The 144,179-nt window shown below is 36.5% G+C and overlaps 1 protein-coding gene across 1 annotated transcript; it reads right to left on the bottom strand.

The window, feature by feature from the left end:
- Positions 1-34,302: 34,302 nt before the first annotated feature.
- LOC114683749 (A-kinase anchor protein 3-like) lies at positions 34,303-36,973 on the bottom strand. The gene is given in 3 exon segments (XM_037198789.1): positions 34,303-34,499; positions 34,502-35,662; positions 35,665-36,973. Coding segments are annotated over 3 exon segments (2,667 nt in total).
- Positions 36,974-144,179: the final 107,206 nt, after the last annotated feature.

The raw sequence follows: 144,179 nt of genomic DNA, 5'->3' as shown, positions 1-144,179 counted from the left end.
AATTGCTTTGAGTTTCTCTCCATTTAATTTGATGTTGGCTGTTGGCTTGCTATATATTGCCTTTATTATGTTTAGGTATGTTCCCTGTTTTCCTGATCGCTCCAAGACTTTTATCATGAAGGGGTGTTGGATTTTGTCAAATGCCTTTTCTGCATCTAGTGGGATGATCATGTGGTTTTTTTCTTTGAGTTTGTTTATATGGTGTATTACATTGATGGACTTTTGTATGTTGAACCACCCTTGCATCCCTGGGATGAAGCCTACTTGATCATGGTGGACAATTGTTCTGATGTGTTCTTGGAGTCTGTTTGCCAGTATTTTATTGAGTATTTTTGCATCAATGTTCATGAGGGAGATTGGTCTGTAGTTCTCTTTCTTTGTTGCATCCTTGTTTGGTTTAGGAATCAGGGTAATTGTAGCCTCATAGAAAGAGTTTGATAATGTTCCTTCTGTTTCTATTATGTGGAACAATTTAGAGAGTATTGGTATTAACTCTTCTTTGAAGATCTGGTAGAATTCTGGGCTGAAACCATCTGGTCCTGGGCTTTTTTTGGTTGGGAGACCTTTAATGACTTTTTCTATTTCCTTAGGGGTTATTGGACTATTTAAATAGTTTATCTGGTCTTGATTTAACTTAGATATGTGGTATCTATCCAGAAAAATGTCCATTTCTTTTAGGTTTTCCAGTTTTGTGGAGTAGAGGTTTGTGAAATATGACCTTATAATTCTCTGGATTTCCTCAATGTCTGTTGTTATGTCCCCCTTTTCATTTCTGATTTTGTTGATTTGGATTCTCTCTCTCTGTCTTTTGGTTAGTTTGGATAAGGGCTTGTCTATCTTGTTGATTTTCTCAAAGAACCAACTCTTTGTTTCATTAATTTTTTGTATTATTCTCTTAGTTTCTAATTTATTAATTTCACCTCTCACTTTGATAATTTCCTGGCATCTATTCTTCCTGGGAGAGTTTGCTTCTTCTTGTTCTAGAGCTTTCAGATGTGCTGTTAATTCACTAGTGTGGGATTTCTCCAACTTCTTTATGTGGGCATTTAGTGCTATGAATTTCCCTCTTAGCACTGCTTTCATAGTGTCCCATAAGTTTGGGTATGTGGTGTCTTCATTTTCATTGATCTCTAGGAAGTCTTTAATTTCTTTCTTTATTTCTTCCTTAACCCATTGGTGATTCAGTTGAGCATTATTCAGTTTCCATGAGATTGTAGGTTTTCTGTAGTTTTTGTTGTTGTTGAAATCTAGCTTTAAACCATGGTGGTCTGATAGAACACAGGAGGTTATTCTGATTGTTTTGTATCTGTTGAGATTTGCTTTGTGGCCAAGTATGTGGTCGATTTTAGAGAAAGTTCCATGGGTGCTGAGAAGAAAGTATATTCTTTCTTGTTAGGATGGAATGTTCTGTAGATATCTATTAGGTCCAATTGGGTCAAGACATCAGTTAAGTCCTTTATTTCTGTGTTAAGTTTCGATTTGGGAGATCTGTCCAGCGGTGAAAGTGGGGTGTTGAGATCTCCCACTATTAATGTGTGGGGTTTTATATGTGGTTTAAGCTTTAGTAATTTTTCTTTTACATATGTGGGTGCCCTTGTGTTTGGGCCATATATGTTCAGAATTGAAACTTCATCTTGGTCGATCTTTCCTGTGACGAGGATGTAATGTCCTTCTTGATCTCTTTTGATTGATTTTAGTTTGAAGTCTATTTTGTTGGATATCAGGATGGCTACCCCTGCTTGTTTCTTAAGACCATTTGATTGAAAAATCTTTTCCCAGCCTTTTATTCTTAGGTTGTGTCTGTCTTTGAATTTGAGATGTGTTTCTTGTATGCAGCAGAAAGATGGGTCCTGCTTTCGTATCCATTCTGTAAGTCTATGTCTTTTTATAGGTGAATTAAATCCGTTGATATTAAGGGATATTAATGACCAGTGATTCTTCATCCCTGTTATTTTTGGTGGTAGTGTGTGTGTACTTCTCTTCTTTGGGGTTTACTGTTGTGGCTTTATCTATTGCCTGTGTTTTCGAGTGTGTATCTGACTTCCCTCGGTTGGAATTTTCCTTCTAGTGCTTTCTGTAGGGCTGGGTTTGTGGATAGGTATTGTTTAAATCTGGCTTTGTCTTAGAATGTCTTGTTCCTTCCGTCTATGATGATTGAAAGTTTTGCTGGGTATATTAGTCTGGGCTGACATCCATGGTCTCTTAGTGTCTGCATTACATCTGTCCAGGTCCTTCTGGCTTTCAAAGTCTCCATTGAGAAGTCGGGTGTTATTCTGATGGGTTTACCTTTATAGGTCACTTGGCCTTTTTCCTTGGCTGCTCTTAATATTCTTTCTTTATTCTGTACATTTAGTTGTTTAATTATTATGTGTCGAGGGGACTTTTTTTGGGGGTCTAGTCTGTTTGGTGTTCTATAGGCTTCTTGTATCTTCATAGGCATTTCCTTCTTTAAGTTGGGAAAGTTTTCTTCTATAATTTTGTTGAATATATTTTCTGTGCCTTTGAGTTGGTATTCTTTACCTTCTTCTATCCCTATAATTCGTAGGTTTGGTCTTTTCATGGTGTCCCAAATTTCTTGGACATTTTGGTTCATGACTTTGTTGGCTTTAGTGTTTCCTTCGACTGATGAAACTATTTCTTCTACTGTGTCTTCAATGCCAGAAATCCTCTCTTCCATCTCTTGCTTTCTGTTGGTTATACTTGCATCTGAAGTTCCCGATCTTTTACTCAGGTTTTCTATTTCCAGCATTCCCTCTGTTTGTGTCTTCTTTATTTTTTCAATTTCCCTTTTCAGTCCTTTGACTGTTTTCTTTGTTTGTTTCATTACTTTTTCATGATTTTCTTTCAGTGCTTTATTGTTTTCTTGCAGGACTTTATTGTTTTCTTCCAGGAGTTTATTGTTTTCTTGGAGGGCTTTATTGTTTTCTTCTGAGGGCTTTATTGTTTTCTTCTAATTTGTTTGCCCTTTCCTCTAGTTGTTTACAGCATTCTTCCAATTTTCTTGTCTTTTCCTCTACACAAGCCTCTACCTTCTTCATGAATTTACTCATAAGGCTACTTTCTTCTGCTTCTTCCAATTTTTGGTGTTCAGGTCTAGATGTTGGAAGGGGGCTAGGTTCTGGTGATGCTGTATTGCTCTTCATTTTGTTGTATGTACTTCTGCCTCGATGTCTGCCCATCTCCTCGTGGTTCCTTCTTGGTCTTATCAGTGTACTTGTTTCAGAGAGAGCTGACAGATTCAGGAAGTTTCTCTTTTTTGTCCAACTCTCTGGTCCAGGAGGGATGTCGGGCGCAGGATGGGAGCTGGGGGCCAGTCTCTAAGTCTCAGAAAGTGGCTGGGGTCTCCGGGCAGATGGGCGTGGGGGCAGGGCACGGGGATTGCAGGGGCTGTGGGGGGGGGCTTGGAGAAGGGGATCCCTCCGGTGGGGCTAGAAGGGGACCCGCCAGGTGGCCAGAGCCTGTGACCAAGTTGGGCAGGTCTTCCCGGAGTGGCTGGTGCCCAGGGATGGGGTCCGGGTTGGAGCCGGATACTCACCTCTGGTCCAGAAGGGAAGTCGGGGGCAGGATGGGAGCTGGGGGCTGTCTCTAAGTCTCAGGAAGTGGCTGGGGTCTCGGGCAGATGGGCGTGGGGGCAGGGCGGGAGATTGCAGGGGCTGCAGGGGGCTTGGAGAAGGGGATCCCTCCCGGTGGGGCTAGAAGGGGACCCGCCCGGTGGCTAGAGCCTGTGGCCAAGTTGGGCAGGTCTTCCCGGAGTAGCTGGTGCCCAGGGATGGGGTCCGGGTTGGAGCCGGGTACTCACCTCTGGTCCAGAAGGGAAGTCTGGGGCAGGATGGGAGCTGGGGGCCAGTCTCTAAGTCTCAGGAAGTGGCTGGGGTCTCGGGCAGATGGGCGTGGGGGCAGGGCGCGGAGATTGCAGGGGCTGCCAGTGGGCTTGGAAAAGGGGATCCCTCCCCGTGGGGCTAGAAGGGGACCTGCCCGGTGGCCAGAGCCTGTAGCCAAGTTGGGCAGGTCTTCCTGGAGTGGCTGGTGCCCAGGGATGGGGTCCGGGTTGGAGCCGGATACTCACCTCTGGTCCAGAAGGGAAGTCTGAAAATCATTTAAAGTTTTTAAACAGTCTATTATCAACTGAAAAGAAACAAAATCCATGTGAATAACCCGTCCCAAATATGAAAAAGGAGGTTGAATTTGTATTTTTTTCAGGGATCACTTGAAGCCCATATAATGTCAATTGTTGGGCCAGGAATTATAAATAGGCTGTCAGCATGAGAAATCAATGTACCATCCATCTAATGAATAAGATAAACATCAGAATATATTTTACGAACTTGCAAACGTGCTGTATCCACAAACTTTTGACACAAGGCTGGGCTAGTTTTGCTTCCTTGGTGTAATGCTTTCCATGGATATCTCTGATAGAGTCTATGAAAATTTAGAGAAGGCAAGCTAAAAGCAAAATGTTGACAATCTTTAGGGTGTAGAGGTATGGTAAAGAAGCAATCTTATAAGTCTATGACAATTATATTATGATTTCTTGGAATGGTTATAGGAGATGGCAAGCCAGACTGTAAAGTTCTCATAGGCTCCATGATTTTATTTAATTTTCTAGGATCTTGCAACAGCCTCCATAATCCTGTTTTTTCTCTTAATAACAAATATTGGAGTGATTCAAGGGCTGGAGGGTGGCTTTATATACCCTACTTTTAAGTTTTTCTTCCATCAGACAGGTAGCAGCTATAATTCTCTCAGCATTCAAAGTCCACTGTTTAACCCAGATAGGAGCATCATATTTCTATGAAATGGGGTCAGCAGTGATTTGAAACAGTGGTACCTAAATTTTAATACTCTAGGCTAGGTTTGTCATTTTTGATTTCTGTAATAAGGGGCTTAATTTTGCCTTGGACTTGTTTACCTAAGCTCTTTCTAGGTTTAAAACCCATCTATAGCACTTGAGTTGATATTAGTCCATAGCAGTGATTAATGATACATCCATTTGTTGCAGCATGTCTTTTCCCCCATGGAGTGTTAGGTATGGAGGGGATGTCATATGGACAGAATTTGTCATAATTTTTCTACCTGACCATTTAAATATTTCTGAGCTTCTGGCTATATTATTAACTTGATCTAGCTCCACTAGAGAGGAGGGAGTAATAACCATCTCCCAAGTACTTAGTCAATCTTTTCCTGAAATGCAAGAAATGTCCATGACATTGTCTATCAAACCAGTTATTTTCTTTCCCCATACTTTAAGAGTTTTAGTAAGTTTGGAATTCTTGATTTTCTGAATCCCAAATGCCATGTCACTAGATCATTCACTGGCAGCTCCCCTTATAGCTGTAGAGACTGCACTTTCCTTAGCCTGATATGAGAGCAAGAGCAAGAACAGCTATGCACTGTCCTGTACAAATCTGAATTTTTTTGTAGGAGGTAGTAAAATAATCTTAATATCTCCAATAAAGTCAGGATCAATCATTCCTGGGACAATATTAATACCTTCTATAGCAGATGAGTCTATGGACTTCTGGGGGAAGTCCATAGACTCTGGTGTTGAGGCATACTGTTGGGGAAGTCAGTTGTTAGTGTTGTAAAGGAGGTGGAACATAAGTGCATTCCTAAAGCTTGTGTATCTCAGACCTCAATAAAAACTTTATCTGTATTCAAATTTTATGTGTTATTTCATAACTTTAGACCTAACTTAGGCATACATCCTCAGCATATCCAGGTTATTTACTCAGATGCATCATTCATAACATATCTAGATCTTTATATGTTATATTTACCTGTCCCAATAATTTGCATTTCACATGTAAGTTACTTTTTAACTTTCCTAAACGTTCCTTATAATTAAGCCTTCATATACTTATAAAACATTATATCTTAAAACATCTTTGTATTTAATTCATCAGGAGATATAGGTACAGCCAATGTGGGTTGAGTTTCTTTAAACAATGGAATAGTAAAAGGTTATTTTGAAATCTTTTTGGTGAACTATCCTTTATTTGAAATTAGATAGCAAGGCAAATTATCTTTAGACCTAATAAATGGAAATATTATCTGAATAGTCCAAAAGTGTTCTTGGGACAAAACCCTGGCCAATAAGTAAGAATGTAGATGAATTTCTAAACAGTCTTATTAAATGAGAAGCAGAGCGAAACACAGGGGTAATAGCTGAAGAGATCAGAGAAATAGTGAATAGCCATGACTAGCCTTAGCTTACCACCACACCGTAGCTTCCCCAGAGAGAGCTTCTTCCTGTCTAACCTGTGCTTTTATTGCCTTCCTGTTCTGTATTCTCATTGGAACTAAGCCCAGCCACATCACTTCCTCATCTCTGCCTGTCTATACAGTCCTCTGGGTCTCTTTTGTTATTATTGGGATTAAAGGCATGTGGCACCATGCTTGGCTGTACCCTTGACCACACAGAGACCCTGCCTGCCATGTGATCGGATTAAGGGCTTGGGCTACCTCTGCCTGACTTCTGTTTATGGCTCACTATGTGACCTCTGATGACCAGGCAAACTTTATTTATTAACATACAAATAAAATATCACATTTCAGCACAAATAAAATATCACCACATTCCCCCTTTTATTCTAATAAAAAGAAAAGAGTTACAACTAATATAAGTAAAACTATACAATAAGTACAATAACTATATATAATATATACAAGCAATAAATACCTCAACAATTTCTAGTCCATTTGCACTTGACAAACTCAGAGAAAATATTCCATTATCTATTCTATTGTGGTAAGTCCAAAATGTACCTGAATCACTTTGTATCCTAACTTGTATTACCAACAGAAAACTATCTTATAATATCTTTAAAATTTATACACTTTACACCTCTGTAGTGAGTTTCTTTTCTGAAATTCTTAACAAGGAAAACTTAACTATAACTATCTAATCTTTAACTATAACTATAACTATCTAATCTTCAACTCCCTCAGAGACCCAAGAAGGAAATTATATTACCTAATAAAACAGGAAGTGCAAATAAGTGACTTCTAAAAAATTTGAGTTGACAGAAACACCCAGATGCCTGGACAGTCACGCTAGGTTTCTCTGCAATGTTAGGGCATCATCTTCAGCCTATAGGCTTAGTGTATCTGACAGACTCATTTGTGAAGTAGGATGTACACAAGACCTACAGTTCAACCTCACTTTTGGTGAGAGTGGTCCATGTACCAGATAAACCTGAATTCTACTAGTGTCCAGTCATGATTCAGGATTTTAAATTGTGGAAATTGTTGGTGTTTTGACTGGTGTTCAGCAGTCCATTCTTCTCAGCTTGTGGGTGGCTTCTTCTCTTTTATTAAATGCCAGTCTGCCATTGAGAGGTTAGACTCCATCAACCTAGTTACTCTTTCAAGAATAACTGTTTCAGCTACTGTTGCACTGCACACCAGAAGCCATTGTTCCATTGCCTGTTCAATTGCCTTCCAAGAAAGGGACACTGCACGTTTTTCAGATTACAAAGGCCACTTCTGGCCTCAGAGGATGCCTATTGCTAAAGCTACAACCACACTTGTCTTGGCAAAAATGGGTAGTCTTTTGTTTTGTGTCCTGTAGAATGTCTGGCAGTTTCTTTTGCGAAGCAGGAACCTGATGGTCCATTTTGTCTTGCAAAGTTCAATGGTAACCTTTCTATGGGTCCTGCATGTCCAGTCTATGCAACATTTTGTCAAGCAGTCCAGGCAAAAACAGTTTCTTGCCCAAATGGCTATTTTTGCCTAGAGAAGATAAACTCCAATAGAGTGTATTTGATACCCATCCTCCTCTGTGAAATAAATCAGTCCTGCCAAGAGCAGGTGTGTCTCACTGTTCAGAAAGTTAAATTTTTAAAAACACTTTAAATCATGGTATAGTATAAAGTGGGAAGCTTAAACATTTTCAAATACCAGGAGCTAAGTAAAGAATTTATTAATAAACAACAAGACCATGTTTCCAATCCTTCTCAAGTAGTGCCATTTCCTAATAACTAAGTATTCAAATCTATGGTTTTGGGGAGTCATTCTTATTTGAATCACCACATTATACTCCCTGGCCCCCATAATCTTGAAGCCATATCATAACACAAAACAATGCATTCAGTCCAACTTCAAAAGTCACCATAGTCTACCATACTCTCAAAACTGTTCACAAGAGCAAAGTTCGATGTCTCTTCTGAGACTCATGGCAACCTCTAAACTGTAACCCCCTGTAAAATCAAAATAAAAAATCAGATCACATACTTCCAACATGCAATGGTACAGAACATGCATTTACCGCTCTAAAATGGAGGAAAGGGACCATAGTGCAAAAATATTGGACCAAAGCAAGGCCAAAAACAGTAGGACAAACTCCAAATTCTAGATCTCTATGTCTGATCTCAAAAAGCTCTTCAGATTTCCAATTCCTTTCATCTTTGTTGACTGTAACACACTTCTCTCTCTTAGACTAGTTACATCTCCTCACCTTGACAGGTATTCCACAACTCTGTTATCTACAACATCTTGGGCTCTCCAACACAGTATAGGCTTCATCTTCACAGCTCCACATAAGGCTCTCTCAAGGCCTCCATGCAGGGATACCCCTTACACATGTCTGGCCTCCGCAGTCTCCCTTAGCCACAGAGGGAGATTCTTTTATTCTTGTATCCTTTCTTGTATTATTGACTCTAAGGCCAAAATCATGTGAACAAATCTTCTAAGTTCTGCTTTCTGGGGGTGAAACGACCCCTTCATTCAAATACATTTTCATGAGTTTTATGGTTTTGATGGTTTCCATCACTGTAAAACTGTTCTTTAATTCCTTTAAACAAATTGGAAGCTTAACTTTGTGGGGTCTTGTCTTGAGGCCATGACTCCCATTTTTCCATTTATCATCAGGCTTTTCTTTGAGCTTCTTATTTCCTTGAGCACTAGACTTAGAATCATTACACTTCTGGGCACTCCTTTTCTTCTCAAACTGTACATTTTGTAATTTTCTTTACTTAGCTTGTTCCTTTTCATTATAGATCTACATAAGAGTGACTGCTAATAATGACACAACAGTCAATACTAGGCTATCTTATTTACTCTGCTAAAGTCATTAATCCAAAACTCTTCAATTTAGCCTCAGGCCTATTTTTTGGGCAAAAGCACAAAGCAGCCACATTACTCCCCAAAAATATCACAAGAACAGTCTCTAGGCTATTTACTAATATTCTTTTTTTCTGCTTTTTTAAAACTTTTTTCTTTATTCACTCTCCTTCCTGTCATTCAAATTACAAACTGTCTAAGACACTATCTGAAAGCCCCAATGTGACAGCCGAAGTCATCTACACAATTCTCTAAGAAAAACGTATTTATGTATGAGTTAGATTCTCAAAAGAGTGAAGAGTAATCATTTTTTTATTTGACAACCTTATTCTCCATTTTTAACGTTAAACTTTGGAATGAATGACTATTATTTTACTTTTGACATTAAATCATCTCATTTAACACTGTGTAGGAAAGACTTGAAGAGATAACTGATATGTAAATAATATAAATTCCTCAGTTACTGACAGTTAAATCTTTAGTATAGTGTCTAAGTAGTCAATAGTATACACTTTAGTATATTGTCTAAGTAGTATCAATAATTTTATCACACAATAAAAATGAATAATATCATGACTCCACTTTTTTGGCAATGGATTTAGATGATTTTTCTAAGTAAAAGAAAAAGAAAAGAAAATTATTTACTTGAATATATCACATTTTGATATGCTTTCCTTGGGGAAAATGATAAGTGGAAATTTTAACTTGTGCTCCAGTCCACTACAGTCATAACTTGGATAAAATAACTAGCAATATGTTATCTAATTAATAACCTAGGTGATCAAAAAGTGTTATTGATGCAAATGTGATATTAAATGTGAACCATGGTGACTTTATTTCATTTTGTCTCTTTATGTAAGTATCCTATACCTCAACTTCATTTAAAGAGCAACTAATTATATCTCCAAATAGAACAACAGAATTTCAACACAGGTGTCTATACTATCACAGATTTAGGGCAAGACCCAACCACTACATTTCTCTCTCCTTGGACCAATTTTATTTAAATTAAAATGCCTGCAAGAAGAAGCACTTATATTACACACTGAAATTTTACTCTTATTGATTTGTCAACACAAAACACAACTCTTACCCCAGGGGGACTAAGATTGCTTATTTTGGTGCCAAATATGAGTGACCTGGCCAATTAAGAGAAATTTATGTTTTTTCCAATTTCCATGTTCCAATGTGGAAGCAGTTTCATGAAGTTTTTGTAGTAATGGAACAAAAAGGGTCATAAATCAAAATGCTTTTGATTTGTGAGAACACATTTGTGAGAACACTAAGTTATAACAGAATTATGAATCTCAGCTGTAGGCTTCTGATACTGTCTGATGATTCTTAGCCTTTTGCTTGGTTGAAACTATTGTTTTGTTAATACATTCCAAGAAGTTTGTAATCTTTTAGTCATAGGATGATAGATCTTACACATAAGTGGACAAGGAAATTGTTAACAAAATTGATTTATATGATTTTAAATTTCAAAACTTAATGAAATCATTTACATTGTAGCTCTATGATCAATTCTCATTTTAAAGTTTCTTGAGTCTGAAATATATGTTAAAAAGTTTTATAGTTTTTAGACTCCCCAAGTTTGTAAGGCAATTTTGCATCTATCAGACATTTTAATGCATCACCCACATCCTAACATATATAAATCTGCACATATGTAATTTAACTGGGCATGCCAAAAATATCAATAATTTTATCACACAATAAAAATGAATAAAAAAACTGAAGTGGCCATCCTCTGTTACACATTTTGGCACAAATAGGACATGAAACAATGATCATAGGCATACATGACCTGAAACTTATGTGCACCTAATTTTTCAAAAAATGGTAGATTTATATCCCTGTCTCTTTAAGATAATAGAAAACCTTAGTAACCTAATATATTAAAAAGTGAAGTTTGTCATGTAAACATAAGCTAATACATTTTTGATTTTGAATATGTTTCTGAAGCATTAATCTAATTAATCCTTATCAATACAAAATTGGAAGTCTGATATCAGGGCAAGAACCTGAAAGTTCAGAGAAGCAGGGAATAGCTACCAGTCACTTCCTACCTCTAGCATTCCTGGGTCCAAAAGGGCTAAGATCGTTTCTCTGTCCTGCCTACTACTTCCTGTCTCCTCTCTGTCTACAGTCTTCCAAACTTCTATGGTTAATTTAGGTCAGCTAGTGGCTAGCTACAACCTCTGACTGCAAGCAAGCTTTATTTGTTAGAACACAATCAAATATTACACAACAGTTTTTATTATTTTTTTTATTTTCTGAGATTATAATATAATTACATAATTTCTCCTCTCTTTACTCCCTCCATAGCACCCCACTTATCTCTTTCCTCTCTGTTAAATTCATAGCCTTTTTTCATTAATTTTTACATACATATATGTTTCTAAATACATAAATACAACCTGTTGAGTCTGTATAACATTACTTGTCTGTATATGTTCAGTGCTAACATTATGCTTTCTTTTTTTTTAAAACTAAGCTGAAGAGGAGATTCCTTTACTGATGAAAATGTTTTTCCTTGGTGTTAGTTTAGGCCACAGTTTTCAGTATTTTTTCACTCTTTTAATTTATAGTTAAGCTAAGTTAAATATCCTAGGCTTATTTTGTATCTAAAAGAAAAAGGGAAGGAAAAATATTAAATATAGTTTTTGGATTAGGTCTAGTGCCAATCTGTAATATATTTCCCTTCCCAGATCTGAGGATGATTCTGTCTCTTCTCTTGGTTTAGGAAACACAGGCTTGCCCCATATAGTCACTTATCCAGCAAGGGGGAACATAAGGGGTTCAAATTTATCTATTTTGATGCCAAAAGTTGTAAAGTCAGACTCTTCTTCAAAGTATTACAGGGGGAAGAAAGCTGGTAGCAATTCCCTTGCCTGAGTTATTGGCTTTATAGAAAGCAAAGGTGACAGGTAGAGAAGCAGAAAACACTTTTTGTCCATTTATATTAGCTTATTTATTTTCATAATGCCACAAAATAAGTCCTTAAACTTCATAACTCTTCATCTGATTCTCTCACATTTTAAAAGAAAAGTCTTAAATTATCAAACCATTATTAAAACATTTTAAAGTAAATGATTTTGTTACGATACTGATAGACTGTGCCAGCCAATCAAAATTACAAACTAATAAATGTTTAAAGTAAGAAAGAACCATCACTGCATTCCTATCTTAGAGATTAATTGCTGTGAAGAGACACCATCACCATGGCAACTACTATAAAAGAAAACATTTAACTGGGGCTGGCTTACAGTTCAGAGGTTTAGTCCTTTGTTGTTTTGACAGGAAGCATGCAGGCAGGCATGATACAGGAGAAGGACCTGAGAGTTCTATATCTTGATCCTCAGCCAGCAGAAGGAATCTGTCACACTAGGCCTAACTTGAGCACATAAGACCTCAAAGCCATCCTTCATAGTGATACTTCCTCTAATACAACTACCCCAAGGCCACACTTCCTAATAGTGCTAATCCCTATGAGGCTATAGGGACTAATTTCATTCAAACCACCAGAATCCCATTATATGCCATCACTGTGCAAGCTGAACAACTGTCATCACTAATGTTAGTGTCATAACCTAAACTGTCACTCATATTCTGTCCCCATACATCTTACATACTGAGGCATAAAGCCATATTTTAGAAACTTCTCTTTTTTTAATTAATAGAAAAAAATTCTTCCACAGTGGCAACTGTGGTAAAAACTCCAGTAGCATTAGGCAATCTATTGGCACGCCCATGATATTCTGATCAATAAAGAACATAGGCATTTTGCAACTTTACAGCCAAACCAATTTATAAGCATCTAATATATTTTGAAATGCTAGGAATTTAATAGTTAAAGTTTGCTTTCTTCCTGTCTTTATATATATTCTATATTCATGCTTCTCAGTTTTTTAGTGGACTAATAAATTTTGGATTTCAATATGGATAAGGATAAAATAGAAATTTTTAAAAATAAATTTTATAAAATAGCAGCATTTTTAGTGAGGTAAGATTCAGCTCTTTATAGTAAATGAGCCTCTTACTTGTGTGTCACTTTAAAGCTTGTCCTTTATAAGATTATCTGTATGTCAAAGACAAAAAATTAGGTAAATTATTGTTTAAAAAATAACTAACAGATGTACTGAGGAATACACAAACTTTTTCATTTAACTTCCATCTGTTTTGATATTTTTATTAGTTTAATATATGGGCCCATTAATAAATTTATTAGATCTGTCAAAGAGCTGCACAATAGGATTTTAGAAGCAGAGTACTTTAAGATTTTAGGTTGAGAACAAAGTAGTAGTTATTCTTAATATGCTGTTCTGGGTAGTAATTTTCTATTATATCTTGGTATACTCTCCTGGAGATAAGAGACTGCCTTCAAACATGTAGGAGATGAGATCTTATGAGAATATTGCCCTGAAAAGTCATTTACTGTAATATATGACACAGGAACAGAGTATGGATAAGTTTAGAAGATTTGTATTCTGGGTGATAGTGGCACTTTATAAACATTAAGTGAGTCTCTGGCCAAAAATACAGAAGTGAAGGAATTTATGGTAACATGCAATCTATGCTTAATAGGGTAGAACAACAAAACAGCAAACAGGAAAATTCACCAGTTATGCTTCAAGATTGACCTCAGTACAAATCAGCAGGAATGTTATCAGTGATTGGACAGAGATACCAGTTCCATGTGATCATCCCTATCAGTCTGAATAGTTCTTCTAAGTTTTAGGGACCTTGACTTAGCCTAAATGGGAATTCATGTCTTCACCATGAAAGAAATTTTAAAAATAGTTTGTATGAAAAAGACATTTTAAGATAGGCTTAAGCATGCATGTTTAAGGGAAATGAGATGTTCAAAAAAAATAAAAGAAGGCATAGTCAAATGTGAGTTTAAGAAGTTGCCTTAAACCTCTGAGGTGCAACGAAGAGCAATAATAATAGCCTGTATGTCTTGGGAGTCTGTAATTATAGTATAGCCTCCTCTTTCACCATGAATACATCTTCTCAAGAGAAAATGACCTTTACAAATGGAAATATTTAATATAATGTGCAATCAATTATTTCTTCTCTTAGTCTTTCTCCCTCTGTCTCTCTCTATGTCTCTCTGTGTCTCTGTCTCTCTCTCAGCTTTTTTATTAAAGTAAGCTACAGTCTTTTCCTTAGTTATACAATTTTGCTGTTAGGAAATAAAGAATGAAGACATAAATTCATTCTTTTTAGTCTCAGAATGTATCTTTGGTTCTGATATAACCTCTATTTTTTTCAATCAGTTTCTTATTTACTTTTAGTATCTTCTTTGACCTCACATATTAATTTCTAGAATTTACCAATTTTACCATTTCTTTTATAGATCATTTTACACTCTAAAGAAGGCTGCTCATTTGTTATCTGCAAAATAAGTTCTAAAGACTTTAATTAAACACACAAAACAAAACAATTTAAAAGTAGTTAAAATTCCCAAGGGGACTCATACCTTTGGCTAGAATTTTCTAATTTTCCATACTTGTAAGTTGAATTAGCACACTAATCAAACACAAAACTGGCAGGAGTGTAAAATTTGTGTTTTTTCTCCAACTATACTCCTGTTCCTTAGATTAGATATGGGAAAAGTATATAGAGAAAAAGAATTATGGGGTGGGGAACTGCTACAAGTTTTACAAGCAAATGGTCAGAATCATACAAACAAACAAAAAACAAGTGTTAAAACTAAAATTCTTTCAAAGCAAACACAATAGATACCTTAATCCAAATCCTTTTAAAGCAAACCCAAATTACAATGGTATCTATCAAACAGTATCCTTAAATAACCAGCTCAGAATAAATAAATGGACTATTGACCAGATCAAAGGAGATCTGTGAAAGAACTCATTGCAGTTCACCTGAGGAGAAAATACTGAATGGTTTTGACTTAATGGGTCCCTGCAGGTATCTTGCTTCCATCCAGACGACTGCTTCTGTAACAAGTGGATCATTCTTGTAACATCCACATTATTGCATCATAACTGTTACTTTCTATTGCTATCATAAAACACAATGACCAAAAGCAACTTGGGTAGAAAAGAGTTTATTTGGCTTACAGGTTATAGTCCATCATCAGAGGAAGCCAATGTGTGAACTTAAGTGAGGAACCAAGCAGCAGGAAATGGAGCAGAAAAGATGGAGAAATGCTGCCTACTGAATTGTCCTCAGGGCTTTATCAGCCCACAGTTTTTTACAAACCAGAACCACTTCTGCCCATGGAGTGCCCATAGTGTAGTGGACTCCAACACCATACATTGCTCATGAAGATGCACCAACATCTTCCCTGTTTGTACTAGGTTGATTTAAAAAAAAAAAAAAAAACTAACCAGCATAACTGCTATTCAAAAACACAGCTCTCATCTCAAAAGGGATAAAAGATAGGTTTCTCTAGAGACAAGTGTGAATGGCCATGACCTGGGAACACAGATTTAGGTAACCTCAGATTCCACATCCTAATTTGGAAGCAGTTTCACAAAGTTTTATTGTAATAGATCAAAGAAAATCATAAATCAAGGTAGCTTTCAATTACATTCATGAGTTGGTAGTTACAGAAAAGTTATGTCTCAATTATAGGCCTCAGATGATATTTGATGTCTTTTTTTGGTTGAAACTATAGTTTTGTTAATACATCCCAAGAGTTTTTAATCTGTTAGTCACAGGATATTAGTTCTGACGTAAAGAAGGACAAGAAACTCAGCACGCTAAAAATAGCCCAAGATAAACTGTAATTAGGCTCTGGACCTTCAACATTCTAAACTTTCCACAATCATTGAAGTTCTACTCAGTTAAACAGAATTGCAGAAAGTTTGGAAGTTTAGCTTTTTATTGGAAACATTTGTTCACATATCATGAGGGAAGGATCCATTGATGTTAGTTTTCATATAGATGGTGATGATCAAAACATTATATAAACATTATTTAAGCAGTTTATGGTAATGAAATCTAAGTGCAAACAGTTTTTTCCCTTGCCTTTTAAAAACCAGTAATGTCCTTCAGCCTATAGAAATCCTGGCAGATTTTTCATTACCAGAAGCCAGAGATGCCATAAGTGAATAAGCCAGAACATCTTTAGTTCTACCCTGTCTGGCATCTGCCAGAAGGAGGATCTGCTTTTGCCTTAACTCCTTTTCCCTGAAGGAGTGTTCCTTTCCTGGAAACCATATGTGAGAATGTAACTTAAACTGAGAGGCACTTGAATACTTGGAGTGAAAATCTGACTGATGTATGACAAATTGCTAAACAGTCTTATTGATAAAAAAAAACCTGGAGCCAGATATTGGGCTTAAAACTGAGAAATCAGAGGAATAAGACAAGCCACAGCGAACCCTACCTTACCAACACTCAGCCTCCAGAGAGACCTACTTCCTGTATACCCACACCTATATGCCTTTCTGTTCTGCCATCTCACTTCTTCTCTCTATCCATCTACATCACTTCCTGTCTGTCTGTACAGACTTACAGACCTCGATGGTTATTGCTGGGATAAATGTGTCACCATGCCTGCTTCTGTTCTCAGTGTAGCCTTGAACTATCTGCCTCCTGAATGCTAGGATTAAAGGCATGTGCTACCATTACCTAACTTCTGTGTTTAATATAGTGGCTGGCTTTTTCCTCTGATCCTTGGATAAGTTTTATTGGGGTACACAGATAAAATGCCACCACAGACTGACTGTTCTATTTTCCACTACATGTCTCACCTCCACCTATTCTAGCTTTATTAACTCTAAAACAGTGACCTTCAGTGTTGTTTCATTCTTCAAGACTCCATCCTGCTATATAGGGACTCTGCTATATACCTTAAGCTTCCTATAATAAATACTTCTTTTTAACTCATTCTCTATGGTCTGACCAGGAATTTCATCTATTGAATTTGAAAAACCAGAACCCAAAAGCCACTGGCTAAGTGGAAGTATTGTATGGCTATGAGCATCCAACACCCTAACTCTGGAATTAAAAGTTCACTAGTTGAGAAATCACTCATTGCTCTCAAAGACACACAAATATTCCTCTATCATTAAAAGTCCTAGATCACTGGTTGTAACTTATGGCTTGAGACACCTTTGAGGGTCAAATGACCTTTCACAGGGGTATCCTATGACTATCAGAAAACACAGATATTTATATTACAATTCATAACAATAGCAAAATTACAGTTTATGGTGTAGCAATGAAAAAATTTTATGGTTGGAGGTCACCACAACATGAGGAACTGTATTAAAGGGTCACAGCATTAGGAAGTTTGAGAACTACTGTCTTATATGCTTGTATTATTTGCTGATACAAAGTCTCAAATATGTTTTGACACTATGTGCTAAGAAAGAACTTGGAGTGACTTTATTTTCAAATATAATTTTGTATTTCTAGTTGGTATACTTAATGTGTGGCCATCTATTTGTGGAATGCTGCTCTAGTCCATAGCTTCCTGGCCAGGTGATTTGGGAGGGAGATTTTCACAACTGAAGCTAGTTTACTCACAGAAAATGACAAGACGAAACCTCCTCAGAGAAGGCCACTTTTGTAGAAAGGGATGACATAAATTTCATTATAAGGACAATGATGAAAAGGAAGTTGTTCACAGAAGGATAGTTTTTTATAGTTTAGCCCAAGGAGTATCTGTTCTTAAAATTCTTATCACAAGTAGAATAAATATCTTTGTTATCTCTAAGGCCTTCCTCTTTCAAAATGAAGCTTTTCCTTCAGAAACGAAGGAAAAATAACTTTACCATGTGTTTAGCGTAGTGGGGGATTGTGCTTGATAGCTCTTATTTGAAAAGATTTATAATTCAGCTTCCAACATTGTCAGTTTCAAGTTGTAGTATTGTTACCAGCATAATAAAGGAAACCCCATATGTTACAGGGTAACTGGAATTCCCTTTGGAGTTTTTACTCTTATTAATAAAATAATTTAAAAACAGATACTGAAGGAAGCTTGAGAACAATTTTATTAAAGTTTTAAAGAAAATCAACAGTGTAAGCAAGTTGTAAATCTTTGTAGCTGTCCAGAGAAGGAAGGTATCCAAGAAGAAAAAATAAAATTACACATTTTTAAGCTAGGATCTGAGAAAACAGGCAAGTTCAGTAATCAGAATCATACCAGAGTAGCTGAGAATGTCTGGGAATCAAGCCCAGGTTTTAGTCAGTACCCAAAAGAAAGGACAGAAGGAAAAGGAAAAGTTACACTTTTGCTTTAGGAAAAGAACTCAAGACACATGGCAGAGGTCGGATGGAAGCCACACAAATGTCTGCTAGCATCTGCAATGAAGGAAAGAGCTTTTGGAAAGGAAAGGTTCATTATCTCTTTAAAGGGATAGTTATTCTTTTATTCAATTCAGCATGTTTTGAGGTGAATTACATTTCCAAGAGGGGGACTGAGGGTATACTCCTCCACAGGTTGTTGACTGGCCCTCCTGGATTAATTCTTATAAGGAAGAGACAAGAGCATGCTTTGGGTAGTTTGAAATGTCATGTTTTCATCCAGGGTCTTAGATAAAACCTAGAAGAAATAGCATTGACTTAACACCAACAATGCACACCAACCTCCACCTTTTTGTATGTAAATCCTAAAGGAGCTTCTCTTTCCAGCTAGAGAAAGAGGAAGTAAGGTTAATGGTTTCCAAGACTGCTAATATCTGTCTAGCTACCTAGCATTATAAGTAATATTCAAAGGGCATGGATTAATTTGTTATTACTTAGGGATATTCCAACTGGGTGGATACAGTTTTCTCAGGCTGATATACAGTTAAGAGAATCCTCTTTTATGGATGTAATTTGACCACCTTTCCTTAAATATTTAAATAATATAGGTCCTTTCTTGCCTCACAGCTATTCTGAGTCCCCCTGTACCACAAATACGCCATAAGATTTTATACTGATTTATTGTCAATAATTTATTACTGTTTACCAAGAAATTCTTTACATTTTTTCATAGTTCACCATTTTAAAGTCTATTAATTTAATAATTATTAGCTTTTTCAGAGCTATTAATTGGTGAAATAACACCAATATCAGGAAGCAAGAAACAAAGAAGTAATGACATATGTCTTTCAAAACCTGAAAGCCTGTCCTCAGTGACATACTTCCTCCAGTGAGGCTATACCTTCTAAAATCTTTCTTAACAGTGCCTCCACCTAGGGTCAAAGTTGAGCCTGTGGGGGCCATTTATTCAAACCATCACACTGTCTCTATATTAGTAAATTTTCCATAACTTACTTGAATCTACTTAGAAAGGCAATGGAGAATTCTTTATCCTCTTGATAGATATGACACTACTGAGCACAGTTTTAGAATATAACCTTAGCCTTTAAAAAAAATCTCTATGATGCAATATAAGAAATAGCTCTGAATTTAGACCAACAGCTATGGAGCCTGAATAGGACTGGACTAGGCCCTCTACATAAGTGCGACTGTTGTATAGCTTGATCTGCTTAATGGGCTTCCTGGTGGTAGGAATAGGATCCATTCGTGGTACATGAGCTGGCTTTTTGGAGCCTATTACCTATGGTGGGAACCTCACATAGCCTTGTGTATATCTAGAAAATTAACTAACATGACTACAAGTTTGAGTGTCATAGAAGAATAATTATTAATCTGTCATAGAAGACTAATTATTAATCTGTATTTTTAATTATCCATTACATTTTAAATGAGTTGCAAAAACAAAATACCTTAAAGAAGAGTAGAAATATATGTGTATATATATATACATATATATATATTTCTACTATTTTCTTCTATATATATTAGAACAAAATCAACCCTAAATTCATATCAATAAACTAAAATCTATACCAATGTAAAATATTTTAAACAAGTTGCTCTTTAAAAGTAGGTTCATTAATCTACACTTTCATCCTATTATATCTATATCCTATCCCCCATTTTTTTATAAAGAGATTGTATGTGTAATCAATCTGGTTTAAATAAAAATATTGCTTTTTTTCTGTCCCATACCAGAGGGCTCTTCTGATATAAGACAGAAGAATCTCTCAAACTTTTCTTTTAGCAAATATGCTTGGGTAATGCTGCAGTTTAAAGCAATAAGTTCACAATAAGACAGATTCAGATGAAATAGTTTACAATATGTGTAAAAATTTACGTAGGCTTAAAAGAGAGAGAAAAGGAATATAGACAGTTATATTAAAGAAATAGAAAGTTTTAAAAAATAAAGTCTTTAAAGAGAAAGTAAAAGTAATATTGAAAAGCCACATAAAGATGGATATTACACCAAGAATCTGGATTGGGTTGTCTTTGAGATTCTTAACTGCAGAAAGACATTTGATTGTAAAGGCTGCTTAGTTAAACCAATATGTATATTTTAAAGGTACCTTGACTTCAAATTCGGATCTAAGGATATTATGCTTTGGAAAGGAGGCCCCTGCTTTTGTTTTCACAGAAAGCAAGAGACTATGGATTTGTTGCAGATTAAGATACATCAGGTTTGACAAGCCAAGACCACCTGAATGGTCTCCAATGACACCATGGAACAGATGTTCCAAAATCCAGAATGGCTTCAAGGCAATTGATTCAGACAATACAGTCTCACAGACTATTCCAGTCAGGACTTGACCATAATTCTTAATTTTCTCAAGATCCCCATAAGAATACAGCACTCTTTATAAGCAGGAAGTAGCCTAGAAAACCACACCCACATTCCACAAAAATGAATTATGGATGTTTTTCTTTGTTTAGGTTGTTGGCTGCAAATTGTTATTGGTCATAGTCAATCTCTTTCTAAAAGAAGAAAGTGGGATATGGTATAGAAATGTAGAATATGGATATGATATGATGAAAGGGTCAATTAATGAACCTACTTTTAAAGAGCAACAACTTGTTTAAAAATGTTTTACATTGCTAAGGATTTTAGTTTATTGATACAAATTTAGAGTTGATTTTGTTATGCTATATATATTTCATATATATATATATATATATATATATATATATATATATATATATATACTCTTGTTTAAGGTACTGTGTTTATGTAACTCATAAATTGTAAAGAATATTTAAGAAATACAGGATAATAATTAGTCTTCTATGATAGCCAAATTGATAGTTATATTAAGTTTTCTAGGTATTCGTAGATATAATTCAGTTAGGTAGTTAGGTAGGCAATCTTCAAGCACTTCAAAGACCTATAGAATATGGCACTTAAAATGTTTTAAAAATTTAGACTTTCTGGACAGTGAGACAAATCTGCTCCTGGCAGCACTGATTTACTTCAGTGAGAAAGATGGGCAGATACTCCATATGGAGTTTATCTTCTTCTTGGCAAAAATAGCCATTTGGGCAAGAAACAGTTTTTGCCTGGACTGCTTGACAAAATGTTGTAAAAAGTGGACATGCAGGACCCATAGAAAGGTGACCACTGAACTTTGCAAGGTGAGATGGTCCTTCAGGTTTCTGCTTCACAGAAGAAATTGGCAGACATTCTACAGGGCACAGAGAAATGTGACTGAGAGACTAGGCCTATGGGCTGATGATGGATGGATGCCCCCATGTTACAGAGGAACTTTGCATGACTGTTCAGGCAGGAAGCTGTCTCTGTCATTCTAGATTTTTGGAAGTTGCTTGCAATGCTTTTCCTGTTTACTTAGATAATATTGTATTCTTCTGAGGTCTTTGATGTAGTTGAAGACTAGATAGTTATAATCATAATTTTCCTTGGTTATGATAAAAGATAAATTAGAAATGAAACCTTAGACTCACAAATAAAAGATAGATAAAACATTTTTTCCTTTAATTTTGCAAAATACAAATAGACTAGATATTGTAACTGTAATTCTTGTTTGTTATACATAATTTTACTATGTTAAAGTTAAAACTTTCCTTTTTAATTAAACAGAAAAGGGGAAATGCTGTGGGATAATGCTTTTATTTACTGGCTTAATAACATACTGATTGGCCAGTAGCCAGACAAGAAGTATAGATGGGATAAGCAGACAAGGAGAATTCTGAGAAGAAGAAGGCTGAGTCAGGAGACAACAGTCTGCCATCCAAGGAGCAGCATGTAATGACACACAGGTAAAGCCATGGAACACGTGGCAACATATGGATTAACAGAAATGTGCTGAGTTTAAGTGTAAGAGCTAGTCAGGTAGGCCTGAGCTAATGGCCAAATAGTTTGAAGTCATATAAGCCTCTGTGTGTTTACTTGGGTCTGAGCTGCTGCAGACTGGGTGGGATACAGGTCAACTTCAGCTACAAAAGTCATCTGAGGGGAGGATCCTCAACTAAGAAAATTCTTCCATAAGACTGATCTGTAAGCAAATCTGTTATGGCATTTTCTTAATTAGTGAGTGATGTGGGAGAGCCTGGTCTACTGTGGTGGTGTAATGGTCCTGAGTTCTATAAGGAAGCAACCATGTGCAAGCCATGAGAAGCAAACCAATAATCAGCTCTCCTGTATGATCTATGTATCAGCTCCTGACACCAGGTTCCTGCCTTGCTTGAGGTGCTGTCCTGACTTCCTTTGATGATGGTCTCTAAAGTGGAATGGTAAGCCAGAGAAACTTTTCCCTCTCCAACTTGCTTTTGGTCATGGTGTTTCATCCTAATAATAGTAACCTTAATAAGAATATGAAGTCACCTACTCTTATTGGGTTTGTGTTAATATGTGTCTTTAATGCCATTAGTATGATTTTTATGAAAGTTCATGCTCCAGAGTTTGGTGCATGTGGTGATATATTGTGTACCCCAATATATTATGTAATCCAAAGAACTTATCTGGGGATCAGAAGACAGAGCCAGCCACTAGATTAGACATAGAGGCCAGACAGTGGTGGCACACACCCTTAATTCTATCATTTGGGAGGTAAAGATCCACCTGGATTTCTGTGAGTTCAAGGTCATACTAGGAACAGAGTCAGGCAGTGATAGCACATGCCTTTAATCCCAGCACTTGTGATCTCATACCTTTGCTTAGAAAGCACACATGCCTTTAATCCCAGGAAATGACATGGCTGGGTGGAGAACCATATATGAGGCATGAGGAGACAGGAACTAAGAAGCAGTTCATATGAGACTCTCAGAGGCTTTCAGTCTGAGGGTTCATGGAAACAGAATTGGCTCAGGAATTGGAAAGGTGTTGGCTGTGGGTTGTTCTCTTCCTCTGATCCTTCAGCTTTTAACCCAATATCTGGCTCTGGGTTTTTTATTAATAATACATTTTAAGATTTGAATTACAGGTGCATATATAGTATAATGATAATTTCCTAATTAAGCCCTTGATTAGAATGTAATGCTCTTCTTTTATCTTCAGATCAATTTTGTTTTGAAGCATAATGTATCAGATATTAGGGTGACAATGCCTGTTTGTTTCTTGATCCGATTTAATTGGGATTCTATCCTTTCAGTTTAAGATCCTGCCTATCTTTCAAGCTAAGTTTAGTTTAGAAAACAGGTAGATGGATTTTTTTTTCTTAACCTGTTTAGGTAGCATGTGTCCTTTGTTTGGAGAGTTGAGGCCAGTACATTTAATGATCAGTGAAGTTTTTGTGTGATTTGCAGAAATTTGTTGTTTTGAGGGGTTTATGTGTTCTTAGATGTACTTTGTGTTTTAATAATTATACATCTTTTTTTCTTCTTAAAGTCTCTTGCTTATGCTTACAAAGAGGATTCATGGACTGATCTCACAAGCTAGGCTTTTCAGTCCAATGTATTTTGTTCAGTATTCCCTGTAGGACTGCTTTGATGGACAAGAATTCTTTTAGTATCTTTGTATCATGGAAAGTTTATCTTTATTCTTCAGCAATGGCAGTTTTGTTTGGTTTAGTAGTCTAGGACAGTGGCCATGGTCTTTTAGCACTTGGGAGTGTATTACTCCAGGCTTTTCTGGCTTTCAGATTTTCCATTGAAAACTTATGCATCATTTTGATTGGTTTTCCTTTATAAGCAATATGTGGGGTTTTTTTCCTCTTACAACTTTCAATGAATTTTCTTTGTTCTGTATAATTAGGTTTTTTAGTTTCTTTTTTTTAAATAAAGAGGCACAAATTATTTACAAAACAAGATACATCAAAAATCCAATGTCTGAAGAGCTCTGCATTCTAAGGGTCAAGGACTGAATTATCTCCCTTACAGTTTCTCACCCAACACATGTTAAGGAGTCAAGCTAACTACAAAATCCCTCATATGCAGTGGGGTATTTCTTTGTTTTAATTATTTCATTTTTAGAGATTATAATTACATCACTTCCCTATTCCTCTTTTACCCTCCAAATTCTTCCATATAACCCTCCTCTATTTCTTCAAATTCATCATTATTTTTGTCATTAATTGTTATATAATATAACATAATGTTATATAATATAATGTTATGTGTAGATATGTTTGCATGGTTGACCATTTGTTACTGAATAAGCAATTGGTGTGTTCTTCCCTATGGAAGATTAATTTTACTGCTCTTTGTTGCTTTTTTTGGTCTTTTCTAGTTAGAATTCTGTATTCTTCTTCTATATATATATATGTACATGTTTCCTTATGTTGGGCAAGTTTTCTTTCTTTGATTGCCACATGTTAATTAGAAACACCAAGGTACTCTTTTTGAGTTTTTGGTGTTATTATCCAAAGAATATCTGAAAGGACTCAGACAGAGGTTCTAGGACAATATTTTTTAGCATTTGGGAGAAAATGAACAGTACAGGCAAGCAGAAACTTTTGGCTATTTCCAGGAGCAGGGAGATGGAAAAAATCTCATGTCTTTTAATATTGATGTCTTAGTTCAGAGGGCAAATGACCCCAAAGCAAAGAGACACATGGTTAGAAATATGAATATCTTGTTAAGAAAAATACTTTAGAAATGGAATTGCCAGGCGGTGGTGATGCATGCCTTTAATCCCAGCACTCAGGAGGGAGAGCCAGGCAGATCTCTGTGAGTTCGAGGCCAGCCTGGTTTCCAAAGCAAGTTCCAGGAAAGGCACAAAGCTACACAGAGAAACCCTGTCTCAAAAAACCAAAAACTAAAAAATTTAAAAAATAAAAAAAAAAACACTTTAGTAATGTAGTTGAGCTAGCTCAAGCTCCCAAAGCATCTGGTCAGAAGGTGTTTTTAGCCCTATACAGATCATCATTAGATAAAGCCTGGGGAAAGAAGGGCTTCCAGGCTTCCCATGTACACTGACTTCTTCCCTATGTTAATATTGATGCATTCATGCAATCCCCATTCTCCTGTCACAGTAGGTAGATTTAAAATCACAGTGTTGTGATTTAAAAGATTTAAAAGAAAGTAATTTAAATGGAACCTCAAGAAATTAAGCAAATGTATGGGAAACTACTGAAAATCTGGTCATTACTCTCTGGATAATTTTTCCCTTCCCGAGAGACCAGCCCCCAGCTCCCATCCTGCCCTCAACTTCCCTTCAGGAACAGAGGTGAGTGTCCTGGCTCTGGGGAAGACCTGCCCAACTTGGCCCCAGGTTCTGGTCACTGGGCAGGTTCGCTTCTAGCCCCACCTGGAAGGATCCCCTTCTCCCAGACCCCTGTCCGACCCTGTAATCTCTACACCCTGCCCCCACGCCCATCTGCCCGAGACCCCAGCCACTTCCTGAGACTTAGAGACTGGCACCCAGCTCCCATCCTGCCCCGACTTCCCTTCTGGACAAGAGCGCCCATCCTGCCCCGGACTTCCTGTCTGGACAAAAGCTCTCATCCTGCCCCAGACTTCCCATCTAGATAAGAGAGCTTCCATCCTGCCTCGGAGTTCTCATTTGGACAAGAGAGTTCCCATCTCGACAAGAGAGAGAGACTTCCTGTCTGAACCAAGTGCACTGATAAGACCAAGAACAAACCACAAGGAGATGGGCAGACGTCAAGGCAGAAGTACATACAACAAAATGAAGAGCAATACAGCATCACCAGAACCTAGCCCGCCTCCAACATCTAGACCTGAACTTCAAAATTGGAAGAAGCAGAAGTAAACAGCCTTATGAATAACATCATGAAGAAGGTAGAGGCTTATGTAGAGAAAAAAAAAATGGGAAGAACGCTATAAACAACTAGAGGAAAGGGCAAACAAATTAGAAGAAAACAATAAAGTCCTGGAAGAAAATCATGAAAAAGCAATTAAACTAATTCTTTCCAGTCCTGAGGTGTAATTCTATATGGGACACAGGAAAACTTTCAATTACACTGTCTCAAAACACACAAAACTTCCAAAGTAGCAAAATAACTGTGTGGTGATCTATTGTGTACCCCAATAAAGCTTTCCTGAAAATCAGAAGGAGTAGCTAGCCACTAGTTATCCACAGAGGCCTGGAGGTCTGTACAGATGGACAGGAAGTGATAGAGTTAGGCAGAGAGAGGAAGTGATAAGGCAGGTTGAAGAGAGGAGCTCACTCTTTCAGCAGATCTAGTGGCTTGCTGTTCTGCCTCTCTGATCTTTCAGCTTTTACCCCAATATCTGGTTCTAGGTTTTTTATTAATAAGACCATTTAGCAATTCGTGTTACATAACTGAAAACAGTGGTTTATCATTGTGAATCCAGCTCCTTGGAAGCTGAGTCATGAGCAACTTCACAACTTCAAGGCCAGTCAGGGATACATAGCATAAAAATTTATCTAAATAAAAACAAGAAGAGGTGATGCCCTTGACATGGGTCACCATGAGATCTTCTGAAGCAACTATGGATGGAGATCAGTGATAGAGGTATTTAGTAGCATATCTGATGCCTAACTAACACAAAGGGACATATGGTCTCTTGTGAAATAAGCCTTTCTTACAGAGCAGTCCACACCATGCTTGTTTTTGAGACAATATTGCATGTATCTTGGGCTGATCTCTAACTCACTTCATAGCTTAAGGTGTGTTACTTTTGTTTATGTTGCATTTGTTTAACTCTGTGAAGCTGTGTTACTATGCCTGTCTAAAACACCTGATGGTCTAATAAAAAGCTGAATGGCCAATGGCAAAGCAGGAGAAAGGATGAGTGTGGCTGGCAGACAGAATATATAGGAGAAGTCTGGGAGAGAGAAAGATCTAGAAATAACCAGAGAAGGAGAAGGACATCAAGGGCCAGCCACCCAGTCACCAAAGAAGCTACAGAATAAGAGTTAGATTTACAGAAGTATGAGAATGGGGAAAGTCCTGAGGCAAAAGATGGTGGAATAATTTTAGGTTAAGAAAAGCTAGCTAGCAACAAGTCAAGCTAAGAGTGGACATTCATAAGTAAGAATTAATTTCTGTGTGTATTTATTTGGGAGCTGGGTGGTGGGTCTCCCAAAAGAGCCAAAGCAATTAACAACAGTATGTAATTCTCAAAGAATTAATAAAGTATTTAAAAATAAAAATAAAACAAACAAATAAAACTTGAAAACAGCACTTAAGAAAGTAACAAAGTTCATAGTTTTAGGTTGTTTTGGTTGCTGTGTTTACATACTGACCAAGACTGTCTTGGAGAGGAAACTGTTTATTTGTAGTCAGTCCATTATCAAGAGAAACCAAGATAAGAGCTCAAGTCTTTTCATACATCAATCATTAGTCAGTGCCCAATAGACAGGACGACGTAACAGTCTGATAGAATCAATTTTTCAACTGAGGTTTCCTCTTCCCAAGTGTGTAAAGCTGACTACCAAAATTGGCTATCACATACCTTTGGGGAGATGTCTTTGTCCTTACTATTGATGGATCAGCCTGACTTAAGGATGGAAACCATTTTCTTACAAGGTCAGAATAACTTCATTTTTTGCTTCAAAATTCAAGTGGGCAGTGCTTTAATCTGTTTCTGAAATTCAACATGCTCCCCACCCTGTGGAATTTGACTCACACTTGAATGTATCCTGATAAGATAAGATGTTCTGCCAAACAATTTTGAAATGTTCAGCCTAGGCCTGTGTAACCAAAACTCTGGGAATCACCCAGACCTTTAAAAACCCCTAGTTTTGCAGTATTTTGGACTATATAAATCCGACCCTCTCCTGTGTTTGATGCTATTATTTTGCATTAGAGAGATACCCAACAGAAAATAAAGCTTGCTTAATTTTACCAAAGCACTTGGGTAATGGCCTTTAAGCTTGTTCACTGGGATTAACCTTATGAGTCAAAAATATATGCGCAAAATTGAGATAGAATGTCTTTTCTTGCTATTCTAAGAACTTGAGAGTTCTTTGCAATGATGGTTTGTGGGCAATTTTTAAAAGTCATACCTATTTTTAATTGTTATTAAGAGTAAATATTTTTATTTTTATTATTATTTTCAATTACTTTTCATACAAAGCATTTTGATCATGTTTTCCCCTCCCTGAGATCTTTCCAACTTCCATGCCAACCAATTTTATATTCCTTTCTCTCTCTTATTAAAAAAAGAAAAAACAAAAACAAAAAAGCCACAGAAAATTACAAAAGAAAACACAGACTAAAGTCCAATATTTAAAATAAAAAAAGAGACCAAACATAGCAAAACAAAACAAACAATCCACAAAAATAGCATTATAACATTGATATAATTTTGTGTTGGCCAACTGTACCTGAGCTTAAATCCTGCCCAGGAATATGGTTGACATAATCATTGACACTCCGTTGGAGAAAACTGTTTTATTCTTTGCTAGTGGGTCTCAAATGAAGATAGTTTCCATGTATATTTTCCCTTTTCAATGTTGGGACCCCATCTTGCTTGAACTAGTGAAAGTTTTGTATGTGCTCCCACAGTCTCTGTGAGTTCGTATGTGCTTTATTCCTATTGTGTGTGGAAGACACTGAAGATGAAACCATTTTCTTATGAAACTATAATGAATAAATTTGCCTCACTTAAGAACATATTTATCATTTTAGAGATAAAATATAGCATGTACATATATATATATATATATATATATATGCTTATATACATGTATATACACATATATAATATGTAGGTATATGAATCTTTATAAGAGACATTCTCTTTACCAATATATTTTCATTCCAACTACCAAATCATTAATATACTAATTTAAACATTGAATATTTTCTAATATTAGTAACCATTCACAATTCAATTGATTCTATTAATGCATTCAGAAATGACATTACCAGTTTGAAAAAAAAAAAAGACTTTTTATTGAAATTACTAAAATGTTAAGATAAGTATAATTGCTATTAGAAAATATTACTTTAATAAAAGTAAGCATAAGTGAAGTAATAATTTTATTTAAAATAGATACAGTCTCTAATATTTATCACTACTATTTTAAGGTTTTATATTCTTCATTTTATGAATCTAATTTTAAGATGGCATGCTGAATGTCAGTGCCTGAAATAAGAGTTAGATGGTAGAGCAATAGAAGAAAACTCTGTTTGATTTTATTACTGATGAGTTTTTAATGCCATTCTTAAATCCATTGGTTACTTCATTAAAGCTTCTTGAACAATTATTTTGCATATTTGCTAATTTTATATTAGTTCTCCCACTACATATCAAGGTGTTATTCATTTTATTATTATTTTGTTAAATTGTTCTTTGTAAATGATAATGATATGCAATGATACTAAAACTGTCAATTAACCTATAAAATACCTACAATATTTTTAATATGTTGAAGAAATTTTTTATATCTTGTTTCTGTTAGTGAAATTGTTTCAATGCTCATTAGACACAGCCCTGTCAGAAATTCGGGTCAAATTCTTTCTGAGCTTAGATATAGATGAGTCCTTTGATAGAATCTTATAGAGTTTCCTTTCTCCCTGAAAATTCTTGGCTCTTTACTATAAAGCCTGCATCTGGAAGTTGAAAAATAATTATATTCATGAAGTTCAAGCATGACAATATCTGTATTGGGTCACTAACAACTTTTCGATTAGGATGGCTAAAACATAAATATGAAAAGAGTAGAATAAAATTAAGTTAGATATTAACTAAGTAAACCTAAATAATATCCCTTATATGGCAAAAGCAGAGAGCTAATATATAGGAAAACATAAAGGTTTCAATTTCATAATGCCAGAAGCTATATAATGGGAATGAGACTATGGGAAGAATAGTTGTGGTGGGGTAGAAGCCCACATAAAATTTGAAGTCACGCAATACAATTAAATAGTTTAAGACAGCATTTGCTAAATAAAAATATAATTTCAAAACATAGTGAAATAGTCCTTTAAGGACTATTTGAAAGCACATCATAATGATGGCAGTTTTAAGCACCCAGTAAAAAATTAGCTTATCTTTGTGGTTATTATTAGTATGTCAAAATTACCATAACTTCTTTTGATACACAGATGTACTTAAAATTGGTCATAGCATTATCAATGCTCACAAGTATGAAGAAACATCCTACTGATATTAGAATAAGTTTTTAAAGTTGTAGCAAAGAAATACCTTTTAGTATAAATCTCTTTAGTAAATTAAACCAATGGTTTATACTGTCGTAAACATCACAGTGTGTTTACATGCCTTAGCATTTTAAGATTTTTAAATTCAAAAGTCTCAAATTTGTGGTGATATTTTATTTGTGCTGAAATGTGGTGATATTTTATTTGTATGTTAATAAATAAAGTTTGCCTGGAGATCAAAGGACATAGCCAGCCATTTTTAGTTAAACATAGAATTCAGGCAATGGTAGCACATGCCCTTAATCTAATCACATGGCAGTCAGGGTCTCTGTGTGTTTAAGGGCATACTAGGGAACAGCCAAGCATGGTGACACATGCCTTTAATCCTAGTATCAACCATAGAGACCTGGAGGTCTGTACAGACAGGCAATGACAAGGAAGTGAGGCAGGTGGGCTAAAAGCCAATCAGAGGGCAGAACAGGAAGGCAATAAAGGTGCAAGTTAGACAGGAAGTAGCTCTCTTGGGAAACTATGGTGGTGGGGTAAGTTAAGGCTAGATGGTGTCTCTATTTCTCTGATTTCTAAGGCTTTCACCCCTATATTTGGCTCTGTGTTTCTTATTTAATAAGATTATTTAGAAATTAGTCTATAATCCATTTAGTAATTAATCTACACAAATTGGTTTGATTTAAAATTATAGAATATATTAAAGAGGTTGCAGTTCTGATAAATTTCAAATGAAATGAGTTTTTAGGATATATGAAAATAATATAATTTTAAGAAGTCTACATGTATTTACTAGATACAAAATAGACTAAAAACTAGGCAATAAAAATATTTTAATTATCACTTTAACTAAAGTCAGGAAACAGTAATACAACGAAACAAAAATAACACCTAAATATGTGGATTATATACATTGTAGTCAGGATTAGTTAGTGACATAACTCCATGAAGCTTATTTCATTATCTGCAAAATGAGGTAATATGAAATACAGAGGATAGTCTCTATGAACGACTTTTTTTCTTTAGAACAACTATTATTAATCCCACTCTTGCCTTCTTTTAAAAAATATTTTTCATCTTCCCCAAAACAATGATCAATGCTACCATAAATATGGTTTGCAAATATTCCCTCCTAAATTCAAATATATTATTTCCTCTTCCTCTCCTAGGGCTTGAAAGTTGGGTCAGCAAGTAAACATGCCTGTGACCTGATTTCTGGTGAGAACCCACATGGTGGCAGGAGAGATCTGATGTCTAAATATTGTCCCATAAACTCTACACATGTACGATGGCATATTCAACCCTGGTACTATACCTACAACAAGGAAATATATGCAAAAATAAGTGAATAAAATGTTCACAAAGAAAAAGAAAAAATATTTTAGTAGTAACCATTACATTCTTTTCAGGAGGTGGAGAAGGTGATGAATAGTATTCCTTTTTAAATTTAATTTAATTTTATGTGTATGGGTATTTTGCCTGCATGTATGTCTGTGGATAGCTTACATGTCCAGTGCTTGCATATGATCCCATAAAACTGGAGTCACAGATAATTTCAAGCTGCCAAGAGGGTGTTGAGAATAAAATGTCTTCCCTGGAAGAGGAGCTCTGTCCATTGCTCCTAACCACTATGCAATCTCTCCAATGCCAGAATGATATTTCTTTAGGACAATTTATTTGGGTATCTTTTCTAGAACTCCTCAAGTTGGAAACTATAGATAAAACCCTTAATGTAACATAATGTCAACTTTCTAAGAATATGTTTTCCTTTATACCTTAAATTATTCGACTAATATAAAATGTTAACTGTCATTAAGCAGAAAAACATTAATAACTGTGTTCCATTCCATTTTTTATTCAGGGCATCATAAACTGAATAAACAGTCTGATTTTATTCTGTGATTTGATGCATTTAAAATTAATGTAAAATATAAATGATATTTATTCTTACAATGACAGAAATTGGTAAGGCATGATAAAGTGTTTTAGCAGTGAACTGTTTATTTTAACAAAGATAAAATTGAGACTCCTTGTTTTCTTTCTTTTTCAAAAAAGTTTTTGAAGGTAAATATGTTTTTTGTTTGTTTGTTTTTTGTATGTGTGTGTCTTTGTGTAAGTGTATGTGCACATTTGTGAAGGTGCCTAAAGAAGGTATTGTGTATCCTTCTCTATTATTCTTCCCACATTCCATTGAGATACAGGCAGGGGTGGGAGGTGTCTCTCCTGAAGCCATAGATCCTGGTTTTTGTTTGCTTGTTTGTTTGTTTGTTTGTTTGTTTGTTTTAGAAGATAGGAAGCTATACTCCAACAATAGCCCTGCCTCTATCTCCCTTTGAGCTGGAGTTACAGGCCTACAGAGAATGTCCAGCTTGGTATATGGGTGCTGTGATCCAAATTCCAGTCCTTGTGATTGAATAGAAAGTTCTGTTAAATGCTAAGCCATCTCTTCGGGTACTACTCTGAGAACACAGACTCATCACAAAAATCCTCTACATTTAGAACTTTATAATAGCTATGAATTTAAGCAATGTATTACTTAAACACCTATTAATGATAAGGGCTTTGGCTGAGGTAAGCTTTTTTGGGTCATGTGCCATTTTTCCCTTCAGTTAGTGCCTCACATGGCAAACTCTACCAGAGCAGAATACATATGAAATTTTATCTTAAATATTCCATAGTGTTACATAATATTTGTTTAATTATGTAAATATATATTGCTCCTTTAATTTGACTTTACCTTGACTACCTAAGGCACCTGATTGGTCTAATAAAAATCTGAGCAGCCAATAGTGGAGGAAGTATAGGTGAGACTTATGGGCTGGGGGAGTAAGTAGGAGGAAGAATTTAGGCTTGGGGGAGAAAGAAAAAGAGATTCCAGGAAGATGCCAGGAGCCAGTTCACCAGAGACAGAGAACACAAGAAAATTAGGATATACAGAATGAAAGAAATGTAGAAAGCCCCAAGGATGGATAGCAACAGTTTAAATCAAGTCAAAAGAGCTAGTGTGACAGTCCTAAATTAAGGCTGAGAATTCATAATCAATAATAAATCTCCATTACTTAATTTGGGAGCTGGTTGGTGGCCCAAAGAAAATTCCAACTACACACAGAATCAGAAAATAAACAGAATAGGAATGTCAAGGGAAAATAGTTTTGAGATTATTTATTCACAAAAGTATTTTTAAGAAGGCATTTAAAATGAGAGATGGTAATTGTTAATGAGTTTGTTAATAAATGACATTTTCATGGAGAAGATAATTTCTTACTCTACTTATGGCCATTCAGTTCCAAATGGGAAAAATAACACACTTGTAATCCCAGTATTCAGCAGGCTAAATCAGGAGAATTACAACTTCCAAGCCAATTTAAGCCTCCTAATAAGACTCTGTGCCTTAGTCAGTATTCTATTGCTATGAAAAGATAGCAGAACCATGACAACTTTTATAAAAGAAAGCATTTATTTGGGGCTTGCTTACAGTTTCAGAGATTTATATCATTCTCATTATGGCAGGGAACATGGTAGCACACAGGCAAACATGTTGCTGGAGCAGTAGCTGGGAGGATCCACGGGTAGATAGAGGAGAGAAATTCTGGTCAGAGAATGGACATTTTGAGAACTCAAAATCCATCACCAGTGATATTTCCTCCAACAAGAACACACTTACTCCAACAAGGCTATACCTTCTAATCTTTTCAAATAGTGCCACTCCCTAAGTACTCAAATATATGTGCCTATGAGGGTCATTCTTATTCATACCCTGTCACTAAATAATTTTTTGTTTGCCCTTTAATTGTAATATTTTTATTTATGTCCTTGCTCGCATGGAAAAGAAAATTTTCAAAATCCAGTGAGTAGTGTTAGATGGTGCATCTGGTGTGGGGAGTGTGAAGGGAACTTTAGGGTTCTGTGTGACAGGGAGTGGGGACATGGCCTACTGCTGGAACACCAGGTGGGACCCCAATCACAGGTTTTCCATCAGCCAGTCCAGCAGCTGTAGTCGCAGGATGTTTCCCACTGCCTCATCTAGCTGTTGCTCCTTCTCATACCTCAGCACCAACTGCAGAACCTCCCCAATTCTGTGGCCTTTCTCCATAGCAGTGGCTGAGAGCTGAAGCAGCTTCTCCTGGATTCCTTCATCATCGCCAGCAAAGTACAAATAGGGACATTGAGCTGTGAGGCAGCTACCCACTGCAGGACAGATTGCAGCTGCTTGTTCTGAACAGTGTCAGCCAGATTGTGGTTGCTGACAATGACCTTGGGTATCTTGCATCCCTGGGGCGGCTGTCCTGACAAACCTCTCAGTTGGTTATGGATGGTTTGGTAGGCATTCTGTAGGAGGGTTTCAGCTGTCCCCATGCCCTTGACTGGTAAGCAGCATTCATATAAGTTATCTGGGAAGGCAGAATTTGGCCTGCTGGCATCCCCACACTTTTCATCTCCCAGCTCTGCCAAGGGAGAGTCACAAGATTTGGCAATAATGAGGCATAACTTCATCACAGAGTCCTTGAGGTGTTCTACCATCTGCCCATTCATGCAGCCATCTAGCTGGTTGGCGACCATCTTGGTTAGTCCAGAAAAGGCACCACCAGTCTCCTCATCCTCACAGAATTTCGGGGCAGGAGGGGTCATAGGCCTTTCGCACATATTGATTTCTTCTTCCTTAACATTCTGCCCCTTGGATTCACTTCGGTTACCCTTGAAGGTGGTCTCACTGAGTAAGTTCCGGATAAAGTTGAAGATGACACTCATCATATCCTTCTTTTCTGTTTGTTCTTGGTCACATATCTTAGGAGGAGACTTAAGTCTGGACTCATCGTGAACTACAGGCTGCTTGTTGGCGGGGAAGTTGGTGCTGGCAGCAGCTTCCAGGAAGCTCTGAGCATCCATTCTTCCTCCCTGGGCCAGGTGGTACTGAACCAGAAGCAGGGCTGACAGAATCAGGTCCTTGGCCCAGGAGTCTGATTGACACATAAAATTTTCAAAAGTCTCTGGCTGCTGTGGAGGAGGGCTTAAGTCACAAGAGTCTGAAGACTCAAAGGAAACCTCTTGCTGATGAGGGGCACCCTGCTTTGTGGCACGATCAAGGTCAGGAGATTTACAATTGTCTTTTTGATGAGTTATGTGCCACATGCTCAGTACCTCCTTAATAATGTGCTTGCCCAGAGTTTCAGCACATGTCTTCTCTTTTTCTGGTTTGCATGCAGCAATCAAACTTTCTCTCAGTTTTGATTCTGATTTCATCGAAAAGTTCAGGTTTGGTTGTCTAGGGTCACCACCCCGTGATTTCATGGAGATAAGGGAATAGCTCTCAGACTTGTCCTGGCTTTCCTGCTCTCAGGGAATTTCTTGGCAAACATCACACAGTACAGCTTATCCATCATGGCATCCATGATATCTGTGGCCTTTTGGTTTCCATGAGAAAAAAGGCTTCGTTTCACGGCTGCGACAAAGTCTGTGTCAGTCATTAGGCTCCCTGTGACATTGTGGAGGTTTTTCATGAACGAGTCGATAAGATCAGAGACAACCTCTTTTGCATGCTTGATCAATACCTTCTTCATCAGAAGAGTGGCAATGGTTGTGTCTTTCACCTGGATCCTCAAGGTTTTCATGATGGATACCATCATGTCAGATACCACACTGTTGGCATAGGTCATAATCCCTTGACTGACAGAGCTTGTAAAGTCATCAGTTCTGTCCTGGCCCCTGAATATCTTTCTTTCTCCAGGAAAGGACCTTCTACCGTCCTTGGCATCCCCTGCATTCTGAGATTCAAATACTTCCTTATAGAAGAAAGACTTCTTAGAACCAGGCTTGTCATCTGGACACTTGCCATCCTTGGTGCTCTCCTTGATCTTCAAAGTGCTTTTGTATCTTAGACTAGGGCTCTGTCCTGACCCCAAGGCTCTGTCTCCAGAGCCTGGAGCTTTGTCACCAGTGATGTACTTGGAACATGCAGAGACGGTCTCATTCACCAGCTCAGAGGCTACTGTACTCAAGCTTTTGTGGGGCGTGGGCTCATCCCCCATAAACAACGACTGATGGATACATTTGTTTTCAGAGCCATGAATCTTCTCATCGATCTCCTTCTGGACCATGGCTAGCACTAGGTTTGTGAGGCAGTTGGCATAGAAGGAAACTTCATCTATGGAATTCCCATTACCAGCTAGGACACAGGGGCCTTTGGAAGGGATCTCCTTGTGAGTCATCTCGAAATGCAATCTCCCTGGACTGCCCTTGTGGGTGGTATTGTAATAGTCGGCACAGAAACCTTTGCGTTGGTCTCCCGGGACGGGCACTTCCTCCATAACTGATAACTCTCCAGGCTTGAACCTCGAGTCCTGGAACCCTGCCGTACTTTTTTCCAGGTCTCTGCAAAGCCAGCTGAGCACTCAGACAGGATCTGTTGATGCATCTTTGGCAACAGGGGCAGAGGAGGGCACCTCTGCATTCCTATATCTCTCCCCGACTTGTGCATTCTGTGCAGGCTCTCGCTTTGCTTTTTCAGTTTTTCCTCCCTTCAACATGGCAAGTGCGGGGCCACGTCTCCTCCTTATCCCAGGCCCTACCCCGCAGAGCTGTCTGACACTTTCTGGTAACAGCCCACCAAGTGTTGGACTTTGAAGGCTGGCCATTTTGCATGCAGACTCCCTAGCAATATAATGATCTTCACAGCTCATTCCAGAACGAGGATTCTGTTTTTCCCTTCCATTTCTTTTTCTCTCCTCCAGTCCGCTTTCACTCCCAGACTACCTTCTCTACACAACCTGCTACCCGCCAGGTCCGTTCTCAGTTGTGTCATTCTTATTCATACCCTGTCACTAAATAATTTTTTAAAAAGAGAAAATACAGTATTTTTCTTTGAGTGTGCATGGGCAGGGTTGTCATGCTGTGAGTGTAGATTTCAGATGACAACTTCAGGAGTCCATTTTATTCTTCCAAAATATAGGTCTGAGGGATCAAGCTCAAGCTGTCAGGCTTGGCAAGAAAATCTTCACCAGTTGAGCCATTGCTACTGCTCATAAAATGATGTTTTAAATCCAAATTTGTTTATAAGTAAAAGTGGCTGCCTGTGAACTATAATTTTGCTTTCTCGATATATCCTGGCATGCAGACATTTAAAATATTTCTTAAGTAAATGAAGGAAGGAAGGATTAAACAAAATTAAAATTCCTAAGTGATAATGGTTGGGTTTTTGTTGTTCTGTTTTGTTTTATTTTTTTTTTTTTTGAAAGAAGTGATGGTTTGGATGAGAAATGTCCCCCATAGGCTCAGATATGTTCACTTTTGGCCCTCTAGTTGGTGATGCTATTTGAGAAGATTATGGAACTTTTATGCCACAGAGCCTTGCTGGAGAAAGTATGTCACTGGGGGTGGGCTTTTAGAATTTATTGCTTTTCTCCACTTCCAGTTCCCTCTCTGTGTCTTGTATGTGGCTGGAGATGTGGTCTCTCAGCTTCCTTCTAATTGTACTGAAATGTGATTTTGATTGTATGTTAATAAATAAAGTTGCCCGGGGGTCAGAGCTATTAGAGCCATAGACAGAGTGTGGCGGTAGTGGCACACGCCTTTAATCCCATAGATCTCTGTGTGTTCAGGGATACAGCCAGCATTGGAGACATATGCCTTTAAGACCTAGGGGGCTGTACATTCAGACGAGGCAGTCACGTGTTTGGGTTTACAACCAATGAGAAGGCAGAACAATAATACTATAAAAAAGACATACAGACAGGAAGTAGCTCTCTTTTGGGAAGCTGGGACACCGCAGGCGGAAGGGTGAGATCTTAGCTCTGAGCTCTGACCTCTCGGCTTTCTCTTTTACATTGTTTCTTTGTTTCTTATTTAATAAGATGGTTAGTTACATCTACACTGTGTCTTGTATGTGGCTGGAGATGTGGTCTCTCAGCTTCCTACTCTAGCTGCCTCTTGCTTCCTGCCATTATAGACTCACCCTCTAGAACATTAAAGAAAAATAAACCCTTTCTTCCACAAATCACTTTATGTCAGTGTCTTATCCCAACAACAAAAAGTAACTAATACAAAGGACTTTCTTGGAATATAATTTGCTGCATATGAATTTAAAATTGTAAAGTCATTAGGCAAAAATATACATGAATTTAAAACTATAAAGTTATTAGGTGCAGTAGAACAGGCCGATAGGGTTGAGGAAATTGGCTCAAAACAGTTGACAAGGCCTGCACATAATCCACTTCCTTATGAGCCAACCTGGAATCTGCCTAAAGGCCTAGCAATAGGTGCTGTCAGAGTTCCTGGTCACTGTCAGAGTTTCTGATCATGCCCAGCCAATGAGGGATGATCATACAAGGCCAGCAGATAATGACAGAGACTGGGTGCCTGGAGGAGGGTATATAAGGCCTTATCCATTATTAAATGAAGGAGTTCATTATTTGCCTTCAACTGACTCCCAGTGTCTGTGCCATTGATGCTGTGCCTTCTCATCCCCTCCCTTGAGGAAGTCCTTAGAATGCAGCAACTTCTGGCACTTGAATATGGGGCTTCTGTTACTTTCTCTCTTCCAGGATAGTTTCTGATCATCTCCTTCTCTTCACTCATGGTGCTTGACAGTGCCCCCACACAAGATGGTGTGTTTCAGTAAGAAGGTCCCTCAATGTTGTGTTCTTTTGGTCCCTTTGGCAGGTGAGCATTTGAACCCCTATTTTTTTCTTTCTTATGTGTTGTCTGTCATGTTTGTCTGCCCATCCTATTAGGAAGTCACTTTTTTTTTGTTTCAGTTCGCCCAGAACCTCCACATAAGGACTGACCCTCCAGGAGGTAGAATCAAGGCACAGCTTCCGAATACCATCCCTTGTCCAGAGACACCTTGTGAGCATACAGCCGTGGCATAAAAAACCATGGAAGTCCCCCACTAAGCACAAGACATAAAGGTCTAATACAAATTTTCACCCCACTGACTGACATCTACTCTCTGACTATTATTTGCTTGCTGTTTCCCTCTAAAAGATAGGTAAACTTTTCATCACCCGCCCCACTTCCCTGTCAGATATCTCTATGATATCTGATAATGAGGAGACAGACAGTTTAGGCCCCATGAATTTTGTCAGTATAGGCCCCACAAAATCTGTCAAAGAGAATGTAGCTGTCAGTATGGGCCCCCCAAAATCTGTCAAGGAGAATGTAGCTGTTAGTTTGGGTCCAGCTAAGTCTATCAAAGAAAAGGAAGCTGTCATTTAGTCATGTGCTGCTACCCACTCTGCTCCAACACAACCCCTAGCAGCTACTCCTCCACTGAAGTATTCTTGGGGCAATCTACCCCAATACACACCTGCCTCAGAAGGTGGGTGGTTGCTCTCTCATAGTGCCAGGTGTCTTAAAACCCTCACAGCTTGTGCCATTGACAGTCCTAGGCCCATAGAAGCCTTTCCAGTCAATGTGGGTCCAAATGCTAATGCTCAGCCCTGGATTCCCACCCCCATAGCTGACCTCTCCCTTATCTGGAAGGCAGCCAATGAGTCAGGTCCAGATTTCCCCTACTTTCCACAGGTCCTTGCTCAATGGTCCATGCAGTTACAAACAAATTTCAGTTGGTACCATTTACTTAAAGCTGTGTTGGAGGCTGCATTTTTTTCTCAGTTGGAGATTGGCCTATGATGATCAGGCAGAATTCCAGGCCTGGACGAACATCTTACTTTATGTCCTGGTGATCTATGATATGCTCACAGAGCATGGGGAATATGTCCATGTTGTGCACCAGGCACAGATTGGCTTGAGTGCCTATTTTCAACAGGTCTCAGGGCTGGCCCTCAAGGCCCTCAAAGCCTGTACTCCCCAGAACCTCTCAGCTTATTTTCACGATCTTATCCAGCAGCTTGTGGAGCTCTTTACCAACTTCCTGGCCCATGTCAATGAGGCAGTAGAGGGCAGAATGGATGCAGGCACCACTAGAGATTTGCTGATTAAACAACTGACTTAGGGGCTCAATTCCCAAACCCATAATGCAGTTGCACCCCTGAAGAATGAAGACATATATAAATAGGTGCAGGTCAACAGAGATCTCAACCCCAGCACTGGTCCCATCACTACTCTAACTGCCTCCCTGGATTCTCTCCTCACTGACAGGCAGCATGCTAATGATATCCCCAAGGGTCCCTAGGTAGTTAGAATTTGCTGGGGATGTGGCAAACCAGGCCATTTGTGGCATGACTATCCCCAGGCAAAACCTAGGACTCAATGCCCCAATGCAATAAAGGATTTCACTGGGCAAAGGATTGCAGGTCACAGCCTGCTAAAACACCAGCCCCTTTAAACTTCAGATAGGGTAGTACTCAGCCCTGCCAGTAAGAGGAGGCTCTGGTAATCCAAAAATCTATTGGACAATGCCCATTTTTCCACACTCACCAATGCTGACTGTCTATCTTGATGCACAAGCTGTCAAAGGCTTGGTTGACATGGGTACAGATGCTACCATTTTAACTGAGACTGAGGTGCTTTGCTTCCCTCATTGGAAGTTTGAACTCAGTCTCCCCATCAGTGGTGTGGGAGGCCAACAAGTTTCTAAGATGATGAAGCATCCAGTCCATTGGAAGAATATTGATAGCAACTGGGGATCCATTTACCTATCATTTCCAGTGTACCTAGGCACCTGTGGGGCAGAGATATTTTGGAGGATATGGATTTTTTCCTAACTACAGGTGACAGGGCCTTTTTAGATGACATTAAGGTCCATGAAAAGGAAGGTCTTGTGTTTCATAACCCTGCATGAGATCTGCACCCCCAATTCTAAGGGCCATTCTCCCCATGAGATCCACTGCTATCAAGGCCCCTAGCCCCACTCCAATGTGATGGCTATTGGATAGAGAAATATGGGTGGAATAGTGGCCTATGATTGAATCCAAGCTGTCAATTTTAAAAGAATTAGTTGCAGAAGAGTTAAAGATGGGACACATCAAACTGTTCACAAGTAAACACAATACTCCCATATTTGTTATCCTCAAGAAATCAGGATGCTACTGCCTCCTGCAGGATCTTTCTGTAGTTAATGGTCTAATCGAAAAAATGGGGTCTACAGAGCTGGGCCTCCCCCACCCTAGTGCTACTCCTCCATCTAGTTTTAGATATTAAGAACTTCTTTTTTTCAAATTCCTCTGGCACCAGGGGATCAAGATTATTTTGACTTTATTGTGTGGGAATCTAATATGCATAAAACAGCTAAGAGATATCAATGGAGTCTTTGCCTCAAGGAATGAAGAATAGCCTCACTATTTGCCAGTTATATGTTTCTCAAGTTTTGGTCAATATCCCCAGGGATGTTCTCTTGATCCATTATATGGATGATCTTCTCTTGGCACACCCAGATACAGCCTTTCTGCAAAAGACTGCCAAGGGAGTATTAGAAGATCTTGCATTGTTACATCTGATGGTGGCTCAAGATAAAGTCCAAATGGTACCCTGCTTTGTCTTTTTAGGCTTTTCCATTGCTAAGCAGGTTTGCCCCCTTTCCTTTAAATTAGAAATTAAGGAATTGTGCTCACTCTCAGAATTACAACAATTATGTGGCATGGTTAATTGGCTTAAACCTTTATTACCTATCCCTGACCAAGAGATGAGATACCTGTTTTAATTTTTGGAGGTCCTCACCTGTCCTTCCACTAAGGTTAGGCTTACCCGAGAAGCTAAAGTGTTCCTATAAAAGGTTTTAGCCATTCTAGCCACCTCCAGGCTGCTACACCATGATCCTCATAGGCCCTTATTGGTAATGGCCCTCTGGACACCAGGGGATTCTTGGGAGTATTATGGCAATCTGGGCCCTATGGTGATATTTTATTTGTACTGAAATGTGATTTTATTTGTATGTTAATAAATAAAGTTGCCCAGGGGTCAGAGCTATTAGAGCCATAGTGAAAGCTGGGCAGTGGTGGTGCATGCCTTTAATTCCAGCACTTGGTAGGCAGAGTTAGGTAGATCTCTGTGTTCAAGGATACACCCAGCATTGGAGACACACACCTTTAATCTCAATACCAACCATAGAAGACCTGGAGGTCTGTACAGACAGGCAGTGACGAGGCAGTCATGTGCTTGGGTTTACAACCAATGAGAAGGCAGAACAGAAAGTCTATATAAAGACAAAAACACAGGAAGGTGGTCTCTTGGCTGAAGAGGCTAAGCTGCAGCAGATGGGTAAGGCTCTTAGCTCTGATCTCTTGGCTTTCTTCTTTGCATTTGTTCTGTGTTTCTTATTTAATAAGACAGTTGGTTACATCTACAGGGCCCCTTCTATTGATGCATCAAGCACATTCTGACCTACACAAGGTCACCTCTAAGTTTTACTAATCCTTCCAACTTGGTCTTAAGGCATGGATACTGGCATGGAAAACATGTGGACAAGAGCCAGATAAGGTTATCTTCCCCTTTTCTTTAAAGAGTACCCAGTCAATCTGGGCAGATTCTATCTCATTCCAGGAAATGGTTGCAGCATCCACAGGAACTATTGACAATCATTTGCCAGAAACCAAGATCTTAGCAGAACTCCCCACGCTTCCAATACAGATACAGCTCCATGCAGTACTCTCCTCCACTCCCATCCCTCATGCCATTCTGGCTTTTCAAATTCCAATAAAAACAAATATGGTGTTCTTATCCAATGTCCTGGTTCCAAAGATGTTACATATGTTATCCCTAACCCTGATTCAGTTCAATTAGGTGAGCTATTGTCCCTCCTCAAAGTTCTAGTGGAGTGCCAGACTGAGCCCATTAATATTTTTTCTAACAGCCAATACGCTGTACTAGCAGTTTGTGTGCTGGCCTTTTTTCAAGTCAAAGACTCACTGACCCCTATCTCTAGCACCATGTTGCTCTTACAAGATATCCTAAATCAGAGGCCTGAGCATTGGTACCTCTCACATATTAGATCTCATTCCAAATTACCCAGAATATTGGCTCAAGGAAATGAGGTCACAGACACCATTATATTAACAGCCAGTATGGATCTTCTAGAGCAATTCAGGGCTCTTCACCAACAATTACATCTGTCTTGACAGAATTTGCATACAGAGACTTCTGCCAGAATTACCATTTTCCCAATGTAAACGTTTATCCCAGGCATGTGCCACTTGTGCCCCTCTTGCCCCCTTAAGACTGCTTCAGTGTACAGGGTTTAATCCCTGAGGCTTGTTGCCTAACATCATCTACCAGATGGATGTCATTCATCATGGTCCCTTTGACAATCTTAAATATTTTCATGTGATAATAGATATATGTTCCTTCTTTGTTTATGCCCTTGCCCTTTCTGGGGAGAAGGTTGTCAAGGCACATAAGACAGCCATGGTAGTTATGGGGGTACTTTTGGTACTTAAGACTGACAATGACCCTAACTATACCTCTTAACAACTCAATGACTTTCTGGGGTTGTGGAAGATTTCCCATAGCACTGGCATCCCCTACAATCCATGGGGACAAGTCATTGTAGAGAAGACCAACAGAGCTCTTTAGGAGCTGTTGACAAGGACTATCTAACTAGAGGCTAGTAGAGATCCTCATCTGACCTTAACATATGTCCTTTTCCATATGAACTTTCTCAGTTTTGATGACAAGCGGCTCAGCCCAGCCTACAAATACCAGGCATCTCTGCCAAGGAATTTTCCCCTGTCCCTGGTGAGATGGAGAGACCCTATCTCCCTCCAGTGGCAACTGCCAGCCCCCACACCCTCCACACACTAACCTGTGGGTGTATGCTTGTGTTTTTCCTCAGAGTGCCACTACACCAATATGAGTCTCAGCCAGAGATGTGTTCATGGCTACAGATCAGCTTGCTTCCACCAAGGAGGAAATAATCCAAGATTGGTAATGTATATACTCCCCTTTCTTGCTCTCATTGCCCCTCTAAAGGCTGAAGACTTGTAGACGCTCACTTTTCCTGATTTTGTATGATGCCTTTTGAAATGAGGAACATTACTTTAGCAGGCCAGGAGCTAGCTAAATATATTAAGGGCCCATGGTCAGCTAAGTTCCTGTATTATTCATTATAGCTAACATGTGAAAATTTCCAATTAAATCAGATAAGGGCAGAGGATATGGCCTTTGACTCTTTATTTTTTGAGGTTTGGCATGATATAAAAATGCTGTTTGATTCTTCTTGGATTTTCACTTATGTTTTGATTGGCAGGGTTATGCTTTTAATATTTCTCCTTTTTAAGTGTCTCCTACAGCATATCCAGCAACAATGGGTGGCAAATAAGGCAACTCTACATGCGTTAATGGCTCTTAGACATGCAACTTGTATCCCTCCACAAGAGGTTATGTATGCCTGGCTTTCTAAAATTCAAAAGGCTACTACTGCCTTACCCTTCCCACCCAGAGTGACTCCCCAGAGATGGACCTTCTTTAAGGGCTGATAGTCAAAGATGGGTAAGACCTTGTGTGGCAAGCCATTCTAAGACAGGCACAGTCCCATTGCTGAGCTCCCCTGAGGTGGGGTCAACAAGGCCAGAGCAAAGAACTCTGATTCCTGCTGAGTACCCTGAGTACCCTGAGTACCCATGTAATAAAATAAACAATTGGATACATAGTAGGACAGGCCCACAAGGTTGAGGAAACCAGTTGCCAAGGCATATACATAATGTACTTTCTCATGAGCTAACCTGGAATTTGCCTGAGCGCCTACCAACAGCTGCTGTCAGAATTCCTGGTCACTGCTAGAGTTTCTGATCATGCCCAGCCAATGAGGGATTATCATACAATGTGACACAGACTGGGTGCTGAGAGGAGAGAATATGAGGTCTTCCCCATTATTAAATAAAGGAGTTTGTTATTTGTCTTCAACTGACTCCTGGTGTCTGTGCCATTGTTGCCCTGCTGTCTCACTCCATCCCCTAAGGAAGCCATTAGAATACAGCAACTATTAGGCAAAAAAATATTACTGAAAAAAGTTTACTAAAATTGTCACAAATTCTATACTTTAGCAAATAGTGTAGTAGTGATGCTAATAGTTTTAAGGAATGTATCATGGTTATAGAAAGTGTTAATGCTGTTTGTTTCTTCGCTATTTTTGTCATTTTTTCTTTTGATTATTTCAAAAGAATGGCTCTAAGGATTAACACAAGACTTGGTTGTTGAATCAAAACAAAAGCATGCTTTGCTGATTAATTTATATTAAATAAATAACACAGACACTGAAAAATCAATTAACAAGGAGGAACCAAAGAGGGACTCATGGATTTTCCTGGGAAAGAGAAATAGAAGAGATCAACTGGGTAAGATGGGGCAATAGGGGATGAGGAGGATGGGAACATGAAGGATCAGGTTGGGCAGATTGGCAGTGGGAGAGAGGGGGAAATTGTAGTGGGTACCTGTTCCACCTATGACCTTGAGTATGGCACCATCCCCTAGGACATGGCCTCTGGGCTAGCTTAAGACCTGAAGGGCATATATGCTGCTGTGGGATGATCTGTATGTCCTGTGGGAGCCCTTCTTGGGTTCTTTGTGGCGTTACCCAGCAGGTCCGTATAGAGGATGATTAGGACCATGGGCCTGAGTGCAGGTGTTTGAGATGGTCTGCACTTGGCTGTGCTGGGGAATGGTCTGTATGTCAAGTTGTTCTGATTGGCCAATAAATAAAACCTGATCGGCTGTGGCTAGGCAGGAAGGATAGGCGGGACTAACAGAGAGGAGAAATAAAAGGACAGGAAGGCAGAAGGACTGGCTGCAGCCGCCGCCATGACCAGCAGCATGTGAAGACGCCGATAAGCCACCAGCCACGTAGCGAGGTATAGATTTGTAGAAATGCGTTACTTTAAGATATAAGAACAGTTAACAAGAAGCCTGCCACAGCCATACAGTTTGTAAGCAATATAAGTCTCTGTGTTTACTTGGTTGGGTCTGAGCGGCTGTGGGACTGGCGGGTGACAGAGATTTGTCCTGACTGTGGGCAAGGTAGGAAGACTCTGGCAACAGTATGCAGGCCTCTTCTCTCCCTCTGGGTTTGGATGGTGGGGACTGACTCAGGTGGCAGAAGCAGCGTGGGACTGACCATCAGCCTTCCAGAACTCTGTGATGGATTTGCTTTATCCTGATTAGTGAGTTGTTCTCCTCAATATATTTTTTAATAAATCGTTTTTTAATAAATAGTTCCTTTGTCATTTATCTGTGGATTAGCTACAATAGGAGAGTAATGAAAGAAATATCTTGGTTGAGGGGGCCATTTTGGGGTTAGAGAGAAACATGATTCAAAGGAAACTCCCAGGAATCCACAAGCATGACTCCAGCTAAGATTCCTAGCAATAATGGCATGGGGACCTGAAGTGGACTTCTCCTGTAATCAGTTTGGTGACTACCCTAGTTGTCAACAGAGAGCCTTCATCCACTAAATGATGGATGCAGATACAGAGGTCCACAGCTAAACACTGGGCTGAACTCTGGGAGTCAAGTTGAAGACATGGAGGAGGGATTCTAGCAGAAGTGGGGTCAGGATCATGAAGGGAAACCCACAGAAACAGTTGACCTGAGCTAATAGGAGCTCACAGACTCTGGACATACAGCTAGAGAACCTGCAAGGGACCGACTAGGCCCTCTGTATAAGTGTGAAAATTGTAGCTAGGTCTGTTTGTGGGGCTCCTAAAAGTGGGATCAGTTCCTGTACCTGATATTTGAGCTTGCTTTATACAACCCATTCCCCATGCTGGATTGGCTTGCCCAGCATTGATGCAGGGAGAAGAGCTTGGTCCTGCCTCAAATTGATATGCAATGCTTTGTTGATGCCCCTTTCTGAACAAAGACATAAGAGTAATAGATAGGGAGTGGGGTAAATGGAATATAGGGGGAGAGAACAGAAGGATGGGAGAGAGGGCAAACTGTGGTTTGTATGTAAAATAAATGAACAAAAATAATTAATAAAAAAAAAAAATATTAATAGATTTTTAAAATAGTGTCTTGATTAGTCACTTTTTACATTGAATCTCTGCTTTTTATGTAGTGATTTACAGACAGAAAATCTACCTGTAAAATTTGTACCTTACAGAGTTATAATTAATATGACATAGTAACACACAAAACTATGCAATAATTTTCATTTAGTATATGCTTTTTTATAAGACAAAGTCATATGTAGCCATCTCAGGCCTTGAACTTGCTGTGTATTTGAGGGTGAACTTGAACTTGGGATTTTCCATCTTCCAACTTTTGAGGGATTAGAGGCATGTACCACTATGATGAGTTTATGCAGTGCTAGTGATGTGAGTCAGGGCTTAATGCATGCTAAGCAATCACTCTACCAGCTAAGCTACATTTCCAATCAGCACCCATATACAATTCTTAACAGAAATGTTCAAAATTGCAGAATCAAATAAGTCTATTAACTAATAAATGGATATGTGTATATACATACACAAAGATACCTTTATGTACTAGAATATAAATGGTTACAATTAGAATATCATTTTTCTTTGTAAATATATTTATTTATTTATTTATTTATTGGACATGAGTATACACTATGTGTTACATGTGTCAGGTCAGGAGACAAATTGCAGTAGTTATTTGGGTCCTATCAATTGAACTCAGGTAGCCAGGCTTGATGACAAAGAACTTTTACCCGTTGCACTGTCTTGACACACCTGTGATATCATTTTAAAAATATTTGTATTTTAAGAAAATTTTGGCCAGATGTTTTTATGGGGAACAAATCATAGCTTGGTATATATCACAGGAACTTTAATTTTTCTTTAACCTTCAAAGTACAGGAAGCAGTTGTTACTGAAATAAGTTTGCAAAAGGAAAATATTTAGATTGCATGCTATTAACTGAGGCATATGTATCTGTAGTTTTTGTAAGAGATCATATGATCTATATATGTTTCATTATATGTAAGAGAAAGGAAGGGAAAACATGAAAAATAAGGTAGAAGGATAACATATTTTAAAAGTTTTGGTTTGGGAGCTTAGTTCCTGAATTGTTAAAAATAAAACCAATCAAAACAAAACAAGACAAGAAACATGATTTCTATACCTTGTATTCATGCATATGTGTATAACAATCTATTTTTTCTAAAGAGCCTACTTCCTTATATCAAACCATATGGCCTGTTATAACTCTTCACACTGAAATGTCAGTTAACTCATGTTTACTTGATATTAGCTCAACTTTTAGGGAAGAAACTTAGATGACAGAAATGTTAATGTTCTTTTGGCTATTAGGAAGTGTTTATATATCCTTGAATATGTCTTACATTTTTTTCTTTTACAGAGCAATCAATTAAAGTGTGAAAGGTTGGTTTTCTTTCACATCAACTATCTGTGACTTTATGACAAATAGTCCACATTTCAGTGTGCATAAAATGTATTTGAATACTTGACAGAACATTTAATGGATTTCTTCATTTGAATGTTTAGCTGCAAAGAATAATTCATATCTCACTGCTAAAAAATTGTAAATGAACTCCTAGTTGAAATATTTTGACAGTTATATCAGAAACATGCATTTTTTGCACTTAGGAGAACATGAAGATTGCATTTCTCTTGTTAATATCATTATTTATTTATTTAATTTATTTATTTGAAACAAAGTCACACTACATAGCCCTGGCTGGCCTAGAACTTACTATGTAGACTAAACTGGCTTCAAACTCACAAGAATCTCCCTATATGCCTCTGCAATGGTGGGGTTAAAGGCATATGCCACCATGCCTGGATTAATATCCTTTTCATTGGAATTGACTCTTGAACAATAACAAGAAGCATTACTGACTAAAAAAAATATCACAATTCCTTTAATATTAGATGTTCAACAAAAGACCATTGAAGAATCTATGACAGGTACAAGTGATGAAAACAATGTATTTCACAACAAATTGCACCATTTCCTTATGTCTCAAAATGAAGATTGTCTACATATACTTCAGCAACTAAAGCATATAACAAAATCATATATTGGGCTGGGCCAGAAAAAGTATATCAATTATATGGCTTTTGTCTCTGAAAGGAGATTTTTCATTTTATTTTACATCCATTTATTAACAAATTTTGCTTTCCAAATTTAATTATTTTACTAACTGCTGAAGGCAGTTCGTTTGTGTGTGTGTGTGTGTGTGTGTGTGTGTGTGTGTGTGTGTGTGTGAATTTTTTTCTTTTTGATGTTTCCCTTAGATTCAGCCTCACTTATATATGCCAGCCTGATTTGGACCTTGCAATGTAGACCATTCTATTCTCAATCTGGAGATCCTCCTAAGAATCCATACATGTTCTAATTCTGTCATGGAATTTTCATGTTTGCTAGTGAATGATAGCATAAAAATACAGTCAATAATGACAGTGTAAAATTCACCGTGAAACTCCACAGCTTCAGGATGTCTTCTTACTGTATAGAAATTCATTGAGATGTATAGGCTCTGGGTCTGTCTGTTTCATTAATATTGGTGTTTGAGGTCTGTTTTAGCTTAAAGTTTTTTTTATAATAAAGTTTATAAAATATTTAAGTAGGGGTATTTTAGGCAAACCAAAACATGATGTTACTAGGCACAATCTTTGCAAGCATAAATCTTGAAGGATCAAGGAAAACTAGGCCCGAATCATGGTTTAGTAACTTAAAAGCTGTGTGATCCTCAGCAAGGTATGCAGTATTTTTTTTTTCCGAGAAAGGGTTTCTCTGTGTAGCTTTGCGCCTTTCCTGGAACTCACTTGGTAACCCAGGCTGGCCTCGAACTCACAGAGATCCGCCTGGTTCTGCCTTCTGAGTGCTGGGATTAAAGGCGTGCGCCACCACCGCCCGGCTAGTATGCAGTATTTTAGATTCTCATTTTGCTTATGACTAAGTTATGTTAGAAGTGACTATCTAAAAGATTTTTTGTGAAGATTGTTAGGGGTCAAAATAGAGTGTGCAGGAAGCCTTAAATGATGTAACTAATGGTTTTACTCCTACTTGTGTTGTCATGCTCTAAATAAATTACCTGCTTATTTCTCAAAAGCATTATCCAAGAATGTTGATGAAAAATGAAGACATTTGACAAGCAAATAAATGAACATATGTTCTGAGGTCTGGAGAAAGTAATTGATCACTCATACCTTTAGAATATTGTGACTTTTTTCAGTAAGTTCATTTACTAATATAGGCATTTCTCTTATCTCATACTAATTGTTAGCACAGAGATTTTGAAGTAAAAAGGTCCCTATTTTTTATAAACTTTTACTCATTAGCCTATAAATTGAAAAAAATCTATCATTAACTTTTTTGGGTAATCTGCTTTACAATTCTGTTTATCTATTGTGGGGGAGATATTGAACACAGCACTCTAGATAAACAATTTAAATAAAGTTACGTTTTCTGTTCTACAAATATTGAGGTCCTCAAAGACCAATGTCTTTGAATTAGCATCATATGATTCCAGGTTCTAATTTCAAATAGATACTATAGGTAAACACACACACACACACATATGTGTGTGTGTGTGTATGTATATATGATAGATATTTGTATATATGATAGATATTTGTATATATTCCTTTATATTATATATTTATATATATATATATAATATAGTTGTATGTATTTATAATATGTATACCAAATCTTCTTGAGCTCAATTTTCTATTCAATTTTTTTTTGTTCAAATGAATACTAATTATATTCTGTTAAATTAATATCTCAGTCCTTTTTTTTTTTTTAGGGTTTTTTGAGACAGGGTTTCTCTGTGTAGCTTTGCGCCTTTCCTGGATCTCACTCCATAGACCAGGCTGGCCTCGAACTCACAAAGATACAACTGCCTCTGCCTCCCAAGTGCTGGGACTAAAGGCGTGCACCACCACCGCCCGGCTATTATCTCATTCTTTATGCCTATAAACTCTATTCATTTCTAGGGAAGCCTTCCTGCAAAATAGCTCTTTATCTCTAAATGTTTTAGTATTTCCTATAAACAAGTATATTTGTCTTTCATAGCTAAATGAAATTATAAAAATCAGAAAATTTTAACATTATGTTGTACTGTTTTATAATTTTAAAAGTCTTTATTTTAGTTTGGTTCTGGCTTACAATTCAGTGAATCAATCCAATCTTATCCATTGCCTTGAATAGCTAGATACTTTGAGTATTTTGTAATTTGGAGTAGGTCATTGGCCTTTCCTTGTCTCATGTTGACCTCAAGAAATTTGGATTAAAGAAGCCAAATATTGTTTGAATGACCCTCAAAATGAGTTTATCTGTGATTTGTTTTACTTTTTAATTTATAGATATTTAGAAAAAATACAGGAAATTAATCATATACTTCTCAATGAATCTTAGTAGGAATTTTAAAATTTTACTTTTCCTAGTAACTCTGATCATAATCTTCTATTCACTCCTCCTTCTCCATAATACAGATATTGATGAGATTTGGTGGTTCTCTTTGACTATAAAAGCAAAAAAGGGAGAAAATGGTAAATATAAAGATATTTCCTGGACCCTGACTACAATAATAACTTGTGGGCATAAACACAAATACTTGGAAGGTACCTTGGCCAGTGCACTACATCCTTTCAACAAGACAATTACCATGGCTTCTCCACTGGTGCCTATAATTTCCCTTGTCACTGGTGTTTGTCCATTCCTACAATACCAAATATGTCCCCAACCCCCAACAGAGTGGACCTTTGACCTAAGCAAAATGATGTTGGTTGTACATATTCAAGTCAGAGCACTATTGAACAAGCAGGAATATATTGTTTAGCATCTCTGCAGTGCATTGTTTACCATCTCCATAGTGCAGCAATTGGGCCCACCATTAAACAGGGCTGTTGGCAATAGTTCATCAGCAATCTGCATGGCACTCTCAAGCACTATGAACACTGGCCAAATAGGAATGGGAAGAGGAGGTTCCAATTTAATCCCAGCTTGAGTTTTCATCACCTGTTCTAACAACATGCAATGTCTTCAGCAATAGGGTATTATCATCTTGTTCTGACATACACCAATATCAATGTCAATAGCAATTATCCTTGTGGGGGCCTCTGAGACTTCCCTGGACAAAAACTCATAAGGAGGCAATCCATCCCTGTCACTGGGGTTACCATTTTAACAATAGTATAGCCTCTGGGAGAACCTTCTTCCATCCATGTAGGGCTCCTTATGCACTTAATACTGTCAGTTGTTGCTCTAGCAACCAATTCTTTGTCTGAACAATCCTGCAACATACAATTGTAAAGGGAACTGAAGAACCTTTGTAACTAACTGTTCTCAGTACAAGTGGGCCATCAGTGTTTTTGAAATGATGGCATAGTTACTATCAATTCTATGTAGACACCTATTCATAGCACTGAATTTGTAACACTCTTAATGCTAGCCTACCCTGTTAGCAGCTTGTAGGGAAAGGCATGTATATGGCCTGTGGCAGTGCCTGGAAATTAAGAACAAAATTGAGCCCTTTTCTGACTGGCATGTGTCTTACATAATATATCTGACAGTACCTCACAGGGCATGGTGACTTATGCATACATCTCATCATAACATTAATTCACCAAGGCTAAAGCATTGATCAAGTCTCACTGGACTGGACAGAATGCTACATGTCAGAATACTTTATTGGAATGTCAGCATCTTTGGCTATTGTCCATTCCATGTTCTTCCCTGGTAGCGAGACTCTATTTGAATCCAATGAGCTGTCTCAAGAAGCATCTGGGGGCAGATGGCTCTCACTCTGGAGAGGGCATCAGCTTCCTGATTCCCCAGGGACTCATAAAATAATGGGTTGTTTCATGATAAACTTTAGCCAGGGGCTCATGTTCCTGTTAAATCTTATTGTATATTTCTTTCCACATCTGTTGCCTCCACAATGGCCATCCTATTACTTGTCATCATTTTCCTCTTTCCCATTAGGTCAGGCCTTGCAATAACACCCAACTATTGGGACAGACAGTCCTTGGGGCATCTGTGTCACTACTATCTATACAGCTCTCAACTCAGCCCACTGGCTGCATCCTGCTTCTCCTCTTTCCAGTCACCTAGAGTATTATCTGTGTTTATTGTTTATTTGTATTGCCATCACTGAGCTTTTCTGTTCAGAGCCCTTGTTGCTACCATCTATATATCAAGCATGATCAGGAATTGGGAGCACCACTTCAAGCAAAGGTTGGATAAGAGTGTCAATTACAGTAAATGAGGGTGAAGGCAAAGTGGCTTAATATGACACTGGTCCTAATACTACGTACATGGCATTTGCAGATTGGGCTTGTTGACACAGCATCTTGCAACTAGAAGTATGCATTTTTTTTTGTATCATACAGTTTTGCCTGACCCCCAGAAGAGGCTTTGCCAGAAGCCGTTTAATATACCCCTCTAGAGTGGGAAAGTTAATGGAGTTCAAACCAGTAATGGACTTCATCTATTGCAAGGCCTTAAATATCAACAACAATTGCTCTTTGTGAGGCAGTTTACCAAGCTTCTGCACCATTGTGTGACTGGAACCAAAACACTATTGGGACTTTCTATTATGATTGTCTTTGCCAGAGTACCTAGCCATAGTCCTAATGGCTCCTGGTGACTTCTACTAGGAAGGGACACAGGAGGATTGGGAACAAAATCATTTTGCTTGATCTAAAAGTATCTTGACTTGCTCAAAGTCCTATTGTGCCTTTCATTCATCCCAATTCCATGCAAACCCTCTTTTAAAAAAATCATATTATATCTATATTATTTGGTTTGGCTTGTAGTGTTTTGCATATTTTTTTAAAAAATTAAAATTATAATTACATCATTTCCCCCTTTACTTTCCTACCTCTAAACACTTCACTATATTCCTCCTTGCTCTCTTTCAAATTCATGGCCTCTTTTTTCTACTAATTGTTGTTAAATACACACACACACACACACACACACACACACACACATTCTTACATACATAAATGCAACCTGCAGAGTCTTTATAATTCCACTTGCATGTATATATTTCCAGGACTGACATTTTGTATTAGATAACCAATTGGAATGCTTTTACCTGTGCCATTCCTGTGGATAACTATTTCTCTCACTCTCAGAATTTCTTAGTTTCCTGTAAATTCTGGTGTAGGATTGAGGCCTTCTGAGATTCCCCCCATCATAGTTGACATGGCTATAAGTGTTGTCCTTCTTTAACTATGTTTAATTAGTCATGCTGGTGAGATTGTATGGCTGCAGCTTCTGACATTCCTAAGAGACACAATCACACAACCAACTCTGTGATACTCTGGCTCTTACAGACTTTCCTCCTCTTCCCCAATGATCCCTAAGCCTTAGGTAGATGTATCATTTGGGATTGTGCTCTATATCTATGCATTTCAACTGGCTGTGGTTTTCTATATTACAAAGAGAAGTTTCCTTGATGAGTGGTGAGGACTAAACTTATCTATGAGTATAAGTAAAAATATTTAGAATGTAGTTAGGATTATGCTTGTTTAATAAATTAGTGGTTGAATCTACTCCTTCAAGATTATTTGATTTCATTAATCCTTGGTAGTCTGGCAAGCTTCCAGGATGAGACATGATTTTCCTTTTGTTGTGCAGGGCCTTTTCTACACCTACATTATGAAAGTACAGCCTATGTTTTCTTCTCTGAGTTTCATTATTTCGGGTTTCGTATTTAGGTGTCTTATCCATTTTGAGTTAGTTTTTGTGCAAGGTGATAGATAATGGACTAATTTCATTCTTCTGCATTTAGGCATCCAGTATCCCCAGCACCTTTGTCAAAGGTGCTTTTCTTGCTCCAGCATACATTTTTGGTGTCTTACTCTAATATCAGATGGCTGAAATTATGTGGACTAATATTTGGGCCTCTAATTTTATTCAATTTCTTTACATATATGTTTTTGTGCCAGTACCATATTATTTTTATTACTATGTCTCTGTCACTTATCTTCAAATCTGGAAGGATAATTCCTCCAGCATTGTTCTCTTTGCTCAGAATTGTTTTGACTACTATAGGTCTTTTGTGGTTCTGTATGAATTTAGGATAGCTATATCTTTTCTATTTCTATGAAGGATGAGATGGAGATCTTGATTAAGGTTGTAATGAATATGTAAATGACCACTGATGAAATGATCATTTATACAATATGAATTCTACCAATCCATAAGCATATTATACCATTCCATTTTCTAGTCTCTTTATTTCTTTCATCAAAGGATTAAAGTTTTACTAGAAAGGCCCTTCAACTCTTCAGTTAGGATTATTCCTAGGTATTTTATTTTCATTGATGCTATTGTGAAAGGGTGTGCCCATAATCTTTCTCTGTATGTTTCTTGTTAGTGTACAGAAAAGCTATTGATTTGTAGAAATTAATTGTATATCTGACCACATTGCTGAATTTCTTTATCATTTCTATATTTCTTCTGGTAAATTTTTTGGGGATGTATTATGTATAATGTCATGGCATCTACCAATAGGGATAGTGTGACTTCATTTCTTATTTGTTTCTTTTTAATTTTCTTCTCATGCCTTATTGTTCCACCTAGTACTTAGAGCACAATGTTGAAAAGGAATGAGGATTGTAGATGGCCCTGTCTCATTCTTGACTTCAAGAGAATTTCTTCAATTTTATTCTCCATTTAGTATTATGTTGGATACAGGTTTCTCACATATAGCCTTATTATGTTGAAATATGTTCTCTCTAGTACTACATTCTCTAGGACTTTTATCATGAAAACATGGTGGGTCTTGTCTGTCTTTTTTTGCATCTATTGCTATAATCACATGTTTTCTGCCTTTAAATATGTTTATGTTGTTTATTACATTTATTGTTTTGCAAATGTTGAACAATCCTGGCATTTGAGGAGTAAAACCAACTTAGTAATTTTGGAAAATCCTTGTGATGTATGTCTGTAACCTGTTTTAAAGTATTTTATTGAACATTTTTGAATGTATGATCATCAGGGATGTTGACCTTTAGTTTTCTTTTATTGTTGTTGTATCATGACCTGTTTTGGGTATTAAAGTGATACTGGCTTCTTAGATGGAATTTTTGAGCACTATTTGTTTTGATTTTTCAAATTAAAAAGTTGTAAATCTTTCAAATTCTGGCACAATTATGTTGTGAGTCCATCTGGCCCTGGACAAACTTTAGTGGAAGGCTTTTTATTACTATTTCAATCTTCTAATTTGCTATGAGTATGTCTGAGTTCTTGACTTCCTCTTGGCTTAATTTTGGTGGTTTGGCTAAATCTAGAAAATCATTCATTTCTTCTAGGTTTTCCAACTTAGATGAATACAGATTTTTTTCATGTATTCCTTTATACTATTATAAATTTATTTGGTATCTGTTATCATTTTCCCTCTTCATTTCTGATTCTACTAATTTGAGTCTTTATGTTTAGTTGAGACTATGGTCTATCTCTCTTGTTTATCTTCTCAAAGATAGAGCTCTTTAATTCATTGATATTTTTCTTATTGTTTTCTCTTTGTTTCAATTTCATTAATATCTGCTCTAATTTTTATTATTTCTTCCCATTGAGTGGGTTTGGATTTAGTTTGTTTTTGTTTATACAAAATTTTGCCTGCATCATTAAGCCATTTATTCATGTTCTTTCTTAATTTTTAAAGTAGGCACTTAGGGTTATACATTTTCCTCCTAAGACTGCTTTCAAAGTGTCCCAGAGATTTTGTTATATAGTGATTTCATTGTATTTGATTTTGAGAAATTTTTATTTCTTTTTTGATTTTTTTTCTTTGATCCATTTATCATTTGGCAAAGAGTTGTTAATCCCCCATAAGTTTGTGTATCTACTAGAGATTTCTTTGTTGTCAATTTTAAGTTTTATTTGAATTATGGTCAAACAGGATACATGGAATTATTTCAACCTTTTTGAATTTGAAAATATTTGTTTTGTGTCCCAGGATATGGTCTGTTTTAGAGAAGAGTCCGCATGCTGCTGAGTAGAATAGGTATTCATTGGTGTTTGTGTAGAATAGTCTGTTGAGTTCTGCTTAGTCCTTTTGATGCATGGTGTCATTTAATGCTTATTTTTTATTATTTTTTTCCTTTATTGGAAATGCATTCTTTTCTCATACAGTATTTCATGATTATCATTTTCCCTCTCTCTACTCCTCCCCATTCCTCTACACCTCCCCTCCTATCCAATGCACTCTCTTTCTGTCTCTCATTAAAAAAGATTCTAAAATATAACAAACATGGCAAAATAAAGTATAATAAATAAAGCAAAAACTATCATATAAAAGTTGCACAAGGGAACTTAAGAAGGATTATAGTTGGGAGAAGGCACAAGAATGAGAGAACTACCTGTTCTTACACTCAGGGGTCCCATATAAATACTAAACTAAAAGCTATAATATATATTTAGAGGACCTGGTGTAGTCCCTTCTAGGTCCTGTGCTTGCTGCTTCCATCTCTGTGAATTCATACACACCCTGTTTAATTGATTCAGAGGGTCTTCTTCTTCTGGTATATTGAATCCCCTCTCACTTTTGGGCTTTCTGCTTCCACTTCCACAGGGTTCACTGAGCTCTGAGAGGAGGGATTTGATGGAGACAACCCATATAGAGCTGTGTGTTCCAAGGACTCCCTTTCTTAATATTGCCTGGATGTAGGTCTCTGTATGTGTTCCCATCTGCTGCTGGAAGAAGCTTCTCTGTTGATAACTGAATAAGGCACTGATCTATGAATATAGGAGAATATTATTAGGAATCATTTTTTGAAAATTTTTATTCTTTTTAGACCACAAGTGTTTGGTTTTATCCTAGGTCTCTGAGCTATCTAATCTCTTGTTCTTGGTTACTGAAGCTTTGTTGGGTATGGGTTCCTTCTTGTAGAATGGACCCTAAGTCAAATTAGACATTAGTTGGCTATTTCCACATGTTCTGTGCTACCTTTTTCCTAGCATATCTTGCAGGCAGGACATTACAGGTCAAATGTTTTGTGGGCTAGTGTCCAAGATTCTCTTTTGGTAGCCTGCACAGCACCTTCCTACATCAAAGACACTAGAACATAGGGGTGAATGCTCTATGCATGCACCAGCTAGACTTCTTTATTTTTAATGATGATGATGATGATAGTGTGTGTGTGTGTGTGTGTGTGTGTGTGTGTGTGTGTGTGTGTGTGATCTTTGGCAATGGAGCCCCCAATTTAAGTTTGCAAAGAACAATTCATTCTCTTAGCTACAGCCTGTGTTGTTTAAGAATTTCCATGAGACCACCCTTGGCCAACAACTCAACTGAATGTAACCCAGTCCTACTTTTGGAAGCCACATTTGTATCAAGAGAGGGCCAGTTGAGACTCCATATCCTCCATTATTAGGAGACCTCATTAGAATTACCTTCATTTTTTTTTCTAGGATGATTTTTTCTAGATCCATCCATTTGTCTGCAAACCGTATGATGTCATTGTTTTTCTCTGCTGAGTAGTATTCCATTGTGTATATGTGCCACAATTTATTTATCCATTCTTCAGTTGAAGGGCATCTAGGTTGTTTCCAGGTTTTGGCTATTACAAACAATGCTGATATGAACATAGCTGAGCAAGTGCTCTTGTGGTATGATTGAGCATTTCTTGGGTATATGCCCAAAAGTGGTATAGCTGGATCTTGGGGGAGATTGATTCCCAATTTTCTAAGAAAGCGCCATATTGATTTCCAAAGTGGTTGTACAAGCTTGCATTCCCACCAGCAGTGGAGGAGAGTTCCTCTAGCTCCACAACCTCTCCAGCATAAAGTGTCTTCAGTGTTTTTGATCTTAGCCATTCTGACAGGCGTAAGGTGGTATCTCAGAGTTGTTTTGATTTGCATTTCCCTGATGATTAGGGATGTTGAGCAGTTCCTTAAATGTCTTTCAGCCATTTGGGTTTCCTCTGTTGAGAATTCTCTGTTTAATTCTAAAGCCATTTCTCAATTGGACTGTTGGTCGTTTTGATGTCTAATTTCTTGAGTTCTTATATATTCTGGATATCAGTCTCTGTCACCTGTGGGGTTGGTGAAGATCTTTTCCCATTCAGGGGAAGGGGGAGGGGGGCGAGAGTGGGAGAACAGGGGAATCTGTGGCTATTATGCTGAACTAAATGATGTTGTAAAATAAATTTACTTAAAAAAAAAAAAGCAAAACAAATATACCAAAATGCTGATAATCCATCATCACGTGCTTGGAAGATCACAAAAGAGCAGCTTAACAAAAACTATGGAAGTGATTTATGTCTCTTATATTACTATAAAACAAACAAAGAAAGAAAAAAAAAAAGAATTACCTTCATATATTTTAGGAAGTTTCCACTGCATGAGGTTTCCATATTATCCTTCAAATACCCCTCAATTCCAGCTATTTCTACCGAAATTCTCTCCCTCTATTCTTTGTTCCCTCTACGTCACCACCTGACACTCCCCACTAAACCCCAGTCAACTCATATTTTTTTCATGAGATAGCCTGTCTATTGGAGATGGTACTGAAATTGCCTATGATTAATGAGTTGACATTAATCTGTGTCTTTAAATCCAGTGGTATATTATTTATAAAATTGTGTGCATCAGAGTTTGGTGCATTTATATTTAGGATTATATCTTCTTAGTTAACTATTTCCTTGATGAGAATGAATGTTCTTTATCTCTTCTGATCAGTTTCATTTTAAAGTCTATTTTGTTAGGTACTAAGGCAATGATGCCTGCTTGCTTCCTGGTCTAATATGACTAGAGTGCTTTTGTTTATCTTTTTACTATAAGGCGATGCCATTCTTTAAAGCCAAGATGTGTTTTTTTGTAGCCAATAGATATATTTTACATTTTGATCCATTCAGCTTGCCCCCTGCTGACTACAGAATTGAGGCTACTAATATTTAAAGCTGTTATTAAAATACATGTGTTAATTTCTGTCATTATGTTGTTTATTTTTCATGTGTTCTCAGTGGTTCTTTGTAATTAGTAATTATGTCTTCATGTTTCTTCTCATAGTCTCTTGGCTATGCTTCTTCCTTTCCTCAGTCTAGATTATTGCCTCCTACATTTTCTTCAGGTTTTATTTGTTAAATATAAAATATTTTGGGCTGTTTACTGTAGCACGAATCTTGAAAGGTCTTATTAATAAAATCAAACCTGGAGCCAGTTACTGGGGTCAACACTGGAAGATCAGAGAAGAACAAGCCACAGCCACCTCACCTTGCCAATTCCTCAGCTGATCCTGTTTCCTCAGACTGGAAGCCTCTGTGTCCTCATATCCTAATGGATCTCAGCTAAACTGCTGCTCTAAAGCCTAAAAGCTTAACCAGGTTCTAGTTCCTGGTTTCCATGCCTTATATATCTTTCTGCTTTCTGCCATCACTTCCTGGGATTAAAGGTGTGAGTCACCATGCCTGGCTGTTTCCAGTGTGGCTTTGAACTCACAGAGATCCGGATGGATCTCTGCCTTCAGACTGCTAGGATTAAAGGTGTGTGTGCCACCATTTTCTGGCCTCTGTATCTAGTGGTTGTTCTATTCTCTGACGCCAGATAAGTTTATTAGGGTGCACAATATTTTGTGGAACACAATATCACCACAGTTTATATCATGAAGATATTTGTTTCTCCTTCAACTATGGCAGATAGTTTTGCATCTATATCTGTCTAGGTTGGCTCTCATGATCTTTTATGTCTTGAAATGCATTGTTCCTGGTTATTCTGGCTTTCAACATTATCATTGAGAAATCAACTGTTTTTCTGATAGGTTTTCTTTACATGTAACTTGTGTCTTTTCTTTCGCACCTTCCAATACAATTTCTTTATTCTATATGCTTAATGTTTTAACTATGGTATGCCATTACTATCTTCTTTTCTGGTCTTTTCTATTTGGAGTTCTGTGTGCTTCTATCTGTATGGATATTTCTTAGTTTGGGAAAATTTTCTTCTATGACTGTGTTGAAAATCTGGTCAATGGTATTGACTGTGAATTCTTTTCTCTCATCTATGCCTACAATTAGAAGGCCTTGGTTTTGTTTGTTTGTTTGTTTCATGATGGCATACATTTCCTGTATGTTCATTTCATGTGTTTTAAAATTTTTATATTTCTTCCTTATTTGTCCTAGATCCTCTACTTCTTCTTTGAGTCCTGATAGTCTGTCTTCTGTTTGATTCATTCAACTTGTGAAGCTTTCCTTTGAGTTTTCTTCTTGGGTTATTTGATTTTTCAATTCCATCTTCATTTCAGCTTGAGTACCTTAATGTTAATATCTGTTTATTTAATTCTGTTTCAAATTCTGGATTGTAGTCATCACTTTCATCAGCCTTATGTTTGTATTTTCTTGGGCATTACTATGACATTCCTTTTTTTTCAATTTTTTTTTCTTTTTAATTTTGTTGAGCTTTTTTCCTTTGTGTCTTCTTTAAATTTCTTGAATCCTGTCATGCAGTTTATAATTGCTCTTTGAAATGTGTCCTGGTATTCATCTAGGTAATCTCATTGGCAAACATTTCTCCAAGTGTGGTGGGTTTTATAGGGGCGATAGGACCTTTATCTTTCATGTTGCTTGTATTTTCATGATGAGATCTGTGTATGTGGACTTCTTTTATAAGTTCTGTGTCTGATATGGTCAAAGAACGTTTGGGCACAAGAAGTGATATGTAGGCTAGGTTTGGACTAGAGTTTCAAATTGCTTAGGTGGAATGAATTTTAGTGAACTCAGGAGACTTGGCTGGTGTTCTGGATGCATGCTTTGGTTCAAATCTGGAGTGCAGTGTAGATTTTGTTATTGAGGAGTTTTATGAAGGAGAAGATAGAGCAGACTCACCAGTGTAGAGCATGGGGAAATATGTGAAGGATATTTATTGGTGGAAGTATTAAGGCAACTCTACATAGTTAAAAGGGAGGTTTATTTTGTGAGGGTAACTTACAAGTAAAGAGATAGGTTACAGGGTCCGGGAAAGTTGTAGTGCAGTCCAGCGGTGTTCTCTGGAGAAATCTGCTCGGTCTATCTCCAGCATCCAGGATCCAGGAACCAAAAGAGCCAGCACATCCGGATCTCAGGTCTTAAGGTCTCCTGTCTTGGCTCTGCCTCAGGCGTGACAGTTACCAGAAGCCTCAATGAGGGTAGTATTTCCAGGTCAAAGCTACCCACTACAAATATTGTTCTGGGGAAAGGTTGAATGTAGAATGGGAGGGCCCTATGGATCACAGGAAGGCAGGTCAAGTCCTGGTGGAAGTTTAGAGGTTGCTTTAAAGTGAAGTTGAAGGTGACCAGACTAAGCTGGGGCACTGGATATAGGACCCAGGCCAGATCTGCAGAGTGAAGAGGATACATGGAAATGAAGATCAGGATGAATCATCCAGCTATAACTGAGAGAAGGATGTGCAGGATCTTGGTGAGTTGCAACTCTTTATATCAGATTATACAAAAATTGGTGACCTGGCTTAGGTGAGTATAAAAATTCACCAATTGCCTAGGAGCTCCAAGAATACCCCAACTGCTCTTCATTCAAGGGCACAGCTTGATGCTAACATTTTTCAATAGCCTTTTCCCTTACCCTCTGTTTTCTAACTAACCACAATACTCCCCAAAACTTCACTGTCAAATTGGGCCCTGGTACATTTTGGGGTTCATTTTCCCATCCCTACTTCTTCAGATGTACTTGTGAGTCTCTGAAATGGATTTCTTAATCTACAAAGCATTCATACATTAGTATCGTTTTGTATATATGAGTACGTATGTGTGTGTGTGTGTGTGTGTGTGTGTGTGTGTGTGTGTGTGTGTAGAGAGGGAGAGAGAGTCTATTTTCCTTATATATAAATGTATAGAAATAAAAATAGAGCAAGGAGGGGTACATTGGAGGACTTGGAGAAATGAATGAGAAGTGGAAATGATGTAATTATAATCTCAAAAGATAAAAGAAAAAATGTATTATAATAAAAGAGGGACTCTGGGCCAGGTGGATGATTTCTACACTTTATAGCTCCTGGATGATTTTTGTACTTTCACCTTAACCCTCAGGCTACCACCTATATTGCTTGTTGTTCACCTTTTTCTCTATGTTGGTAACAATACTGCCCCCCAAAGACACACTCAATAATTGTCTCTACTATTCAAACCCTCAGTCAGAATTCCTGGAACAATAATCTGCAGAGTGTGTCCTACTAGAGCATCTACATCCAGAATGCACACATTATACTTCTGGGGAATGGATAATTACCCACCCTCAAAATGAGTATTAACTGTTGGAAAGGAGCAGTTTGATCCCCAGGTATTTGTGGGGGTGTAAGCTATCCTTAAACCCAGACCAAGTAATCTTTTTGAAAGAGGTCACACCACACACACACACACACACACACACACACACACACACACACACACACACTCACACTCACACTAAAATAAATTAAAGATGGAATGAAGAACTCCAGAATGATAAGTATGCATGTAGAGGTAAGAGGACAATTTTAGAGATTCAGTTCTTTTACTTGCATTCCAGGAACTGAACTTAGGTCCCCAGACTTGCATAGCAAATTCCCTCACCTACTGAGCCATCTCACTGGAACAACCACATTCCTTCTTATAAATGCAAGTTTCAACCTACCCAATGTCATTGCCTCCTCCGGAAAATACCTAACAAAAGTAAAAACTTTCTCCTGTAGAAAATACCTAACAAAAGTAAAAACTTTCTCCTGTAGTCTTACTTATGAAATATATACTTGTTTGGGTAAAATGGTGACATATCTTCTGTCACAATTTTTTAATTGGCTTGTCTGCACATAATTATATAGCAAGATTCATTATATATTACCTTCCTCATATACAACATATACACACACATTCTTTGCTTAACTTTAAATTTTAATTTTTGTGGATTTTAAGTTCATAAATAAAAGACTTGTTTTTATTAAAATTAGTATTAATCTTTTTTCTTTGTTGTAAATGTATAGTAGTACCTTAAGAAATCCTTGCTTCCGTTAATATTATAAATAATTTATCCTATGTTTTCTCTCAGTTTGCTTTGATAGTTTGAACTCATCTTTACATCTACCATGCACTTTACATACTGATCAAGATAGATGTGGCCATGTGTATGTGTGTATTTTTTTAGTCATTCTGATAATATTTGGTATAAAGCCATTCTAGCCCCTACTGAATCATTTTGCTACCATTGATGAAGATAAAACGCACACACACACACACACACACACACACACACACATATACATATATATATTACTATATTTAATTTTGATGTCTTAAATTTAAGAAGAAAACAATTTCTCAAATTTGTATTCTACTTCAAAAAATATTTTGTTATCTATAGCTTTGTCTTTCCATTAGAATTTTAAAGATAGGTTCAAGTTTCTAAAACCCAAACCATTGATATTTTGATAGTAACTGTGTTGAATACATAGATTTGATATTGATGAATATTCACATAGTAACCATGTTGAGACTTTTGTGTATAAAAGGAATTCCTTCCCATACTAGTTTTCTGTGCAGAAGATTTGGTTGTTTATGGTGAAATATGTTTCTTAATATTCCAAATATGCGATGCAATTATAAATATAAAATTTAATTAAATTTATATTTTCAGTCAATTATATTTTGTCTTTTTCCTTTTGATGTAAGGTTTTATGTAGGTAAGGCTGGCTTTAAACTCTCTATGTAGCAGAGGATAACTTTGAACTCCTGATTCTCCTGTTTTTCTATCCTCCAAACTGGGATTAAAGGTATTCACTACCACTCCCTATAGCAAATATTGGAAGCCAAAGCCATGACTTCTGAGTGCTGAGCAACCACTCTACTAACTGAATTACATCCCCATCACTGGAGTCATTTTGTGGGGAAACTTGTCCAAGATATTATTCCTTGATTTTTGCTCAAGCCCTACTTTAGAGAACCTGTATGGCAATGAGTAATAAAGAGTATGGTATAATAGTAAAAGGAATATAAAATTTCAAAAATCACGATTTATTTAAGAAGTCCCACTAAGCAAATATTTTGGATTTTAAAATTGTGGCAGAGAATTTAAAAAGAATTCTAACACCTTGGTTTCGGGAGAATGAAACAAATGTTGTCTACACTAAATTAACTCCAAGTGTTAGAATTGTCTTGCTGTGTGGTAAAGGAAATGATAAAAAAATACTTAAGGATATAGAAAAGTTAGACAGGATTTTCTTATCCCTCAACATAAATTTTCCAGAGGACACAGTTTCACCATAATGGTGAGAAATATAACTGTGGGGCAATGCTTAAATCCCTGTGAGCTTCTTTGTCACTTTTCTCAGTAGGCAAGAAATTGGAGTGTAAGCTATTATCATTGAATTAGAAAATTGTATTGTATACTGCTGAGTTTTGCACTAGATTTTCAGACCAAATGACAACACATAATCATCAAAAGTAATATGGATGCAGTTATGTTAATGGACAACAGAATCACAGATGCAAAAAATCAGAATTATCTAACTCAGAGCAATCCATAGAGCAGTGGCTAATTGGTCATAAGGTTTACATAAGTGGAAGAGATAGTCAACTTAATCAGTTTGTTATATAAGGAGAAAAAAAATAAGTCAATGCAACAAAAATCTACCTTGAATAATGAAAACAGAGAACAAGTGACTTTCCATGAATTCCTAGACTTTATCCACTAATACAATATAATATTAGGTTGCTTCTAATATAAAGTGACACTACAACCCAACTAGGGATACTGTACCTGGCCAGTCATTGTGATTCACAGACTTTACAACTGTGTAGACCTACTGATTGCTTTTCTATCTCTCAAAAATTTACATAGCCTCTTTAGATCCTATGAGGGCCATTCTTCAGAAAGAAGGCATCCAGGTCAGTTCTTTCTTGATTCCTCCAAGTTCTGTATCCAAACTGTGTGACCTCTGAGTCTTACTTTCAAGTTTTGGCAGGTAACCCAGGACAATGCCAATAGCTTATGCTATTTTGGAAGACTCTTGGGTTCCCCTGGCTAACAAGCTAAAGGGAAGGTTTTCATGCTTGTCATTGGAATTTTATTTTAAATAATCTATGCCTCTGCTGGGGAGCAATACCACTCCATGTCTTGTAACTCCATTTGTATGCATACACACACACACACACACACACACACACACACACACACACACACACACATTAACGTGAACTTATTTTTGAATATTTTAAACATCTTTCCCTTTATATCTTCTTCTTCTTGATCTGTATTATACTTCCTCCCACTCCTCCCCAGATAATAGTCTCTAGTTAAAGTTATTCCCCACATATTTCCATTTCCCTCTATAGTACTTAAATGACAATGGCAGAAAACAGTGTATTTTTAAACCTTTGGCAAGGTAATCTAGGTGAATTTTGCATATGTTTATTTTATTTACATAAGTTTTCCCTTCCTTGTTCTCCCTCAAACCCCTCCTGTGTCTCATCCCCTATTTCTCAAATTCAGGTTCCCTTTTACTTTTATTAGTATTGTGCACATACACACACACAAAAAAAAAAACACATGTGTGCACACACAGAGAAACATACAAATAAATGTATATACTACCTGCTTAGTTCATTCAGTGTTCTTTGTATGAATGCTGATTACTTAGTATAGGATAATCAATTAGGGGCCTCATCCCTAGGAAGGCTGATACAAATAACTGGATCTGTTTTGTTTGTTTCCTGAAAACTTTTTGTGTTGCTAGAGTTTCTCTCTTCAGGTCTGCCAAGCCCCGGCAGTCCTGCAGCCCACTTACAAAATAAACATACAGAGGCTTATATTATTTAAACTGTTTGGCCTAATGGCTCAGGCTTCTTGCTAACTAGTTCTTACATCTTAAATTAACCCATTTCTATAAATCTATACCTTGCCACATGGCTCGTGGCTTACCAGTATCTTACATGTTGCTACTCATGGCTGCTGCTGGCAGCGTCTCCTGAATCAGCCTTTCTGTTCCCAGAATTCTCCTCTCTCTTTGTCCTGCCTATATTTCCTGCCTGGCTACTGGCCAATCAGCACTTTATTTATTAACCAATCAGAGCAACACATTCACAACATAGAGACCATCCCACAGCACTTTTGTGTTTTACGAAAAGGAATTAATGAGATTAAGATCCAATTGCAGAATCTATTTTTGAATATTTTTAGTTCTAACTTCCTTTTCTGTGATATTGTCATAAACTTTGCTTCCATGTAGACCATAAACCCTAAATATAAATCTTTTCTAATTAATCTCCTTTTATACAATATAATCAAAAATATTATGTTTGTGGATATCTGTTGTTGTTTTATAGGCACAAATTACTCTCTAATATACATTTTCTTCTTCCTGAAGAGATGTAATTAGCATTTCTTTCAGAGGTATCAGGTAGAAATGCTTTTAGATATTTTTCTTCAATAACTGCCTTTATTTCACTAATCCTTCTCAAGTGCACAATTTAGTGCTTTTGGTGTACTCTCAAAATTGTTTAGCTATTAAATTTCTACTCTCTGAACACTTTTTATAAACTACCCTTTAAGAATTTCCTATCCAAATATCAGTCACTCAATTCTTCCTTGTCCAAAGTTTTTTAAATCTTTTTTTACTGAAGGTTTTTCTCACTTTGTGACATTTAATGTGAATGAATTTTTATAGTATGTGGTCTTGGTGTCTGGCTTTTTTCATTACGTCTAATGTTTCCAAGATTTCTTCAAGCTATTGCAAGAATATTTTTATGGTAAAAATATTGTATTTTATGGTTATACTTCTTTTGTATACTCATTTATTAACTATTATACATAGAGTAGTTTCTGCATTTTGGCTAGCATCAATACAATTACTATGGACTTTCCAGTGTAAATGTTTGTGGAAGGATGTATTTCAAATTTTTTGTCTACATAAGAATAAATTTTCAAGTCATATATTAAGTACATTTCAAGATTTTGAGAAATTGGCCAGGCGGTGGTAGCGCACGCCTTTAATCCCAGCACTCGGGAGGCAGAGCCAGGCAGATCTCTGTGAGTTCAAGGCCAGCCTGGGCTACCAAGTGAGTTCCAGGAGAGGCGCAAAGCTACACAGAGAAACCCTGTCTCGAAAAACCAAAGAAAAAAAAAAAAAGATTTTGAGAAATTTTCACTTAGTTTTCTAAAAGAACTATATGATTTTAGTCACCATTGTATTTTCCAATACATAAGATTCCTAATTTTTCCATTACATTATAGAACTATAATTTTCAGTTTTTTTTAAATGTCTCATAAGATTGAACATTTCTCATGTACTTAATGACTGCTTTAGGATCCCTGAGATGGCTCAGCAGGTAAAGGTACTTACTGACAAGCCTGATGACCTGAATTCAATCTGTGGGCTTCACATGAAGGAAAGAGAGAATTGACTCCTACAAGTTGTCCTCTACCCTCCATACATACATGTACACATAGTATAAATGTATAATTTTTAAAAATGAATGCTTCATATATTCCTTATATAAATGTCTCTTCAAATTCATTGTCAAAGTTTAATGGATTATATGTGTCTTTTCCTTGTGAAAGTTCTTAAAATATGTGCAAAATATTTTCTCCTATTTTGTGTTTTTATCTTTACTTTCTTGAAGGTATTGCAGCTTCAAAAATAAAATGTACAAAAATAAAATGTTTTGAGTACTCAGCTATCCCTGCACTTCCTTTTTAGAGTTTTATATTTTAGCTATTTAATTTAAAATATTTAAATTTTTAATTTTTGTGCAGATTTTGTGGCAGAAGTCCAAACACATTATTTTACATGTAGATATTCAGGTTTGCTCAAACTATTGGTTCAAATGCAAGCTTTGTACATTCGGCGACATGGGAACCTCTACATTTTAAGACCTTTACATTTGTAAATTTCCCTGGATTCTACAATAGTAGAAGACTGAGACTAGTAACCGTGTTTAAACTACACAAAGGCTGCTCTATTACTCTTACAAATGGTTCATTTCCCAAGAGGACCTACTTTACCAGAGTCCCACAAAGAAAAGCTTGACAATGTGGCCCTCTCTGGTGTTCTTCTATGATATAAAAGGGAAAAATAAAATTATAAAAATTTTGAAGGCAACCACTCACTAAATGAATCTGAGATTTGATCCAAAGGTTACAAGACTATTTTGCCTCAGCAACACATCTACTAGAAAATGTACCTCCAGCAATATAACACTATGTTCCACTGACAGTGCTAGTAAAGAAGTGACCAATTACAAGGGAGTTCATGTAAAAATCCCCAGAATCATGAATTCTAGATGATGTTGAAATGCTTATTTCTCATAGATTGACAAATTTAAACAGAAGTATGTCAATGCTTGCACAAGTGTTCCACTGTACACATGCAGATGTCAGAGGGCACCTTGAGAGTGAGTTCTCTCCTTCTGCAATATGGGTCAATGGATACACACTCAGGTTGTCAGTATTTTCTGCAAGTGTCTTTACCCACTGAGCAATCTCACTATTTTATCCATGAGCACAAAAGCCATTTTTTTACATTTAATCACATCTTTAATTTTTCAATACTTCATAATTTCTAATGTATCAATCTTACACTTGTTTCATTCAATTTACTCTTAAGTATTTAGGCATTTATGAAGTAACTAAGTTGAATTATTTTAATTTAATTTTCAATATGTATATTGCCAATAATAGTAACACTGTTGATTTTGTATATAGATTTTGTGTTCTATAAACTTAATCTTTTATTAGCTTTCATAAATTTTTCATTTTGTAGTATCATTTCATTTTGTAGCAATCACTGCTTCACTTAGTTATAACAATTAAGGAAACTGAGTTACTGTGTTCAAATTAACCATTTACAGAAAAATCTTGAAGTATAAGAAAATACAATATGGTATTGTCTGTTCTGACTCTCTCCAGGCTATGGGTATGGAGTGACTACAATGGTTTTATATACAAGTTACTTTATCTATTGATTAGTAACAATTCTCAAACAGTAATAACTTTTCTTCTTCTATTCATTTCAGCTAGGGATTATATGTTTTACAAAAGATAAAACTACCACCCTTATGTCTGTGCCTGGCACTCTGGTGATTAGCATTGTCATGTTCAATATCTCAAGGGAACAAGCTTTAGTACTGGTTTAGTAATTTCACATCAACAAAATAGAAATATTATGCTATTGTCCTTTGAGCAATGGAAAAAGTGACAGTAAATGTCAAAGATAAGTACCACATTTGGCATTGGCATTGCTTTTAGTTTTAATATTAGGAATAAATCTGCCAAATAGAGGAACACCCATAGTGTACAATAAGTGAATTTTGACAGAACAAATTGGTTTTCTTTCAGCCATTGATGTTGTATTATCTAAAAGAAAAGCAACATGGTTGTTCTAGGAAAGTATTGGAATGGCTTAGTGTTTCCTATTATCAAGTACAGTCTGTCTAAAATCTCAGGAGTTCAAGGCAAAAAAAAACAATAGAAAGTGATTACTTTTGATTTGCTACTGATCATAGGTGCTTCATCTATGGAGTTTTTTATTTTTGTCTACTAGCATATCTTTGATGCATGGTTAATATTATCAACAAATCACCATAAACCCTTTCAGGTTAATATCCTTTCAAAAACTTCTGCACATTTTATTTTATTTTAACAAAATGTCAATGATGTGTCAAGAAGTCTGACAGAGTTTCTTGCAAATAGTAGGCATTTGGAACTGGGATCTGTATCATTAAAATCATTTAAAAAGATTTTATATAACATCGGACAAGACATTGTCACTTCATCGAAAATTTGTTCTTTCTCTGTAATACTTTCTACTGAGATATTATCTTAGAAGGTACTCTGAGGAATGTAAGAAATACACAACAGTAAGTAGCATTTATTACTATCAAGTTAATTTGATTAATTTTCCAATTCAAAATATGAAATTTATGGAAGGACTGGAATCAACCTGATTTAAGATGTTCATGTGCATTAAAGCTAATTTAAATGTCATTATTCAAATGTTTTAAATTTTTAGTAAGAAATAAAATTCAACTTAAAAAAGTTGTAAAAATAGTAGGTACCTCTTTGATATTGATATAAATGTTGCATATATAAGATGTCCTAATGTTGACATCTTACATAATCAAACTACTAAAATAAAGCACTAAAATAAACAAGGAAAATTAATTTGGCCCAATATTGATACAATATTTTTAAGACCTAAGTGAATTTTTCTCATTTAATAATTTCATTTGTTTCATCCAATTTATAATCCTATATTTCATTCGTTTTTTTGTCCATTTTTTTCTCCTCCACCAGTCCCATCAGCATTGCTAAGACTCCTACCAATAGCAGATACTTAGCCTGAACTGGTCATCTCCTGGCTGCCTAGCCCCACTGTCATTAGAGAGGCTTCATCCAACAACTCACAGAAACAGATGCAGAGACCCGGAACCAAACATTGCAGGGAGTTTAGGAAATCCTGCAGAAGAGGGGGAGAAAGTATTATAGGAGCCAGAGGGGTCAAGGATACCACAAAAACTCACAGAATCAACTAACCTGGCCTCATAGGGGCTCAGTGACTGAACTGAAAACCAGGGAGTCTGGATGAGACTGATCTAACCACTCTGAATATATGTTACATTTGTGTAGCTTGGTCCTCTTGTGGGACTCCTAACAATGGGAACAGGGACTGTCTCTGACTCTTTTACTGGCTTTTGGGAACCTACTCCTTATATTCAGTCGCCTTGCCTAGCCTTAATACATGGGGAGGTGCTTAGTCTTACTGCAACTTGATATGCTATGTTTTGTTGATACTCATGGGAGACCTGTCCTTTCCTAAAAAGAAATGGAGGAGGAGTGAATTGGGGGAGGGGAACAGAGTAGAGGTGAGGGAAGGAACTGGAGACACTGCAACCAGAATGTAAAACAAGCAAACAAATAAATAAATACATTTATTTAAAAAAGAAAAAATAATTTTACACTTACAAAAGTTATAAAAATAGTAGATACTTGTTTGATATTGGTACAAATGTTTTCCTAATGCTGATATCTTACATAATCAAAACACACTAAAATAAAAAAGTTAAAAAATAATTTGGCCCAATAGTAACATAATATTTTTAAGACCTGAGTAACTTTTGTTAATTTTATTATTAATTTATTTCATTTCATTTGGGATCTAATTTGTAATCTTATAGTTCTTTCAATGTTTGTCTACTTCTTCTCCTCCACTAGTTCCATCATCATTTTTGTGTCTTTTAGTATTTGATTACTATGACAAATGTTGCTTAATTATTTCATACAATACTTTTCTATATGTGCATGTGAGGTTACCTTTTTTTCCAAAGATTACAGTATAACTTAAACATTTTTGTATGTCACAATAATTTCCCACTCCCATCACATTTAATATAACTTTTCTTATGGACTTCTGTTTGCATCTTTTTATGTAAATCATGCTTGGTTTATTTTGTTTTGTTTTTGTGCCTCCCTGTAAGTACCTTTATCATGTTTGATTTGAGGTAACTTTCTTATTCTGTGATGACAGAACTCAGATAGCTTCAAGTAAACTTCATTGTTGCTATCAATTTAAAAATCTTCCTTGTAATATTATCAGAATATTTTCTTTTTCATTTGTTTTAACTTTATCTCTGTCCCCCTGTTCAAATAAGAAACTTATATATATTTTCCTGTAGTTTGTGTTTCCTTCTATGTAAGTCCTGTGTCCCTATCTTTTAATATTTAGGATAAATTTAGTCAATAGTCTTTCTGACACTATTTTAGAACCAAAAGGGCCACTGTTACTGCCCTTCTTTCTGCTGAGATTTTCTTAGTCTGCCAGTCCTTACAAGAAAAATGTTCAATAGAACCTGTGTAACTAATTATATGCTGGGATTCAATGCTTTTTCTCATTCAATATACAGTTAGTTTTAATTTGGGATATTCTCTCTTCCTGTGATGCTGAATGTATTCTCTTTTCCTGGATTATATATTTTAAGTTCCTTTCTTGTTCTTGATCGACATAATGGCATTTGTTGTCTTTAGTACCCATAAAGTGCTTAAGGAGGTAAAGGGAGAGGGTAACTATATTTTTACACTAACAAAGGGTAAACTATTAATCATTTAAAGTTAAGTTCATGTTTCTTATATAACATGTCTGTGAGTGTTATAGGGAGAGGTAATAACACATAAATTAAAATTATGTTAAAATTTCTGTCTAAACCAGTGGTTCTGAACTTGTATGTTGTGACCTCTTTGGGAATCAAATGACCCTTTCATAGGAGTTGCATATCAAATATCTTGTATACAGATATTTATAGTACAATTCATAACAGTGGCAAAATTACAATTATGTAATAGCAATGAAATAGTTTTATAGTTGGGTGCCACCACAACATGAGGAACTGCATTAAAGGGTCACAGGATTAGGAAGGTTGAGAACAAATGGCCTAAACCATCACAGTGTCTCATTGTACACTGAGGGTGTTTGTAGGCATTGAGATACATTTTCTGAATAAATTTAGAACACTGAAAGTTGATACATTAAGGAAATAAAATGTACATTATATATTAAAAATGTTATTTATTCTGTTACACTCTCTGTTGCCAAATGAAAACAAGTATGCTAGTTCTCCCCTGTGTTATTATAGTTTGACCTTTCATTAAGTGTTTTTTATCTAAAATTATTGACAGTAATTTTGAGTATCATCAAATTGATTAACTAGAAATATTAAAGATTTCTGAACGTTGAGAAGGAAACACATTTGTCATTGAGCAAAGACACCATAAAAATGCAACTCAGCATACTAATTCAATGGGAACTAAATTATTAGGTGCTATTGGTACTTAGAAATAAGTAACTATTTATTAAATGGCTATTTTCCCTTATTGCTGGTGACATTGACCTTTGCTGAGTGAAAACTTCCTTTGAGTAGTATTAACTGTGCCTGGCCACATTTATTCACTTTTTTTCACCACCAGGCATATATATATATATATATATATATATATATATATATATATATATATATATATATTAATTTTTTTATGAGATTTAAATCTTAGAATAATTAGATTAAATGTATATGCATGTGATCTATGGCCATATTGTCACCAGATAGGGATTGTTATAATCCAACCAAATTTCAAATTTATAAAGAAAAAGGCAGAACCCCAAAGACATTCTTTGAATCCCTAATTTATTTTTTAATTGTAGATGGAGGATTTTCTGTGTCTCGGCCAGCCCTGTGGTTGGTACAAATCTCCCCCAATCACATCCCCCAAATAAACACACAGAGGCTGATAGTAATCAAAATTGCTCAGCCATTAGCTCAGGCCTACCACTGACTATCTCTTACACTTAACTTCAGCCCATTTCTATTAATCTATATGTTGCCATGTGTTCCATGGCTTTACCTGTGTGCCATTACATGCTGCTCCCTGAAAGGCAGGCTAGTATTTCCTCACTTAGCCTTCCTCTTATCAGAATTCTCCTTGTCTGCTTACCCTGCCTATACTTACTGCCTGGCTACTGGCCAATCAGCATTGTATTAAACCAGTGTATGAAAGCATTATCCCACAGCATTTCCCCTTTTCTGTTTAATAAAAAAGGAAAGTTTTAACCTTAACATAGTAAAATTATATATAGTAAAAGTTATCAAGCAAGAATTACAGTTATAATACCTAGTCTATTTTATATTTGTCAAATTCAAATAAAATATTCTATTTATCCTATATTTATGAGTCTAAGATTTTATATCTACTTTATCTCTTATAACCAAGGAAAACCATAATTATAACTATCTAGTCTTCAACTACATCAAAGACCTCGGAAGGATATAATATTATCTACGTAATCAGGGAATACATTGTAGGCAACTTCCAAAAATATAGAATGACAGAGACAGCTGGCTGGTTGGACAGTTACCCAAAGTTCTTCTGCAATGTTGGGGTATCCATCTTCAGCCTACAGGCCTAGATTCTCTCAGTCACTTTTCTCTATGTCCTGTAGAATGCCTGATAGTTTCTTCTGTGAAGCAAGAACCTGAAGGACCATTTTGCCTTTCAAAATTCAGTGGTCACCTTCCTATGGGTCCCGCAAGTCCAGTTTATGTAACATACTGTCATTCAGTCGACAGAAGGTCACTTTTTTGTCTAGTGGCTAACTTTTGCCTCAAAGAAAACAAATTTCATAATGAGTTTCTTCAATGCCCATCATCCTCCTTGAAGTAATTGGTGCTGCTAGGAACAGACATGTCTCATTGTCCAGAAAAATCTAAGTTTTTAAAACAGTTTAAATGTCATATTCTGTAAATCTTTGAAGTGTTTGAAGATTACCTACCTAATTGATATATATCTAGGTATACCTACAAAACTTAACTAACATGACTATAAGTTTGATTATTATAAATGACTAATTATTAATCTGTATTTCTCAACTATACATTATAATTTTAAATGTGTTCACAAATAAAACACTTTTAAAAAGAGTTGAAATATACATATAGGATAACAAAATTAACTTTAAATTTCTATCAATAAACTAAATTGTCAGAAAATGCTGTACATATATTTCTAATCTTGTTCAGGATATTGTCCCTATTCAGTTCATTTAACAATTTATTGAAATTTGCTAATCCTTGAATGTTATTATTGCCAACTATTCAGATATAAAGAAATGACAGTTAGTAGTTAGATATTACAATCAAACTTGTAGTCATATTAGCTATGTTTTTAAGGTCAAGCAGAGATATATTTTTAGATAGACAAGCATCTTCAAACCCTTCAGAGATCTACAAAATATGACATTTAAAATATTTTAATAACTTAGATTTTTTCATTTTTTTATGAGTATGAGACATGTCAGCTCCTGGCAACACCAATCTACTTCAGAGAAGATATGGGCATTGAAAAAAATGCATATAGAGTGAACTTTCTTTGTGGTGAAAGTTAGCCATTGGGCAACAAAGTGCTCTTGCATCAACTGCTGAGAATATGCTATCCAAAATGGACAAACAAGACACAAAACAAAGGACTACTGATCCTTGCCAAGACAAGTAGGGTTGCAGCTTTGGAAACAGGTGTCCTCTGTGGCCAGGACAATATGGCACCATTACTAAAGTGGTTTTGAAATCTGGAAAAGGTACAGTGCCCCCTTTGTTTGAAGGCAGCTGAACTGGAAGTGGACCAATGGCTTCTGGTGTGCAGTGGAACAGTAGCTGAAACAGTTATTCTTGAAAGAGTAACTAGGCTGATGGAGTCTAACCTCTCAATGGCAGACTGGAATTAATAAAGGAGATGAAGCCACCAACAAGCCAATAAGAATGGGAAGCCAAATTCCAAAAACATCAGCAATTTTCAGAATTTAAAATCCTGAATCATGACAGGACCCTGGTGGAATTCAAGTTTATCTGGTACCTGGAATACTCACACCAAATGTGAGGTCGAGCTGTAGGACTTGTGTACATCCTACTTCACAAATGAGTCTGTCAGATACACTAAGCTTTTAGGCCAAAGATGTGCAGAGAAACCTCAGGTGACTTTCCAGGCAGCTGTTTGTTTCTGTCAACTCACATTTTTTGGAAGTCACTCATTTGCATCTCCTGTTTTACCAAGTAATATTATTTCCTGCTTGGATTTCTGAAGGAGTTGAAGATTAGATAGATATAGTTACAGTTTCCCTTGTTAAGAAATTTCAGAAAAGAAACTCACTAAGAGGTGTAAAGTATATAAATTTGAAAGACGTTATAAGATAATTCTCTGTTAGTAATATAAGTTAGGATAGAACGTGAATCAGTTACATTTTAGACTTACCAAAATAGGATAGATAATAAAATATTGTCCCTAAATTTGTCAAATGCAAATGGACTAGAGATTGCTGATGTATTTATTGCTTGTACATATTGTATATAGTTATTGTACTTATTGTATATAGTTTTTCTTATATTACCTTTAACTTTTTTATTTTCTTATTTTTATTAGACAAAAAAGGGGAAATGTGGTAATATTTTATTTGTGCTGAAATGTGGTGATATTTTATTTGTATGTTAATAAAGTTTGCCTGGAGATCAGAGAAAATAGCAAGCCATTAAAAAAATTCAGGCAGTGGTAAAATATGCCCTTAATCTGATCACTTGGTAGGCAGGGTCTCTGTGTGTTCAAGACTACCCTAGGGAACAGAGCCACATGTAGTAACACATGCCTTTAATTTCAGTACCAACAACAGAGACCTGGAGATCTGTGGAGACAGGCAGTGACAAGGAAATGGGGTAGCTGGGCTAAGAGCCATGGAGAGGGCAGAACAGAAAGACAATAGAAGCCTGGGTAGACAGAAAGTTGTGGCATTTTGGAAGGTGCAGAGCTGGTGAGGTAAGGTTGGTTGGTAGATCTCACTATTTCCCTGATCTCTAAGGTTTTCACCCCTATATTTGGCTCCGTGTTTTTATTTTATAAGACCATTTAGAAATTAATCTACCCTGCCTCTAGGACCCAGACCCTGGGACACAGCCAGTTCTTGTGAACCCCCATCCAACTCTGCCCCAGTTTCTGGCCATCAGGGAAAATTTCCTGTGGCCAGAATCCCCCCACCAAACCCCCCATCAAACCCTGCAATCTACAAGACCCAAGACCTACCCCAATACCCATCTGCCTGTGGCCCCAGTAACTTCCTGAGACATGGAATCTGCCAGCTCCCATTGCATCAAGAAGTAAGTGACTAATCTCCCTCCCAAAGAGTTCTGCCTCTGGGACCCAGGCCCTGGGACACACCCAGAGAGGAACCCCCCCAACTCTGCCCCAGTTGCCTGCCAGCAGGGAAAACTCCTGCAGAAAGCCCCTCCCCACCAAAATCCCCCATGGAACCCTGCAATCTACAAGACCAAGCCCTGCCACAATACTCATCTGCCTGTAACCCCAGTAACTTCCCGAGACAAGGAATCTGCCAGTTCTTATTGGACCAAGAGTGGCTTCCTGAGACAAGGAATCTGCCAGCTCTCACTGGACCAAGAGAGGTTTCCTGAGACACAGAATCTACCAGCTTTGACTTGACCAAGAGCCCTGATAAGACCAAGAGGGACACCCTGAGTCACAGAATCAGCTAGCTTGGATTGGGCCAAGTGCAGCTCCCTGAGATTCAGAATCTGCCAGCTACAATTAGACCAAGAGATTGGACCCAAAGGAGCCCTCTGAGACACAGACACAACAAGCGCAAAGTGAACCAATAGCAGCTCGTTTAGACACAGGCACCTCTTGTACCTATTAGAGGAAGAGATGGGCAGATATCAATGCAAAAATATATACAACAACAAAAAGAGCAATATGGCATTACCAGAACCTAGACCTTTTCTAACGGTAAGACTGAACATCACAATGTAGAAGAAGCAGAAGAGAGGGACCTTAAAAATAGCTTCAAGAAGATGGTAGAGGTCTTTAAAGAAAAAAATGAAAAATCCCCTTAAAGAAATTGAGGAAAAGACAAACAAAAAAATTGAAAGATGTCAATAAAGAAATTGAGGAAAAGACAAACAGAATATTGTAAGAAATCAATAAACTCCTGAAAGAAAGCCAAGAAAACCATGAAAAAGCAATTAAACATGTGAAGTAAACAGTTCGAGATCTGAAAATTGAAATTGAAACAATGAAGAAGACACAAACAGAGGGAATGCTGGAAATAGAAAATCAGAGTAAACGAACAGGAAACACAGATGCAAGCATAACCCACAGAATACAAGAGATGGAAGACAGAATCTCTAGTGTAGAGGATACAATAGAGGAAATAGATTTGTCGGTCAAAGGAAACTCCAAAGCCAAAAAAGTCATAACACAAATTGTCCAGGATATCTGGGACACCATGAAAAGGCCAAACCTAAGAACAATAGGGATAGAAGAAGGAGAAGTATACCAACTCAAATCAATCAACAAAATCATGGAAGAAAACTTTCCCACCTTAAAGAAGGAAAAACCTATGAAGATACAAAAAGCTTATAGAGCACAAAATACACTAGATGACCCCCCACAAAAGTCTCTTCACCACATAATAAACCAATAAACATACAAAATAAAGAAAGAATATTAAGAGCAGCTAAGGAAAATGGCCAAGTGACCTATAATGGCAGACCCATCAGAATAACACCTGACTTCTCAATGGGGACTTTGAAAGCCAGAAGGTCCTGGACAGATGTAATGCAGACACTAAGAGACCATGGATGCCAGCCTAGACTAATATACCTAACAAAATGTTCAATCATCATAGATGGAGTGAACAAGACATTCCAAGACAAAACCAGATTTAAACAATACCTATCCACAAATCCAGTCCTAAAGAAAGTACTAGAAGGAAAATTCCAAACTAAGGAAGTCAGATACACCCACAAAAACACAGGCAATAGATAACACCACAGCAGTAAATCCCAAAGAAGAGAAGTACATCTCTTTCTGCTGTGTACAAGAAACCAACCTCAAATTCAAAGATAGACACTCCCTAAGAATAAAAGCCTGGGAAAAGTCTTTCCAATCAAATGGTCTTAAGAAGCAAGCTGGTGTGGCCATCCTAATATCCAGCAAAATAGACTTCAAACTAAAATCAATCAAATGAGATCAAGAAGGGCATTACATACTAATCACAGGAAAGATCAACCAAGATGAAGTTTCAATTCTGATCATTTATGCCCCAAACACAAGGGCACCCACATATGTAAAAGAAACATTACTAAAGCTTAAATAACATATAAAACCCCACACATTAATAGTGGGAGACTTCAACACCCCACTTTCACCACTGGACAGATCTGTCAAATCGAAACTTAATAGAGAAATAAAGGACTGAATGCTATGCAGTGGGCAGTATAAAATTTATATTTTTTATTGTTTAAATAAATACCTATGATAAACTTTTCAAGGGCAATCACTAATCAGTCACAAATAGAATGTATAAGTACATAAATTTGTTAGAGGATAAAATGAATTAAAAAATAAAAAGTGAAATGGAAACAACATAGATAATACAAACAAGGAAGAATAAAGTTAAAAGCAGAAACAAGTACAGCGGTAAAAACACAACAATCACAAAGTAAATGGTAAATTGTTAGACTGGGATTATGTTTTATGCTACTTTCCACACACAAAATTAAACATAAACTTTTGGAAAAGATACAATTTGTGAAGGCTGAAAACTAATACTGTACAACACAAAAGAGAGACTGTTATGCTCACATCAGAAAAAAAATGGTCTAATGTGAAAATAAATTTTAAATATAGATAGCATCTCTATATAATGGCAGCAGTTTAGTTTATCATTAATGTGAATTAATGTAAACTCCAATAAATATCTCAACAAAGTATAAGGCAAAATTAATAGAATTATAGAGAAAAGATAACAAATGATTTATCATGATTATATATATTTGTGGATTATCCAAATAAATATACTTGTGAGTCTATCAATCAGTTGAGGTCTAGCACTACAGCATTTGGGAAAACTTGTTAATAATTTCAAATACTTATAATTTTAAATGAAAACACATATACAGAGTTACAAATTCAGTAGTAAGTATTACTGATTCTTTTCAAAGGAATGCAAAAGTTCACCAAAATTGGTGAAATTATACAAAAAAGCCCTTACTAAACATTACATAAGCATTTCATAAGTTGTCTGAATTCAAGATAAATAGATAAATCAACAGATTTGCTTTATGAATCACAATTATTACATGATAATACCATAAACAGAATATTCCTATCTGTAATAAAACTTAAATGCCTATGATTTATTTATAAAAATTATAGGAATAATGTGAATAACACAATCAAGTATAAAACATATTTTCCAAGGTTTCTGGAAGGGATAACTTATTTTAAAAAATATATTGTTGTACATTAACACATAAACGTGATTTTTATAATATTACTAATATGACACAGAATCTATAAAGGGTATTTAGCTAAAGGGATTTAAAGATTAATACTAAAGGCATAACCATGGAAGATAAGCAAGGAGACATCCTTACCTTGTCAGTTATTAAAATTTCCTATAATAATGCTGTCATCAGGATAACTAAATGCATAATAGTAATGAATAAATAAATACTATACTGGAGGAGCTTAAGAAATGGAGTAGGAAGTGAGAGCACTCATGGCTCTTGCCCAGGATCTGCAGTCAAATTCCAGCACCCACATGGTGGCTCACAACTGGCTGTAACTATAGTTCTATTGGATCTGATGCCCTCTTTTGGTCTCGGTAGGTACTTCACATATTTGGTGCACATAAATGGTGTGCATACATACAGGTAAAACATCCATAGACATAAAATAAAAATAAATTAACCCCTAGATAGAGAGTGGAAATATTTGAGAAGCCAGAAATTGATGGAATTCATTAGAAATAGCTCATCTCACTTCTCACAGGAATGAGATTGACCATTTTTATTTTTTAGTCCTTCTGTGATATAATTTAAGTATTCTATTAACTAGTTTATCTGATTACAAACCATTTCTTCTTTCATATATTTTTTCATAAAATATATTTTTTAATTTTAATTTTCCTGCTATGTTTTTCATTCAGAATTCCCATGATTATCTTTAGTAGAAATTAAAATGTCTGGTGAAGTTTTTCTTTCATTTTTCTACTTTTAATTACACATTAAGTAATTAATTATGAAGGTTTTAATATTTGTAAATAATTGCCCTTGTTTATTTGCCAAAGTCCATTTTTTATTTGTCTTTTTTCCTTGAATTTTACACATCAGACATACTTTTTAGTGTACCTGGAAATATTTTACTGAAAACTCAAATAAAATAGCATGAAAGTTTTAAATAATTTTAACTCTAGCTAGAAATTTAATTTTCTATTAACAGTCAATGTACTAGAAGATTATTTTCACACAGGAGGGGGTAAGAAGTAAGTTATTTTGTTTTATTTTAATTTATAGTGTTCTGTACTTGTTGGATTTATCCCTTTTGTGATTTCAATGCTACCTAAATGCTACTGATTCTAGTTGAGTTGGCTTAAACCCAAATCTCCCTCTCCTTAGCATTTTGGAACTACTGAAAATTTTGTTCAGCATTCTATATCCATTAATTTTAAACATTCTTTAGAAATCATTTCCTTTGTATAGGCATCTTATGTGTTGCTAATAATCTTAGAAATTAGAAGCAGAATTTCAAAATAATTTCTCTCTCACATTGAGGTCTCCTCATCACCTCTTGAATATGCTTTGTTCATTCAAGTCAAGAGAATCTGCTATGAGTCTCCTGTGACTGCTTGTTGCTCTGTATTAATTCCTCATGATGAGAACTGGCAAATTACCTGAAAGAAAATCTCAGATGAAATGAAGATTACTCTTATATCTGTGAGTCGTCTCTAAAAACAAAGGGCAGATCATAGCACTTCAGCTGCTTAAATTCCTCAAATAAGTTGTTGTTGTTAAAACTAGAACATTCTATGCCTTCAACTGTCAGCATCATCTAGTTCCAACATATCATATCACCTTTTGAATATTCTTCCATCTCCTCATTCCCACCTTTTAACTATTGTGTGTGTGTGTGTGTGTGTGTGTGTGTGTGTGTGTGTGTTTCCTACATAGATATCTGTGGAGGCCAGAAGGGAATCAGATCCTCTGCAACTGTAGCTACAGACAATTGTTAGCTTCTATACAGGTACTCATAACCAGAAAGCAGCAATCACACTTAAATAGCTGAGCAATCTCTCCATTCCTCTATTGCATTTTTATTTGATCTTTTTCATAGACTTGTATCTACCAGAAATTAGCACATTTTTTTATTTGGGTGTTTAATATCTGTCTCTATGTGAAATAGAATGTAGACTCTTAAAAGGTGATGATTTTGTCAATACAATTTCCCTGTTTATAGAAAAATAATTGAATTTAAAATACAACTTCAAAAAGTATCTTTTGGCTGATCAAGATAGCACATAAATTCAGTGGTAAATAGAGGGTACATTTTAAAAAGTTTCTGAATGAACTGGTGAATTTTGGATACTGACATTATTAGAAATATGAGACAGACATGCAAGATTAATTTTAAGTAGGTAAAATAGTTTATAAAATCATTATCTCAACATAAAATAAATTTTTATGACTTCAGAATGTGAATAAAAGAAAATCTTATGTAGACTGAAAGTTCATTACTGACAGAGGAGGAAATGACAGGTGTAACTTCATACATACCATTAAATAACAGTGAAAGATTGTTCACGTGGTCAAAGGAGTTTGGGAGAAACTACTTATACTTCTCTGGAGTAACCAAAATTTTAACGTTCTTAGAATATAAAGTGATGTTAAAATGGATGAAAAGCAGAAAACCATTAGAAACATAGATAAACTACAAGAACAAACAACTCAGAAAACAGCAAATTCAAATATACAACTAATATATTGAACGATAATAAGCCTCAGTCTACATATAGCAAACAAGAAAGCAATTAAAAAAGAGATACTATTTCTTTTTTAATTTACAATATTTACTTACTACCATATGTTGAGTGTGTGTGTATGTAAATGATTTCACTATGATATTTTGTATACAATGTATTTTTATCTTATCCACACATCTTGTTACCCTCTTCTATTCTTTTCCTATTCCTACTAATCCCCTTCCCATTTCCAACTACCTCCCCTTCTGCCTTCTACGTATGTGTGGAGGAGGATGTTTGTATATGTGTGTATATGACCCAATGGTTGATTACAGGAGTGTAGCCAGAGATTTGTTTACAAGAGCATATGCACATTAACAGGTACTACATCAGTAAAAAAATGCCTGTTCTTTCTCCTTCACCCTTTAGCTGCATACAACTATTCAGATAGGGATGGTGACTAATTATCCCTTACACATTCCATGATTATATATTGACAAGCTCAATCTTGTAGTGGTCTTGGGCAGATAATCAGAGCTTCTGAGAATTTAAAAGTGCCATAGCCATGTTGCAGAGGGAAGTAGTATAGAATACCTCTATCTTCCCTTTCTTTAAGCACTTAAATTCGTTGTGTTTCCTCATCTTCAGGGTTCTCTTAACCTTGGAGAAATTTATAAAGATGTCCCATTTGTTGCTGGGCATTCAACAGTAATTTATTCCCTTCACGTTGACCAGTTATGACTCTGCAGTCACTGGTGACCACTACAAAAAGAAGCTTCTCTGACAAAAGCTGACAGCAGCACTATGCTGTGACATGAATACACACACACACACACACACACACACACACACACACACACACACACATATATATATATATATATATATATATAAATTTAAAAGGCAATTTGACAGGTACATCATGTTCATTTTGCATTTTCCTAGTTTCCACTAGGAACTTTGACCACCCCAGTCACAGGCTTTTGTCTGAATTTACAAGATCAAGGCATAAATTCTCACCTGTGGAGAAGATGTCAAATCCAATCAGAAAGTAATTGGAATTTTGACTGGCTTTATCTTCTGCAGGTCAGATGCAGCATTGTGAGTGCATGTGTGCAACAGCTCTGGCATGTTAAGAAAATATTGCATCACAGCAGTCCTTCCTCTCTAACCTCTGGTTCTTATGATCTTTCTAGGCACTCTTCCATAATGGTCCCTATGCCTTAGGGCAGTGGTGTGGTGTAGATGTGCCATTTAAGGCTGAATCCTCCACAATCACTTAAGCTTCTGCATTTTGGCGAGTTGGAAGGACTTCCTCGTGAGCTCTTTGCATTCCAATTAGAAAAACAAAGTCAAATTAACTTTTTTTTTTTTTTATTTTTCTGTTCTGTCATTACACTGGTGTGTTGAGGCTTCCAATAACAAAAGACCATAGACTGGGTGGCAAAAAAACATTATCTCAAATATCTGTAGGCTGGTAAGTTCAATATAATGGTACTACTTGATTAATTTCCTTATAAGAGCTATCTACTTACGTTGCAAATAGCCTCTATCTTCCTGTCAAAGTAAAGGCTTCTTTTTAAAGGGTGTTAATGCTATCTGATTAAAGACCCACAACTGTGACCTCATATAAACTTTATCAAATACTTTACAGGAATTATTTCCAAATACATACCATTGAGGTTACATAGTTAATTCTTTAATACTCTTTGTCACACATATCAAACAAAGGAACATGACCAAATGTTTTATGAACTATATTGACAAATATGAGTGCATTTAGAAACTAAATCTTAGGTATGACTAAATTAAAAATTCAAATTATTTTTCTAAAATCAGATTTGAATATTATTTTTAGCAATTGGGATTTGGTCAATGAATTTTGGTAGGAAATAAATACTCAGATGATGACAGCTATAAAATAGCAATATCTTTCTTTTTTCTTTCAACTTCAAAACCTTTTGTCTCAATACCCAAATCTAATACTTTCAAGTTTCAATGAAGAAAAGCAAATAGAGAAATGAAAACTAAATGTAATAAAACAAACATGTTTCCCAAACCAGTAACCAAAACACAAAACCATTTTCAAAGAGACAGAATCAAATATAAAGATAAATGTACAAATGGTGAATTTAAGGATCTTTACATCTTTACATCTGTGACAAATTCCAGCCAGGCCAATGACCTCTTGTTCATTCATGGAAGAATGACTGGGAATCAGTTTCCTTTTGTTTCTAACTTTCTTTAAGACTCAGTGAAAAATACATTTTTCAAGCAATGTTGTAGTTGCTTTTGTTTTTGTTTTTGTTTTTTTTACTCTATTTACTCTTTGGCTCTTTGGTGACCTGCCATCCACTTCCCAAATAAATCTCACAAAGAGGCATATTCTTTGTTATGAATGCCCAAACTTAGCTTGGCTTATTTCTAGCCAGTCTTAAATTATCCCATCTAACTTTTGCCTCTGGGATTTTATCTTTATCCTATGGACTTTACTTCTTACTATATGTGTATCTGGGTGACTGACCTCTTGAGTCCTCCTCCTTCTCTTGCTCTAATGCAGACCATGAGAGACCAACTCCCATGATCAGTTCAGGGGCTCAAGGTAATAAAAGGAATACCTCAGAGTATCCAGGGGTAGGAAACTATTTAACCCAGGGTAATTAGAAACAAATTTTAATCTATCTATGACTTGTGAAATAAGGAAACACACAGTCTTTCTGATGTAAACTTTCTCTTTTACTTCATCTCAAAAATGGTCTATGACTCTTTCTGTCTCGACACTGCTGCATATCTCCACAGTGCTTCATACATTCATCTTTTCACATGGCTACACATCTTTCTTTTACATACATTTCTCTTCTGCATCTCTTTTCTATACAGCTTCATTTTCTTTGCCTCCACACAGTTACAAATCCCCACACAGTCACAGCTAAACATCTCATTTACATAGCTCTCTCACCGTATAGCACTTTACACAGTTCCTAGGCACAGTTCCTCTACACAGCAGCAGCTCTTTCACACAGCTCTCTCACTCACTCATACATATTTCTCATAGATTATTCATTCACTCTTTACTCACTCAATCTTTCACCCTCTCAGTCCCTCACACTTCTCTTATGCTTCTTCTTCATCTCTCACTGAGCACAAACACACACACACACACACACACACACACACACACACACACACACACACTTCACTCACATTCTACAGCAGCTCTACACAGCTCTACACAGCCATCTCTCTCCACACTGCCACTGTTGCTCCTCTCTGCCAAACTCTGGACAATTATAAGTTACATTTTCAGGGCCCTACCCATTCTCACAACACAAGATATGTCACATAGTTTCTCTTGGGCTAGTAATGTCACATTGGCCCATGCACGTAGCTCTAATTGGTGAGGGGTCCTAGACAGTAAACAATTCGCTGAATCTTAAGTGGTCAGGGTACATGCAGAAAGGGAGCTACTGCAAGGACTATGTCTTGATGTAAATAGCCTGGCCTTGATTTAGCAATAAACAATACCTGGGAATTAGACTTTGTGTATATTCTGTAGGGGCAGCTTAGTCTGTTTGGGACTTGTTCTAAGGTCTTTGAAAAATGTGTAAAAAATTATCTTGGAGACTGAGAATACTGTTATTCTCCTGTGTCAGTAAAGAAGACTATTCTGGTATTATTTCTGTTCATTAGAATTTTACAGATTAAACAGAGATCCACAGCTATAAGTGTGCCCAGTAATGTAAAGCATACTGCTAAAGGGCTGTGGAAAGCACCCCACAGCTGTCTTATTAGGGAGGCATAATGGTGGCACATAAGAAAGTTACAGACAGTAAACCATCAGTTTCCACAGCCAGTGACCCCATGGCTTTGCCAGGTGGGGCTTCCCATCAGAGAGTTACACATCTGGTAGGTCAGCTTGTCAAATGCTAGTGGTCACCTGCTGAATATTGCCATGGTCAATGGCATTGCTCCTAGATCTTTTCCTCGCAGATTTCTCCTATTTATTCTCTCTGACTGACAGCCCTGCCTTGCTATTGGTCATTCAGCTCTTTATTAGATCTCTCAGGTGTTTTAAACAAGCAAAGTAACACAGCTTCACAGAGTTAAACTAATGCAATATAAAAGAATGCAACAGCCTTATCCTTTTGAGGAGGGCTTGGGGGTAGGTTGGGGGGAAGCTGGGGGGAGTGGGAGGAGGAACAAGAGGGGGATGTGTGGTTAGTATTTACATATAAAAATATTATAAGTAAAAAATAATTCAGATAAAAAGAATGCAGCACGTCTTTGCATCATTAAACAAATGTTCCACAGCATAAACAAGTGTAACACATTTTAAAATAATATTTTACAACACAATGTTGCTTTTCTAGTAAACTTCCATTAGAACAGATTAGAAAAACAGATGTGGTAGCACTTGCCTTTAATCCCAGCACTCAGGAGGAAGAGGCAGGTGGAACTCTGAGTTTAGAGCCAGTCTGGTCTACAGAGTGAGTTCTAGGACAGCTAGGAATACACAGATGGACTCTGTCTCAAAAAACCAAAAAAAAAAAAAAAAAAAAGGAAAGAAAGAAAGAGAAAGACATAAAAGGTAAATTCATTCTACTGTATTGTTACCAATATAACCTGTTGAAAACTGGTCAGATAAAATAGGAAATGGTAGAAATATCCCCTAAAGCCAAAATGGTTTAGTATAGAAAAAAAGCACTTGTTTGTCCAGCATCTGCTCTTCAAAGAACAGTGCTGATAAGATGCTGGCAAATGTGGGAGTTGCTGTCACTAGCAGCAGGCTTCTAGAGAAGAAGCTGATTTAGAGAAAAATCATTCCCAATTACATACAGTGAAGTACATTTGAGAGTAGTGCACAGGGATTTAGCTATGTGACTCATATTAATATTAATGGGCTTCACGCAGCAAAATCCCTATGCAGTGTTTTGTAAAAGTCCCCAAGAGAGTTTATAAAGAGGCATTATTTTGCCTTATATGCATGGTTTGACTACAAATCATTACAGTTATTGGAGTAATTTGTAGAAGAGAAATGATGTTTTAGGATTCTAATATTTCATCCATTGCTATGTAAAATGGTATGCCATCTGTCAATTGTAGCTTGAGTAGGGCTTATGACAGAGCACAAGTTGATATTTTCAAAAAAGTGAAGAATATGGATTTTGGGTGTTAGGCATTATGTGAGATAATTACAAATTAATGCTTGTCATTTTTCTCTGGTATGTGAAGTGCAAAGTTTCCAGCCACAGCAAGAATAACTTTTGGTTGTATAACCAGATCAAATGCTTCAAACACAAGAATATGAATAGAAGTTGTAACAACTATATTGATAAATGTGAATATATTTGGAAACTGAAATAATAAGTATTACATAGTCTAAGATTGTTGTTATGGAATACTTTTAGCAAGTAATTGGATAATTTATGGAACAATGTATTTTAGAACAGCTGTCTAAATAAACAAACAAGTTTGAATGAATTTTTAATATGATCAAAAGTACATTTTCAATTCTTCCTCAATAATTTTCCTATTTCTATTTCTCTTTGCTACAGCACAGCTTCACTGAAGAGAAGAAATTTATGCACCTGAGAATGTAAAAGTTACACAAGTAATTTGTAGAGCTGTTTCCCAGCCAAGAAGTACTAAGCTGTTGGTTCTATAAGATCATTACATATTCTCCCAGCATTATACCATTGCATACTTTACTGAAGAATTCCTGCATCAAAATAGATCATTTATAAATTGGTACCATATTGCTAATAGATATATTGACAGAGTACCAGCTAGAATAAAGTGCAGAAATACTGAGGAAGCAGATGAGAAGAAGGCAAAATTTTAATGAATTTTCAATGCCAGGTATTAGTTAGTCAGCTAGATAAAATGGAATTGACTAGGGGAAAAGTCAGAGTAGGCAAGAGTATGTTGGGCCTCAACTTGCTATAATTCAAATAAAGTTACAGAAACATCCATGGACTTCTGAGTAAAATATGAATTCTATGGTGTTTAGTTGGAATATGATCACTTTTGAAATGTTAGTTCTACGACAAATTAATACAAGTATATAATGTATACTAATTACTCACTCCCCTCCTACATTCTTTTCTCTCTCTCTCCCACTCTTGTTGGGATCACTTCCCATCCCCTCGCAAAACACACACACAACACACACACACACACACACACACACACACACACACACACACACACAAACACTGTCACTTTCTCCGATTCATGACTTACTTTTGGTTTTGTTTAATCTGGGCTGTCAAAGAGACTGTTGCATTGGGTGATTATTTCAAGCCAAGTAACTCCTCACCATAGGGCATTCAGCTATGGATACTTGCAAAAGAACATCACAGTAGGGATATTGAGGTCCCTTTCCCCCATCAGAGTATCAACTGCTTCTGACCAACTTGCAAATATACAAGTGGCATGTGGGAAGTGCTAGAGTACATACATAGGTCCAGGAAGACTAAAGCTGAACCCCCATTTGTGTAACTATAAGGAAGCCCTCATCCCTAATGGGTAAGACTTTCAAAATGCAACTTATTGAGAGAGGAGTGTCCACATTCATGTAGGTAACCCCACCTGTATGGTCTGTAAGGAAACAATAGGTATACTGGATAAAAGAGACTATGAAAAGGAGGTGATGGGTTACCATTTTTATTGCAATGGGGCCAAAAGAGGAAGAGGGTCCAGATTAGACAAGTAACACAAAGCCCCTCAAGGGACCTCAAAATTTTGAACTTTTGGGAGGAGTCAAGTAGTGATAAGAAGGGAGTGACATAAAAATGACCACAGATCCCCCTCAGGTCAGACCTTTAATAGGGAGAAAGGGAAAAATCTATGATCCAGCACACTGATGTAGGTCTTCTCAATGGGCCAGTACAAGAGACTATGGTAGTCTGAGAATTTTCATCTTTAGAACAGTTGGAGCTAGGAAGCACTTTCAAACAAGCAATGAGGAAGACCCTCACTATTTAGCTTAAGAGGCTGTGAAACATGGAGGCAAAACAGGTTCTCCCATCCTTCCATGAGGCAAAGGCTTCATAATCTAGGCCAACAGGAGGGCAAACCACTTCCCAATATATTGTCTCAATAGGCTGTTCTTGACGCATGGTTATCCTTAGCTGAAGTCTCTCTGAATGTTAGGGACTAAAAATAGAAGGGCAGGCCCGACTAAAGAAACTGGAGATGTGGGAAGTGGTGTTTGATGTCCAATTTGCATGCCCTGGACAGACTGTTTTTACAAGAGAACTAATAAACAAAAATGACTTAGCAAACCCTAGGAGCATTGGGGGCAGTGATGAGTCCCACAGTAAGGTGTGACCTGTAAGAAGTAGGAAAGTTTGTGCTGATCTAAAGGATTTAGACCAACAGGTAAACTGGATGTAGAAAGTTCTAAATAAAAGAATGAGCTACTAAGAGGAGGAGCCCAGGAAAATAATGACCTCTCAGGGTCTCCTAAACACAGATGTCAATAGACTTGCACCATGCAGGAATTTCTAAAGACAAAATTAATGGGCACCCCAACACTATGTCAGTGAATCTTTAGAAGGCCTTAAGGCCAGACTAACAACTTACCACTTGAGTAAGGGAAACTGAAAAAAAGGAGGTATAGGTATGGCTCCCACTGCTGAGGAAGAATGCTTCTCAGGATGGGAACTTTCCCTTCCCCAGATGGAGTGTCAAAATTGCCCACAGATGAGATCATACTGGGTAATTGGAAGGCTCATGTTGAACTGAGAATTTATTAGTCCTTCCAATATGCATAATACTTGGATGCTAGTGGATACAGAAACTGAATGTACAGTAATTCATGCTAAGTCTCCAAAGCATCAGGAAAAATGAGTAAAAGTGTATGTCTATATAGAGAACTATAAAGGTGAAACAGACTAAACCCATTGTAGCACAGAGTAACTATCCTTATAAGAGTATAATGTGTGCATCTTGCCTCTATAGAAGAGTGTTCTGGGCATGGATTCCCTACTAAAAGATAACCTATAGACTATTGTTGGGGAATTCTGTCTAAGCATGTAAAAGACAATAGAAAATATGTGGGGAAAGACAAGTTGCAAGCCTAGAAGGGTGGTGAACCTCAAATCGTGTTGGCTGCCTGGGGGATAAAATTACTGAAATTATTCAGGAGCTTGAAAGAGTAGAAATCATGTGCCTGGCCCAGAGTCTTTTCAACAGGCCAGTAAGGCCAACAAGGAAGCCAGATGGCTCCTGAAGAATGACAGTAGATTACATAAAGGGAGTTAAATAAGATAGTACTCTCCCATTCATGAAGCTATGCCAAATATTGCTCATCTAACTGAGCAGCTGGTACAAGGGTCCATGCACCTGTGAATCTTGCAAATACATTTATACATTTATAGTATACCCATATCTGCTGAGTCACAGTACCAGTTTGTAATCACATGAAACAAATGAATAATGGACCTTCAGAGTTCTTCCCCAAGATTATCACCACAGCTTCACCTTTTCTCATGGGATGGTGGCCTGGATCTTGCCCTATTACCTTGTTCAAATTTCATAAAGAAGCTCCACCATACAGATGATAGAATGCTATGTCTGAGTGATTTGCAGATTTGGAAGCCAATTTGGGAGACTTACAAGTGTATATGAAGAAGTGGAGATGGAAAAAAAAATCAATCCCCATAAGGCATAAAGGCCCACTATGAGAGTGTCTATGAATGAAAACTTGTTTCAGGTATTCTTGGGGCTTCTAGGCTGTTGTCAATTTCTTATAGCCTGCTTCCTTGCCAAGGCCACCCATCCACTGTATAATCTGATCAAAGGAGGTGCTATGTGGGATTGGGATGTAAAGTTCCAAGATAACTTTGATCAAGTCTAGAGACTTGTAGAATAAGTTAAACAGACGTGTGCCCCAATCTCTCAATGTCTTTTCATACTAGAATGTATCCAGAGTCATGAGGATTATTGTTTGACCTATGGCAAAGATAATAAGTGCACATAGTAGCTTTCCCCTGTTGTTCCCTTTCAGAGACAGGCATGTAAAAGGCACACATATAGCAAGAATCTTAAAGAGTCTTATTAATGAAAACAAACCCAAGGCCAGTTATTGAAGTGAATGCTGGAATATCAAAGAAGCAGAACAAACCACAGCCACCTCACCTTGCCAATTCCTCAGCTGATTCTGTTTCCACAGAATGGATGCCTCTCAGCTGAACTGCTGCTCAAAAGCCTAAAAGTTTAAGCAGCTCTAGTTCCTTGTCCTTACGCCTTAAATACCTTTCTGCTTCCTGCCATCACTTCCTGGAATTAAAGGCTCCTGTGACCATGCCTGGCTGTTTCCAGTATGGCCTTGAACTCACAGAGATCAAGGCGGATCTCTGCCTCTGGAATGCTAGGATTAAGGGCGTGTGTGCCACCATTTTCTGGCCTCTATATCTAGTGGCTATTCTGTTCTCAGACCTCAGATAAATTTATTAGGGTGCACAATATTTTGGGGAACACAATATCACCACACACAAGTGATTGGCATGGGGCCTATATAATGGAATTGCCAATCCCTCATGGGAGAGGTTGACTTATATACACATTCTATCATAGCATCCATCCACAGAGGTCATAATTTCAAACAAGCCTCACAAGACTTGACAGCATGTTTTATGTCAGAGTATTTTATTGGAATGCCAGCAGGTTTGGCTATTTTCCATCATATTTTGGCTCCATGGTTGCCAGACTTTATACTTCAGGAGAGAATTAGGGCAGGTGGTGCTCACCTTGGTGAGGGAATCGGCTTCCCAATGCCCCTGGAATTTAAAAGGCAATAGGCTGCAACTTGATAAACCAACAGAGGCTCAAGTTCCTGTTGTAACTTTCATATATTTCTTTCCACATCTATTGGCCCTGCAAAGGCTGTCTTTTAATTGTCAGTTTTTCCACTTGCATTAGGCCATCTATAAGGTCAGGCCTTTGAATAGTGCCTAACTATCAGTACAGACTGTCACCAGTCACTATTCTTTAGTCACTCCAATACTTACAACTTTTATCTCTGAGGTCAAACAAAAGCAAACACTACAAAAGTAGTGCACATAGTTACAGTAGAGAGGGATGGTGTTTGCAAGCCCAGGCATCAATACTCTGCATACGGTACTGGGGCCAGTGTCATCTCAAGATACTGGGATCCCTCCCTCAGCTCCTGTAATTGATTCTTTTGTCAAACATTAACAAGTGCTAGAAGGGAACCCCCAATTCTTTCTAATGCCTGGTACATGTGTTGTACAAATGAATGCTTAGAAAAGGAGTAGAACAGTAGCAATTTAAATGTACATGGACACTATATGTCTGGAAAGAGAAGAAAGTATTGTTGTTTACTATTGCTTTTTTGGGGGGCAGGAGAACCTGCCTGATATGCTTGCTCTCTTGGTTCCTGGTGATCTGGGATGCTAGATGGTAGACCAAGCAGAATTCTCTAGCTGAACTGCACCTCACCTCTCCCAGATCCTGTAATCAACCCTTTACTGGCTGTAAGTTACCCCAGAATAAACCTCCTTTTTAACTACATGGGAGTTGCCTTAATAAGTCTCCCAATAATGTTGCTTAATAATGGGCATGTATACTGCACTATAGACATGCTAAACAAGATAGTCTTACTGATACAATAGTGGGTTGACTCAGGTATGTATAGTCAACAGCTTTCCTATAGATTTAAGGCCAGTTTAAAAGTAAGGAACCCATATCTGGTATTGCTGGCCATGACAAGGCACAATATTGGGGGAAGTTAGAGGCCCCAGTAGATTGTGATTTTGTTGTTGGAAGGATGTGGTACCCTGTCAAAGATGCCTTCCAAGTGTTTGTGTTTTCACTCATAGCTTATTATTGCAGTCAGCATTCAAGGGATATATTCTGTTTGCTGTATTTTCCTTTTGTATTTTTGTAGTCAAGGGAATATTATTGAATCTCACCATCTTCCATGTTCTGGAGATGGAGAAATGACTATAAAGGCATGGGGATATGGTCCCTTTCTAGATCAGGAGAAATATAGTAACATATCTTTGTCACTTTCCCTAAGGTTCAGAGACCACTAGGGAAAAAATGGTCAGAAGGGATGTAAAAGCTGGAGGTAAAGGTGGAGAGTATACTGAGTAGCTGTCCTCTGATCCAAGCAACTGCCATCTTGAGGCATTCAATTGTTCCCTATTGAAAAAATTATTCCTGATGGGCTTGTTGATAGTATATGCTGTGGGATGGTCTGTATGTTAAATGTGTTGCTCTGTTTTGTCAATAAATAAAACACTGATTGGCCAGTAGCCAGGAAGGAAGTATAGGTGGGAGTAACAGAGAGGAGAATTGAGAAAACAGGAAAGCAGAGGGAGACACTGCCAGCCGCCACCATGACAAGCTGCATGTGAAGATGCCCGTAAGCCACAAGCCACCTGACAAGGTATAGATTTATAGAAATGGATTAAATTAAGATGTAAGAACTAGATAGCCAGAAGTCTGAACCATTAGGCCAAACAGTTTAAATAATATAAACATCTGTGTGTTTATTTTATAAGTAGGCAGTTGGACTGCCTGGGCTTAGCAGGACCTGGAGAGAAAACTCTCCAGCTACAGGTATACATTCTAACAACTGTCAACTCTGGTTGCTGGTGACCTTAGAAAAGGGCTAGAGTGTATATATAGGCCAGAAATACTAGAACAGGGGCATGTGGCTACAGGGAAGTCCTCATTTCTATTAGGCAAGGCTTTCATTGTTGTGGCTGGTGTTGGAAAAGCTACTCACACCCACGTAAACAACCCTTCATCTGTGATCTGTGAGGAAGCCCAATAAATTCATTGGTTCTCCAGAGTGAAATGTGGTAGAATTATGCTTCAGTTTATCATTGAGAATTTAGGGGAAAAATAGACATTGCTTGTGTACCTCCCACTGTGAAGGAATTTTAGTAACAGATTGGGACTAGCCATCAGAGCCTGGTGGGGTCACTAATGCATACTCAACTGAAAACAGTGACTCCCTCTTTTCCTTATCCATCCATAGGAAATCTTTCAACACTGAGTGGAAAGATCCCCTGAGTTCTTCCTCCAATCTTGTTTGGTTGTTGATGGACCCCTTATTATGCACATCGGTGTGGTCATCAGCAGTTTTTGAGAGTTTGTGATGTCAAGGTTGTAGATGTACAAAATTAGCATTTTACATCCCTCCTCCTCTTTCCCAGTTCTTCTGGTCTTTCCATTCCTTCCACAATGTTCCCTGATCCTTGGTGGAAGTAGTATAAATGCCTTGTTTAGGGATAAACTCTGAACTATCTTTTATTGTCAGCACCTTGAGCAGCCATATGACGCAGCCTTCATCACAATTCTCTGCAGAGAGCCTTCTCTAATTAAGGATAATAGTGGTAATTTTCTACAGTAAACATATTTTTAGAAGGCAATGTAACACTGCAATTTAGCTAAAACAGATTATGTACCCCACCCCCTTTCTATGTCCTCTCTTGCTTGAGGATTTAAGCAGAGTTACAGAAACAGGTAAGGATTCTCTTCTGTCAAGTGGGCCTCAATTCCAGAAAACAGTTTGTTAACCCCATAACAATCATGCCACTATTGCACAAATGGACTAGTCTTTTCAGGAAGATTGATGGATCACAGGGTTTACAACTAGTTAAAAACTATTGATGCCTTTTCCAGCCCAGAAGCTCGCAAAACATCTCTGTCACTGTGAAAGTAATTCAGTAGGGAGAAAGATTTATTTAATACAATTATTTACTCTTTTTTCTGTTTTTTTTTTTTTTTCAAGACAATGTTTCTTTGTGTAACAGTTCTGACTGTCCTGGAACTAGCTTTGTAGACCAGGCTGGATTTGAACTCACAGACATCTGCCTCCTGAGTGCTAGTATTAAAGAGATTTGCCAGCACAGCCTGGCCTAATTACTCTATTTCTTATAAAATGTTTTGCTAATTTTTCATGTAATTGTTTTCTTCTGTAAATGTATTCATTTGAAAACTAATTTTGTATGAATGTGCATCAATGTTTGATGTTTTGAACTATAAATTTATTACTTTAGTTGAACTATATTGACTTGGGCTTGAATCACAGGTTTGTTTACTATTTAGAGCCTTTTTTCTTGTTGTGTCTGTTTTCTATAACCCTGGTATAAGATACAATTGAAATTACATACTACTTGTTATTACTGCAATACTTTTTATGACTAACATGAAATTACTAATCCAACAATTGATTTGTGCTTAGATCCTTTACCTACTAAGATAAAGTAAAGCCTACAAATCAGGATAAGTTGGGTTTTGCTGAAAACCTACTCATGTAAACTAGGAGGGCCCAGTGGTATCCATTTAGCCATTACTTTGAAATCCAGATTTGTCAGGGGAATCTGAGCATCCCTAACATCTCTATGGTTGCTTTGTGCACAGTCAATAACTTATGTCAGAAACTTTAGTCTTTAAGTCAGAAAATATAACAGAGACGGAGATAATAGGATCCTCTTGCAGAATCGGCTAAATTGTGGTATTCCCTAGCAAAGACAAGGAGGGCGTAAACTGTCACAATGATAAATTGTCACAATGAACAAAAGAGGCAAAGCAACAACTAAAATAGAATGACTCATGTAAAATGCCATTGGATAGCTAATCATTATAATTGTAAAAGTGAAATAGAATGCTTTTTAAATTCTTCCTTGAACTGAAATTTTAAAGCCTTAGAAATTAAGGAAATAAATCTATTTCAACTCAGAAAAACTGAAAACTATGGCCACTCAATAAATTCACATATAACTTATGACGCTTCATTTATTTATCTATCTATTTATTTATTTTTTGGCTTTTTCGAGACAGGGTTTCTCTGTGTATCTTTGGAGCCTGTCCTGGATCTCGCTCTGTAGAACAGGCTGGCCTCGAACTCACAGCGATCTTCCTGGCTCTGCCTCCCGAGTGCTGGGATTAATGGCATGTGCTACCACCACCTGGCCTTGTATTGTTTATTTTAAATCACATCACTGATAATAATGTTTCTAGTAAGCACCGAGCCTGACCCTCTTCTGCTGAAAGGGCATCACAGGTGGCTTGGCATTTGAATAGGATAATTGAATTGCCCATTTGTATCTGTAATAATTTTTCTGAAGGAGATAGGCATGTGAGTCAGTGGACTGAATGAGAAAGTCCTGTCTTCAGTATGAGCAGACACCATTCAACTTGCTGGGGTCCCAGATGGAAGAAAGATATGCAGAAATGACACTTCTATTTCTTTTGAAGTTGATATGTCTTTTTTATCCTGCCTTTGGGTATCAGAACTCCAGGTTCTCTAGCCTTTACAGGATTCATATCTAAGCCCAATGAGCTTCTATGCTCAGATTGATAGTTACAATCACAACTTCTTTGATTCTGAAGCAACTGTTTGGACAAGGATTTCTAAATCTCCAGTTTGCAAAAAGCCAATTACAGGGCTTCTCAGCTTCCATAATCGAGTAAGCCAATGTATTTTATGAATCCCCTTTCTATATCTCTTTCACTATGTTATACATGTGTGTTCATCTTTATATATGTGGGTATGCATATGTAGATAGATATAAATGTCCACATAGAAATATAGAAAGAAAATATGTAAATATTCCATCATCTCTTCATATTATAGCATATGATATGTATATATATATAGACATATATAGAGAGATTAGATATAATATAGATACTGATAAACCCCAAATAGTAGTTAAATAAATAATATGCTAAATCCAAAACAGTGTAAAACTACACAGTGCTGGAAAGAAGTGAGACATCGGCCATAAAAATAAAGTGAATGTTATCAATTTAAAGAAGCCAATCTGAAAATACTACATATATACTACTTGCTTCCAATTAGATGAGATTTGGAAGAGGTAATTATGAGGGATGATGAGATGCCTCAGCAGTTAAGAACACTTTCTAATCTCACAGGGAACTTAGGTATGATTCTCAGCATCTACACGGCAGCTAAGAATTGTCTGTAACTCCAATCTCAGAGGAGCTGACACCCTCTTCTGGCCTTTGTGACTACCAGGTATGCACATGTTGCCCAGACATACACATTGGCAAAGCAATCTTACACATAACATAATAAAACAAACAAACTGAAAGTGATTTTGAAGACATTTTAAAAGTCATTGGTACCAAGAGATAGGGGAGAGAAAAGGATGAATAGGCTGAATGTAGATGAACTTTAATGGTGTTAAAAAATTATATTCATACTGAAATGTATAATTTTCTATGTATTATATATGATTTAATGAGTTTTAAATATAAATTTATTAAAATATAATTTACATGATATACTAATGGTCCATGTAATTTGTACAATTCAACAATTTTAATATATTCACAATAATTTATACATATCTACATAATTTCAGATTGTATTTATGATCTCAGACATAAACCCTATAGCCTTTGGTTACCACCATCCAATCCTCATCTTTACCTGAATATGAACTCTAGTCTTCTTTACAGATTTACCTATTTTTTATATTCCCCCTAATTGTGGTAGTAAATATATATGTATACACACACATATACATATTTATAAAATATAATTTATAAAGTAGGTACCATTATATTAAATAAAAGAAGACACTTTGATTTAGTAAATATATGTTTTATGAGTGAATCCTATTCAATTAAAATATTTAGCATTTTACTTACTGGTTCTTTGGTTGATGTTAACATGGCTTATTTCAATAGATAGATGGTTAATATAATTGCTGTAAACATTCATGGGCAAGTTTTTCCATTGATATATATTTTCATTTCTCTGGTATATATATGATTAAATTCTTAAGTCATATGCCAACTCTGTGTTTATTCATTTGATAAAATATCTTTACATTTCCCAAGGCAACTCTACCATTTTGTACTTCCAACTGCAGTGGCCAGCATATTTTGATTGTTTGTGTTCAGGCAACTATAGAGACTTCTTTGGAAGCATTCAGATTCATTGCCTACCTATTTTTTAAGCCATTTCTGCTATTATTATTGTGAAGATTTTTTTTGTGTTTACTGGAGGTTTAGTCCCCCATAACACACATGAACACAAGTGTTTTTCTCCCATTCTGTTAGTCATTTATTTGCTTTTCTGATTATGTCTTTATAAATGAAAGATATTTTTAACTTTGTCAAGTATAAATTGTCTATATTTGATTTTGTTTTACAGTCTTAATAATATGAAGTGCACATTGCCTGTTACCTTTCCTTTTTGTTATTGTAGCAAAAATATAACCATGTATAGTCTCCAGAACTGACATGATTGTGATCCACTAAAACAAAATTTCTCAAAGAAATTAACAAGTTGAAATGGGCACAGGATTATAAACCAAAGTATTAATTTGTAGGAATATTATTGTAAAATTTCAGGTTTTTTTTCTAATGACTGCTAGCCCTTTATAGGATATCACAGAACCATATGAATAATAACTATGAAATCAGTTCATATGATTATATTTTATAATAAATTGTTTGGTGAACATGTGTCTTAGAGTTATAGCTAAGTTATAGCTAAGTGTAGCAGGAATCTTAGAAGTTCTTATTAATAAAATCAAACCTGAGGCCAGTTATTGGGGAGAACACTGGAAGATCAGAGAGACAGAACAAGCCACAGCTACCTCACCTCGCTGGATCCTCAACTGGTCTTGTCTCCTTAGACTGGAGTCCTCTGAGTCCTCATCCAGAATGGGTCTCAGCTGAATTGCTGCTCGAAAGCCTGAATGCTTAACTAACCAAATGCTTAACCAGCCAAATGCTTCTAGTTTCTGGTCCTCGCGCCTTATATAACTTTCTGCTTTCTACCACCACTCCCTGGGATTAAAGGCTTGCTTTCTGGGATTAAAGGTGTGATGAGTCACCATGCCTGTCTGTATCCTTGAACACATGGATTTCTGCCTCTGGAATGCTAGGATTAAAGGCGTGTGCCACCACTGCCTATCCTTTATGTTTAATATTGTGGCTGCGCTGTCTCTGACCCCAGATAAGTTTATTAGCATGCACAATATTTTGGGGAATACAATACCAGAGCTAAGATAAGAACCAAGATAATTTCAGCCTGGTACATCAGGGGAGTCTACAAACCATTTCTTGGGTTTTTGTATCAGATGATAGATCCCATTCCAGGTGTGATAAATAAGAGGAAAAACAAATGCAAACATAGTTATGTGGATCATTGCTGGCTCCAAACACAAGGACTTAGCAAACTACAAATAAATCTTGAAAGTTCCCAGAGTGCAGCAGTGCCACAAGAGAAAAAGTTCAGTAGATTCAAAACTATGCAAGTACCATGGTGGCTATTGCCACATGGTGGCTATTGCCACAATTGGAAGAGACCAATTGAAGTTAATGATATGGGGAGACAGAGAATAGTGTTTGGGAGATAGAAAATGTTTTACACCTTTGTTATTATTTAAGAACCTCTCCATATCTTCTTTAGTTGTAGTTTCTAAAGGAGCAGCATTCTATAAAAAGCTAAGGATTAAGGTGGGCTTTGAGGCAACAATGGGCAAAAGTTCATTGTCTCTTTTTAGTTTTTGTTTTAAACTCTATTGAGCTGATGTAACCTGACCTACTCCTGCTCACATTTGTTCTATGATTAACTGTATATATTTTTCCATTATTTCACTTTCAGCTTATTTACCTCTTATCAAAACAGTGAGTTTCTTGTATGCAGGATATTATTGGATTTGGATGTTTTGAAAATAATTTTTGCCAGTTTTATTCTTTAATTATGTGATTTTAATCCATTTACATTCAATTTTACCATAGATAAATGTAGCTAGTTTTCCTGCCTGGCCCACAGTCAGGACAAATCTCTTTCACCTGCAAGTCCCACAGCTGCTCAGACCCAACCAACTAAACACAGAGACTTATAATGATTACAAACTGTATGGTCATGGCAGGCTTCTTGCTAACTCTTCTTATATCTTAAAGTAACCCATTTCTATTAATCTATAAGTTGCCATGTGGCTTAGTGGTATCTTAACATCTTCTCGTGGTGGGGGTGGCAGCGTCTCTCTCCCTTAGCCTTTCTCCTCTCTCCTTGTCCTGCCTATACTTCCTGCCTGGCTACTGGCCAATCAGTGTTTCATTTATTAACCAATAAGAGCAACACATTAACATACAGAACATCCCACAGCAGATAAATGACATTATCCTTCATTAGTAATTTTTGTTCTGGGAACTTTAATATATCTTCTTGCCGGGGGATGTCTTTCTGTATGCTGTGAATATGTGTTGTTCCCATTAGTTAACAAATAAGCTGCTTTGGCCTATGGCAAGGCAGCTTAGAGACAAGTGGGAAATCCAAGGAGAGAGATAGGAAAGAGAAAGGCATAGTCTGGAGAGAGATGTCAGTCTGCAGCTGAAGGAGCAACATGCCAGCAGACCAGTAAGCCATGGAACATGTGGCAAAACATAGATTAATAGAAATGGTTTAATTTAAGATATAAAAGCTAGCTAGCAAGAGGCCTGCCATAGACCATACAGTTTGTAAATAATATTAAGCTGTGTGATTATTTTATAAGTGGCTGTGAACTGTAGGGCCTAGCAGGACTGGAGAAACTTTCAACTACATCTTCTCATTTCTCATCAATTTTAAGATTTCTGCTGAGAAGTCTGTTATTAGTCTAAAGGTGTTATATTATGTGTTTCTTTACACTTCCTCTTTTCTGTTTCCTTGTCATGGACTTTTGACAGTTTGATTGTGATGTACCTAAATTAAGATTATTTTTTTCTCTAGAATTTATTTGATGTCTTTTAAACATTTGGGGCCTAAAATTTTAATTTTATCTTATTTTCCTGCAACTTATTTTCAGCTAATATTTCATTGACTAATTTGTCTATTCCTTGGACAGATACCATTTAAGCTTCATGGGTTTTCAATGTTTTATTGTATTTATATATTTTGTATGTGTCATTGGATGATTCCCTGAGAACTGACTTAAAGCTCAGAATATTTTTCTTTTGTTCATCTAACCCAGTAGTTCTCAACCTGCCTAATATGTGTTTAATACAGTTCCTTATGTTGTCATGACGACAACCATAAAGTTATTTCATTGCTATTTCATAGGTTGTAATTCTGTCACTGTTGTGAATCATAATGTAAATAATTTCTGATATGCAATCCCCAAAGGAGCCATGACCCACAGGTTGAGAACCACTACTAACCCATTGTTTAGGATTTCAATTGTATTTTTGTCTTATTTGTGAAATACTTTGTCTTTAATATTTCCACTTTTTGTTGTTCTGCAATTCACTTACTTATTAAATTGCTTATTTGTAACAGAAATTGGGTTTCCAATTTCATTGAATTATCTATTTATATATTTTGTATCTTTCTGCATTTCTTTACCATTAGTAGCTTATATTTTCTAGGTAAATTGTTCATTTTCATATGAGTCTTCTATTAGAGAGAGACTTTATTCCTCTGAATGTATCATTTTTCTTTGCTTTTTCATGCTGCCTATGTCTGTATGCTTATATTCATTTAGCTGATATCTTAGTGGCCTTTAACAATTTTATAGTGGATTTCACATTAAAGTACCCTGGAGATATTTATTTATAGATTACATGGATAGTCTATATTGGTTACATATAGGTACCAATTGTATTATATTTAAATTTCTTTAGCTATACCTAATGTCCATGATATATTTGGGTGCCTCTGTGGCCTATGCTCTAGGATATTGTGAGCCTTTTATGCCAGAATGGATGCAACTCTGCTAAGTGGTATGGATTTGCTGAAATGTCCAGGTATAATGTGACTGAACATGGATGAAGAACATCCCTTAGTTTTCATTTCTCACATAAGAACAAGTTATTCATGTGGTCATCTGCAGGTGAAGTGCAACTATGACAGTATTAGAGGTAGAATAATTGTCATTGCTATGATCTAAATAGAAATATAACTGCTCTATTGAGCCTAATCAGTGTTAGCATGGTATAACTAATAGTGGAGGCATAATGTCTGTCAATGTCTTATGGAAGCATGAGCTCTAGGATGCATTGATGGGCCTAGATAGTGTATTGATCAATGTCTTGAGGCTGCATAGACATCTTTGTAGACTCTCAAGGGTTTTCCTGCCAAACATAAAGTGCTTACTTCCTAGTAATCTCTCAGGACAAAGAGTGGGTAGATGGAGTCAAGAATCTTCTACAGGCCCTTTACAAGCTAACTGATTTGTGTGTTTCCTGATGGTTGATGGCCACCTGGATTGACAATAGGACCAGAAAAGCTGATCTTCTGGGAGCAGACTCTTGGATGCTTGAAGGGCACCAGGTTTGGCTATCAGGTATTGAGAGTCACATTATCACATACCACAAAACATCTCTTATTCAAATAAAAGTTGCAGAAACAAATTCCCTTACTAAAGTTCTGCGTACAGAGAAGACTGTCCTTTTGTATTGTTCTTAGGGCACACCCAAGAGAGGAGCTAGTGTGGTATAATTTTCTAATTCAGAACAGCTTCAAGACTACTGGCAGAGAGGGTCCAGCCTCAAAGACTACTCCAATCAGAACTTGACCATAATCCTAAATTTTCTCAGGGTCCCCAAAAAATAACAATGCCCACGAACAACAGGAGTCTAGAGAACTATGCCCACTTCCCAAAAGATCGGTTATGGATATTTACTATCATTTAAGGGGGTGGTGGTTAGAAGTTGTTGATAATAACAGGAAAAAAGCTGAACAAAGGAGAATAGATTCAGGGATCTTGTTCTAAAAAGAAAAAGGGGAGATATAGTCTCAAATATTTTACATTGTTATGGATTTTGGTTTACTGATACAAATTTAAAGTTAATTTTATTATATCTATGTATATTTCTACTGTTATTTGTGGCTTGTACAACTCATTTAAAAATGTATATAATTAAGAAATACAGATTAATAGTTATCTATAAAAATCAAATTTATAGTCTGTTAGATATATTTTCAAGGTCATACACATTTATATTTAGATAGGGAGATGGTTTTCCAACACTTCAAAGACCTACAGAATATGACATTTAACATATTTAATCACCTAAGGTTTTTCATGGCAGTGAGACACATCTGCTCCTGGCAGCACAAATCTACTTCAGAGAAGATGATGAGCATTGAAGAAATTCATATGGAGTTTGTTTTCTTTATGGCAAAAGCTGGCCATGTGGGCAAGGAAACTGCTTTAACTCAATTGCTGAGAGCATACTAGACCAGCAAAATGCAAAAAAGGCAACTGCCAAACTTTGCTGCAACAAATTTCCCTGCTTCTCAAAAGTGTCTGTCAGATATACTAGGCTTATAAGCCATAGTAGGATGCCCCAAGATCACAGAAGAACCTAGGGTAACATAGCCAGCCTGATGTCCCTGTAATTAGATGACATTTCACCCTTCTGGGGTCTTTGATAGAGTTGAAGACTAGATAGTTATAGTGACAGTTTTATTTATTTTTGAGAAAAGGTAAATTAGATGTGAAACTGTGAAACTTTAGTCTTACCAAGATAAAATAGACAAATATTTTCTCTAATTTTGTCAAATACAAATGGATTGAATATTGTAACTGTAATTCTTACTTAATAACTGTTCTGTTGTATATAATTTTACTATGTTAAACTAAAAACCTTCCTTTTTTATTTAGACAAAATGGAGAAATGCTATGGAATATTTCTTTACACTGTGAGAATATATGTTGCTTTGATTGTTTAATAAAGAAGCTGACTTAGCCAATAACTGAACAGAATAAGGCTAGGCAGGAGAAACAGACTAGGAGAATGTTGGGAGGAACAAGGGTGGAGTCTGGAGTCATGAGCATATCAGAGGGAACAGGAGATGAAAGTGCCATGCTAGTAAAGGTACTGCTATGTGACAGAGTGTAAGTAAGGAATATGGGTGAACTTTAAATGTAAGAGCTAGTTAGTAATAAATCTGAGCTATTGTACAAGCATTTGTAAATAATATAATCCTCAGTGTGTTTATTTGAGAGCTGCTGTGGGACAGAAGAACTCACCTATACCCACATGGTTTTTCACAACTACCTGTAACTCTGGTTCCAGGGAATCTGATACCTTCTTCTGGCTTCCTGTGGGTATTAGGCACAAACATGGTACACATACATGTATGCAGGCAAAATACTCATACATAAAATAAAAACAAATGAATCTTAAAAAAACTAAGATGACAACAATATAAAACAAACCACAAATAAAATCCCAAGTTCCTTATTAGCTGAAGGAAAAGTGCTTCAGGTGGGTCTTTTGGACAGATATAGAGAAAAAAAACATTGGCAAACCAGGTATTTTGGTTATATAATAAAAGCATGTAAGCACATCTCCAATTGAGGTCATCAATTTGAATTGCCATCATGACAACTTTTTTCATTTATTATGGTAGCATTAATCTCTACAACCTTGGTTTGATTATAGCATTTATTTTGATTTACTATTTTCTTAGGTAAAGAATTCTAATGGCTTCTTCAGGTCTATTTTTATTAATAGCCCTTACTCTTCAAGAAATAAATGTGGAGATCCTACTGCTCCTGAATACATTCTGATTGTGAAGTTGGAAACTATAGAAATAACCAAAGAATGAATTCCAGTAATAACTGTGTGTGGTGGCTTGAAAGAAAATGGTTCCCAAAGGGAGTGACACTAATAGGAGGTATGGCTTTGTTGGAATAATTGTGGCCTTGTTGGAGGAAGTGTGTCACTGTGGGAGTGGGCTTTGAGGTTTCCCACACTCAAGATACTGCCCTGTTTCTCATTCTATTTCCTGTTCCCTTCTCATCAAGATGTAGCCAGCACTACGCCTGCTTGCATGCCTCCATGATCCCGACATGATGATAATGGATTGAACCTCTGAACTGTAAGCTACCACCTCAAATAAATATTTTCCTTTATAAGATTTGCCATAGTTATGGTTGTGGTGATATTTTATTTGTGCTGAAATGTGGTGATATTTTATTTGTGCTGAAATGTGATTTTATTTGTATGTTAATAAAGTTGCCTGGAGATCAGAGCTAAGAGCAAGCCATTAAACTGAAGTCTGGTAGTGGTGTCATACACCCTTAATCTGATCACATGGCAAGCAGAATCATTGTGTGTTCAAGGACACAGCCATGTGTGTGGAGACACATATCTTTAATCCCAGTGCCAACCATAGAATCCTGGAGTTCTGTATAGACAGGCAGTGATGAGGAAGTGAGGTGGCTAGGTTAAGAACCAATGAGAAAGCAGAACAGCAAGGCAATAAAGGCACAGGTTAGACAGGAAGAGGCTCACTTGGGAAGCTATGGTGACATGGTGAGCTAAGGTTAGTTGGTGGCTATCATTCTGATTTCTATGGCTTTCACCCCTGTATTTGGCTCTGTGTTTCTTTCTTTTTTTCTTTTGAGAAAGCGTTTCTCTGTGTAGCATTGTGCCTTTCCTGGATCTCTCTCTGTAGAACAGGCTAGCCTTGAACTCACAAAGATCCACCTGTCTCTGGCTCTGTGTTTCTTGTATAATAAGACTGTTCAGAAATTCGTCTACATATGGTGCCTCTTCACAGCAATAGATAGAAGTTGGTACCAGGGCCTGGGATACTGCTGTGATAGCCCTGATCATATTTTTGTTCATAGGAAATTGGACTTTGCTATTTTGGATTAGGAAAGCAGTGGAATGCTTTAATCATTGCTTACTGGGCCATAGTATTAGGAGCATGGAAGACAGTGGTTCTGAGTATAATTTGATAAACTGTAGGTGCATTGCTCAAGAGCTTATAGAGAAGAAGAAGATTAATATATGGTCTAGAGATTGTTCTTGTGACATTTTGGTGAAGAGTCTGATTGAGGTTCAAATGAAGAGTTTTGGATTAATTCCTTTGGCAGAGAAAATCTCAAAACAGCCTATTACAGACTCTGTTGTGTTGTTATTAATGTTACCTCTGTTTAAGAGTTATAATGAAAAGGAGCAGGCAGGGAAATAAAAATAAAGAATGTACAGATTGAGAAAAGGGGGACCCAGCACAAGGAATTGGAATAGAGTTAAATCCTGTGTTCAAGGAGAAAAAGAGATTAATAAATGGAATAAAGGGAGTGTTGTCCTCAGGAAAGATCCCACCCAGCTAAATTTGCAACTTCACAAGGAATTGGAGAAAAATTTAGAGACAAGTATGGTGGGGTCTGGTTTCATCTCAGCAATTAGAAGGCAAAGGCTGGCGAATCTCTGAGTTTAAGGCCAGCCTCACCTACAGAGCAAGTTCCAGGACAGCCAAGTTTAGGCAGTAAAGGAAACTATCAAAAGGAGAATGCTGATGAAGATGTAATTGAATGAAGGTGTCATGTTCTAGCCTCAGCAAGCAGCAGAACTTGGCAGCTTTGGCCATGTGGTTCTGGAATTAAGGATAGAAGAAACAGCTATGGAATTGACCCCTAAGACTAAGGAAAGCTTCTGAGGCCAGGCATGTGTTGGGCTGTACCTGAATGGATGCCTAGAGGCCATTGCATGAAGCTGTAAAGTTGAAGCCTGGAATGCCTTGGAGACCCCAAGATGCTGGAGATGCTAGAGCAATGTGACACAGGCTGAGGAAAGCTGCTAACAGGGAGCTGAACCAGCCCAAGAGAAAGAAATATGTTGTAGTCAGCAAAGCTAAAAGGATTTGGAAATCTGAAGAGCAATTTGACATAAGTCATGGAGATTGGGTGTTTAGAGTTTGTTCAGCTGGTTTTTGGTCTTCCTTTGGTCCAATATTTCCTCACTATGCTCCCTTTCCTGTTTCAGAATGGTAATATATATCCTTTGTCATTATATGTTGAAAGTATGTGATCTGTTTTTTTAATTTTGGTTTTATAGAGGATTACAGTTAAGAGATTGCTTGAATCTCAAAAGAGACTGAACTTTGGACTTTTATATATTGCTGAGATTTAAATGAACTATGGAAATATTGAAGTTGGACTAAATGCATTTTTGCATTTTGATATAGCTACAAGCCTTTGAGGGCCAGGGAGTAGAATGTGGTAGTTAAAAGAAAATGGCCCCCATAGCCATAAAGAGAGTGGCAGGCACTATTAGGAGGTGTGGATTTGTTGGTGTAGGTGTCACCCTATTAAAGAAAGTGTGTCACTGTGGGAGTGGCCTTTGAGGTCTCCTAAGCTCAAACTACTCCAAGTGAGACAGACCATATCCTGTTGCCTACAAGATGTAGGACTCTCAGCACCATTTCTGCCTGCATGCTACCATGTCACAAAATGATGACAATGGACTAAATCTTGGAAACTGTAAGTCACCCCAATTAAATGTTTTCCTTTATAAGAATCAGTATGGTCATAGTGCCTCTTCACAGCAATAAAAACCCTAACTAAGATCCTATGAGAAGGATATATGCTGTAGAATAATAGTGGAAAATATGTTACATTTGTTTATGTTGTGGAAGATTTGCTTACTGATACAAAGATATATTGAATTATTTTATGTTGCATTTGTTTAACTCTGTGATGCTGTGTTACTTTTCCTGTCTTAAACACCTACTTGGTCTAATAAAGAGTTGAATGGCCAACAGCTAGGCAGGAGAGGCCTAGGCAGGGATGCCAGGCAGAGAGAATAAATAGAAGGAGAAAAATCGAAGAGGGAGGAGCTAGAAAGTGAGAGGGAGAAGAAGACTCCAGGGGCCAGCCACCCAGCTACACAGCCAGCCACTGAGTAAGTGGTTAAAGAAGGTATATAGAATAGAGAAATATAAAAGCCCAAAGGCAAAAGGTAGACAGGATAATTTAAGAAAAGCTGGCTAGAAATAATCTAAGCTAAAGCCAGGTATTTATAATTAATAAGTCTGTGTGTGATTATTTGAGAGCTGGATGGCAGGCCCCCCAAAGAGCAAAAAGTAAAGAGTAGCTAGGTGGTGGTGGGTGCATGCCTTTAATCCCAGCACTCAGGAGGCAGAGGCAAGTGGATTTCTATGAGTTTGAGGCCAGCCTGGGCTACAGAGTGAGTTCCAGGACAGGTTCAAAGCTTCACAGAGAAACCCTGCTCAAAAAAAAAAAAAATAAAGAGTAAAAAAGTCCAACTACAGATATAAATTATAGCTTCTTTGATCACCTGAGTTTCATAACTAATGATCTAAAGTGACACTTTGTGTTTCCCAGAGTCAATGAGCACGAGTAGTGCTCAGTAATTTCAAAAAGATCTGATTTCCTTTTCCAGTGAACAAAATTACCCAACTAAAAGATGAAAAGTCCTTGAGTCATGTTTAGAAGAATAACTGGACCCCAGATCTCTCTGATTCTGGCTAGTGTAACTATCCAACTTGCCTTGGGGATTCCTGTCTCAGCCTCCCTAGTGCTGGGATTACAGATGTTTTTCATGCTTGCCTGTATTTTACGTAAGTTCTGGGGATCTGAATTTCGGTCCTTATTCTTGCATAGCAATCTTTTTTTCCCATTATGCAAGCTCCCCAGCCATAATTCTGTTAATTCTTCTATATATTATTTAAAACTAGCAAGGCTGAACAAATACAGAGGCACTAATAGCCTAAATTATTAGGGAAGAGTAGCAAATTCAGCACACAGAAAGCAAAAAGTGATAGTTTCAGGTACAAATAAGTAGAAAACAAGCACACAGGATCAACACTATTAATAACTCATTCTTAGAAATGATATTAATACACTTTAGCTAAAATGAACATTTTAAAATGTAATAGAGTAAAGAAGAAATATTATTTAAATTGAACATCTAAAAATTCTATACACATTAAAAAATTGCCAAGAATTGCCATGAACTGCTTTCTACTGTCAAGCTGAAAATGTAGATTAAATATATTACTTCATAATAAAATTATACAAATGGAAATATAACTTACAGATGTAAGCCATAACTTATAGACATGATAATACAACAAATATAGGACAACATAGTTTAATACTTATACAGAAAACATTTAAAAAAGAAACAAGAGCAATGCTGCCAGAGATAAATTTCACTGAAACATTATTTAAAAAAATATTAATATAACAGTGATAAATACAGATAAGAAAGTAATATATTAGAGCTTGTTTTGGTTTATTTCAAGAATGAAATGTCAGTTGAACAACTGAAAATCACTTCAAGAATTTTACTATATAGCAGAACAAGAAGAAAAATATGCTAATAATTTCATGAGATATATAAGAATATTTCATAATATAGGCCCATATCTCTGTGATTCCAAAGCTCATGAGCTCATCTCACTGACCAGCAGCAGTCCTAATATTCAGTACTTAGAGAAAAATTTAAAGTCATTGGTTATCTCTCAAGCACTGTGACTTGTATGGAATATATCTATAATATTTTTCTCAAGAGTTAGATTAAGAAAATCTTGCTGGGCGGTGGTGGCGCATGCCTTTAGTCCCAGCACTCGGGAGGCAGAGGCAAGCGGATCTCTGTGAGTTCGAGGCCAGCCTGGGCTACCAAGTGAGTTCCAGGAAAGGCACAAAACTGCACAGAGAAACCCTGTCTCGAAAATCTTAGCAGGTGAAATGAAAAACTATTAAATGTTAAAAATGAGAAATTAAGAAGAATGTATATTATTTTTGTTAGGGTGGAATGTTCTGTAGATATCAATTAAGTCCACTTGAGTCATAACATCAGCTAGGTGCCTTATTTCTCTATTAAGTTTTGATCTGGCAGATCTGTCCAGTGGTGATGGTGGGGTGTTGAAGTCTCCCTCTATTAATGTGTGAGATTTGATGTGTGATTTAAGCTTTAGTAATGTTTCTTTTACATATGTGGGTGGCCTTGTATTTGGAGCATAAATGTTCAGAATGGAAACTTCATCTTGGTGGATCTGTGATGAGTATCTCTTGATTGATTTTAGTTTGAAGTCTATTTTGTTGGATATTAGGATAGCTATACCAGCTGTCATTATAGAACCCTCATCCAGTGACTGATGGAAGCAGATGCAGAGATCCACAGCCGGGCCCATGTGGAGCTCCAGGAGTCCAATCAATGAGAGAGAGAAAGGATTCTATGAGCAAGAGATATGGAAGCCATGATTGGAAAAAGTACAGAGACAACTAGCCAAACTAGTGGAAACACATAAACTCTGGACAAATAGCTGAGGAGCCCCCATGGTACTGAACTAGGCCCTCTGGATAAGTGAGACAGTTGTTTAGCTTGAATTGTTTAGGGGCCCCCAGGCAGTGGGATCAGGATCTGTCCCTAGCACATGAGTCAGCTTTTTGAAGCCTAGTACCTATGGTGAGACACTTTGTGCAGCCTGGTGCAGGGAGGAGGGGCTTTGACCTGGCTCAACTGAATGTACCAGGCTCTGCTGACTCTCCATGGGAGACGTTGCCTTGGAGGAGGTGGAAATGTGGGGGTGGGTTGGGGGTAAGACTGGGGGAGAGGAGGGAGGACAGGTGGATCTGTGGTTGGTATGTAAAGTGAATAGAGAATCTCTTAATAAATAAAAATAATAATCTTCTTCCCAGGGACCCAGAAGAGAAGCTACACATGGCAAGAATTATTTTCAGGAAATGAATCTAAATACACCAAGCTAGCTGTTAGTCTGTCTAAAAAAATGGGAAAGTAAAAAATATTTTATGTGTCAAATAATGTATGAAAAAAATATTAAATTGCATATGAATATAAGTAAATTTTTTATTGAGAAATTTATGTTTTCAAAGAATAAATGTGAGAAGGCTGATATGAAATTATAATTGTGAAAATGTCTCTAATGTAAGGTTCAATTGAAAACAGATATATTGTCACATGTGCTTCTGTATTTCATCTGTTGCAATGTGTTTTTTTGGTTAAAATGTATATAGAAAGTTTGGCTTCACATAGATATTAAGTAGCAAATTAAAGGGATGTGTTAACATTATTTTCAAATACATTTAAATGTTGTTAGTACTGTACCAAACTTACAAATGATAGATTTAATTGATTAATTGAATCTAACCTTTGAAATTACATTAATAAAACATCTTTCTGTATCAAAAAAGAATATTTCATAAAATTTGGTATGCAATTATGAAGCAAACTTATTTGACTTAGAAAGATAATTAAATTCTTTTAAAATCCATTCTTATTTATTTTATTTAGTTTATGTGTTTGTTTCTGAGCATGTACACACACTCATGCCACAAATATATGTGAATGACAGAGGAAAACTTTGATTATATTCTTTTGTACCATGTGACTCACTGGTACTGAACTCAGATTGTCTGGCTTCTAGTATCAGCTGACTACAACCTGGATCCACTGAATCATATCACTGACCTCCAAAACAATCTTGAGAAAGAAGAACAAGGCTGGGGGCAATAAATTTCTTGATTTAAAGTCAAGCTACAGAGTACGGCATTGTAATGCACGGTATGTATGTAGGGAGGTCAGAGGACAAGTTGTGAAAATCAGTTCTGCATTATTTACTTTCATTTTGCTGTGATTAAATACTTAACTAAGACAATTTACAGAAGAAAGAGTTTATTTGTCCTTATGATTCCTGAGGGAGAGTACATAATGGTATGGGAGGCATGGCAGCAGGAGGCCAGAGGAGGAAATGGAGAGATTCAATTGCAAACACATAGCAGAGAGTGTGAATTAGAATGAAATGAGGTTATACTCTCTAAAAGCCTACTATCAGTGACATACTTCCTCCAGCAAGCTTCTACCTCCTAAAGACTCAACACCTTTGCACACATGGACACCAACTGGGAACCAAGTGTTTAAATGTGTGAGCCTGTGGGTGGGATTTCTTACTGAAACTACCACGGGTTCTTTCCATTTACAGTGTGGGTTCTGGGGATCAAATTCAGGTCATCAGGCTTGGCAGCATGTTCCTTTGCCCTCTGCCAGTGCAAGATGAAAATATTGACAAATTATGAGATTACGGTGCTGCCTACTGTGCTAAGGAGGCAAATAGTACCTACAAATTGGACTTATATGAGCATTAGATATAATGGAAAAATGATGAAAGATTTTTATTGGCATTTAGAATGAGACAAAAATGTGAAGTACCTCTACATTCATCTAATATTCTCGATTCTGAGTCATTTGTGAAAGTACAAGAAAAGTAATATATACCTGTTTGTAAAGGAAGGCATAATATATTAAATGGATGAGATTTACTGTATACAGACTAAATCCAAAGGAACATTCATATAAATTGTCAGTTGTTTTTGAGATTACTAAACATTGACGCTAAACATATACATGCCCTGTTTGTAAACCTATTTGCATGATAGATATAGAATGATAGGGAAAGACATAGAAAAATCCAGGTATTGGAACTATGCTGTGGATATTGTTCTATATAAATAAAACACTGATGGCCAGTGACCAAGCAGGAAGTAGGTGGGACAAGGAGAGAGGAGAATTCTGGGAAGCGGAAGGCTGAGGGGAGAGACACTGCAGCCACCGCCAGGAGAAGCAGCATGTGAAGACGCTGGTAAGCCACCAGCCATGTGGCAAGGTATAGATTTATAGAAATGGTTTAATTTAAGATAAAAGAACAATTAGCAAGAAGCCTGCCACAGCCATACAGTTTATAAAAAAAACCAATATTTTTATTTAAAACAGGTTGATTATAAATGTGATCTCTTTCTAAAAAAGAAAAGGGGATATGATATAAATATATAGGAGGATATAGAGATGATAAGATAAAAGGGTAGATTAATGAATCTACTTTTAAAGAACAACTTGTTTAAAATGTTTTACATTGATATAGATTTTAGTTTATTGATACAAATTTGAAGTTAATTTTGTTATACTGTATATATGTATTTCTATTCTTGTTTGAGGTATTATGTTTATGTAACTCATTTAAAATTGTAATAGATAATTAAAAATAGATTAATAATCAGTCATCTATGATAATCATATTTGTACCCATGTTAGTTAAGTCTTCTAGGTATACATAGATATATTTCAGATAGATAGGTAATCTTCAAACACTTCATAGACCTAGAGAATATGGCATTTAAATAACTTAAAATTCTGTTGATGTGAGATACAATTGCTCCTGGCTGCACCAATTGATCCCGAGAGAATGTTGGGCTTCTAAGACATTTCCATTTGGAAGTTTGTCTTTTTGGCACAAAATGGCCTACTGGGCAAAGAACTGCCCTTGCCTTGATGGCTGACAGTACAAATGCAATGCTATCCTTTCTGGACAAGTGGGACACAAGGAAAGCGACCACTGTACTCTGCCAAGACAGGGTAAGGTGATCTCTCAGAATTCCTGCTTCTGAAAATGGTCTGTCAGATACTCTAGGCCTGTAGCCAATTTGAATGCACCAACAATGCTGAGAAACATTAGGTGACTGTCCAGGCTGCCAGCTGTCTTGGTCTACTTTTGCAAGATTCCTGAAAGTTGCTTGCATCCATCTACCATTTCTCAGGTACCATTATGTTCCTTCTCAGGTCTTTGATGTGGTTGAAGACTAGATAGTCGTAATTTCCTCAGTTATGATAAAAGATAAGTTAGATATAAAACCTTAAACTCACAAATATAAGATAGATAGGACATCTTCTTTAATATTGTAACTATAATTCTTGCTCGGTAATTGTTTTGTTATATATAATTTTACCATGTTAAAGTTAAAACCTTCCTTTTTTAAAAAAAAGAAAAAAGGGGAAGTGCTGTGGATATTGTTCTATATAAATAAAACACTGATGGCCAGTGACCAGGAAGGAAGTAGGTGGGACAAGGAGAGAGGAGAATTCTGGGAAGCGGAAGGCTGAGGGGAGAGACACTGCAGCCACCGCCAGGAGAAGCAGCATGTGAAGACGCCGGTAAGCCACCAGCCACGTGGCAAGGTATAGATTTATAGAAATGTGTTAATTTAAGATAAAAGAACAATTAACAAGAAGCCTGCCATGGCCATACAGTTTATAAGTGATATAAGCGTCTGAGTGATTATTTTATACGTGGATTGTGGGACTGCGGGGCTTGGGGAACCTGGAGAGTGCCCTCCAGCTACAGAACTACACTACCAGGCAAATTTGAAAACAACAGTCAATTTGGTTAACAGACAGATACTCAGTGTATAGCATGTATAGCCCTTCAATGAATATTCTCTGTGTGAAATAATGAATAATCAGCTAAGCAGCTATATAATCACAGATTTTAAAAAATTGTGTTTATAGTGGCTGCATTAATAATAGAGTCCAGATATACAACAGGTATGGAATAAAGGCTCTAGAAGCAAAGATCACATGTCAGTAAAGACAGGAAATTAGAATAGTTATTCTTGGAAAAAGACCATAAACCAAACTATATTACTTAGTATGAATAATTAAATGTGAGGATAAGCACTACATTTCTGATTATTATTATCCATTGAAGACATTGCCAATATTGTTTCTTGTCATACTAACCAATTAAGCTATTTGAATTTATGCTTGCAGGATCATTAGACTACTATCAACTAAATATTTATGTTCATTGGACTAAGCTGAAATCTAAAGGCTGCATGAGAAACTTGTCATTAACTAAATTGACCAACCCAGGCTGGAAAGCACATGTTTACAAATTCCTGGTTTTTATCACAAATAACAAATAAAGGTTTCATTTTTAAGAATAAAATGCAGTATTTATGGTATGTACTTAATTCATAGGATGTTGGAAGTTAAGGGAAACTTGCTGAATTTGATTAGCAGATTTATTCATGAAATTATGCATATTGTCTGTGTAGTGTAATCTCCAATACCACACTTTACAATTTCATAAGAAACTAAAAGTCGATATTCACTTTAGGAAGTCTAAAAGGAAAGGTAAATCCAATTTTATCAAATAAATAATGTATCCATGAGAAGTCCTCTATCTATAAAGGCTTTTGAAATTTAAACTTAATAAAATGAGTAATTTTTATTTCTCTACATTATTATTTTACTTTAAGGTATAAGAACAACTTAATAATTCCTTTAATGTGTCATCCAGGGTAAATTTTGTTTGTCACATATGTCTCTACTTTATTTGGGATCTTACCCAACTTAAAGTTGTTAAAATGAATTCATGTTTATAGTTGACGAGTCACTAAAAATATTTACCATGCTCAATTCAAGAAATGATTCCTTTTCCATTATTTTATTACTGAACCATTACAAGATGTTGTATTTATTTACTGCTCACATCATGGGACTAAATTTTAAATTACCAACATAATTTAAAAGACCTTATGAAATAATGCCTTTAAAACCCTTGCTAGAAATAAGATTCATTCTCTTGTAGGCCAAATTTAGACCTTGTGCTAAGATTTCAGCTAAAAAAAAACAAAAAGAGAAAGGTTAGTAAGCATGTTTTGATTTTACAATTTGGCAGGTTCCTCAGCTTGGATGTCTGCCAGGAGGAGGACAGCAGCTGTATTCACCCTTGGCTGAGCAAGCCACAGTGCTGGAGCACACAAGCTGAGAACTGTAGTTTGTACAACAGGGAGAGCAAGGCTGAATCTCAGCTAATTAGAATTCCTGGGGCTTTATCAACAGGTCTGCAAAATACAGTAATTAAGTCATGACTGTGAAAACATGTCACTTTGATGTTTAGGGGATGATGCAAACTGGCTTAAAATTAACTAGTTCAAAAACAATCATTTAAAATAGTCTCAAAAATGATGTATGGGATGGGTCTTTGACTATGGTGATTTTTTTTTGTAATTGCAATAATTAAAGCCAACACTAATTTAATTTTTGAATAAAGAATATGGTGGGTTCACTTACTGGCTTTATTATTTTTTGGAGCTGTTTTCTGGAACAAGGAGCAAATAAAATGAAATATATCTATTTTTAGTATTTTAAAATCTCGAGATCTGCCTGCCTGTGTGATAAATAAGGAAACTGCCATTTAAGAAATAAGTTCATGTTTGACGTACTTTAAAGTCAGAGCCTATTGTTCATAGAATTCAAGAAAAAACATAATGTGGTGATATTTTATTTGGGCTCTAATAAGTAAAGCTTGCCTGGAGATCAGAGGAAAAATCCAGTCATCGCCAGGCTGTGGTGGCTCATGCCTTTAATCCCAGGACTCGGGAGGCAGAGGCAGGTGGATCTTTTTGAGTTTGAGGCCAGCCTGGTCTACAGAGCAAGATCCAAAAAAGGTGCAAAGCTACACAGAGAAAACCTGTTTCAAAAAACAAAACAAACAAACAAAAAGCCAGTCACTGTAAGTAAATACAAAAGTAATGCAATGTTAGCATATGCCTTTAATCCTATCACTCAGGAGTCAGGGATCTGTCTGGATCTATGTGAGTTCAAGGCCACACTGGGAACAGAGCCAGGTGTGGTGGCACATGCCTTAAATTCCAACACTAGTTAACCATGGAGGTCTTGGAGCTCTGTACTGATGGTAAATGACAGATTTGGGCAGGAAGAGGAAGTGATGTAGCTGGACAGAGAGAGCAAATCAGATGGTAGAACAGCAAGCCATATAGGCGTGGCTAGACAGGAAGTATCTTGCTTTTTGGAAGCTGTGGAGTTGGTGAGGTGAGGTTAGCATGTGGCTGTTCCTATTCCTCTGATCTCTCTCAGGTTTTCACCCCTACGTATGGTTCTGTGTTTTCTATTAAATAAGACCATTTAGAAATTCGCCTACAATGTTTGTAGATAATAATTTTAATTTTACATACTGAAAATTAGTTGAACAAAAAATGAAATGGGGAACTCTTACAAAATAGAACTACTTTAAAACAATATACTAAGATTAATCTCATAAGATTCTCACAAGAGATAGACTAAACTGACACCTTGTTCATAGTTTATTCCCTTCCAGGTAGAGAGGAAACGGCAGCATTAAGAGCTTAATGAGCATGTTTTTATTTATGTAAAGTATCTTTTCAATAAGCTACCATATCACTGACTTAGGTATATTTTAAAATGAGTCTTCCTTTAAATGAGGCCTGTTAAACATAAAAAAAAAATAACAGAAATTTTGGTCAAGTTCAAGTGAAAAATTCATATCTATTTGTTTTAATGTATAAAATGAATGAGGCTATTTTTCTTTTGCAATGCAAGTAATAAGTAGAAAGTTCAAGTGCATTATTATTATTGGAAAATACTGGAAAAGCTCAGACTCATAGCCCAAGTCAGGTTTAGTAGCACATTCCAGCACTCAGGAATCTGAGGAAGAAAGATCTTGAGTTCAGCTGAGATTGCTTGGAATAGAAAATGGAACAATAAAGTAACAACACAAGGTAATTGTTAGAAATGAATACTGAACATAATTGCCTTAAGAAGTGAGTAGTCTCTATGACACCACTTCATAGTATCTGAAGGTGCTGTGCCTCTTTCCTCTTTGCTCCCTTCTTGTCCTCCTTCATTAGATGCTTGCAGTGCTGACCAGTGTGGCAGAACCAACAAAGCCAAAGGACCTCTGTGAATTTTTCACGTTTCCCCTACCCAGTTAAGGCCCTCACTTTCCCCCCTTCATAGCACCTGTGTTTTACAATTCCCCTCTCTAGAGCATTTTCCCACTATGGTCTTCCTTTAGTCTTCTTGTTTCTGTGATTACTCCAGTTTGTACACCCATATCTAGGTATTCTATTATATTACATATAGTAAATTATGTCTCATAAATGAATATATGTGGCTGCAGCTACATGAATATATAGATGGCCCAGTCAGCTGGTGCACTTGACTTAGAACCTGAGGACATGAGTTTAAATTCAAATTTCCACATTGTGAAAGGAATGAACTGACTTCTACAAGGTATGATCTGATGTCTACATGCACATGCCCACACATCTGCATGCACACAAATGTTCACATTAAATAACTAAATTCCATACTTCTAAATGAATAGCAATTTAATTTTCTTTAGAATTACAATTTATATATAATTTTTAAAAATTACTTTTTATTTTATTTTATTGAGATTAGATCTGTTTATACAATATATTCTGATTATGGTTTACTTTCTCCCCAACTCCTCAGAGATCCTCCCCACCTCCCCACCATTGCAAATCCACATGCTTTCTATTTCTCCTTAGAAAACGAGCAGGCATCTATAAGAAAGGAAAAAGAAAACAAACAAACTAGAATAGGACAAAACAAACAAGCAGAAGGAAAAGAGCCAAAGAAAAAGCACAAGAAAATTGAAGATGCAGAGGCATATACATTCCTACACACAGGAATCCCATAAAAATACATAACCACAAGCCACTATATTTGTATATATATATACACAAAGGACCTGTAAGGTAAGAAAGAAAGAACGAGGGCTGGAGAGATGGCTCAGAGATTAAGAGCACTGATTGTTCTGCCAGAGGTCCTGAGTTCAATTCCCAGCAACCTCATGGTTGGCTCACAAACACCTGTAATGAGTTCTGGTGCCCACTTCTGGCTGGCAGTCATATATGCTCTGTATACATAGTAAATAAATCTTTTTTTTTTAAACTTTATTTTATTTTACAATATAATTTAGTTCTACATATCAGCCAGGGATTCCCTTGTTCTCCCCTTCCCACGCCCCTCCCTTTCCCCCCGCCCCTCCCCCCCCATTCCTACCTCCTCCAGGGCAAAGACTCCCCTGAGGAATGAGATCAATCTGGTAGACTCAGTCCAGGCAGGTCCAGTCCCCTCCTCCCAGGCTGAGCCAAGCATCCCTGCATAAGCCCCAGGTTTCAAACAGCTAACTCATGCACTGAGCACAGGACCTGGTCCCATTGCCTGGATGCCTCCCAGACAGATCAAGCCAATCAACTCTCTCACTTATTCAGAGGGCCTGATTCAGTTGGGGGTCCCTCAGCCATTGGTTCATAGTTCATGTGTTTCCATTTGTTTGGCTATTTGTCTGTAGATGAAACCAACTGTCTTGTTAAATAATAAACACAGAACCAATGCAAAGAAGAAAGCCAAGAGATCAGAGCTAAGAGCCTTACCCTTCCTGCTGTAGCTAGCTCTTCCGCCAAGAGACCTCATTGAAAGAGAGCTACTTCCTGTCTGTTTGACCTTTTATAGACTTTTTCTTCTGCCTTCTCATTGGCTGTAAACCCAAACACATGACTGCCTCATCACTGCCTCTCTGTAGAGACTTCCAGGTCTTCTATGGTATTGAGATTAAAGGTGTGTGTCACCACCGCCACGCTCTTGCTATGGTTCTAATAGCTCTGACCCCTGTGGAACTTTATTTATTAACATACAATTAACATTTTAGTACAAAATAAAATATCACCATATTTGTCCCTGTGCTTTATATAACCTTGGTTTCAACAATTCTCACTCATATAAACCCTCCTCTTTCCCGCTAATTGGACTCCCAGAGCTCCACCTGGGGCCTAGCTTGAATCTCTGCATCTAGTTCCCTCAGTCATTGGATGGGGTTTCTAGCACAACAATTAGGGTGTTTGGCCATCCTATCACCAGAGTAGGTCAGTTTGGGCTGTCTCTTGACCATTGCCAGCAGTCTATTGTGGTGCTATCTTTGTGGATTTCTGTGGCCCTCTCTAGCACTTTGCTTCTTCCTATTCTCATGTGGTCTTCATTTACCATGGTCTCCTATTCCTTGTTCACCCTCTCTGTTCTTGATCCAGCTGAGATCTCCCACTCCCCCAAGCTCTTTCTCCCTCAACCCTTACCCTTCATTACCCCCACTCATGTTCAGGCTGTTCATGTAGATCTCATCCATTTCTCTGTCATTGGGCGATCCCCGTGTCTTTCTTGGGGTCCTGTTTTCCAGGTAGCCTCCCTGGTGATGTGAGTAGTAGTCCAGTCATCCTTGTTCCACATCTAGTATCCTCCTATGAGTGAGTACATACCATATTTGTCTTTCTGAGTCTGGGTTACCTCACTCAGAATGATTTTTTCTAGATCCATCCATTTGCCTCCAAACCTCATGATGTCATTGTTTTTCTCTGCTGAGTAGTATTCCATTGTGTATATGTACCACATTTTATTTATCCATTCTTCAGTTGAAGGGCATCTAGGTTGTTTCCAGGTTTTGGCTATTACACACAATGCTGCTATGAACATAGCTGAGCAAGTGCCCTTGTGGTATAATTGAGCATTCCTTGGGTATATGCCCAAGATTGGTATAGCTGGATCTTTGGGGAGATTGATTCCCAATTTTCTAAGAAAGCACCATATTGATTTTCAAAGTGGTTGTACAGGGTTGCATTCCCACCAGCAGTGGAAGAGAATTCCCCTAGCTCTACATCCTCTCCAGGATATGGTGTCTTCAGTGTTTTTTATCTTAGCCATTCTGACAGGCGTAATGTAGTATCTCAAAATTGTTTTGATTTGCAGAAAGAAAGAAAAAAGAAACAAACAACCAACCAAAAAATGACCTGTCCAAATATTATGAGACAAAGAACCTCTGAAGATGCTATTAAGTTCATTTTCTGTTGACCATCTACCACTGAATTACTGGGCATGGGCCTCTTTCCTTCAGAGTGGTTTGTTGGAGAGAAATAATATTTCATTTTTGAGTGGTTATCTATTGAAGGTAGCTTTTGAGTTATGGATGGGAGCTTGTGTCCACTTCTCCTCTCAGCACTGGGACTCCAACTAGCATAGACCATAGACACATGAAGTCCCTGTGTATGCTGCCAGTGTCTGTGAGTTCATATGTTCATTGGTCCTTTTATGTTCAGAGGGCCCTGTTTCCTTGTCCTCCAACCCCTCTGGCTCTTACATTCTTTTCAACTCTTCTTCCACAGAATTTCCTGAGCCCTGCGTAGAGGTATTTGATGGAGACATCCCATTTAGGGTCGAATGTTCTAAGGTCTCTCACTCTACACACATTTTTCAGCTCTGAGTCTCTGTATTTGTTCACATCTACTTAAGGAAGAAGCCTCTCTAATGATGACTGAGAAGTCAATGATCTATGAATACAGCAGAACATTGTTAGGAGTCTTTTATGGCTATGTTCCTTTATTGGAATAGTAGTATTTGGTTTTCCCTTAGGTTCCTGTCATATCTATTCTCAGGTTATTTTCAACTGAGCAGAGTGAAAGATGGGTTCCATCTCAAGGAGTATAAATTCAATTAGATATTGATTGGTTACTCCCACAAACATTGCACCACTATTCCACTAGCACATCTTGTGATAGGTCATAATTGTATGTCAAAGTTTGTAGCTGGGTTGATGTTCACCTTTGATAACATCAACAGAAGCTTTCAGTGCCGAGAATACTAGTCCATATGGGTGAAGGCCTTAGGTAGTAGTTATAAGCTGGACTTCTTTTTGTTCAGTGAGTTATAAAGGTATTGTCTTGAAAAATAGTGCTTTACTCTAAGTTTTGAAGAATCACTAATAGTCTTGGCAATAGTCTATGTTATTTGGGAGTTTGATCAATAACTTGATTAAATGTAAGCTATTTCCAGCAGTGAAAACTTCATTTGGTGGCAAGAGATGTCTGGTTGGGTCTCCACTTCCCTTGCTACTTGGCAATTGTTTTTAGAAAGCCAACGCACAGGTGTACAATTTAGGATACATCTACTGTAATAGGTTTCCATATAACCATTCAAATGACCCTTACTTTTAATTGTACTTCTCTGTATTCCCTCCCACAGTCCTTTCCCTTCTGCTCCCCATTTGATCCTCCTATTCCAGTTCATCCTGCATGCATCCATTAATACCTACTTTATTTCTGCTTCCTAGCATAATGAAATCTTCCCCCTATGCTCTTCCTATATACCTTACCTCTGTGGTTATATGGATTATAGCATATTTATTGAAGGTTTAATGGGTAAACACATGTAAGTGAGTGTATACCGTATTTGTACTTTGGGGATTGAGTTACTTCACTCAGAATGACTTTTTTGTGCTCCATCAATTTACCTGTGAATTTCATTATTACATTTTTAATAGCTGAGTAATATTCCATTGTATAAATGTACCACATTTTTTTGATCCATTCATGCACTGATGAACATTTAATTCATTTTCAAATTTTGGCTATTATGGATAAAGCAACAATAAATGAACAATCAACATGTTTGAGCAAGTATCTCTCTGGTAGTATGTAGAGACAGGGTTTCTCTGTGTAGCTTTACACCTTTCCTGGAACTCACTTTGTAGACCAGGCTGACCTCAAACTGACAGAGATCTGCCTGCCTCTGCCTCCCAAGTGCTGGGATTAAAGGCATGCACCACCAACACCCGGCTGAGTAGTTAATCTCTTTTCCTGTCTCTTCTGATTAGCTTTGGTTTGAAGTCTAATTTGTCAGATATTAAAATGTCTACATCTACACTGGGTGAATTTGCTTGAAATATCTTTTTCATTTTTTTTTTACTTTGAGGTAATATCTATCCTTGGTGTCAATGTGTGTTTCTTAGAGGAAGAAGAAGAGGATCCTGTTTTAACATCCATTTTTTTTTCTGTCTGTGTCCTTTTATTGGGAATTGAGACCATTGACATTGAGAGTTATTAATGAGCAGTTTATTGATTCCTATTATTCTGTTGTTGTGGGATCCCCCCAATTTTGATCTTCTGGTCTGAGATTATTTATTCCTCTTATTTTCTTGGGTGTGTATAACCTTTTCAGGTTGAAGTTTTCCTTCTAGAATCTTCTGTAATGTTATATTTGTAAATGCATAAGTCTTAAATTTGGTTTCTCTACTGGATATCTTTATTTCTCCATTTTTGTGATTGAAAGTGTTTTATTTTTCATTTTTTTTTACTTTTAAAATTCATTTTACATACCAACCACAGATTCCCCTCTCATCCTTCTTCCTGCTCCCCCTTGCCTTTCCTGCTCACCCTTGATACTCTCCTCCAACAGGGTAAGTTCTTCCTCTATCAAGATAACTCTTTCATTGCTCTCCCACTTTGTCCCTCCCCCATCTTGACCATCCTGTTTCCTCATGTTCTCATCCCCCACCTCCTACCCTCTATTGCCCCCAATCCCTGGTTTACTCTTAGGAGTCTCTTCTGTTTCCCCTTCTCAAAGTGATCTGTACATCTCTCTTAGGGTTCTCCTTGTTTCCTAGCTTTTCTGGAGCTGTGGGTTGTAATCTGATTATACTTTGCTTTATATCTAGTGGCTGGCATCTGTGATCTCTCAGAGTTTGTAGATTTTACCATCTCCATTGAAATGTCAGATGTTATCCTAATAGGTATACCCTTATATATTACATGGTCTTTCACCCTTGCATTTTTAAATATTCTTTCTTTGTTTTGTATGTTTAATGTTTGATTATTCTCATGGGAAATTTCTTTTCTAATCTAGTCTATTTGGTGTTCTGTATGTTTCTTGTCCCTTGCTAGGTACCTCCTCCTTTAAAGTTAGGGAAACTTTCTTCTGTGATTTTGTTGAAAATAGTTTATGTGGTTCTTTTCCCTCTCTTCCTGTTATTTGTAGATTTAATATTTTATATGGTTCCACATTCCGTGCATGTTTCCTGCCTGGATTCTTTTAGATTTATCATTTTCTTTGACTGTGGTATCCCTTTCTTTGATCTTATCTTCAATGCCTGAGATTCTTTCTTCCATCTCCTGTACTTTGTTGCGGAAGTTTACCTCTGAGTTTCCTGTTTGAGTGCCTAAAATTTTCATTTCCACTTTTCGCTCTGAGTTTTCTTTGTTGATTCCACATCCACTTTCATGTCTTGAATACTTTTTTTTTTTAAATTTCTTTTCACTGTATGTGTTTTTATACGTTTCATTAATGGACTTATTTTTATCTTCTTTAAGGTTCTTGAGCATATTCATAATAGCTGTTTTGAAATCTTTATTTCGTGCCTTAGCTATACTACATTTCTCAGTGTCTTCTGTAGTAAAGTTGTTTGTGTCTATTGGAGACATATTGTCCTAGATCTTAGTGGTTTGTGTTCTTATACTGGTGTGTATACACCTGGGTTTGAATTATTGTAATTCTACATGTTGATGCCTGGTTCTTTGTTTGTTGAATTGGTTTTCTGTTTCTTGGTTTCTGTTGCTCTCTCTGATTCTTAGAAGAGTACGGTGGCTGTATGTATGCTTCTGAGATTCTGCCATGTGTGGCCACTAGGAGTCCCTGGTAGAAAACATTGTTGGTATTGGGAGCTGATACTAAGGGATGGAGATGGGAGGCTGATAGGGTCCATGGGGGCAGAGAGAAAAACTGGGTGTGCCACCAGGTCCTCCACAAACTCCTAATAATGGGAGTAGAGAGAAAAGAGAGGCCACAGTATGTGGTCTGCCACAATACTGGGGGTAAGACTTGGGTATTTGAATTGGAGGATAGGAGGAAGAGTAAAGATTGCCTACCTGATTTCCTGGCCAGCAGATTCCTAAGGAGTGAATTAAAGAAACTTAAATCTGAAAATATTAGATCCTCAGATTTCATTTTATCACTTATCAACCATTTTAGCAAAATTAGGCAAGTATAAATTGTCTTCAATTTCTACTTTATTTTAAATTTAGAATTTATTTTATGCAAACTTTCCTAAATTTGGAACCAACTTAAATGTTAAAATATATGCATCTACAGGTATATATATTAACATTTTACTGTTTATATTATATCTAGCTGTGATTATTATATTTTCTTCATATCTACTTTAAAATCACCTATGAATATCTCTTTATTTTAAAATATGAATCAATTCATTTATATTTGTTCAGGTATTTTCCTTAACTATTATTTTCCTCTTTCTTCTGAATGTCCTTCAGATTTTTGTGGAAATTTTACATTCTTTTTCTATTAAGTTTTAATGTTTAATGTATACAGATATCCATAAAAATTACACTTGTCTTTAAAATCTCCCTCTAATCATCATTTTAGTTTTTCCTGACCATGATAAGGAATTGGGAACTATTATAATATTCCTCATTTTTATTTAAATGACATGAATTAATGAGATATTTCAAAGCATGTACCATATAACCAGAAGCAGGCTTTCAAAATCTACATTTCAAAACACTTGAGAGTTTATGTTTTCTTTACTGAATCCCTGAGAATAGGAAAGCACAATTCTAATTTTCTATCACCGTAAATGAGTTTCTAATTTCAAGAATTGAACATAAAGGAGTTCATCTAACAGTCCATGTTCAGCTTCTCTTTAGCAACATAATATTTATGGGATTCATTCATGCTGGACTAACATTTCTTTTAAAAAATACTTTTATTTCTATTATTGGTAAACAAGAGTCCTTCTCATATGTGATAAATTTCTAATGTTGTATCATTGTTTAATAGTATAGTAGTCATTTTTTTAACTTTGTATCAAGTTGAAATGTTTTTCACAGTGGTTCAATTATTTTATACTTTTAACAGTGGTATAGAATGTTCAGATACTTCTATTGTATTTTATTATTTAATTTTTACTTTTGTTATTCTGACAAGTATATGCTTTATTACTGATATGATTTAAATTTCCTTGATAAGTAATGATGTTGAATAGCTGTTCTTGGACCAATATAAAAATCACTGGTACCCTTTCCAGTCTTTTCTTCATTTTTATTATGTTGTTTATATTGTGGAGTGGTAAAATTTTATATACCCACAAATGCCTACCTATCATGCATGTTCACATTTTATAAAACATATATCAATTTGTGAGTTATCTTTTTAGTTTTAGCCCATAATTTTTGATGATTGCAATTTATTTTCCTTATAGTTATGTTTTTTGTGTCTTATATATAATACTTGGACTTAATCTAAGGAGACAAATGTATACTACTATGTATTACTAAAGATTAGAAGATGAATACTTTTAGCATTCAATTTATAAATATGAATTATTTTTATATATTTTATGAACCTAACAATTCACATTTTTTCTAAGTGATTACTCATATCTTCCATTACAATAATTTGGAATGGCTTTCCTCTTCCTCACTGAATATATTTGATGCCTTTTAAAAATAGAAATTGAAATTAACAATAAATATAGAAATATACTTCTCATAAGCTAGAGATTTAATATATCACCTTGTACTATTCTGTCTTGATTACAGTATGAGTTACTCAATTAATTAAAAGCTATTCAGCAATAACAAAAATAATAAAATAATTTGATATAAGTTTCTATGAACATATAAATTAATACACTCATGAATTAAAACACTGATAAGTAAAAAAAATAGTCATTTTGGAAGGTAATGATTGTCACTAAAATTGAAAAACAAATATGTATAAAATAATAACTGGTTATTTAGCATTTGGGGGATATTTTCTAAGCTGAAAACAGAAAACATGATGTTGAGATATATGCCTTTCTCTCTTTGCTGTTAGGAAACAAATACACTCTGACACATGATATAAATCCATATATATATATATATATATATATATATATATATATATATATATATAAAACCTTCTACAGAGAGAACCAGTGATTAGCAGGAGAAAAAAATTGAATATGAGACAATATTGGAACTTAACAAATTAACTAGATACAAGATTGATATACGAAAATCAATACATTTCATAATATGGTAATAAATTTTAACAAAACATAATTGAAAAAAATCACATTTATATTATAAACATTGTTAATGTTTTATTGTCAAATATGTAGAACCAAATAAAAATGTTTTCACTTTCCAAGCAAGAAATTTTATCAACTATTTGCCATGATACGGATTTTCATAGAATAATGGAAATTTGCTATCGTTCATAGTAAAAAAAGTGAATTTGAGACTATCTAATATTCTTTTGTTGCAATGAGGATAATTTTCTGTGTGAATTAAATTGTCTTATCTTTAATATAGACATATTTGCTACCCACAAATTAATGATATGCAAGTGTACAAGCAGTTTTGTGCTTTCTATTGATCTTGATTTTCTGTGACAATCCTTTAGGCAATCACTTCATTCAAGTAATGGTAGTTTTATGAAACCAGAAAATATGTATTTCTTAATATTCGAACACTTCAGTCATTTTTGAAACAAAGTATTTCTCTAAAAACATACATCAAAGTAACACCACACAGGCACTGTATATTTACTCTGGTTTATAGGTTGAATTATGCTCTTTCAAATTTCATATGTGGAACTGCTAACTCTGAGTAGCACATAATGAAAACTGATTTAGAAATCAAATAATTGACTATATAGTTAGCCAAGATAAGTAGGATATTTGGACACAGAGACGGTCATAATATAGAAGAAGAGAAGACTTAGGATACATATGGAGAAGATGTATATCTATAAGCTAAGTAGCCTGGGATATGCATTTCTGAGAGAGTCCTCAGGAGGAACCAACCAACCTCATATTTGTTTACAGACTTTTAGACTCCAGAACTTGAAGTAATGAATTCCCATTATTTATGTTACTCAGTTTGTGATGTTATTACCGCAGTCCCCCAAATATATACATTATATGGCATATAATGAAATACATATGTTTCATAGAATGAACAACACTGCAAAACTCTCTCTTCATGAGAACTTGAAAATGCAATAAGCTTGCAGTGGTCAATAAGCGTGCAGTGGTCATAGGACAGAAAAGGAACAAATTCAGTTATATGTTCAATATGAGTACAGATCAGTCAGACACACATAGTGGGAGACACAGAACTCTACCTCATGTATTAGACTAGTACAAATGTGAAAAGTCCATATCGTTAAAGGGAAAGCACAATGATAGCTAGAAGACCAACTGGCATTCCTTGTTTATTCTGAGATTCCTTTATATATCAAATACTCGAGACTTCTTCCTCATAGGATCCTCTAAGTAGTGCAAGACTGAGCATGCTACATTCAGAAACTCTTTGTGCTGGCCACTTTTATACCACTGTGACAAAACATCCAAACTAAATTATTTAAAATAGGGAAGTTTATTTTGCCTCACAGTTTTCAGAGATTTTAGTCCCTTCTCACTTTCACGTGTTTCCCCTTTATTCTGGCCCTGTGTGGGGTAGTACACATGAATGTAGGGCATGATAATGAAAACATGTTCTTCTCATTTCAACCAAGAAAGAAAAGGGAAGGAAAGAAAAAGAAGTTACAGCTTTTAAGAGTACATATCCCATGATGTATGTGCTGGCTAGTCTTATGTCTACTTGAAACACAAACTAGAGTTATCTGAAAGGAGGGAAACTTAACTGAAAAAATACCTTCATAAGATCCAGCAGTAAAACACTTTCTTAATTGCTTCTTCAAAGGGAGGGCCCAGCCCCACCGCATTGTGGGTGTGGCCACCCTTGGGCTGGTGGTCCTAAGTTCTATAAAAAAGCAGGCTGAACAAGCCAGGGAGAGTAAGCCAGTAAGCAGCTCCCCTTCACAATCTCTGCATCAGCTTCTGCCTACGGTTCCTGCCATGTTTGAGTTCCTGTTATGATTTCCTTCAATGAAGCCATATTTCCTACAGTTTTCACTGACTATCAATGGTTCATTTAATTATGTACATACCAAATAGGTTAATTTACTGATCTTACAGTCCTTATAATTTTGCCATCTTTACATACTGCTGCATCAGCAACGAAGGCTGCAACATAAGAAGACATTTTTAAATCAAGCCATAACATTCTGCCATTGACCCCTAAAGGTCCATATGCAAGTTACAATGAAAAATATCTTTTGTTTATCTCCAGAAGTCCTCAAAATCTCAACAGTTCCAGAATTTCTCAAAAGTACAGGTCCAAAGTCCACCTTTGTGACTTGTTATTTTTCAGCTATAAGACTATTAATTTCAAAAAGGGTGTTATATATTTTCTAAAATACAACCATGTAACTGACATAGTGTACATTTTTTACATTTCAAAGGGGAAGATTAGCAGCATGGAAAGAAGAAATGAAACCAGAGAAAAATTGAGATCTGACGGAGCACACAGAATTCTGTAGTTCTGCATTCAGAATACATAGTAGTAAGATAGGATTTGCAAAGGACTTAATACAGCCTTGCATCTGTGGTTACTCTCTTGAACTGCAGCTCTCCTCAGCTCACATGCCATACCCCAGTTGCTGGAAGTTCTTAAGTTCTCCAAAACAGAATAGTCTCATGGATTGTATTCTCTGACTGCAACACCGTCACTGCTTGCTTGACCTGGCATTTTTTCCTTGGAAACCTCAGTGGAAATATCCATGACTACATGACTCCTTTAACATGTATGCCTGAAATTCAACATCATGTGGAGAGTGCCAAAATATAACAACAAAACAAGCAGCAGAGAGATTCACCTGACTTTTTGATTCACTAACCTCTGTTTGCCTGAATGACTGAGCACAGGGAAATGAATCTTGAAGAAACCATTTCTTAGACGGCCCTGTGCAATCAGGGTACCCAGGTGTTCTCTTCCAAAAGTCCTTCAAAAGGATTTCAGTATTTGTAGCCTTGAGAATAAAGTGGGGTAGGGCTTGAGGTATCTCAAAGTACTTAGCTTCTTTTTAATTGAACAGATCATTACGGCAACTTTAATGTTGCTCTTTTCTTGGCTATTCAGTACTTTACTACACACAAAGTCTCACTGGAAATCTGGGTAAAAGAAACAACAACAAAAATCATTCCATTGCCTAAATGTTGTTTTGCAATTTTCTCGCTAGATTATTTTATCCATAGTCTTTACACATGGTTCATAGGAAGTGTCATCACATGGACAACATGTAAACATTTTCGCATAATATAATAGTATAACTTCAAATCTGTGTTATAATATTTTGAGCTTCAACCAAAATTACCATTAAGTTCAAAATACAGCTTTCTGGGACTTCTCTATTTTGCATCTCTATAACTTCCCAAACTCTTCTTACAAAGAGGTTCCAAAGGCTTTTAAGGCACATGGTAGGATATAATCAAAAGGATAGTTTAACTTCTGCAAATCAATATTCTGTTTTAGTCATGTTTCTGTTGGTGTGACAAAAATATCTAGAAGTGGGGACAACTTAAAAGAGAAAGGAGTTTTGAGGCTTGTGGTTTCAGAGGTTTTAGTCCATTGTTGTTTGTAGCCATTGTTTCCAGCCCTGTAGAACATCCGTGCCTATTGGGAAGGGCCATGACCAAGGAAAGCTGCTTACCTCATTACCAGACTGTTAGCCCTGGTTATAGCATTTGCAATGACAGTTTGCAAAACTAAAGTAGCTTGGCTTCCAGATATAAAGTAACTCATTTCTCTAGACTCTTGTCCTCCCTACCTTACCCTCATCAATCCCCAGTTATGGTTACAATAAAAGATTTTATCAATCACCTGACATTCGTTAACAGACTAGTCACTTTTTTCCCCTATTACCAAACTAACTATATATAGATAAAAAGGGAAACTTTTCAATCGCTCTTTTTGTTGCCCTTTCTGCCTTATACCTACCCCAGCCTGTAAGACATCAGGCTTTGATTTTTATACCAAAACCCCCTGTGCAGATTTTTTTCTTGAAGAAAAGCCGGTATTATCATTGAGGCATTCATTCCCTTGCCTGTATTTCCTTCTTCATGACCTTACTGGGATATGATGTACCCATTAAGAGCATATCTCCTGTGACCAGCATTCTCTGAACACTGCTGTATGAATCAAGGATTCAACACAAGGGCTCTTGGGTAGATATTTTCATTCCAAATTATAACACTCCTCTTGGATACAGCTGCCTTCATTTCTGTCTGTTATTTTCTAGAAACCTGGAGACCTTATTTGCTTGTATAAAAGACAAAGAAAAGACGTTGAATTTCTGAGGTATTTTAGTTGTATAGATTAATTTTATGTATCAGGTTCTGTCTCATCCTTTCACACTAAATCCCTTCAGGGGATTCTGAACCTCACTGCCTAAATTTAAAACTCCATCAAAACAGCCCACATTACTCTTTATAGTTTGGCCCTTATCTACCTCTTTCAATCATGTATGGTGGCTCTATAACTTTGTAGACAGCCTCAGGGACTGCTGGAAGGAGTTATGAAGGAAAAGCTGATAAAGTGGAAGTGCAGAATCTCACCTTTGGAATCTCCTCAACCTGTACCTTCATCTATTTCATATGCTATACTTTCACTTAATATTTCTTTTAATAGAAAACTGTTTCTAATGCTGAAGTTTTTTAAAAACTGCTGATATATTTCTCCTCCTTCATTTTAATGAGAAGGAAACTTGAGTTTTAGTGAGGCAGAATTATATTAATAAGTGCATATACATGGTTAGTTATAAGCAAAGGCACATAGACTGACTTGCAACAATTTCAGGGTGGTTGTTTTACCTATCAAAGGGGTAATTCCTAAGTCTTAAATATGTAATTGAGTTCTCTACTAAATAATATGAATTAATTCACACATGAACTTGAATATAAAAAATAAACCAATCATTTTTTATCTTGTCAACCAACCACCAAAACACATAGGGCTATGTGTGGGCCTCTGAAATTTAATGTGAATTTAGGTTCAAAATAAGGAATATAAATAAGCATGTGTCTCCCAAATATTTAGGTGAATTGGAGTGGAGATTCTAGCAATTATTCGGTTTATAACTTCAGAAAAATTGTTACCATTTCTGACTTTATTTTCCTTATCTGAGAAATTGGAAAACCACCATCTTACAGTTGAAGTTTTTTGAGGGGTGAAATGAAGTAGCTGAAAGTACCTCAATAGTGGCTCACACAGCTGCCAATAAGAATGACTTCTATTTTGTTCCTCTTTCTATCATTTACATTTTATTAACATGCACTTACATATATATGATTAGTAAACATGCCTATTAATCAAACTTGAGGAATTGTTCTGAAAATTACAAGTAACAGAAATGCATCAGTAAGTAACAATAAATATGTATGGGATTCCATTAAAATTTGTTTGTTGTTAATAGCTCATATTTCAGAATGGCGTCAGAAAGATGCATAATATGAAGTCTTAGACTCAACTTGCTTTCCCAGAAAGTTCAACCAGCAATTATCCACAGACTAGAGTATCCGTTAGTAAAGGCACAATACCTGGAAATATGTGTAAGGATATGTATTGCCTATAAGTGACCCAACTAATTTTTAAGAACACATATAGCTGCAAATAAAAATGAGCATGAATAACTAGGTAATGGTATCATGATAAATATTAGCAGACATTTAAGGAAATAAAAATCCTCTTTAACCTTCTTCAGGAAAATATTAGAGGAGAGAATAATTCCAGTATCTTTTGAAGAGGCTTGCACTACACTAAGACCAAAGCCTGACAAAAATATTACAACAACAAAATTACAGACCAATATCCCTGATGAACATAATGCAACTCCCACAAAATACCAGCAAATTAAATTGATCTGTACATCAAAAAGATCATAAAACCACTGGATTTATCTCTCATATAAGAGTATGTTTCAATACATGACAATTAGTAAGTATAATGAGTCACAGAAACTGAACAAAAGAAAAAAATCCCTATGTCCATCTGAGTAAAGGTTTAAAAATATTCAATAAAATTAAATATACGTTCATGATAGATACCTTTATTGTATTAGGCATAGAAAAAATTATCTCAGAATAATGAAAACCATAAAAGAAAAACCCATAGGTAACATTCAATCAGTGGAATTGTGCAATGAGGAAAAGATATTTTTTAATATATTATATTGTAAAAATTAGATATCTACTTGCAGAAGAAGAAAATTGGATTCTTATCTCAAAGCATGCATAAAACTCAACTCAAAATATATTAAAATCTTAAATTATAAGCCAAGAAACTCTAAAACCATTGTAAGAAAACAAAAACAGGAAGACACTGACCTAAATGATGGCAGTTTTGGATGTAACCATAAAAGCACAGGTAATAAAAAATTGGATTATATGGGTCAAATTTTAAATATTTGCACATAAAAAGGTATGCATGACTAATAGTATACAGAAATATATGTGATTAAAAATTACTATCTGAAATATATATGAGAGATGATGGTCAAAGCATACAAATATCAGTCATATAGTGGGAATTTTTAAAGAATTATTGGAGAATTATGAATATAAACAAAATAATAAGAATAAAATATTGTATAGTTTTAAAACACTATAAGAGTAAACTTTATTTGCGCTTATAATAAAATGTTAAATATTTGAGATGATGGTAAGTTAATTTAATTATTACTCACTGGAGTCATAAATAATAATGTCCCTTTGTGCTCCATAAATATATATAAATTATTAATATATAGTAAAACTTGTCACATTCACATTTCATACTAATTGCCCTTTTAAATAAACTATAATTGTAATCTTCAACTAATAAGTGAATATCCTTTTAAATGTATGATTTGAATTTGAATTTGTGCATTTGGTAGTTGGGCTTCCTTTATTTATAAATGTTAGCCACTGTTTGAATCCTGGGACCTATGCAGGGACGCTTGGCTCGGTCTGGGAGCCGGGGACTGGACCTGGTTGGACTGAGTCTACCAGGTCGATCCCGGTCCTGGGGAGACCTTGATCTGGAGGAGGTGGGAATGAGGGGTGGGGGGGGGGGGGGGGGGGGGGGGCGAGAGTGGGAGAACAGGGGAATCTGTGGCTATTATGTTGAACTAAATGATGTTGTAAAATAAATTTACTAAAAAATAAAAAAAAAATGTTAGCCACTTTTCAGTTTGATTTTGAGTCTGTGATTTTGGCCAGCAATAGATACACCTTTCTAAAAGGTAGAAATGAAGAAACCCTGACAGTAAAGACAACTTTTTTTTTTTTTTACAATTCATATAATTTAAATATTTCTGAGTCTTTATCATATTGCTTATCTCTACTTGTTTTGACTGGCCTGAAATACTAATCTTAAGTGACACATAAATGTGTATGCATATCTGTTTATCTCGACACACACACACACACACACACACACACACTAACGCCTATTTGAACAACATTCTTGAGAGACATTCTTATTTTATACTCTCCACTCGTCAGCAGATATCACCATGTGTGATTTTATAGCTAACATATCATAAAGCAACTACCAAAGTCCCAGGCTTACAAAAGATGTTTGCAATTCTTTCCCTCTAGTGTCATCTATTGGTTAGATGGTAAAATTACAAATACCATTTTCTGCAAAATTTTCTCAAAAGAACCTGACTCTTAATTTTAACATTATTATGAGAAACTTTTTAATCATAGTATCTTATGTTGCCATTGTTTGGTTTACTTATTATTAACTATTGCAGAGAATGTCCAAATATCAAAAGTACAGATGATGATAGTATTCACTCAAAAGTTGTTCCTTTGTGGGAGAAATTGTACTCAAAGTTTAACCAAGAGAAAATTGTCGGATATAATGCAAAACTCTCCTCTCATTTTCATTATAATGCAGTAAAATAAAATGCAAATTTAAAAAATTCCTTCTTTAATGATAATATTATAAAATATATTTATTTTGAATTTCTTATTATTAAAGTACCATTTCAACTGTTGGAAGATTTTTGTTTTAATGTGTTTCTGTTTTTAACTCAAAAGAAATGACATGAAGCTAGGAAAACCCAACTACTAATAAGAAAAAATTACCTATTTCATATGTTGAAATTGCTGGTTACAAATATTCACTATAGCAATAGTTTCCCAGTACTAGAGCAACTCAACAGAATAACAAAATCTTTTGAAGAAATGTTTTAGAAGAGATTGAGTATTCATGATATATCTGTTTATCATTCAATTTCCATACTTCTTTTCATAGGATTTCATAGGAAAAGGTGCAGTGTATAGAAATTGAAAATGAAAAATTGTTGTTGCAGATGATGTATTTCAGGGAAGCCAGATAGATCATATGTTTGCTATCTGGCTTGAGAATGACTATTATTAGTTATCCTGGAAGAAAATCCTATTTTTCCTTTCCCTAGCATTTATAATACGGTGCTTCGTATTTCTGCATTCAGTGTTTAGAATTGTTAGTTCTTTATTTTGAGATCTGAAGGGTTTTAGAAAAACACACTGCTGGCCTAACAGATTAATTTAAAAAATGGTAAACAGTGGACATAAGTGATTGTCATTACCGCCAAATTTGCCCTATTAATTGTTTTCTTGATACACTATTTCAGAGTTTGTCTAAATGAAACTGAACATATAATATAGTTTTTCTGTTGCAGAGAGTTCTTAATGATTCATTCTCATGGAATTCCCTCATTTTATTCAATCATTTCTTTGTTCGTTATTGTTGGAGAGGTAACATTTTAATTAAATAATTTATCATTTTAATTACATTTATTTATTTACTTATTGTGATTGTGTGCATGTGTATAGGAATGTGTGCACCACATGTACACCATGGCATACATGTGGAAAATAGAGGAAAACTTTAGGGAGTTGGTTCTCTTCTTACACTACACTGATTTCAGAGATGGAACTCAGGTCATCAGTCTTGGCAGCAAGAACCCTTCCTGCTGAGCCATCTTGCTTGTCCTGGAATAAAAAGTAATGGATTTCATCATGCATATTCATACATATGTGTTCATATTCATACGTACATTTTTCTCACTAATTTCATTCCCCCATTACCCTCCCTGTATTTCCTCCCCACCTTGAAACCCCCAGTTAAATCTCTTTCTGCTTTCCTATTACATGTATTTGTTACTCTATTTCCCATTTCCCTTAATATCTCTTCCTCTTCCCACACTGTCCCCTATATTGTTGTTTGGTGGGGGGTTACTCTTTTGGGAGGCCTGCCACTCAGCAACCTAATAAATCACACAGGGATGCTTATTCTTATTTATGAATGCCAGGCCTTAACTTGACTTCTTTCTTGCCAGCTTTCCTTAATTTATCCAGTCTACCATTTGCCTTTGTGCTTTTCTCCTTGACTTACTTTCTGTAAATCTTACTCTTACTCTGTGGCTTGCTGTGTAGCTGAGCAGCTGGTCCCATGAGTCCTCCTCCTTCACTGGCTACTTCTTCCCTCTCCCAGATTTCCCCTTCTCTTTATCCTCTCTGCATATCAGCCTCACCTATCCATTTTCCTACCTCACTATTGGCCATTCAGTTTTTTATTAGACCATCAGGTGTTTTAGACAGGCCCAGTAACACAGCTTCACAGAGTTAAACAAATGCAGCATAAACAAAAATAATATTCTACAACACTTTATAGACTCATGTCCTACAAACACACATGGATACATATCCACAAACATAGAATTTTAAAATTTTGACTCTTCCTATGAAAGAACACATGAAGTTTGTTTTTCTTAGTCTAGCTTATTTTGTTTAACATGATGATTTCTAGTTCTTCCACTTTCCTGCAAATGTTGTGATTTCACTTGTCTTTACAGTTGCATAAAATTCTATCATGTATACACAACACATTTTCTTTATCATTCCATCTGCTGATGGACATCTAAGCCAGGTATATTTCTTGACTCTTGTGAATAGTGTAGCAATAAACAATCACAGATGTCCAAGTACCACTTTATACATTGACTTAGAGTCCTGCAGGAATACACCTGAGTGGTATAGCTGTGCCATATGGTATTGCTATATTTAGTGTTGTTTGTTTTGTTTTGTTTTTGTTCTTTGTTTTCTGAGACAGGGTTTCTCTGTGTAGCTTTAGTGCCTTTCCTGGAACTCAATCTGTAGCCCAGGCTGGCCTTGAACTCACAGAGATCCACCTGCCTTTGCCTTCTGAGTGCTGGAATTAAAGGTATGCATCACAATACCTGGCTTAATTTGTTTCTTTCTTTTTCTCTTTTTCCAGAGCTGAGGACTGAACCCAGGGCCTTGCACTTGCTAGGCAAGTGCTCTACCACTGAGCTAAATCCCCAACCCCTTAATTTGTTTCTTGATCATAGCCTTTCTGACTAAAGTGAGGATTCTCAAAGCAGTTTTGATCTGTATTTCTCTGAAGTAAAGGATAATTTATGATTTTTAAAAAGTTTATTGGTACCAGGCAGTGGTGGCACATGCCTTTAAACCCTGCACTACAGAGGCAGAGATAGGCAGATCTCTGGGTTCAAGGCCAGCCTGGTCTATATAGTGACATCCAGAGCTACACAGAGAAATCTTGTCTCAAACAAACAAGCAAAAGAGAATTTTAAAATTTATTGGTCACTTTTGTTTCTTCTTTAAGAACTGTTTGTTCAATGTTCAGTTTATTAGCCCCATTTACTGTTCAGATTATTTCATTTTGTGGAGTGTTTACATTTTGTACTTCCTCATATATTCTCAATATTACCTCTGTCTGATGTGTAGTTGGCAAAGATATTTCTCCCACTCTTATTATTGTTTCCTTTGCTGTGTAGGCTTCTCAATTTCATGTAATCATATTTGTCCATTCTCAAGATTAGTTCCTGTGCTATTTATAGTCCTTTTCAGGAAACCCTTGCCTATGTTTACATCTTGAATTGTTCATCTTTGCTTTTCTCTACCAGTTTCAGTTCCACATCTTCTATGAAGGTATTTGATCCATTTTGTATTGATTTTTGTGCAGAAAGAGCTAAAGATCCAGATTCATGTGAATGTCCAGTTTTTCTGGCATCTTTTGTTAAAGTGACTGCCTTTTCTCCAATGTCTGGTGAAAATGTATTCGGTTAGTATTTGTAAGAAAATTCTTGTTACTTACTTATTTAACTGCTGTTGGTTACTTAGTTAATTAGCTTACAAACAATAATGTATTAATGATGGGTTCCTTGTATGAAAACAATCACTGGACATTTGCCAAGTTCAGTGGCTAACTAGTCCTCATATGTTCTCATATTATAACACAGAAATAAATTATCATGAATCTTGAATTCTTTCCCTGCTTCTATTGGTTGGTGGCTTCAGCTTCTATTCATTTATTATCTAGTACTACAGCAGTACTTATTATATGGAACAACTGATTATGTATGGTGTAATCCTGACATTAAATACAGTGAATTAAATTAAATTTTATCAATTAAACATAGAGGCCTCCATAAACAAGACTTCTCTCTTTTCAGATACCAGCAATAAGCTAGATGATGAGGATTTTTTCAACAAATTAGCTTCAGTTTTGCAACATCCTCCTATCTACACAAGTTTCACAATTTGCTAGAAAAATATCCTACTTATTGTAGTTTTATTATGAAAATACAAGTCATGATCATACCAGTGTGAAGATGGTCTAGAAGGTTTTGAAATGGAAAGCTTCTGTTCTCAGAATGTATCATTCTCCTGCCACATTGATTTGTATCATCACCCATGAAGTTCACCCAAACATCAAGTGTTCAGATATTAATGATTATAAGCTTTTAATACATATTTGCTTGAATTGTTGGCCATGTTTTTAAATTCAGCCTGAACCCTTTCCTCAGAAGTTGGAAGGTTAGACTGATAGTATATGACTCAAAAATCCAATCTTTTAATTTTGTGATTGATTCTTCCAAAATAGAAAGATCCATCCTCCAACTGTCCTGGGGCTCATCAGAAGTCACTGCACTAGCACAAACTCAAGTATAGTCTCAGTGAAATACCATGAATAAGAAATAAGAAATACTTTTCTATCATTTAGAAAATTCCAAAGTTTTAGAATGTTTCCTCTAGGGATTCATAATTAAAACCAGGAAAATATTTATTATGAAATGGATTCCATTTATTTCGTTTTCTTTAGTGTTGTAACAATATAGTACACTTATGGAAGATTGGCTATGAGTCCAAACTGTTTTGCACAGTTTCACTGTTCTTTAAGTTTGTAGTATGACACCATGTAGTCTGAAATATCTATGTAAGATTTAATATTTTACTCAATAACTTAAACTTTAAGATGAAGATATTGACCTAATCCCCAAATGTTCAAATTCACAGTTCAAAATATATCTATTAGATGAGAATTCCCCTAATCACAGTACTCAAAGCAAGCATTGATCTGCTCTATTCTACTAGACTTCATTAATTACACATCTGGTATAATATATAGAAAAATGTATAAATAATTGGATTAATTACATGCATACAGTTTTATCCCTAAATTAAGAAACTTGAGGAGGTCATGCTCCTGATACACAGTAATATAATATGCACATTAGAACTAGTGAATACAAGTTTAATAAATTCTGAGTAACATTATTCTCCCTGGCTCTGAATGAACTACATAAAAAACTAAGAGAGAATGTAGCCTGTATTGATTGTGGTGTCAGATTGTCAAGATTGTCTGTAGTCATTGGGATGAACTACTGAAGAAGAGATTAATATAAGAAGACCAAGTTTGGGTAAGGAAATCAATAATGTCCTTTGGTAAATGTTCAATATCTAAGTAGGTAGTTTCATTTTCAATTCTCTAGTTCAGGTGTTATTTTGGGATATATCATGATATATAAATGTTATTTGGATACTTGAGAGTACATGAGAATAACAAGAATATGAATATAAAAAGGAAATACATTTAAAGTTCTACGCTGATATTATACTCCGTTATTAAGAAACTAAACTAGTGAGAACTCATGAAATTTAGCACGCTGGGCAGTGGTGGTGCACGCCATTCATTCCAGCACTCTGGTGGCAGAGCCAGGTGGATCTCTGTGAGTTCCAGGCCAGCCTGATCTACAAAGTGAGATCCAGGACAGGCACCAAAATTACACAAAGAAACCCTGTCTCAAAAAAAAAATGGGGCTGGAGAGATGGCTCAGATGTTAAGAACATTGGCTGCTTTTCCAGAGGTCCTGAGTTCAATTCCCAGCAACCACATGGTGGCTCACAACCATCTATCATAAGATCTGGTGCACTCTTCTGGCCTGCAGACATACACACCAGCAGGATACTGTATGCATAATGAACAAACAAACAAACAAATAAATAAATAAATAAATAAAATATTAAAAAAAGAAATTTAGCCCAACACCTGTGGAGCCTTCATGGGACTGAACTAAGCCCTCTGCATAAGGGAGACAGTTGTTTAGCTTAAACCACTTAAGGGGCTCCATGACAATAGGATCAGGATCCATCCCTGGTACGTGAGCTGGCTTTTTGGAGCCCGCTACCTATGGTGGGACACCTTGCACAGCCTTGAGGCAGGGAAGGGTCTTTCTCCTGCCTCTACTAAAGGTACCAGCTCTGCTGACTCCGCCTTACCTTCTGTAGGAGGGAATGGGGGTGGGTTGGGGGAAGGCTGGAGGGGCAGGGGAATGGAATGTGATTGGTATGTAAAATGATAAAAAATTCTTAATAAAAAAGAAATCAGGTTCAATAGAAAGATTTGGTAAAGTAATGGTTATTGTGAATGACAAAAGCTTTCTCTTAGGTGAACATACTGGGAGTACTAAAGTCCAAGAAAATCCACATTACCAAGAACAATCCCAGGCCAGTGATCTCTCGGTCCTTAAATGTTAGAAGAACGGAATGTGAGTTTTAGAAAGGGGTTTATTATAGGATCATAGATGATAACTTGAGAGAAACCAGTAGAGCTCCTGTATAGCAAGAAATGGATGATCATTAAGCTGCCAGTTTGGAAGCTTTTAAAATACGACTTATTGCAGAATCTAGGATGAGGCATCAAGGTGAATTGGCTGTTCCAGCTGGCCCACCCACATGGTGTGCAGGTGCCGGTCAGTTTCAGTCATATCCTCCTGTATAGTTTCCAGGTGGTGATGTTTATGTCGGTGGTATAAAAGGAGAAGAAAGATAACAAATGGGAACAAGAACTGGCTGCACTTTTGGCCAGCTAAGCCATAGCCAAGCATTTCTCTCATTTCTAGTCAATGACAATACTCAGAACAGGTGCATTCTTCAACCAGAAGAGCTGCTGCCTGAAATGACCTGATCACTTTTTATTGCCTGATTTCATCAATAGGAATTGGAGAATATCACCTCAGGGTATAGAAAGCTGAAGATATCATCAATTTTGTCCTAATAAGAGAAAAGAGGAGAAATGGTAATAGGAAAAAGCAGAAAAAAAGAGTATAAATGACAGACAAGTGTCCCAGATATTTTAATTCAAATGGATCTTTCTTTGATTACTATTATTTTTGAGATTATAATAAATTACATCATTTACTCTTTCCCTTTGCTCCCTTCAAACCCCTTATTTATTGCCCTTTGCTCTCTTTCAATTCATGGCTTTTTTAATTAATTGTTGTGTCATACATATATAATGCCAAATACTTAACTGCAACCTGCTCATTCTGTATAATGTATAATGTTATCCGCATGCATGTTTTCAGGGTTGTCCATTTGGTATACAATAAGCAATTGGCATGATCTTCCTAGACAGAAAAAATTTCCTGCTCTCACCATTCATTTGTCAAAAGTTCTTTGTGTGTGATTGAGACACCCTCCCATCCATTTGTCATCTTTACAATATCTGTTGTTGTTGTCCTTGTTCAGGTTATGTTTACACAATTATGATGATGAGATTTTTATGGGTGTAGCTTCTGAGAGAAATTATTGAGAGACACAGTCTCACAGAAAACTCCCTTGTCCTCTCACTCTTACCATTTTCTGCCCCCCTTTCCACAATGATCCCTGAACATTAGGTGTTGGTATTGTGTGGCAGATGTATCCCATAGGACTGGGTTCGGCAACTCTGAGTTTTAATTTGTTGTGGTTTCCTGTAATGGTCTCTGTCTGTTGTAAAGATAAATTTCTACCAATTGCCACACTGTTAAAGAAAAGTGACTCTTGCTCATGCTATAGCTTTCAACCGCCAATAGCTTTTCAGTTAGTGATAGGGACTCAGGAACTCCTTTCATCTCTATACTCGAATTTTTAACTGGCAAATAGCTTGTGTAGGCTTGTGGTGGTAACTGGTATAAGTTTATGTGTGCAACAACCATGACATGTCCAAAAGAGATCATTTCAAAACGCTCTTCTCCATCTTCTAGATCTTTTTATCTCCTCTTTTGTGATGTTCCCTGGGCCTGGGGCTGGGGTGGTATAGAGGTCCCAACTATGGCTGAGCTCTCACAGTCACTCAGTCTCATCATTTTCAGCAGTAACACATCTCTGCATTAACAATCCCCCACTGAAATTAAAAAGCGTCTTTGACCACAGCAAGAAACAGCATAAATCGTTAGATATAAACATTTAGAAGGTAGTTTCATGATATGGTCATTTAGAAAAACAGCATCACTAAATTCTCTCTTATAGCCTACAATTTTCCTAGCCAAGGGTTTTGCACGTTTAGAAAGAAATTCCATCCTGTGGAGCAGGCCTCAAAATTAACCAAAAAAGCAGACGGTTATCCCCATATACAATCTTGCCAGTATTGCACAAGTGAGTACAAGTTGCCTTGCAGGTCACTACTGTAACACACAGGGTACAGTGGAAAAAGTCATTGATGAGAATAATTAGGATAAGTAAGAAATTTCAGCTGGAAATGAGAGAAGTACTAGCATGAAGGATAATAAAATATACCGGGAAAAAAAAAACTACTCTATTGTCAAAAAAATGTTGCAATCAGGGTAAACATAGATAGAGGTGAAATATAGGATACAAGATACTGGGATAAAAGGATGATAGTTTTCTTTTTTTATTTTTTCCCCTTTTATTGAAAATAAATAGACTTTTTCTCACATAATATACCCTATTTCCCCTCCTTCTACTCTTTACAGGTCCTCTCAACCTCCCCTCCCATCCAGATTCACCCCCCTTTGCCTCTCATTAGAAAACAAACAGGCTTTTATGGGATAATAAATAAAATAAAAACTAACACATCAGAATTGGGCATAGCAAACAAACAAGAGGAAAAGAGCCCAATAAAAGGCATGAGATATAGAGAAACACTTATTTACACACTCATGACTCTCATAAAAATATTAAACTGGAAGTCATAATATATATGCTAAGGAACTCTAGGGTAAAAAGACAAATATGTATGTGTGTAACTAATATATATTTCACGTTTAGAAAGAAATTCCATCTATATACTATATCCATGACATATATAATAAAATAAAATTGTAAGATAAAATTCAAAACAGAATGCAACCTGATATGACATTATAAGATAAAGTACCTCCAGTGATGTCACTGAGTTTATTTTCTGTTGGCCATATTCTATTGGACATGGAACTGACCCTTAAGAGTTGTTTCTTTGACAAAAAAGGAA

The sequence above is a fragment of the Peromyscus leucopus genome, chromosome X (assembly GCF_004664715.2).
Source record: "Peromyscus leucopus breed LL Stock chromosome X, UCI_PerLeu_2.1, whole genome shotgun sequence".
In the NCBI taxonomy this organism is placed as follows: Eukaryota; Metazoa; Chordata; class Mammalia; order Rodentia; family Cricetidae; genus Peromyscus; species Peromyscus leucopus.
The sequence above is the reverse complement of the archived record's forward strand: the minus strand, read 5'-3'. Positions and strand labels throughout refer to the sequence as shown.